At 36.2% G+C, this 144,179-nt stretch overlaps 4 protein-coding genes and 1 long non-coding RNA gene across 20 annotated transcripts in view; 4 read left to right on the top strand and 1 right to left on the bottom strand.

The window, feature by feature from the left end:
- The window catches only part of LOC126971130 (probable histone-lysine N-methyltransferase set-23), an 8,734-nt gene extending 3,435 nt beyond the window's left edge, over positions 1-5,299 (bottom strand). The window contains exon 1 of one of the 2 annotated variants that reach the window (XM_050817288.1): positions 2,057-5,299. In XM_050817288.1, the coding sequence (XP_050673245.1) occupies positions 4,039-4,839 (801 nt within the window). In that variant the 5' untranslated portion in view covers positions 4,840-5,299 and the 3' untranslated portion in view covers positions 2,057-4,038. The remainder of the gene's footprint in view (positions 1-2,056) is intronic. The other variant, XM_050817289.1, reaches the window with a different exon arrangement.
- A 56,542-nt stretch (positions 5,300-61,841) lies between these two features.
- On the top strand, positions 61,842-83,854 carry LOC126971300 (uncharacterized; the record flags this gene model as incomplete). The annotated part of the gene is made up of 5 exons (XM_050817523.1): positions 61,842-61,923; positions 66,664-66,805; positions 72,872-73,098; positions 78,201-78,333; positions 80,914-83,854. Coding segments are annotated over 5 exons (2,097 nt in total), but the record flags the coding sequence as incomplete, so codon positions are not given.
- Positions 83,855-85,686: 1,832 nt separating this feature from the next.
- Positions 85,687-86,372, top strand: LOC126971144 (uncharacterized). The gene is made up of 3 exons (XR_007730834.1): positions 85,687-85,742; positions 86,043-86,142; positions 86,243-86,372. It is a non-coding gene; the product is annotated as an uncharacterized LOC126971144 (long non-coding RNA).
- Positions 86,373-96,046: 9,674 nt separating this feature from the next.
- On the top strand, positions 96,047-134,986 carry LOC126971097 (inter-alpha-trypsin inhibitor heavy chain H4-like). Of its 15 annotated transcripts, XM_050817232.1 has the most exons (24): positions 96,048-96,233; positions 100,781-100,908; positions 102,026-102,231; positions 104,535-104,645; positions 106,777-107,030; positions 107,152-107,255; positions 107,365-107,511; positions 108,863-109,063; positions 110,107-110,263; positions 112,200-112,388; positions 112,633-112,767; positions 113,650-113,816; positions 116,670-116,816; positions 117,760-117,939; positions 119,372-119,459; positions 120,583-120,618; positions 122,739-122,786; positions 124,740-124,805; positions 126,311-126,361; positions 129,669-129,722; positions 130,634-130,678; positions 131,254-131,438; positions 133,371-133,516; positions 134,795-134,986. In XM_050817232.1, the coding sequence occupies exons 2-24, from the start codon at positions 100,789-100,791 to the stop codon at positions 134,844-134,846; spliced, it is 2,889 nt and encodes a 962-aa protein (XP_050673189.1). In that variant the 5' UTR covers positions 96,048-96,233; positions 100,781-100,788; the 3' UTR covers positions 134,847-134,986. The 15 variants fall into 15 exon arrangements, with proteins under 15 accessions (XP_050673190.1, XP_050673193.1, XP_050673189.1 ...); XM_050817233.1 differs by lacking the exon at positions 120,583-120,618 and having other exon boundaries at positions 96,047-96,233; XM_050817235.1 differs by lacking the exon at positions 124,740-124,805.
- A 1,960-nt stretch (positions 134,987-136,946) lies between these two features.
- Positions 136,947-141,733, top strand: LOC126971134 (transmembrane protein 256 homolog). The gene is made up of 3 exons (XM_050817292.1): positions 136,947-137,113; positions 137,251-137,526; positions 141,385-141,733. The coding sequence occupies exons 1-3, from the start codon at positions 137,042-137,044 to the stop codon at positions 141,526-141,528; spliced, it is 492 nt and encodes a 163-aa protein (XP_050673249.1). The 5' UTR covers positions 136,947-137,041; the 3' UTR covers positions 141,529-141,733.
- The last annotated feature ends 2,446 nt before the right edge of the window (positions 141,734-144,179 follow it).

The following is a 144,179-nucleotide window of genomic DNA, read 5'->3' as shown; positions in this document are numbered from 1 at the left end:
TCCGTTCTTCACACTTTCTTAACCAAGCTATCTCCTCACAACCTCCTATCACTGTTCCTTTCCTAATGATTTGCCTGTCCTCATGAGGATTAAACACGGGCAACATCGCAATTTGGGAGTTTCCCACAACAGTCCTGGCTGGGATCCATTTCGTGTCCGATGTCTCTCTTTCTATTAAAGCGCATTTACAAAGTCTTCCTCTGTCATCTCTTGGCAGGACTACCGGGACTAGGGTCTGCGATCTCGGATTTAAAGTAGTGTCTCGTAAGCACAACACTTTCCCAAAAGTTCCGCCTTTTATTGGAATTTCTTCACCTTCATGCTTCAATACACCATGTTTCATGTTAATCGTACACTGATGATTTCGAAAAAAATCCAACCCAATGATGCAGTCATCTGTGATATCCGCGATTACCACTTTTTGTCAGTACAACGTATTACCGATTTTCATGGCCACGATCTTCTCTCCCTGGACTGGTATGCGCTGGCCGGTAGCTGTTGTGAGTGTTAAGTTCGCATTTTCTCGCATATGTCGTCTTCCGATGCTCTCTAGTATTCTTTGGCTAACGACTGTACGTGAGGCTCCCGTATCCAAAGTGAAACGGCAAGATTTTCCATTTATCATTCCCTCTATAACTAAAGTGTTTCCGTCACATGTCTGCTTAACGAAGACCTTTGGGGCTTTGCTTCTACCAGCCAGCGCCCACCCCACTGCCCTGGCCTTTTCTAGTTTTCCTGCTGCTCCAGCGGTGATGTTGAGACCGCCGCATCCTTGCGTTATGCTCTCACGCCGGGGCAAGTGCTCCTAATGTGTCCTCGCTCCCCACACCCATAGCATACTGGGCTATATGCTTGCCTTCGGCTGGAATCTGCTGGTACAATTTTGCGGAGTCTCAACGCCCGAGAATCGTGGCGAACCGCTTCCACTTCCAACGCATGTGCCACCGCTTCCTTCAAGCTACTATGATGGCTCAGTCGTACGGCTGCTCTTACTTCGGCGTCCCGTATTCCATCGATGAACACTTGGAGCAACATTTCTTCTATTGCAGCTGGCGACGACTGATATGCTTTACGCACTAGCTTCTCAGCTTCGACGGACCACTGCAGCAGAGTTTCGTTGGCTCAAGGTGTTTATCGCCATAACGTGCCTCCAACGCGCCAAGAAGGTCCTTCTTCCTTCCCAGCGCCGAGTGCTTCCAATACGGAAAGTGCTTCATCACGGAGCGCTAGTGTGAGGGCAGAGTATGCTTCTTGGTCACTCCAACCACTTGCTCTTCTGACCGTCTCTAATTGTAGCTTGAAGGCAGCCCAGGAAGACTTGCCGTCGTAGGGGGTTACTTTCAAACTTCTGGTCGATGTGATTCCGCAGGTGACTCCTGGGTTGGCTGAACACGACCTTCCTATTGAGCTGATGATTAGTTGCTTCCATCTTCCTTTCCAAAGTGTCAATCCGGGTGATCTCCTTTTCTACTGTGTCAATCCGGGCGATCTCCTTTTCTACAGCGTCAATCCGGGCGGAGTTTTTCTGCACCACTGATAAAATTTCCTTGGAGAGGCCTTCATGAAGACCTCGCAGCTGCTCCTCCTGTCGACGTGCTTGCTCTTCCTACAAGGCCCGCAGCTGCTCCTCCTGTCGGCGCGCTTGTTCCTCTTGCAAGCCCCGCAGCTGCTCCTCCTGTCAGCGCGCTTGCTCTTGCATCATGGCGGCCATCTGCTGCATGAGCGCGCTGATATCTACGGCAGGAGCCTGCGGTGCTGACACGGTCGCACTGAGTCCAGAGCCGGATGCTTGTTGTGACTCGTCCTCTGCCGCTGCAGCTGCCCAATCCCACTTCTGACACCAATTGACACGGGAGTGGGTCAGGGATTGGAAATAATACTCCGCTTCGACTCGTTCCTATGAACGAGTCTTTATTTGCGTTCACTTATTCTGAACTTTCACTCCGCCGGTCTGCCGCTGTCCCTCTTGTGGGCGGCGGTACCTTCAACGCGTTACACCGCACCGAACACTAAGTATCTTTTATCTTCTTCCTCTTGGAACACTTCCACTTTTCACTACTTCTTCTTCTTCTTTACACTTTCGAGTCAGAACTAGAACTGCCGTAGGCCACGCTTAGTACGGCTTATATACCCCGGGATCCGTTCCGAACGACGCGCGGCCGTCGGGTTGCTTCTGAGCCGGCTCCCCTGGATTCCATAGCATTGATGCGTGCACCGAGCCTATATGCATTCACTATATCACGTTCCTCGAGAAACCCTATCTTTTGAGCGAGTGTAATGACAACATGTAACAGATTCTCCCCATTATTTTCCTGGAGACCTGAGATCTTGACATCGTTTAGCAACTTATCTTGTTAAGAGTCATTTAGCTGTTTTTTTAAGATGTCAATAGTCTCGTTGACCTCTGAACATTGCTTCAGCTGATCCTGGTCGGCACAAAATTTTGTCTCAAGTCGGTTTATTCGTTCCTCGATACTGTCCATTCTATTGGTAAGTATTTCCACAACTAACGTATATTTAGACACTTCGAGTCGAAAAATTTAAATCTCAGACCGCAAAAGCTTCATTTCCTCCGCGAGTGAAGGTGGATTGCTGAATTTAATAATTTCGAGCTTATATATAGTTATTTTCGGGGCCAATCTCCAGATGGCGCTAGTTTTCATAAACAGCTTATAATGCGTAGAGAGGGCCCTCTTTTCCCTATATCTTATTATACTCTTTGCGGTTGACAGTTTTGTTGAAGACAAGACAGTTGACATATGTTTTCTCTCTCAGAATTTTTTTTTTCCTAGGTTTTTTGATAATTCTTAAATTGTACCGGTTCGAATCGATCCGAATTGTATTCAAAATTTAAGCTTGGTCAAGTCCTTTCCAAAGGCTCCAACCGCGATGAAATCGGTTGAGCCATACAAAAAATAAAAGAGGTTTACAAACATATGCACACACACGTTCATACGTACGGACACCATCGCGGGAATAGTCAGAGAAGCTTCTGGGGCCGGTAATGTCGAGATCTGATAAAAACTCCATTTTCGAAGAACGAGATGCAACCAGTTTCCCGAATTTTCAATTTTCTTAGCGGGAAGTTAAAAAAGCGACCCTATCGGCAATGACTTTCGACATAAAAAATACAATTTTGCTAAACATTGTTCACTGGGCCTTTAAAAAAAGAGTGACTCTATAGTTTTCATTTCTGTGTGCTTGTCGCATCCTTTCATGTCTCATTCTGACAAGCGGGAGAGAAAGGGATGTGAATACTTGTACCATATTTAATGAAAAGATATCTGTTTTACTAAATTCTTTTTGTGAACCCATCTCATATAAATTAAGTAAATAATAAGTAATGTCTTAAGCTATTTTTTAAGGTTCACTTAGATTTGGTGATTGACTTGAATTGATTAAGGAGAAAACTGTGCTTGCATTGTCTTTAAGCACACTTTTGCTGTTCCACTTCAGACTGTGAATGGTATGTTCATATTTATAGAACATCATTGTTTATTAATTATAACAGGTTGAACAGGCACAACAAGAAGCACTTGTTCACGAGTTGATTTATTGACCAGCCAAAGTTCCCATCACACATATTTGAGGGAAGGAAACAACCCAGTACATGTTGCCACAGTAATCATTGCCATTTGAGCATGATGAACCAAACTGAAATGTTTGTCCAAGGTACATGTACTTGTCAACAACTTCAAGAATACAGTTCCCAACTGTTACTGGTGTAGGTGCGACATGGATATCAACATAAGAACATGGATGGAGGTGGAGAGCTCAATCACTTACCATAAGGTAACCAATACACTAGTTTGCCTCCTATCCCATTTATAGAGTAACACACATTTCAAAAACAGAAAGTATGATAATATAAATATCTGTAACATTTTGCAAATCAAACATTTTTTAACAATAATTTAATCACTGTTCCAGTTTATGACCACAGTTCCCATACAGGGAACTATGCATGCACAGATCTGGGTGCTCTTTATCAGAAATGATTATCACATCCAGCGGATTTTTATTATGGTAATTTGTATATTAAAAATCAGTACACGGAAGAAAACCTCTGCATTTTTGTGAGTTACAATAACAAATCTTCCTATTCTCCATCCCTTCTTTTGTTTCATTAAAATAATTCATTCCATAATCAAATGTTATTTCTGTATCAGGATATATAACAGAACTACTAAATATAGATAACTTAGGAATGGGAGAGTTTACTCTCACAGGGAGTATAAAAGAATTTGAGTCACAACTGTGATTTATATAACGTCCTATGTTGCCAAATAAACTTGGGTCAATATATGTTTGTATCTTCTTATGACCAACAATTTCATTCAAGCAAAATATATAGTTCATTTTGTTGTTTAATCTATTTAATAGGTCCCGCCTCCTCGCTTCACGATTTGTTATAATTTCACCAGCATATTCACAAATAAAACTACCCTTTAGAATTATTTGGGATGTAAATAGACCTAGTCCTTTTTCTTTGCAATTTAACACATAAAGTCCTTTACATGGCCCCATTTGAACAACACGATTAGCACAGCTATTTGAACAAGTGCAGAAATCATTACATTCAACAATCACATAATCCTTTACAGCTTTTTCATTTAATATTATCTTAGTTTTGAATTCATCATTGCTAACACTATAATTTAATCCACAAGATTGTAGGCAAGGGCAATCATCTGCACACAATAAACAATTACAGTGATTGGTTAATTGTGAGTTAAAATTTTGTATTTGGTCTTCATATTCCAAACTGCTTTCTTCAGTGCCAAGAATGTTCTCTGTTATGTAAAATATGGAAGGGTCTTTATGATAATAATTATCCATTTTGTGATGCACGGCACATTTTTTGTGCACCTGGATTGAGGTCACGCCAATAAATAATTCAAATTATTACCACCGCTCTAGGAGGTACATCATTGAAGTGAGTGTAAACCACAGAATTACACCAGGGGTGGGACAGTCGCCTTAAAGTGACGTTTTCAGAAAACTGCATGCGTAGAGAGGGCTCTCTTTTCCCTATATATTATTATACTCTTTGAATTACACTTTTAGTGTAAACTGTAAATCATTTAATCATAATAAATATTTCGAGGTCACTGCTTACTTGTCCAGTTTCCTCACCACAGAACACTTTTACTCTAACGAGTACCTACCCTAAAACGTAGTGATTATATTCTCTTTTGACCTACCCTTACTACCTTTGTTTATAATATAATATGTCGTAGGCTTATAATATTGAAGGAGACAAGACGTAACAATAGAATCTAGTATTTACAAAATTTAAGCGTCAAAAATGGTCAAAAATCGGTTCGATTATCGATAAAAGTAAAAGGTTTTTTTCAATTTTATGACCTGGTAAGTAACCTAACAGTCTTGTCATAGTATTATGTCCTATGGTAGGTATATTGTTATGGGGCAGTGCGGCCGATAAGACCATCTTTGTGCTGCAGAAGAGGGCTATTCGCGCGATTTATAACCTAGGTCCTAAAGAATCATTAAGAGATAAATTTAAAGAAATAAACTTAAAAAAACATTTTGATTGTTGCTTCTCAATACATTTTTGATAATGTTCTGCACGTTCATAAGCACATTGGGGATTTTTCTAGAAACTGTGACATTCATAATGTTAACACGAGGAACAAACATAAACTTGTTATGCCTACTACTCGGTTGGGTCGAGACAGTAAGTTTTTTGTTGGGCGATGTATATGCTTCTACAATATAATCCCAGAAAATGTACAAAACAAATGTTTTACGAAATTTAAAAGAATTGTTAAAAAACGTTTGTGTGGGAAAGGTTAATATAGCATAAACGATTTTCTTAATGACCCAGGGTGTTCACTTTATTCCCAGTCCGTGGTGGACTGGGAATAAAGTGAACACCCTCAGGTTCTTTAATAATAAATGTTTATTGTACGATATCACATTGTAATCCATATTTTATATTTAAAAAGAGTTTCATGCGCCCATTCTTCTCAGGTCTGAGGCAGTCTCTTTTGAATGGGTGGTAGTTTTTGACGTTCAATAAGTGATTTGAATCCTATTTTGAATAAAAATATTCGAATTTTAATTTGAATATTGTTTTTATGACATCTATTCTAAAAAGCTAAGTGGTTTCCTGATAACAGTGACTAAAATAGCCTCATTCCGAGGGACTAAAAGTGAAGTTCTTAAAGTTCAATCACTAGACAGTACAATCATGGATATTGAATGAACAAGTAACAAGCCCAATGATATATGTATAAACTAAGTTGGATTCAAATTAAAAAAGTACCTATGTGTGTGCTTATGTACGTGCAAGAAGATAATAATATACCTACTTCTTTAGCGTAACAAACCAAAAATTCATTCTCTTCTATTTGACAACCTTAAAATTGATATCCACTTTGTGAAAATCATAAATAAAATCATGTTGGTCCACTTTGATTTCAAAAATGATCCCATATTCGTTCTTTGCACCCCCAAGAACCTTAAAAACGATACCCAAATAATGTTCAAGTGTACCAAATGCAATTTTTTCCACTTGAAAAGGATATACGTATTATTGCAATTATAGTTTTGGCTGGTGACTATATTTTATTCCAAAGATGATCCCAAATTCTTTTTCTGCACCCATCTTTAAAATAACCCTAACTTCGTTCTACGTCATTCCAAGAGTATGGAAATGATTTTTTTCCCCGTTATTCCTTTCTTCTTCCACCGTCATTCATTAATCTGGACCATAAAGTCATATCCCGCTCTCTTCAGGAACTATTAAAAACGGCGTGGGTAAAGATATGTTCTACACGTCCGTTGAGTAAATGTGAATACACACACGTTGTGTAATTCTTTTATGATAATCCGTTAAAACGAAATTAAGCCATGAATGCGAAACAAACAAACAAACTTGCATTCGAATTATATATAATATCATGTACCTTTAACTCTTTATAAATACAACGAATGATTGATTGAAAAAATAATATAAATCTTTGTATAAAATTTACGTCTAGCTACTATCATCGGCAATATTAAATTATCAGTGAATTACTAGTTCTTGCCTTGTAGAGCGTTAGTCTGTAGATCCAACTAATGTTTTCATCTCCATCTATGCTCATTTTGACATTTAAACAATCTATGCTCTTTCTACAATAATTTATCTAAAGTTAGGTACGGGCAGGCGCTGCGCTTGTGACGTGAGGTGACGTAATTGTCCATTCATCTTTTTTAGTTTTAGTTCATCAATGGGAGGCGAGTGTCGAGTAATGTACTCAGATGAATAATAAAATTAAAAATATGTTGTGTATACTGTATAGTGTCTAATCGAGAAAAACTTACTGAAGAAAAGAATTGGTGTAAATCTAGGATACTGTTCTAATTTAATAGTTGAGTGTCCCGTGTTCTGTGACTTTTGGTACTAGTGCATTCATTGATGAAATAAATTGCATTTGTTAACGCTAGAGAATATTATGTTGTCTGGCACATGCGCACTGCAACATAATGAAATGAAGCGAATTGAAACGAGGTTGTACCGATAAATATTTCGGAGAGTTAAATCGAATGTTGTAATTTATAAAGAAACAAGGTGTTTTTAATGATATTTCAAGTGCGTATGCATACCTAAACTTTAGAAAAGCTATTACGACACTCCGGAAGTGGCGGGACAAGCCGGCCGAGGGGCTCGTTCCGAAAGAGATAACAGCGGATGAAAGAGATAAACAGTTATGGATTTAACATGGCGGACGAAACGCGTAAAGTGCGAGTGGAGGAACGATTGAAAATAAAGATCGGTGAGTATGACATTATATTAACATATTCTAGATATTAACTGTTATGGATCTGTATTTATTGTTTTGTAGACCACTATTTGTTACATCTTCTGTTATTTCTTATTACCATCTAGTGTTATTGACAGTTTTTAAAATGTGAACAGGTGGTCAGAACAGAGTTTCCTTCATGCTTATTGCCACTAGAAACACCAATAAGAACATAAAATTTTAATTGAGTTTATTAATGAATATTAATACGAGCTCGATGTGGACCGTCCATACGGTTTAGACTTTTGTTTTTGTCTTGCTATGTTTTGACAGTTTGTGTGCAGATTTATGAATGAATTGCCAAGAACACAATGAACTCTCGTTAGCTCATAATATAATATTAGATATTAACTTACTTACGTAGGTACAATACAATTTTGTATCATGTGATGGACTAAGCCTTTTTTTATACTGTGTTTAATATGAAATGATGAGTGCAAAAGACAGCCACAATAGTACTATTTACCTTTCCAAAGAGTAATCCTGCAATTTTGCTGTTTTTATTGTGAGGTTTATAATTTGTTTAGTTAATAACAAATGTAAAATTTATAAATAGTAATATTACAATAGCTTCCTATACATATTGAACTGAATCTGGTATCAGGCTCTTAATAAGGCTTCCGTTATGAATTTTTTAGAACAAGTATATTTCAATATGAATAATTTAAAAATTGAAGATTACATATATGCTTCTTTATTTCTTATAATCATAACAAACTAAATGTACAGCAGTAGTGTGTTACAATAACTTAATTATACTTTCTTATAAACCAATAGGTGCCATAATTATTATTTGTATTGTGTATCACTGACATAATTCTACAACTTCTTAAATTTGTCTTGTCTGTATATGTTTTCCTTCAATAAAATTCAAATTCAAATATCTTTATTCAAAATAGGATGTGACATCACTTATTGAAAGTCAAAAAACTACCACCCATTCCAAAATGAATTCCACAGACCTGAGAAGAATGGGTGCAACAAACTCAGCAGGCTTTTTTTTTTCATTGAATAAATATGTTTACAAAGTAATACTGTACAATTAAACTTATTATTTAATAGCCTCAGGGTGGTCACTCCATTCCCAATCTGTGGTATCATTAAGAAAGTTGTTTTAATAACCTTTACCACACAAACATTTTTTAACAATTCTTTTGAATGATGTTATATAGTTTGCATGATATTTATGAAGATTTGTATATATTAAGAACACTTCATTGCCCAGATCACAAGCTACATAATATGAAATGTGTAAATCCTATAGTGAAATAACTAAAACTATTAATTAAAAAAAAAGCCTAGTGTATTGTAGCTATAAAACAAGTAAATACCTTAGTAGCTAAGTGCTTAAATTTAGATTTCATTAATATTTTTGGCATATGCGATTATTCTTTAATTTGTTCCTCCAAAGAGTATGCTTTAGTTAATTGCTGTTTAACCTCTTGCAAGCTTTGTGCTAGGCTGTGCCATTCATTGTTTGTTAAAAGTTAAAAGTCAAAAGTTTAAGTAAGTTAATTTTAGATGACAGATGTATTCTATAATTTAAGTACCTTTCTACATTTACTTTATTCAAATTATATAAGTATTTTGAAAAAATCTCTAAATTAAAGTTTGAGAAAATTAAGTTTATCTAATAAAGATACCTGCTTGCTTGGACCCCATGAACTCAATAACTCAAAAAATAGCAGTTTCTTGTATTCCAAAACACTGTAAGGACATTATAATTAACCACATTTATCTATTTACTTATAATAAAATTAAAACAAAGTGAAAAGTGTATTTTAATATTAAAAAAAAAGATACAGTGTGTCTACTGAATCTTTTTTGTCTGTTTGTTTATGTGTTTGTCCAGGCAACTCAAAAATTACTATATAATATTAATAATAATAAAGCCTTTACTACAGTTAACAAATCATAATATTTACTTACCAACTAATACACAACATAATAATTCATATTAATTAATTAACTAAACTTACATAACTATATTAACTTAATAATTAATTACTAGATGACCCAGCAAACATAGTATTGCCATCATAGTATCATCATCAACTGTAGTTAATCTATCAACTATAGGTAGCTAAAATTAAGTTTGTTTTTTAACTCCAGAGAAAGACAGATACAAAGATTCTAATTAGTTATTCATTTTAAACTATTCTTTCAATTTGATTTCTGAATGACGCAGACGGGGGACACATCAAAGGAATAACAAAATTGTTGTTTTTTTTTAAATTCTGAACATTTTCATATTTATTCACCTTTTAAACCTTCTCTGGACTTCCACAAATAATTCAAGACTAAAATTAGTCAAATCGGTCTAGCCGTTTTCTTGTTTTAGCGAGACTAACGAACAGCAATTCATTTTTATATATATAGATATGCAGTAACTTTCAAACAGTCTGTGTCCTCTATCTGTTAACAGTTTGTCCTTCGACTAAGGCCTCCTCCAAGGTCTTCAATTCTTTCCGGTTCCTTGTTATTCAACTCCATAGTGGTCCTCCTAGCTGTTTTAGTTGATTCTCCAATTATGTGAAACTACTAAATAGATTTAATGTTGATTTAAAAAAAAATCATGAGGGTAGGACAGGATGATTAACAAGAGGGTAGGACTAGGATAATAATATTACACTTGGATTCGAGCACTACTATTCTACTTGTGTCCACATGATTGTTGTTGTAAGGCAAGCTTCAACCTGCTTCTTTTTGCAGGTCAGTTAAATTATGAGACACCCAGTATCATGATGTGGTGCCCACAGCTTTTTCCTTTTGCCCATTTGATGCAAATGGGTCAACATTGTAGGTAGTTATCATCAAACCACACAACTGATGCCTTGGTAGTTTGATGTGAACCAGCTGTTACCAGCTTATTCAATTAATCATTATTTAACTAGGTGGCTCACTTTAGCATCACACTGTTTATGTTTGGCCTATATGTGTTTTGGCCAGGTTGGTCTGTGAACTAGATGCATTCTCCAGTATTTAGCATTAGACTCTTGAGGAATGTTCTTGTTAAACAGTTGAACTGGAGGATAGGTCTGCCTACAAAGGTTAAAGGTACATTTGTATCCTTGTTTATGATGAATGTGTTAAGACCTCCCAGCTCCCTCTCAAACTCATAATTTTTGCTGAGTCATTAAAGCTATGTGTGGTGTAGTGTTACTGTGATGACCTTTATGTTGATCAATTCTGTCCGTTTTCTCTCAACTTCATGCTTCAATTTCAACAGTTGTTTTGGCAGTAGAGATTTGTTGTTATATTGATTGTTCTTCTAGGCAGTCAACGGTCATAACGAACACAGCTATCACCTCATTATGAGCTAACCCTGGTGATTCCAAAGCCTTAACCAACTGTTTTCAGTTATTCTAGTAGTACATGATCGACTTTACATAATCTGTATTGATAACTGATAATGTTTCGGTTTCATTATGTCTCAATAAATATACGCAAATGAGTACACATTTCATTAGGTTTCTTTCACTAAGCTTGTTGTGTGGCACTCAAATATCAATCTTTTTTGTGGACCTGGCTTTTAACAAATGGGTCAAAACTGTTATTTGTTTCCCAGTTGTGCAGCAACATTGTATCTACTGATATTGCGATCTTGCTCCACATAGTATTTGTACAGTGTAGATAAATATTCCAGTTTGAATGGTTATAATAGATGTTTATATACAAAACTTTTATTATTTTATTAATTCTGAAACAAATCGGGTCCGCAAAATCGAATACACACTCTTAATTGAATAATTGCCATGTTATTTGGGGTTTATAAGACAGGGGACCCAGCCAATGGCCTTGAGCAATAGAGCGGAGCTAGCTTACATCTCTCACAAGATCGCCATTGTTTTAATTCATAATTAGAAGAATTTTTATTTTATTACATACATAATACAAATTTCTTTACAAATTAACAAAACTATGTCTTGTTGAACATAATAAATTGGTTGATTGAAATATAGTATTGGTGAACAGTAAATAATTTTTTGTGCAATGTTTATCTAGATTGAATGATAAATATGGCTCCAACTGTAAAAGTTAGGGGTACTTTGGGTGACTTCTTTTGCTTAGTATAACAAAGATAGAAATGTAAATACAATGAATTTACTTCTCATACTTAGTAGACATAAAAATTATTTTTTATAAAAAAAAGCTTTAAGTGTATAAACCATTAAGAAATGGCTATTATGGCGATTTCTTGGGATAGCGGCCTTAAGCTATTCACATAAAAATGCAGCAACACATCTGAGGTTAGGGATGCCAACTTTTGGAAGTAATATAGAGAATTTTTGATTTCAGAGAGGATAAGTAAAAAGTATATAATATCTAAACAGAGTATTTCATTATACTCTATTAGTGTTATAGATTACGGAGAGGTGCTTCAAATAGAATACAATACTCCATTTTAGAGCAACCCAGTGGGAGGCTCCTTTGCACAGGATGCCCGCTGTGCAATTACTGCTCAAATGAGACTTAACATCTTGTCTCAAGGAGACAAGTGCAATCGGCACTGCATTCTAATGAGCAGGACATATCAATTACCATCAGCTGAATGTCCTGTTTATCTTGTCCTTTATTGTCATAAATAAAAAAAAAACCCAACCTGTAAATCCTCTCGTGTTGTAAGACAGCATGGTTGGCAGTGATCACTTACCCATGACCCATTTTTTGTCCTTCTGATCAAATAAATAAGGCTTGTTACACTACTCCAATACCTCTTGTATTGCATATGTGCATTAGCAGGGAGACTCATTAAAAATAAGTATTTTGTGCCAACTCTTAAAAAAATACTATAAATAAAATAATTAACATTGAACACTTATATAGTCCAGTGGTTAGTGACCACCCTACTTACTGAGTTAAAACAAAGGTGCAAACATATGATCAACATGGATGTTTGTTTCCGAGCTATGGACATATTATGTATGATTAGGTAAGTATATTATATTAAATATATTGATGTCTTGTATCCATAGTGCAGGCGACGCCTAGTTTGCGGCAAGATAATTAGAGAGTGTGTCAATATTATATTAACTAAGTGCATTCTGTGAATGGTACAGTTAATTCAGTCAATCATTAACTATAACATATGTTTTAAAATATGTATATACTTAATAATAAAAGATGTTAAATAGACATAACATTAATTATTATAGAATTGATTGATTTATGTTTGTGGTGAGCGGTATGAGCCTATAAATCCATGATATCACTAACAAGTGTGTCTACAGTGATAATGGGTGCAGTGTGCCTTCCGGAGCGTGACCTGTGACTCTTTAACATTATATACCAATCCAACTATAGACATCTTGGTTGTAGATTGTTTCAGCAAATATCATTACATAACAATTGTTAACTTTTAATACATTTCTTGCAGATTATATTGAATTTAACTTGCGCCAGGCAGACTAAAATCCAAATATATTTTATTTCTATTATCTTTTATTGTATTTTTAAGGTTCCGTAGACAAAAAGGAAAATACGAGTTGTTGATTGAATCAGTAAAATCTTATTATAAAAGATAATAAGATAAAAGTGGTAAAAATATAAAATAAAAAATTTTATAAGTGTTTGTTTATCAAGATGTTAAAACATCCTTCTTTCTTCCGCTTCAAAAACAACCGATGCCGTGTTGCAATTTTTAACCGACTTCAAAAAGGAGGAGGTTATCAATTCGATCGGTATTTTTTTATGTATGTACACCGATTACTCTTAGATTTATGATCCGATTTACGTAATTTTTCCCATTGGTCCCAATGGTCCCATAAAAATTTTATATAGTTTGGCCCAGTAGTTTTAATTTTATGAAAATTTTAATGGCATTGCTTGCGGCGGCGTCCTGTGTCGGGTCGGCTCCTTCCCTCACATATATGGGAAGGGAACGATACTTGGTCCATGCGTCAACTTGTGAACGGGTGCTAATTTGTTGGATGCAATTACTAATTGTGTATTAATAACAATAATAATAACGACCGTCATGTTCATGAAGCATCCTTATACATACAATTCATGCTCTAAAGGTTGATGCATCCAATATACAATAACTTATATTTATATTTTTAATTCTTTATTACTTTTATAAAATCGAATATATAAAATTCTCATGTCGCGGTGTTTGTTGTTAAACTCCTCCGAAACGGCTTGACCTATTCTCATGATATCTATTTTTCATCCCCCTAAATATTAAGGGTAGGCCACCCCAAAAATTTTATGTGATTTTTTTTGACAGTTTTTTTTAAAATTATAATTAAGCATTAAAAAATACACACAACTTCAAATTTTCACCCATCTACGATCAACACTTACCAAAAGTAAGTGCGATTTTAATATTATTCTAATCCATCCACAGACACGTAATGGAGTTGCAATATGGCAATCGAATATAATGATTATTGTAGTACGATAAATTTTATGTACGATATATTTGGTAGGTCTGAGAATCGGTGGTCATTTATTTTTATACCATAAAATTTAAATAATTGATTTTTTTTATTACTTTATATGGCAATACAACGTTTGCTGGGCCAGCTAGTAATTTATATTATTTATTTGTTATGTATATTACAGCCATTGTAAAATACTAGTACCTACATATATTTGATTGAAAAGAGTGGCTGTTGAGTTTCTTGTATGTTCTTCTCACGAGCTCTACTTTTTACGAACATGATATGGTAGATTCAGTAATTTGAAAGATATATTTGTAGTGACGATTCAAAATCGCTTAGTTTAAGCCTAATTGAAAAAAGTTAATTTGACTTTGAATTTGTGTATGTACACACACATACATACATTAGCACAGAGTTCAAATATGATAAACAACACATTTTATTTATGGTAACTTCCGTTGAGCCAACCTTATCTATAACGCACCTTTGTTCGCTAGTAGTCGTGCACTGACTCAGATCGTTCTTACGCTAACTCTATTATTAATAGGTATAATTCTAATACTTATATTAAATTCACGTGCCGCGGTGTTTGAACAAAACTCCTCCGAAACGGCTTGACCTATTCTCATGAGATTTTGTGTGCATATTGGTTAGGTCTGAGAATCGAACAACATCTATTTTTCATCCCCCTAAATGTTAAGGGTAGTCCACCCCAATTTTTTTTTAATTTTTTGACAATTTATTTTATTATGATTCAGCATTAAAAAATAATTTTCACAAATTTTCGCCCTTCTACGATCTACAAGTATTTATTTATCGCGATTCTGTTCCGATCCACAAAACCGATATAGGGTTGCAAGATGGCAATCGAATACAATAATTGTAGTACGATCATCTCTTTTTATACCCCAAAATTCTAATAATTGAATTTTTTTAAACATGTTATACGAGTATGGCAATACGACTTTTGCTGGGTCACCTAGTATGGGTTACCGACCTAGTATATATATAATATATTTATGAGTAAAATATTTACAATCATCTTCATCAACTCTTTTAATCAATTTCAGACGAATTCTCTTACGATTATGTCTTGAAAAGGTAGAACGTAGAAACGTTCTATACATATAGACAAATCATTTCGTATAAAAGCAAGGTCCATATATGGACTTTGCCACAAATTTCACTATAGCTTTGAAAGCTATGTATATACATTGCTGCATTTACTCTAGTTTAAAATATTCTTGGTCAGTAAGCAGCAATGTAAAACATTCATTCATTTCAGGTTACGTATGATAAATTTAGAATCAGATTCGAGTGACAGTTAGCACACGACTAAGGAGAAAAATGTGCTAACATTGTCTTTAAGCACTTTTGCCGATCCGCTATCAGACTGCGAATGATTTGTCTTTATAAGTGTATAGAATGTCATAACGTAGTAATATTAGCATTCAAATTCAAATATTTTTATTCAAGATAGGATTTATAATCACTTATTGTACGTCAAAAATCAGAGAAGACTGGACGCAAGAAACTCAGCGGTTTTTTTTTTTAAATATAAAATATGGATTACAATGTAATATCGTACAATAAACATTTATAATTAAAGAGCCTGAGGGTGTTCGCTTTAATCCCAGTCCGTGGTGTCATTAAGAAAATCGTTTATGCTATAATAACCTTTCCCACACAAACGTTTTTTAACAATTCTTTTAAATTTCGTAACACATTTGTTTTGTAAATTTTCTGGGATCATATTGTAGAAGCATATACATCGCCCAACAAAAGACTTACTAACTCGACCCAACCGAGTAGTAGGCATAACAAGTTTATGTTTCTTCCTCGTGTTAACATTATGAATGTCACAGTTTCTAGAAAATTCCTCAATGTGCTTATGAACATACAAAACATTGTCAAAAATGTATTGAGAAGCAACAGTCAAAATGTTTATTTCTTTAAATTTTTCTCTTAATGATTCTTTAGGACCTAGGTTATAAATCGCGCGAATAGCCCTCTTCTGCAGCACAAAGATAGTATTAATATCGGCCGCACTGCCCCATAACAATATACCATTATATCATTCATTTCTATCGGGTAGCTTTTGTTACGCTGTACATAAAATAGGCAGCTACTTCAATTTACGGCCGTTTTCAATAAAGTATCTCTAGTTACGAATACATTGCTGTCACCGTTTAATGACAAGATCTTATCTATCCATAGTTAAGTCCAGTATAGTTATAGTCCAATATCAATCCGACATTGCTTTATGTGGGCTGGCTATTGAAATATAAGTAAGCGTTAAAGGATAGATTTGTCTTACCTCTAGTAAGTAGTAAAGTAAGGATAGATAGGTAATTGAAAACCGCTTTTAAATAATAGTTTTGGGCTAGTGGCTTATCCTGCATGCGCTGACTAAATAAATGGTCGCTCATATTAATACTAATTTCTACGAAGATATTTGCTAAGGCGAATTTTTCACTTTTGGTCTTTTATTAATAATACGACAATAACAAATTCGTGAATCCGCGGATAGAGTTAATAATATGTATCCTACATGGATCTGTAGTAATTAAAAAAAAAGTAGTGATAGTTGTACATATGTAATCACCCAAGAAGTTGTTATTAGACTTTTCGTATGTAAGTCAGTGCGTCTCTGCACGCTAATGTGAGAACAGCTTAATGATTTCAATGCGGTTTACACTTTTTTATCTACAGTGGTAAGTTCGGTGTTATATTTTAGTTTTCGTTTTATTCTAATCGGTTCAAAAACAAAAACCAAGCGAAATGAAACGCTGAAATCGCGGGTGCCCATTCGCATTACCTTAAATGACATATTTTACAAAAAACTATCTTGCCCCAAACTAGGCATACTATATAGGTACAAGACACGGATATATTTAATACAATATACTTGGACATACATACTTATCATATAAATAAATGTTTGCTTTTGCCGGGATTCGAACCCGGGTCCTCTAGCTCAGTAGTCAGGGTCTCTAAGTACTGGGCTATACGGGTCGTCAAATCTATATATATAAAAATGAATTGCTGTTCGTTAATCTCGCTAAAACTCGAGAACGGCTTGACCGATTTGGCTAATTTTGGTCTTGAACTATTTGTGGAAGTCCAGAGAAGGTTTAAAAGGTGAATAAATAGGAAAATGCTGCTCGTCGTTCAGAAATCAAATAAAAATAATAGTTTAAAATGAATAACTATGGGAATTTTTATATCTTTCTAACTTTCTGAGGAGGTAAAAAGTAAACTTCCTTAAAACACGGGTAACACTTAAAAAAATGATCCCTTTTGTTTGTTTTAAGTTTATTTTATACAGTTAAGGTCTTTTATTTATCGATTGAGATAGTATGAAGTCTGCCGGGTCAGCTAGTCTATATATATATAAATGAATTGCTGTTCGTTAGTCTCGCTAAAACTCGAGAACGGCTGGACCGATTAGGCTAATTTTGGTCTTGAATTATTTGTGGAAGTCCAGAGAAGGTTTAAAAGGTGAATAAATAGGAAAATGCTGCTAAATTAAATAAAAACAACAAATTTGTTTTTCCTTTGATGTGTTCATACATAATTTCTATGAGAGAATTTATTGACGCACGGTTTGACAGTTCAGCTGTGAAACAATTTCATTGCGACAACAGGGTGCATATTTTACGAAGTAATATTCGATGTTATGATATATTATTGACAAATTCATATAAAAACATTATTTTATTTATTATATACAGAACAACGCCTGTCGGGTCAGCTAGTATAACAATAATAATGGCATACTTTTCAAATCAAAGCAATAGGTAGCAAATTAACAATGATAATGTGGCGCATAATCGCTGAATCGATTAAGTAGAGCAGTGACTAGTGAATGAGTGAACAGAACGAGCTAGCTAACTCCATTGAGCACTCCGCTCGCCGCCATTCATGGAAACTCGACGCTGCGTAACGAAACAGAAGCATATACTCGGAGCTCTTCCACTCTCGACTTTTATATAAGGTTGACTTTATTATGCGCCGAAACAAACTGTTTATTTAACTATTAATTTGGCTGTTATTTATTTGAAAATTACGGAGCAATTCAAATTCAAATATTTTTATTCAAAATAGGATGTGACATCACTTATTGAATGTCAAAAAACTACCACCCATTCCAAAATGAATGCCTCAGACCTGAGAAGAATGGGCGCAACAAACTCAGCGGGCTTTTTTTTTACATCGAATAAATATGTTTACAAAGTAATATTGTACAATTAAACTTATTATTTAATAGCCTGACGGCGGTCACTCCATTCCCAATCTGTGGTATCATTAAGAAGGTCATTTATGTTATAGTAACCTTTACCACACAAACGTTTTTTAACAATTCTTTTGAATAACGTTATAATTTTGTTTTGAACATCTTCTGGGATCTTGTTGTAAAAGCATATAAATCGCCCCACAAAAGACTTACTAACTCGACTTAGCCGAGTAGTAGGCATCATAAGTTTATGTCTGTTCCTTATTAAATATTATGCTGAAGAATTATCTCGAATAATTTGTATACCTAAACACTTAGATCATTTATACGTTAAGATAGACAGGTATGAAAACGTCGAAATAAATTGAGGTTGACTGTTTACCTCTATTTTGAGCAATGCCATGCACATCAACACAAAGTGACTTACAAATCGCGAGTGTAAGACATATCTTGTCACGCACACTAATGTAATAAACCTGGCCTGTTTTTCATCGGTTGTCTAAGAGCAAGAGCCTCAAATTTCAAATTACCTTGTTTTAAAATACATAAAAATTGTTTATTCATGGATTTGGCAGCTCGTCCCGTGATTCTTAAAACGATGAATAATCGTTTTGTTTTGTACTCGTTATTACCGTATAGTATACTTTATATGCTATATACATTATAGAATCATATAACTTTATTTTTATTTATATTATTTTATGTTTCGCGGATGTTTAAAGTTCAACCAGTTGTTACAAGTTACAGTCGCGTTCGTCATCTCATTGTCGCAAGCGTCACCCAAAAATGGATTTCCATTGACAATACAGTGTCAATGGAAATTGAATGAAAAACGTGATATCACGTTATCGCTGCACGATTACAGCGACAAGCTGCGTGCCGCTGAGATATAGTCCCATTCAACGCTTTTATCTTCCATCTAAGATAACGTTTGATACGCTGTTTCGCCCATCAAATGAGTCGCAATCATCTATTTAAAACTCTTTTTATTTTTATGAAAGTAAGGGATTGCAGAAAAGCCCAAAAATACTGAGCGGCACTACAATTGCGCTCGTCAACGAGAATGTAAATGAAAATCAGACTTCATTTGCCCAGTAATTTCACTAGCTACGGCGCCTTTCAGACCGACACACAGTAATGCTTACAGCAGAAATAGTGCAAAGAAGCCTCCCACTATTAAAATAATTACTAACTAACTTAACTACAGTCGGAATGACTTTCGACAGCGGAAAAGCATAATTACCAAATTATATTTGCATTGTGTTCTACTACTTACTATTTCGTACAATTAGCGTCGTGCGTTCGTGGGATTTCAAAATATTCAAGAAATCTTGTGCAAAATGGCCGTTTAAGATGCTATTGCGAAATAACTGTGGGGGCCGGTTGTTATTCGCAAAAATATCCAAAGGCTTTCGCAACCCACCTGTAATCCTTGTTCGTAACGTGGGTGGTGGAGTCTGCAGGCCTGGTTATGGGCCTAGTATTATAATCCTATCAAAGGTATACATTTTATAATAGTACTAGTGCTATAGTATAGTACAGGTTTCAGCTAGGATTTCCCGCGACTTCGTCCGTGTACACGCAGGACTAAGCACACGTAGTAGCGACATTTCAATTAAATTTTTAAAATGAAAGAACAAAAAGAGTGGCAATGAGTTTCTTGCTACTTCTTCTCATTAGCTCAACCCTTTACGAAGTAGCGGTAGATTCAATATGTTTTTATTTTGACATTCATAAGTGTCATTTCCATGACCTACGTGAATAAACTGATTTTGATTTGTCTTATAACATGACACTTTTTGTACATAATGAGGTGTTCTGAAAAATCGTAGTACATTATTTTATTCTATCATCAATACTTTTTGTAGCGCACCCGATGTAGAGTATATTTTAGGTATTTTTCTACACCTTGTGTTACATTATTGGAGTTTGAGTAAGGATCCTTAATTTATTGAAAATATAATATAGCCTATGTCACCCGGGGCTAGTGTAGCTTCCCAACAGTGAAATGGATTTCTAATCCGTTCAGTAGTTTCGAAGCCTATTCAATGCAAACAAACAAATCTTTCCTCTTTATAATCTTCTTCCTCTTAATATATATAAATTACGTGACACGTTGTTTGTCCGCGATGGAATGAACGGATTTTAATGGGGATTACTTCATGGAGTGCACCTTAGTCCAACTTGAGAGATAGGATAGTTTTTATTTCTGTTTGGGACCCATAATTTATTTTTATTTCCAATATTTGTTTTGTATGGACATATTTTCCATGAGATAATTTATTGACGCGCGGTTTGACAGTTCTGCTGAGAAACAATTTCATTATAACAGCAGGGAGCATACTTTACAAAATAATTCATGAAGTTATTAATATTATTGACAAATTCATAAAAAACAGTACTTATCTGTTATGTACAAAACAACGTCTGTCGAGTCAGCTAGTATTAGTAAGTATATAAATATAATATGTACGAGCCAAACTCGGTCACTGTTGATCATTTTTATAGTTTTTAATAATTAGGTACTGACCCGGCAAACGTTGTTTTGCCATATAAATTAAGAACCCCGCGCCTGCCCATTGTATGAATTGTCTTATGTAATGAAAGAAAGAAGAAAGAAAGAAAAAATTTTTATTGACGTCATTATACATTCTGATTATAATTCTTAAAAGTTATACTATTCTAATTATGATCTTAAGACGCCAATGGGCCCCCAACTCAGCATAGTTGTGGTTTTGAAAGAATCCACAACGCTGGTCTTCCGTGGAAATCCAGAGAGCGCTACTAACGCGAAATATCATTGACTGAATTATTTATATTGCGAATAGGTATTTCTGAGTAAAAAAATAGGTTTCGGATAAGTAATCACCAACAGATCATATAGTAAATAATAAATACCTATCTTATACGAAACACGCTGCATCTTGTACTATAAGTATTATTCCGATCGGATTAGTAGTTTAACCTTCTAAAGTTGAAGGAAAAAACCGGCTCTCCTTTTATTAGTAGATATAAGTACTATAAGTATATTCCACTCATTAAACCTTAACGCAAATGCAAGTTGTTGGCTAAGTTAGTGATAATAATCAGAAGAACGGTCATGCAAGTCGATTAAATACGAACAAATAATTATTAGTTTTATTATATTATGATTATATTAATAAGTTTGAGTATAGCCCTCCTGCAAAATGCATCCATTACGATGTGAATTGTGATTTGATTTTTTCAATATAAATTACCTTCCATATAAATAAAGTTGTCTTGTTATGTCTATAAAACCACAGCTTTTTACTAAATGTTTAACCTCGTAAGTTATTATACTAGAAAACTGTTACGGCTCATCTCTGAACCTGCCGGGCCTATTCTGATGGGGCTTTTTACTAGCAAATTCATGTTATGTGGAGTAACCTTAACTTTTAAAGTGAAATCCCTTATTTCTGGACTCCCTTTTCATTCATGGACGATGCAGGATTCGAACCCGCGCCTCTCAGGTTCCGTCCTAGATCTCTTACCAACTGAGCTAACTGTAAGAGTGACGCATCGACCGAAATTTCAGAAAAAACTCTCAGGTTGTGACTCCAACTACTTGAGATCCACTAAATATGGAGTAACCTTGCCTACTTTAATCTTAGAAACTAAGAAAACCTGCCAAAAATGTCTGTCAAATTAAATATGTCACAATGGTCAGATTGCCGCTTAAGGCGACACTAAATGCCAGCGACCTTGAGCGATATGAGTTCACGGCTGTCGGCCCGCCATCTATGTAACAAAGCCAATATTTTCAAAATTCTTGGGTGGAAAACAGTTTATATGCTTACAATTCTCGTTATTCATTACTAATCTGAATAAATGAACCTACACAAAAAAGTACAAGCTTTAAGAATAACTTTTCTGAGAGAAGTACCAAAAAATGCATCACGAGCCGACAGCCCTCGTATACATAATTTTATCTTCTATATTTAAAATAACGAAAATGGTGTTTGTTTGAGGCTCTTTCACGCTTAAACCACTGACCGTATCGACATGAAACTACCACCATTCGAAACGCGAAATTTATCCTAGATGGTTTATGGCTACTTATTTTTAGAATTCCAACGTTCCTTCATTATTTTATTAATAACTTTAATTCGCACAGCGAAGCTGGCGGAACGGCTAGTATGACAAAAATGTGGGATCAATCATCAAGCTTGCTATCAAAGTTGTGAGGCAACGATAGCGCTGTGAAATGTTCAGCATCTCCCAAACTATCCGTTTCGTAATGCTCGCTCATTGTACAGTTTGTAAATACGGTACGTGAGGAAATATCTCCACGAAGGTTGATACTTACCTGGCTCATTGTGACGGTACGCATTGTTCGCTCGCTGAGACAACGCACGCCATTATACGGATTCCCGTTTCACTCCCACGATCCATTTCGGAGACGCGTGTACCGACAACTCGAATTTTCTCCGACGCCTACGTGAGATTACTTGCGAGCTAGTGCGATATTACTGTTTGCGGCAATTGTTGCGAACTCTAATGTCATTTCAATTATCTCCATAAGCTTAGAACATTTATACGTCCTAGCTACTCCGTGACAGCCGTGAAAACGTCCAAAAAAAGTTAAGGTTGACTCTATTTACCTCTATTTTGCGCAGTGCACGCGCAATAACATAAAATGACATACAAATCGCGAGTGAGAGATGTAGCTTGTCACTAAGGGCGTGCATATTAGATAGGCACTTAGGCAATGCCTACCTCGTTATTAACCTAAATAAATATAGCACTAGCGTTAAAGTTAATTTTGTTTCATTTAGTTTCGTTATTTTATAACGAAACTTCTATTGAACACCCACTCATAAAATTTTTCCTTATTCTAGATACCAGATATCTACGGCAAGCAATCTTTGCATATTCCAAAGCTCAACTACGACTAGTTAGATCCACACTGCCTACCTTGCTAGAAAAACCAATGCACGCCTCTGCTTGTCACGCACACTGAAGTGATAAAACTGGAATGTTTTCATCGTTTGTCTAGCAGCAAGAGGCATTATCTAGACGTATAAATTATCTAAGTCCATGAGTATAAAAAAATGTTAATATTCATAGATAGTAAAGTCATCATATGTTAACACCTCGTCTTGTTTTTTCTAAGTCTGAATTAGGTTTATACTTATTAGCCATTTGAGAAAAATTTATCAAACATCTAAACGTGTTTTAGATATACAGCTATAGATATATTAATCAAATCACTAAACCGAAATCGTTTAGTAAAAATGTAATACATAGAGCGGTCATTAGCTTCGTATAATAACGATGGCGCTATATTGTACTGTCAAAATTGTCATCAACGACCTCTTACTTGAATGACACAAGATTAACGGTCGATGCGTCACTGGGACGGTTGGCTCAGTTGGTAAGAGCGCTCGGGCAGAACACGAGAGACGCAGGTTCGAGACCCGCATCGTCCATAATTTTTTCCAACGACTTTTCAAGTAGCTAGGTTGAACAATGAATAGAAACCTCCAAAAAAATATTTCGATGTGTAAGTTTTCGCCACAACCGAACGAATATAAAACATGGATTTTTGTTTGATCTATTATAGATATATTTTCACACATAGAACTCATCTATCCTAACAAATCTTTCCCAGCGGTAAAAAATGAAAAAATATGATTTTTTTTTAATAAATTTTAGCGTTTATGTAGAGGATGCGGTGTAAATTGGTAGCACGAGGCGAAGCCAAGGGCCTCAATACATCCCAGACAGATCTCTTGGCGTTGTCTAGAGACGTCGCTTTAATATCTTCTACGCACCATCTTTGCACGATACGCCACAAATTAGGATATAACTCCACCATTTCTTCCATAAAAAATAATATTTACAATAAATTTTTAAATACAGCAAAAATCTGCATGTGCCAGGCCACATACAAAAATACATAACTATAAACATATCATCAATAAGTAGGTCATGTTCATCGTCTGTGTAGATTGTGTACATTTGTGCTTAATGAACTAGGTATTGCACCTCCATTTATGTACTGCGTATGGACTATTGAGCGATTAGAATAAATTAACTGCCTTTAAAGATATTACACGCACTTACAAGAGCATACTTACACAGTCACATAAAGTACCTACGCTTATTATTGATCTTGGTTGCGATTTACAGTATTCGAAGTACAAAAGGAGGATGGCGAGTATGCTGTATTTTGGGACTCACTGAAAGAAGTGGCGTACATTATGGAAACTTATTAATAACTAGCTGACCCAGCAAACGTTGTATTGCCGATATTAAAATCGCGATACAAAGGTAACTGTTGATCGTAGATGGGTGAAAAGTTGAAGTTGTATGTATTTTTTAATGCTGACTCATAATCAAACAAATTTAAAAAAAAATTGGCGTGGACCACCTTTAACATTTAGGGGGATGAAAAATAGATGTTGTCCGATTCTCAGATCTACCCAATATGCACTCCAAATTTCATGAGAATCGGTCAAGCCGCTTCAAAGGAGTTTAACTACAAACACCGCAACATGAGAATTTTATATATTAGATGATTGTTGAACGTAACAAAATTAAGAAAAAAGCAAATCGTATCTAAGTCTAAGAAAGTGGGAGAAATAAGATATACCTAAAAGTAAAATATAACCTAAAATTATTAAACGATATGTATTGTTTAATCAATAATTTGTAATCTTAAGGCTAAGCCTAATAACTGTCTGCTTTAGGATAATATATATATGTGGAAGGTTGGCCAGCAGTGAGATAGTTAATGTTATTAGTAAGAAGTACTAATAATTGAGGATTCACAATTCATTCTTTTTCATTAAAGCATCGATCCTTTTTAAGAAGTTACCTATTCATTTTAGTATCAAAAAATGATAATAATCTTATTGAATTTTATTGTAAATGACTACTGATTTGAGTATATAGATACTAGATAGTTCGGTGGTGTCGGAACATCCATATAAATAATGACAAGGACTGTCATGTCAAAATTATGTAGATGTCAACTGCGCAAAACGTTTCGTTAGTACAAAATGGCTTATTTTTTAATAAATTCTTTCTATAATTTTCTTTAATAATTTCTTCTTTCTTCTTTAATAATTCTTATAATAATTTCTTTCTTTTGACTCCAATATCTTATCGCCTCAATAATTTTTAAATTAATATAAACTTGTACTTGTACGATGCTTCCTTATTTTTTAAATTATGTGGGTCCGTTCTCGCCATCCTCCTTTCCATAAGATGGCCGTTGCATAGACGGAAGTCTATCTATATCATGCCGGAGCGAACAACAGCGAATGAATGAAACGAAGGAGAAAGAGTATGTAGTCGAAGGTTCGCCTTATTAGGCGTCAGGGTTATAAGGTGAACCTTTTCGAACAATTTGCTTTATAAGTTCGTACCTTTGATAATTTATTCGTCTTGATAGGCCCTCTTGCTTTAAGGCAACCATTCCATGACAACAGGGCAGGCTTACTACTTCAGTGTGCATGACAGCTTCGTCTTACGCTTGGGATACGTCAGGCACTTTGTTTTGTTGTGCGTGCGTTGCAGAAAATAGAGGCAAAAAGTTGGCCGCTATTCTGTTCGACGTGTTCACAGCTGTCACAGTCTATCTAGACATATAATTTATACGAGGTTTGTACAATCAGAATTATGCGTTTCTGATTTCTAAGGCAAAGTAAAAACATTATTAAATCCCACCCTAGTTACACCCATTCAGAACAATTTTCAGGGAGTAGCATAATGTTAAACACTGCACCTATTTCTGCCGTGAAGCAGTAATGTGTAAACATTACTGTGTTTCGGTCTGAAGGCCGCCGTAGCTAGTGAAATTACCTGGCAAATGAGACTTAATATCTTATCCCACTGCATTGTAATGGGCAGGGCTTATCAATTACCATCAGCTGAACGTCCTGCACGTCTCGTCCCTTATTTTCCATTAAAAAAAAACCTTTTAACATGTTGACGGACTAAATAAACAATTGAGTCTGTGACCAAGTAAAGCAGCACGGGATTGTTATTTGTATTTACCAAATAGACAGCGTTCGTGTCGCCTTGTGCAACTATATAAGCGGCCACCTGCCGAGGTCGCCGCGCCCGCGGATTGCGCAATCGCTGGACCCTTCTTTAATCCACCTTATCACTTATACATTCAACTTAATTACCGCTTTGTACTAGCTGTGGTCGATAAGCGCGGACCTGAAGCGAGGGTAGACAGACCCCTCGAGATCATACGGTCAATGTGGCAGTATCTTATAAAGCTCATTGGAGTTTTATTATCTAAACAATCTGTATTGCTTGTGAGATACCTAAACCTTAAAAAAATACAATGTGTTTTCACGCGATGGCCAAGTCAATCTGTTTATTAAAATTATATAAGATGTTTAATATTGATATGGTCACTATAAGACGTTGTTAGGTTAGGTTATTACGTAATAAGTGAATACAGAAATACCAACTTGGTATTACATGGATATCACAACTATTTACGAACTATAGAACTGAGTTTGAACTTGGTTTTCTTACAAACGTATTTGTTTATCTTGCAGAAATTGCAATTGTAAATCTTGCAAGCAATTGCAATTGTAAGCTTGCTTGTAAAATAATGTCGAATGGCATCGTATCAAACCAGCAGCTTCTTGCTCATGCAAGATTTTAAAAAAGCACCCAGCAGCGTCGCTACTCACGTCATTTCAAAATCGTTGCGATCCTATCCACGTTTCGCTCTAGATTCTGTATTCTTCTATTGTTTCCCCAGAACGGCGGCAATGACATTTGAATGACTCCCCACACGAAGCTTATCAAAATAATTCGGCAAAAAAAATATTGAAGTAGGCATTACTTTGCGGAAATCCATAATTATCAAAATGATTTGAGTTTTCTTTAGTGTTAATTCCGCCAATATTTGTCTTTAAACAAAGACACGTGTTTCGCCTCCTACACGAGGCATCCTCAGGACGTATTGACTCGCCAAAATCTGGCACGAGACTGAATCAAATGAGCCGGAAACCGCTCTTTTATACCCTCGTCCCATGAATGGACGCGCTGTGATTGGTCAGGCTGTTGTGACGTATTACCCTCGGAAGTGATACGTAACAATGGTGAAGGGACCATATTTGTTTGTTCATTCAACAATGTAAACATGTTATTTTCGTGTTTTATGATTTCTAATTGCTCTAACACATTCAAGCGAAATCCTTTTTCACATGTATGCAAAATATTAAAATTATTATTGTTTCCGAGTGAGTGACCGGTGTCAAATAAATGTTTCGCGATGTGTGATTTTTCGGGATGATTATTGATGATGTTTTAAGACAAATATTGGCAGAATTAACATTAAAGAAAACTCAAATCATTTTGATAATTCGGCAAAATCTTAAACAAATACTACTATTAGGGGTATGCGCTATTTATTATTGTGTTAACTCAACCAAACGTCAAATTTCCCTAAATACGTATCTCCCAACAATTGACGTTCATTGCGATCTACCAGAATACACATCTCGTATGATCGGTTTAAAGAAATTTATTCTCATAAGATTTAACATAAAATCACTTACTTACACGAGAATTTTACATAAATATTCAATATAATATTACTTTAGGTTTCTATGACTAAGCATGCAAAACAATCAAAGTGAACAATTACAAAAAATGACGGTACATAAAAATTGCTCAGTAAAACAACATCAATATATTTTATATTTATCCGGAATAAGAAGGAATGGATGTGCCTAACGACTTATATAGATAACAGTTGAAGTAAACTAAAATAAAACCTACGGTTTGAACAATATTACAATTAAGTACGTATAAACATGTTATATGTGTGATTGTGCAATCGTATCAATATGACGCGTATGATTTCCCTAAATCGGAAATAACTTCATCACAATTGGAACTGAACCGTCAATGTGTGTTACAAAGAATACGAAATATAACTTTTTGACATAAGGTCGCTTCGGTCCTGTTCTCGTTTTGTTACGAGAATAAGGCTATAAACATATTCTGCGGTGTCTTAAATCAGGGAGAATATTTTCACAGTCCCAACACCCATTCATATTGTACAAGGTTGAAAGTTTGGCGACTGTTTGCACATGCGAGATAAATATTAATGGGATGATCGTAATTGAGTTACGTGTAGTTTTATTGAGACAACGATTGCAGTGACTACGTAAATGGACGGTGACGACACCCGAGCCAGACCAATGGTGCGTGTAATTGGAGACACCGCGCTAAGTGACGCCAGGTCGCAATCTACATAATATTATCGGATTGCACGCACGATTTATTAATTTTTTTCCGGTTGAATACATATACATATATTGCTGAATTACTGCTTTCTTGGGTTCTTATTCGCTTATAAGTTTCAAATAATGTAATAAATTAACGAAGGAGTCCACTACGATTGACCGCAGTATGTTTTGTTTCAAAAAGTGAACTTGCTGTAAAAAATAGTGTACGTATGTATTTGTCAAAAAACAACACACACCGACGTACACTCACGCCTTGTTTGCGTCGGGGTGGGTAGAGACAACAGAACCACTTGCTCCTAACGCACGTTATTTGTAAGGGTAGTAATGACTGTAGAACAGTCATTACTCTTTTCACACATGCTCGGCGGTTCCGGGTGCTTCGGACCATTTCTTTTTTCAATACGTCCCCAATTTGGTCGACGATTGTTCTACGAGGTTTTCCGCAAATTATACAAAATAAAATATTGATGTCAGGAAAAGGAGCTCACTCAGCATATTTGGAATTGAGATTAGGATAACTCCAATTCTAAGACTGATTTTATATATACCTACACCTACTACTACTATTGTTATGGGTCTTGGTGTATGTAATGTGATGTATTGTGATGGCAGCATTTATAAAATATTAATTTCTCCATAAAATATTTGAAATGCAGTGTTAAATCTGGAGTGAAAGAAATTTAATGCACCTATTTCAATATTTAAGGAGAAAACAAGTGTGAAAGTTTGCCTGTTGAATGTAGTTACTACAGGGGCACATTATCTCTGGACCTCGCTGGAACGTGAACCCCCTCCCCATTGATTTTTTATCATTATAATAATTAGCATCACAATACAACACCACCACCTTTACATCAATCTATAAGTTTTTATATTGTTTTGTAGGTTCTTTATAAAGTAATTTAGATAGTAAGTAAACAAGGAAATTGTCTTATTTTAATAATGTTATTAAATACTTGTAATTTAATTAATTCCTTGTCGAGTTAGTCTGTAAATGGGGCATACGGTGTTAGATAATATATGTTATTAATGTGAAAATGTACCTAAGGCAATACATTGTGTACAACATGGGCTTCCTATTAAATAAATAAATTAAAATAAATACAGATAAAATACATCGTTATTTATTTATTAATAACAATCTCCTACTGATGCTTGTTCTGCACACCACCGTAACAAAGGGTCTATAGATAATGTAACCGGGTGGTAGATCGGCAAGCGATTACCGCTGTTTGTAGTTCCACGTAGCGGTTGCTCGATCTTCCAAGAACCTTACAAAGAGCGCACAATCTGAAGTAATAAGACCTGTTTATTTATTTCAGGTGAAGCAAAGAATCTCCCAGCTCGCAACAATGGCGCCTCGTGTCCCCGCGACATATACTGTGTGCTGTCACTCGACCAAGAAGAGATTTTCCGCACCTCCACTATTGAGAGAACGCTCAAGTTAGTACCTTTATAATATTAGAAGATAGCTTTTGTCTGCGATTTCGTCCGCGTGGTACTTGATATCTAACATCGAAGAACTGACAGGTTGTGACTGTTTGATTCACTAACTGGCACATCACGTTTATTGCTTAAGGAGGTGTTTCGGATAGTAATTCTTTATAAACAACATTCTTAACCATTTTATAATAGAAAAAAATAAAATGGTTGTGCCCAATAATTTCTTTACCTTAATTTCTTACAAGAAAACACGTCCCACCAAAACATAACAAACACCTTTTCATCCCCAAAGGGGTTGAATTTTAAAAAATCCTTAATTAGCTCCTTACACTTTTTTTTATATAAGAGGGGGTAAACGGGCAAGAGGCTCACGGGATGGGGAGTGGTGAGGCAACCGGCCCATGGACATCCCCATCAGGTGTCAAGCGATGCCTTTAAGGTGTTTTAGGGAGCTTTGGTCTTTTCTTGAAGGTACCCAAGTGGTATCGGTTCTGGAAAACAGCAGCCGGTAATTGATACCACAAACTTTCTAGCGTCTAAAGTACTTAAGAAGCACAGTTACATAAGTTCCTACGTAACAAAAAATATTTGTGTATAGTTTTGTAGTTCTAGACCAAGCGATTTCAGCTGTGCGTTGATCGATCAGTCAGGTTCTGATTTTATATATATAAAGGTACTTTTAGCGTATTTATTGTATCTTCTATAATAGCTATAAATTACGATGAATGACGGAACAGTAGATTAACAAAAGTATATATCATTCGAAGCGTATAATCGATAAACATGTTAAACTACTGGATACGCAGTTGGTAAACATTTGTCCAGTCAGAACGGTCCCTTTGTCGAATTTCCGGACAGTCTTTCCGGCACTTCATCCTATGGGAAACATTTAGCGTTAAATTTAAGGGAGCAAACATGCTTATTAGGTCAAGGTTCCGTTCATCGTGAATGTTAGTAAAATTATTATTCGCTAGCGCGGCTTTAAATTAGGAATAATTAGAGTATAGTAGGCGCGTACTCGCCATTCAAACAAAGCGCAATACAATCTAAACATATACAACGAGTTTGTATAGAAACATGGAGGTACTGATGTGTAAATATGAATTGACTTTCTACTGGTGTACCTTTCTCGTTGATGGCTTTAGTGGTGATTTATATGCAGGTAATCTTTATGTGTACTATCACTTTCTTTATAATGCAGGCGAAAATTATACCTGTTGTTTTCTAACTGACTAATGTTTAATTGTATTTTTTGTATCTGCTACAGGATTCTCAAGTTCTCCTATAGAGGATATTTAATTGTTTCTTAGTTAGATTAAAAAATAATTCATTAGTACCCCGCGCCCGCTCATTGTCTGAATTGTCATAAAATAATAATAATAAGAAAGCCTCTGTTATTCCGTATTTCATTTTACACAAACGAATTGTTTGGTGTTAGTAAGATTAGTTGCATAAGCTTCTATTTCCTTGAGTTGTGGATTTCGTTAGAGTAAAGTCCTCCTCCAGTTTTTTTCATAGTATTGTGTTTTTGCTTTTATGCATCCAGTCTTTTCATGTCAATCTAATAGAGATCAGTCCACCGTCTGGTTGGTCTGCTGACTCTTCGTTTGCCTAATGTTGGTCAATTCCATCTTGTGGTTAGGATTGTCCATATATTATTATCAGTATATCGTGAAATTTGTCTTGCCTATTGCCACTTAAGCTTCAGGGTTTGTGTCACTGCATCTGAAACTTTTGTTTTTTGTATGGACACATTTTAATTTTATGTATTTTGTCTATTCTCAGAATGCTTCTTTCCTTTGCTCTCTGTGTAGAAAGTAACCTCTGTTTCATTTTATTTGTGTATGTCCATGTTTGCCACCCATATAGTAAACTCGGCAGGAGGCAGGTATCCATTACAATTCTCTTTATGTTCATCCTGAATTTTCCTTTTAGAATTTCTTTGAATGACCAAAACTTTTTCCATGTAATATTTATTCTTCTTTCTGCCTCTTCTTCGTTGTTTGTTTTTAAGATATACGATATTTGTTTTCCTAAATAGATATAATTAATTACATATTCTATTCAATTGATATTTATCTTGATTGGTATTTTGTGGCTGTTAGTCATTATTTTTCTTTTAGTTTTATTCAAATTCAAATATTTTTATTCAAAATAGGATTTATAATCACTTATTGAACGTCAAAATCTACCACCCATTCAAAAGAGACTGCCTCAGACCTGAGAAGAATGGGCGCAAGAAACTCAGCGGGCTTTTTTTTATATAAAATATGGATTACAATGTAATATCGTACAATAAACATTAATAATTAAAGAGCCTGAGGGTGTTCGCTTTAATCCCAGTCCGTGGTGTCATTAAGAAAATCGTTTATGCTATAATAACCTTTCCCACACAAACGTTTTTTAACAATTCTTTTAAATTTCGTAACACATTTGTTTTGTACATTTTCTGGGATCATATTGTAGAAGCATATACATCGCCCAACAAAAGACTTACTAACTCGACCCAACCGAGTAGTAGGCATAACAAGTTTATGTTTGTTCCTCGTGTTAACAATGTCACAGTTTCTAGAAAATTCCTCAATGTGCTTATGAACATACAAAACATTGTCAAAAATGTATTGAGAAGCAACAGTCAAAATGTTTATTTCTTTAAATTTTTCTCTTAATGATTCTTTAGGACCTAGGTTATAAATCGCGCGAATAGCCCTCTTCTGCAGCACAAAGATAGTATTAATATCGGCCGCACTGCCCCATAACAATATACCATAGGACATAATACTATGAAAATAACTAAAGTATACTAATCTCGCCGTATCTATGTCAGTTAACCGTCTGATTTTCTTAACCGCATATGCTGCAGAACTAAGCCTATTCGCCAATCCTTCAATATGGGGGCCCCACTGCAATTTGGAATCAAGAGTATTCATTTACTTATTAGATTTCTTGGTCTAATGTACTGGCCTGTACTTGTTTGGATGTTTCAGCAAATACAATTATGTCATGTGCGAACCTGAGGTGACTCAATCGACGTCCATCTATATTGATTCAAATATTTTCACATTGTAAGTCTTTGAAAATACTTTCCAACTATGAAAAGTTTTGGTGATAAAAGGTCAGCTTGTCTAACTACCCCTTCCTATTTTAATCAGTTCGCCTCTGCTTTCAAGTTTAACCCTGATCGTATTGTCTTAGTATATATTTTGTTGTTTTATAATATTGATTAGGTCTCTAGGCATAGTCGCAAAGTGCGGCAACTAATACTACGCCCAAGTGAGTGTACTCGAGCCAGTCTCGAACAATCTGTTGTTGAAGTTAGTTGAACATGTTCTTATAAATTTTGTAATAATTGGAACAAAAATGCCTGTTTACGTAGTAAAACTTTGTAAAAATAATACTATAAGAAATAAACAAGACATTGGGTTCACATATCATCAGTAAGTATTTTGTATTTTCTTAATTTCAATGTAAAATAATACGAAGCGTATACTAAGTTACAAAATATGAAAGTTATCAATTTAGTTAAATTACAAAGAATGAAAGATGCCATTGAGTGTCAAGATGCACACAAGCATCTTTACAAATAGCCAATACACACTACAATATAATGTAGCCGAATTAAAAAAAAGCTGTTGTTCTTAGGTATCTAGTTGGAGCGCAGCGGAGACCAATCCTTAATCTAAGATTGATGTATTCATTGGCTACATTTGAAGTTTTTAATGCGCTCCAGATAGAGCTGTGACTGATGCTGTCAAAAGCTTTGCTGAAATCAAAATAATATAATAGTAACATACAGCGGTTTATTGTATTCCATATATTTTACTATTATTTGACTCTGAGTTTGTATAATATGGTCGCTGGTGCTAAAACCTGAGCAGAATCCTGCCTGTTCTACTGGCTGTGGGACGGCAATTTTTTCAGCAATTCTTTTAAGAATTATAGATAGAAGATGGAAAGAGCTTGTATACACTTGCCAGTAAGCTGATTGGTCTGTAGTTCTCAATGCTTAAAGGATTCCCAAAGGAAAGAAAGGAGGAATTCTGAATTGTATTATGTAATGAAATTTTATTGACTGAATTATTTATATTGCGAATGTATTATAAGTATTTCTAAGTCAAAAAATATAGGTTCCGGATAAGTAATCAGTTATGACTAACATATACTCCCTTATTCATAATAGTCCGCTAACTTAAAACAGCAGCTAAGGAGTGTTTTTTCTCATTTTGATTAAGGTCAATAGAAGAAGACAGAGTGAGAATTAGGAATGCTTTAAGTTAGCAGACTATTATGAATAAGGGGGATCATCTTCGACATAACATTAAACCTTCTCCGAAACACGTTGCATCTAATGGTACACGTATTAATCCGATCGGTTCAATAGTTTTCTCAGTATAACCGAAGGAAAAAACCGGCTCTACATTTATGAGTATAGATATCTTCACGCTGAAGCTACCATGAAAGGTAACATTTAGGTATTATGGGTCTAATGAGCGCTGGTCTATTTGAGTATACACAATCAAAATCTTTTGGATTGTTTTTTAGAAGTCTTCTGGTTGCACCAACTGGCTTTAGCAATCACAAACATGTTAAAGTATCGGTTAAGAAAAAAATGAGTTGCACCTTTTGACAAACTGTAAGTGTTAACCGTAACCGTCCAATCTACGCCGGTTAAAGTTGTGCATGATAAATAGCTAAATAGCGACCTGTCAAGATTGTTGCATCATTTTACATTTTACTTATTATGTTGTAATTTGAAATGATTTATAAATCGATGTACTTAAATGTAAATCTTGGTATAAAAGAGTGGCAATGAGTTTCTTGCTACTTCTTCTCATTAGCTCAACTCAGTAGATTCAATAAGTAAAATATTTTTTTTGACATTCATAAGTGTCATTTCCGTGACCTACGTGAATAAACTGATTTTGATTTGATTTGAAGAGATTCAAATAAATAATCGATAGTGACTTGATATTTCACCTTTTAACTTTACCTATGCCAAGGAATTCGATGGTGCAACACCTTCCGTAGTCTATGTTATAGTCAGCGTTATTGTTAACTTTAAATATTACGTTATTGTTGACTTAAACCTTAACTGTAACAGGTAATATGATGTTCTAGGTCTGAACCAATTTCAGCATTAAGGCACAAATTGTAAGCGCTGTTCCAGGAATAGCCGCGCATGTGTAAGGGTGGGTTTAGTTGTCGCGGTGGCGTGACTGTGAGGGGTGTGGCCGCCCGCCGCCCGCCACGTCCCGGATGCACTTCCGGCGGGCGAGCGGCGCTGCGGAACGTCCCTTCCGCTACACCCCGCCACATCTACCGGAGACGCCAATCCTTTTATTAATTGACTGACTAAAATCACGGCCACTGCAGAATTTAGATTTAATAACAATACCTCGTTTATGAAGTGCCAGAGGAATCGGCAACAGACTGAGACAGAACATCATTGTTATTATAATTTAGCTGTCGAGGTCGATCTTTCTCCAACCACCACCTTTTGAATGCTTTCGCTAAGGATTATTTTCAAATATGAATTACTCTTATTATTTAAATTCAACTCCATTGATAGGAGCAGGGTTTCTTCATACAATACATTTATTTTAATCAACGAGCCTTCAGTGAATATATTGGGTGAGGTAGAATAACTAGGATGCCGTCGTACCGCTTCGCTGAGGCGTAGATATATTTAAGCGAAGCGAGGTAAACTAAGTCTGTGTGCAATAAGAAAACAAAATTAATCCAAACAAAAACAATAAAAATAATCTTTTGGAATTTGGCGCCATATTTAAACATTAGCGCCTTATTTGGTCGTCTGTTTATTTAAATTGAATCAAGTAGAAATTCAAAATTCTGTCTCGACAATAACCTATAAAATTTCGGAAGCTTTCTATGAGTTCAAAAATTAAAAAATCGGTCCAAAAATGGCCGAGAAACAATTTAACACAAAAATCAATTGGAGTCACCCGGTGGGAGCTCCGCTCAGTAGTAATTGAAACAACTCACACATATTGTGTAGCGGCTAGCCCGAAATTATGCATACTAAGCATTTCTATAAGGCTGACCTTGGGTGGCTTTTAATAAAAACATACATAAATACAAATAAACATCCATGACCGGGATTCGAACCCGGGTCTCCAAGGTCAGTAGTCAGGGTCACTAACCACTGGGCTCTACTAGTCGTCAATAGTAAAATACAGCATGTAGTATCACCGTTGATAAAGCTCTGCGGAGAACAAAATGAAACATATCTTGATCAACTTAAATACTATTTGTCAACTGTATCTAAATAGTACATATCGCAGTATGCATGGGCGGATAAGCGTTAAACTCTCAACACCTCCAGAGCCACCCACTATGTATGTAAGCTGTCAATCATTGCTTTATTCTATTTTGCCCAGTTATTAGTTACTGCCCACCCTCAGCTATGCCCACGCACCGCTTCTGGTTGGCAGAATATCTGACACCGATCTGACTGTCTAGTGACGACATGCGTAGATAAAAGCCTACAAAAGCTTCGCTTCGTCGCTTCATTGTGTGCCTTCTATCGTATTTATCACGGGAAGAAGAGTTGTTTCACCTGATTCATGCCGCCGAATTCCACCTTCGCACGACACGCTACAAATTAGGATATCATCCCCACCTGGATGTGCAACATAGTTGTGAAATGTGCTTCTATGTGGGGTATTTCCGGGATGATACGACATGTCGTTCCTTTGGTTTGGCAAGAGAATATGGGGTTATCACTTAACACCCGTAATACGGCCAGTGATTGCCGTTGACTTAGATAGGCACGTGGACTTTCGTGGGAAAGTACTCCATCACATAATTACTCATATTAGACACTGATATTATTGCTACAGTATTTTATTTAAAAATATGTACAATACTAGTTAATTTTGAAGTAGGGTACCTACTTGTTCAAAAATTATTATGAAAAATAATATGAAGTAGGTAATGTCTGCTCTTAACTTTGAGGAAGTGCGAAAGAGCGCGCGTTATCGGTAATACCGTTTGTTCCCTCGCGTGCCACGGACAGCTTGTTTTACGTTATATTCTTGCATAAATGTGTCATGCAGAAGTTAGCTCCGCGCATTTGTTTATCAGTGACAAGGAGACGTTATTTGTTTGAACGATTGAACGGAAACGAGATAATGATTTAGTGACCCCAGAGGTGACTGGCGGCTGGCGGCTGGTTTACAGGACGCGGTGGACGGATGTACAAGGAAACGTCACGCACTTAGCGACAGTTCTACTTAATGGGGTCTTTGTCTTGTGGCCCTTATCAGGCGCTTGTAACCGTGGCGCTTACTGTGCCGTGATCTACTAACAAATGTTCCTTTTATCATACAATATAAAATAGAGCTTCGTAACGTAAGGGGGTATCCAAAGATTAGTGAGGAGTTGTGGCGTGCCTTTGTTATTTCGTTGTTATATTAAAGCGTTGCCTATTAATTGAAAAACATAATATCACGATAATTGAGGGACGCGATGGCTAGATGATCCTGTCGTCGGAAACTCTGCTTCACGTTTGTTTAGGGTTATTTAATATTTTTTTTATAGTATACTTGTAATGACCGGTTTAACTCGCTTGGCATCTTGACACTCAATGGCATCTTTCAAATTTTGTAACATACCCTTCGTGTATCCCTGCGTGTATTTTACATTGAAATTAATAAAATACAAAATACTTACTGATGACATGTGATCCCAATGTCTTTTATTTTATAGTATTATTTTTACAAAGTTTTCATTAATCTAAGGTTCTATAATACTGTAGAACATTTTTTTGTTCTATCATCAATAGTTTCCGCAGCGCTCGCGATGAAAGATTTTTTATGACAATTTTTTTCACACCTTGGGTTATGTTATTATTGAATTTTTATTAGAGATCCCTATTTCTTTTATTGTAACACCTATAGCCTGTGCCACTCCCAGTAACCATCAGTTGTTCGAGGTTATGGCCATCTTTTCTAGCGATATGTCCAAAGAGCTCTAGGATTCTACGGAGGCAGATGGATGAGATTTTGTTTTTTACACCTAGAGTGTGAAGGATGGATTGGTTGGTGCGGAATGTTGTCCAAGGGATTTGAAGCATTTTCCTCAAGCACCACATATCAAATGCATTAATCCGATCTCTGTCGGCCTTCTTTAGTGTCCATGTCTCAGTCCCATAGCTAAAGATGGAAAAAATTAGAGTGCTGACTAGCATTCATATCATTTTAGTTTTTAGTGAGATGTTACGGTCACGATATATTTTCGGAGTTGAGACATTGCAGTTTAATAATAACACAACGGACTTGTTAATTGTGATAATGACATCATCGTTGACATCCAACTTGAGTTATCTTCGAGCGTCAGGCTGCGAAGTGTTGCCAGTTTAGCGGAAGCTTCCAAGTGATGAATGAACTCCGGAACCGCGCGGCGTGTAAAACGATCCCCGAGCGTGAAATCGGTCCGCGGCGGGCGCAGATGACTCGAGTGCAACGTACTTACACTCAATTATCACTCCCTTCTATATCGGCTATGTTTATTGAATGGATCCATTACTGTATTGATTTTTGCTCATTCAAGGCAGACGTTACGTTACATAACGTTGTTTATAAAATATATTTTTTAAAAGACTGACAGGTAAAGTTGCTGATTTATAGTTCGTAGTCCGGCTGATTATAAATAATAAATAACTGTTGCTAGAATTGATCATTTTCTCTACATATAAATTTCGCAAAATGGCGACAAACAAAAAAATACTCATGATAATATTGACTATTAAATTAAAAGAAAAAAACACCAAAATCTTTCAGTCGTTTTGCAAAGCTCCGAACACTAACTAGCACATCGTTTAAGGATAAAGTAAAAATTACTTGTAGTAAAGTAAATAAAGCACATAACTATAACATTTGTGAATTGATTGAGAGTACTGTTTGTTAGTAATTAATGCGGGTAGATTAAGTTTAAACATCGACAATGCACTTTCTTTAGTCCTCCTTGCCGTAGGTCATTTTCATGTCAGCTTTTCATCATCATAATGGTTAGTCGTTTAATTTCTCACTCCATCACCAAATCCCCTCTTAGCCCTCTCAATTTTATCACAAACAAATTTTAGCTTTCTTTGTTAAATATTTTTAGTACTATTTTTCAAACGGTATTATCTCCCCCGTGATTTATTGCCTTACTACGTACTCGTCGTTCATAATAAGCTTATATAATTTATACGTCTAGATAGAGCCTCTTGCTGCTAGACAACCGATGAAAATGGGCCAGGTTTATTAGTTTAGTGTGCGTGACAAGCTACGTCTTACACTCGCGATTGGTATGTCACTGTGTGTTAGTGTGGCGTGTGCGTGCATTATTTTTCGACGTACTAGACGTATAAATGATCTTGAATATTATGTTACCGTTGCAATAATTTGCGGTATAAAAACTGCTTTTTAGATGGTATGTGTGACTGTGTTTAACATGTAAGTTTTGAGAACGTTGAAACATAAGCACGGTGAAGTCAGTAGCCGGCACCGGGAACGCATGCATTAGTCGTTCGTGTTCTGCTTCTTATGTCCGGGATATAATAAAGTATTCGGGCTGATTCCCGCCCGCGCGCGCCCCCTGTTCCGTCTCCGGTGTATTAATACTGCCGCGCCGGATGTACTGCACTCACTGACTTCGCTTGCCGCGCTACTTTGACCCTTAAAATATCTCTAACTGGCGGGATCGCCAGCTCGATACAGAGTGCAGCATCTACGATGGTCTGCGGGTTCAATCCCCGCTGTACACATTGCATATCGATACCTCGCTTCCAAAAACTTACAATTTAGAAAAGGGTTCTCAAACAAAATTAAAAAAACTTATGAAGATTGGAAGTAAAAACTAAACTGCACTGGTAATGGTCGTCATCTTTTATGGAACAATTTTGAATGCTTATGTCAAACTTACTGAATTTCAGACTTGTTACACTTTGGAACTGAGGTATCATTCCAGAGAGAGATACTATTCCATGTTTAGGTGTATGGTTATTCGTAGTTATTACTTTATTTACAACAAATACCAACAATCATTACAGGTATTACCTAATGAGACAGTTACAAACAAACAAGAATAACATATATCCAAACAACAAACAAATCAATCTAAGACTAATCATACAATAGCAATAATTAATAAACCCAACATTATACAAGCAAAAATATATCACACCAGAAAATACAAAAATCTTGAACATATAACTATTTAACATAACATACTACATGTAACAATACCCTTGCGAGTTCTCTCCACGTACACTCAAAACTGTGTGAAATAAGCTGTTAATGTTGATTTGAAAGATGGGGCAATTTGTTTCTTGCTACTGTCTCGTGAAAACTCAACCTTTAACTAAGTGGTGGTAACTAATAACAATAAAAAACTTTTCACATACTTACCCAAAGATACACTCTCCTGCATAGTAAAGAAATATAGTTTTTTTTATATTCGAATAATAGTTAAATTTAAGTCGAGTACAGTGAATTAGTTTTTGTCAGCTCATTTCCATTTTCCGCCGTGTCGGCTTTTCATATAAGAACGGCAGGAGTCGCTGTAAATACTGAGTACCTTCATTTCCCTTGTAGGTACCCACAGTTGTAATATTATGAGAGTAGTGAACGTGAATCAACACTCAACTGATGACCGTTTCCGTCGGCTCCAACTAAATGAACCTAAACTAACACTAATCACATGAGTTCCACGAAGTCATATGTCATACGCGCGCCATGGCCAAAATAAACGTTTGATCATACTCATATTGTTACATTAAGTACACGTGCTTAGAGTATTTTACTAGGAGGATACACTATCCTAGCTAATTTAAATAAAACACTTTTTAAATAAAAAAAAAACCATGTAATTGTAATTGAGTTCTTACATGTGGTTTTGCGTAAAAATAAAAAATAAAATTATTATTTTACTCAACCCGACGTTTCGTGACCTTTTCAGAACACCTTTTCACAGGTTGCGGTTGACAGGAGTCGAGAATCGATATAGTATTTGTCGTAGTTGTCAGTACGAAGTTTAGCGCCATTTGTTGCCTCGGGGCTGGTATATGTTATACAATGGACAATCCCTTAGAAAGTAAATAGTATTAATGGATCTACGCGAATTTTTCAAATGCCAGAAATGCCATCAGTAGTCGGTTCTTTTGGTGTGTGTTAGACATTCAATAAGTGATATGAACATCACAACCAAACAAGTGAATACAAAATTCCACAATTATTCGCATGACAATGTTGGAGATTGTAAGAGTTTTTAAACTTTCACCTTGATTGAGAGTGGCCCACGCACATCCGACATCCGGGCTTGTGGAGATCCTTATCTTGTTGTGACCCATTCATGTTATGACAGCAGATGCGAATATCAATTTTTTGCCTTTCGTCTTTACATATTTTTTTTAATTAATACAAGTGTGTGAAACAGTGTCAGATATATACGTTTCATTCTCAAGTTTCTCTCATGCCCAAACTGCATTAGGAAATTTTATATAGTTATATCAATGTAAAATATATAATTCCAGATAACATACAATTTCTATGAATCATACTAATTGATTTATAGTTCCTGGTTTAGTTTATGGAATTATAACGAAACCTTGAAAGTAGAGGACTTTGTTGACTAAAAGGTATCTACAATTTATTGAAAGCGTTTATTTTCTGATTTGCCATGTATATATTAGATATATATAAAAATGAATTGCTGTTCGTTAGTCTCGCTAAAACTCGAGAACGGCCGATTTGGATAATTTTGATCTTGAATTATTTGTGGAAGTCCAGAGAATGTTTAAAAGGTAAATAAATATGAATATTCTCGGAAGTACATAAAAACAACAATTTTGTTCTTCCTTTGATGAGTCCCCCGTCATTAAGAAATCAAATTGAAAGAATAGTTTAAAATGAATAACTAATTAGAATTTTTATATCTTTCTCAGGAGATAAAAAATAAACTATATATTAGCTAACTATAGTTGTTAACTATCTATCAGATTACTTTTATATAGATTGATAAATCTTCTTAGACAATATAGTTGAATGCAGTGTTGTTGATACAGTTAGCGGTTCGTGGCCAGTTCAAACATGTAACTTGTTAGTTCTTAATTTAACTCATTACATAAGTTGACGGCTGATAAAGATGACCATTTTGACTCGCTTCACTAGCATTACGTACTACAGAGTCCAGGCTATCTCCGGCGATTGACACGTTAATTAAGCGTTATCAACTCAATATGTTCTCTTGTTATACTCGACAGTAAAGTATTTATAATTCTGTTGCAGCCCATTTTTTGGCGAGGAATTCCAGTTTGAGGTACCGAGGAGGTTCCGATATTTGTCCATATACGTGTTTGACCGTGACAAACATCTCAAACAGGACAAAGTGCTCGGCAAAGTTGCGATCAAACGAGAAGATTTGGATCGGTATAATAATACCGACCATTGGTTCGCGTTGCGACCGGTCGATGCTGATTCAGAGGTGCAAGGCAAGGCTTATATTGAATTATCTCTCGAGGACTCGAGAAAACGGCTGCGAATGGACCCCAAGCCGCCCGACCCGGATCCGGCGCCGGACAACTGTTCGGCGAAGACGAAAGCCAACAACCTCACTAGGCTATCTGAATATTGCAAAGAAAGCATGAGGTTCGGCTCATGTTCTAGCTCAACAAGTAAAAAGCTTTTAGTTAACGTTGCAACAGAACCATCCCTAAATTTATCCCGATCAGAAAGTCTGAAGGATCGCGCTCAGTGGGCCATTCGACCCAAACCACCGATGCACACAATGGCAGAGACAGACGCTTCTCCGTCGCCCACCGCAGCCGACTACTGGTCGGACCCCGAGAGGCACTGTGCTGCCCGCGTAGGTCCCGACACGATACGGCTGAGAGTTCTAGAATGTTCCGAATTGACTACAAAAAATGGCCAGTGCGACCCCTTCGCTCTTGTGACGCTCTTGTACTCGAACGGTCGAAGAGTTGAGAAACGCACAAAGCCCAGAAAGAAAACTGTTAATCCGCAATTCGATGAAATTTTCTGTTTTGATCTTGTCATGGAGGCTGATCCAAAGGATAAAGATGGATCGCTATCGGTGAGTAACTCTATATCCCTTATTTTTCTATCCCATAAAAATATTGCTGATCAAATTGCTAATTTCAAATAATTTATGTACCGATGGTTGTAGCTGAATATATTTATGAATAAGATTGGGTTTCGTCATAGGGATCGATGCTATGTAGGTAGTTCCATACTTAGCAGGGGCGTGCATACTATGTAGGCAATTAGACAGTGCCTACCTAGTTAAGAACCTAACTAAATAAACCACTAGTATTGAATTTGATTTAGTTTAATTTGGTATAAGTAATAGGTAAATCTGGTCTAATCTTCTATCTATATGTATATCTTCTATATATATATTATGAAAATGGTCATTGTTTGAGGCTGAATCGCGCCTATATCACTGATCGTATCGACATGAAACTACACCATTCGATGCGAAATTTATCCTAGATGGTTTATGGCTGATGTTTTTATTGTATAATTTATTTCCTTTTGAAATTCGCTCAGCGAAATGGGCGGGAACGGCTAGTATCATATATATAAACACAAAAGAAGATACTTTATTGGTGTTATCTGGTCGACAGGCTGGGGTGGCATGTGAGGCTAGGGTGTCGGTGTGGCACGACGCAGCGACGCCAGTGTTTCTCGGAGAAGTGAGGCTACAACTGAGGCAACCAGCACCTGACCCCCTGTGTGCTTGGTAAGATACTATATATTACCCATTATATGTATATCCGTAGATTTATTGTACCGCTTTAAACGAAAACAGGTTCTCGCGGGTGAGCGGAGTGAGGGTTGGAATGCGCTATTCGCACCCGTACGTCTTCTCGGCGCTCAATATACCAACGAGAATATTCACTTGCGCAATAACAAATATTAATGCACATGTTTTATGATCGATACCTCCGTTCCAAAGTGTAAGAAGTCGGAAATTCAGTAAGTTTGATATAAGTATGAGAAATTGTTCCATAAAGGATAATCCACTATTACCACAGATAAACAACTCGATAAGTGAATTCAGTTTAGTTGTTACTTGCAATATATCTTCATAAGTCTAGGATATTTTCGTTTCAAACATTAAATGGAGTTGTTTTGAATTTTTTTTTAGAACTCTTTTCTGAATTGTTACTGTTTGGAACTGAGGCATCGATATCATTGAATTAAGCAATAATGAGTAATAAATACAGATTATTATTATATATTATAGTATACAGATTGGGAATGGAGCGATCGCCCTTAATATAAAATTAATTTAAATAAAAAAATTATTGTAAGATATTATATTGTAACCATATTTTTATGTTCCATGCGCTCATTCCTCTCAGGTTTGAGGTATACTTTTTCGAATGTGTGTTAGTTTTTGACTTGCAATGAGTGATATCATATCCTATTTTGAATAGGAATATTTGAATGTGATACGTCACCGTCATCTGATTAGCTGATAGCGAAACCGGATATTCGATACGTAAACAAACTAGATATAATCAATACTACTACTACATTTGGATGTATAAGCTTTTCTACGATCATAGGTATTATCTGCCTTGAGTTGTATACATATTATATAATTACATAGTGTATACATATTATAATTATGCATAGTATAATTACATAATATATATAACCTGACCTGTATAGCCGAGTGGTTAGCGATCTTAGCTACTTAGCTAGAGGTCCCGGGTTCGAATCCCGGTAGGTGCAAGCATTTACGAGGGGCGGTCAAAAAGTTCGCGGAATGGCGGGGTTGGCGGGGGTGAGGTCGCTCCTCCAGGTAGCCGCTACTTGAGTAACTCATAATTACTATATATGCCAATTTCTAGCCTAATTGGGTCATTAGCTTTCGAGTTACAAACGAGTGAACAAGTAAATCGGGAACAAACTAGCCACTATGGAGAAAATTGAACATCGCGCCGTCGTAAAGTTCCTCACCAAACAAGGAAAAACGCCTCAAACTATTTTGCAAGAGATGTTAGCTGTTTACGGAGACTCTGCTCCTGGTAAAACCATGATTTACAAATGGCACGGCCTTTTCAAGCAAGGAAGGGAGTCAATTGAAGATGATCCTCGACCTGGACGGCCCATTGAGGCCACTACGCCGGAAATCATTGAAAAAGTTGAAAAACTTGTATTGGAAGACGGAAGGTTGAAGAAGAAACAACTTGCAGCATCAGTTGGAGTATCAGAAACCACAATTTTAAATATTCTTCATCAACATCTTGGCATGAGTAAAGTGTGTTCAAGGTGGGTCCCGAGAATGCTCACGCCGCTGCAAAAACGTGAGCGCGTCAACTGTTCCCGCGAGTATTTGGACCGCTGTGGAGAAGTTAGGGAAGAAATTATGGCCCGAATTGTAACCGGTGATGAAACTTGGGTTCACCACTATGAGCCTGAGTCAAAGCAGGAGTCGATGCAGTGGCACAAAAAAGGCACACCACCCCCAAAAAAATTTAAAGTGTCGCAATCGGCCGGAAAGATCATGGCGACTATTTTTTGGGATACTGAAGGTATTCTTTTGATCGATTATAAAGAACGTGGTGTTTCTATAACGGGAGAGTACTACGCTTCCCTATTGGACCGATTAAAAGAAGCTATTAAAGAAAAAAGAAGAGGAAAACTGACAAAAGGTGTACTCCTTTTGCACGACAACGCGCCCGTTCACACGAGTCATGTTGCGACGGCTGCCATTCATCGATGCGGTTTTGAACAACTACGCCATCCACCCTACAGTCCAGACCTGGCCCCTAGCGATTTTTATTTATTCCCAAAGATGAAGAAAGAGCTGCGTGGAAAAAAATTTAGAGACGATGATGAAGTCAAGTCGGCGATTTCGGCGTATTTTGACGCCCAAGACAAAACCTATTTTTTCGACGGTATTAATAAGTTATATGCCAGATCCCAAAAATGTATTCGTGTTAAGGGGGAATATATTGAAAAGGAAAAATAACATAATGTATCATTTCATCTTTTTTCCCAGTCATTCCGCGAACTTTTTGACCTCCCCTCGTATATCATGAATATGGATGTTTGTTTCCGAGTCATGGATGTTTAAATATATTTATGTATGTTTAAGTAAGTATATTGTATTTAATATATCATTGTCTTGTAACCCATAACACACGCTATATATTATGCTTAACTTGGGGCAAGATAATTTGTGTAAAAAGTGTGTCAATATTATTATTATTATATAAAGTGGCTTTGCGTTGTGTATAAAAATAAAACATATTTAAGTTCTTATAAGTAATAAGAAAAACTCAGTCCCAAAAAAAAAATTATCATGGCTTACGTAGGCTGAATGTTAAGATATACATAAAAATGATATACTTAGGCATAAAAGGAACTGCGCTCGATCTTCTGACTTCATATCTAAACAATAGAATTCAGAGGGTCGACGTGAATGGCAAGAGATCTCCTGGGACTCTTCTAAGTATGGGGGTACCACAAGGGTCTATTCTTGGACCGTTCCTCTTCCTTATCTATATAAATGATCTTCCTAATCTTATAGAGAAAAAACATAAGGTAGTATTGTTTGCGGACGACACTTCACTGATTTTCAAAGTGAAAAGAAACCAAGCTATGAATGACGAAGTGAACGATATTCTATCTGACATATCTGTACTGGTTTAGCGCTAATAACCTACTGTTAAATAGCAAGTAAACTAAATACATTAAATTTACCGTACCAAATGTCCAAAATGTAAATGCTAATGTTTTGTTAAACGGAGAGGTGATTGAACCGGTGGAATCTGCTATATTTCTTGGCATAACTCTAGATTCCAAATTACAATGGGGCCCCCATATTGAAGGATTGTCGAACAGACTTCGTTCTGCAGCATACGAGGTTAAAAAGATTAGACAATTAACTGACATAGATACGGCGCGACTAGTATACTTTAGTTATTTCCATAGTATTATGTCCTATGGTATATTGCTATGGGGCAACGCTGCCGATATTAATACAATATTTGTGCTGCAGAAGAGGGTTATTCGCGCTATTTATAACTAAGGTCCTAAAGAATCATTGAGGGCAAAATTTAAAGAATTTAACGTCTTGACTGATGCTTCTCAATATATTCTTGATAATGTAATGTATGTTCATAGGCACATAAGTGAATTTGCCAGAAACTGTCATAACCATAATGTTAACACCAGGAACAGACATAAACTTATGATGCCTACTACTCGGCTAAGTCGATTTAGTAAGTCTTTTGTGGGGCTATGTATATGCTTTTACAACAAGATCCCAGAAAATGTTCAAAACAAAAGTATAACGTTATTCAAAAGAATTGTTAAAAAACGTTTGTGTGGTAAAGGTTACTATAACATAAATGACTTTCTTAATGATACCACAGATTGGGAATGGAGTGACCGCCCTCAGGCTATTAAATAATAAGTTTAATTGTACAATATTACTTTGTAAACATATTTATTCGATGAAAACAAAAAGCCCGCAGAGTTTGTTGCGCCCATTCTTCTCAGGTCTGAGGCATTCATTTTGGAATGGGTGGTAGTTTTTGACTTTCAATAAGTGATTTCACATCCTATTTTGAATAAAAATATTTGAATTTGAATTTGAACTATAATTTTTTTTTCGTTCGTAATAACTATTGGCGCCTGTGCTGAGAGACTCCGCCTTTCCAAAGCAAACTATTAAAAAAGTTGGTAGGTATATACTACATAGATGTGTACAATTTAGTAGGATACTACATAATATACTAAAATAATTATAGTAGTTCTCGTAAATATTAATCCATATGAGCGGTGATTGCTCTTACGATGTACAGCTAGCTATAGCCCTTGCGTACGTGCGTCCCTTCAAACAAAAAACGGATACGTATTATGTTACGAAAAACAGGCCAGGCGGATGTGTATCCATGCGGAGTTGTTGAGTATGTGACAATATTCGTTTTTCAATGAAGTTTTCTGTGAACCAATTCAATTACACGTGTTGTATAAATGTGCTATTTTCAATTCAATTTAGTTATATCATCAAAAAAAATATATCTTTCTTAAACATGCCATCTTACAAAGTGAGAAAAGTCTAATACGAGGGCGGCACTGAAAATTTCGGGAATCAAGGAAGTGACACAACATTACTATTTGAAAATGTATTTATTGATTTTCAAAGTATTCTCCGCGAAATTTGAATCATTTTTCCATACGATGGAACCAATCATTGAAGCAACCATTCCATTCGGAAGTTGGGGTCTCCAAAATGGCCGTTTTGTAGGCGTCCACAGCTTCTTCAGGTGATGGAAATCTCTGACCACGCAATTTATTATTTATTTTAGGGAAAGTATAGAAATCATTAGGGCTTAGGTAGGGGCTGTACAGCGGATGGTCTAATAATTCTATGTTTTCTTGCTCTAAAAACTCTTTTGTTCTGTGCGCGGTGTGAGAACTCGCATTGTCGTGATGGAGCATGATGCGGCGGTTGCAGTTCTCTTTACGGAGTTCAGAAACGAACGATGCGTGGAATCTTTCGAGAGTTCTGACGCACCAAGTAACGCGAGCCGCTTTTTGCTCTTCACAAATGCGTTATTCATCGGGAAAACAATTTTTTTACACCTAATTGTTCATAAAAGATTATTTGTATTTGACTCATGCCAATGTCTGAAGTTGCCTGAATTTCGCGGTATGTCACATGTCGATCTTCCTCAATCAGCTTACGCACAGCATCAACGTTTTCTTTGGTGACTGCAGTTTTTGGATGACCTTGACGGGGATCATCACTGAGCTTGACACGTCCACGTTTAAATTCAGCAAACCAGCGATAAATTGTGGTTTTGGATGGGGTTTCATCTCCAAATGCAGAAAACACCGGTCAACACACTGTTTTTGTGTTAAACTACTTCGAAAGTCATAATAAATCATCGCTCTAGAATTTTCTCGAGTCAATTCCATTTTCTAAATAAGTTTGAAAAGACCTTGTGACAAGACCGAGAATCTTTTTTTAAATAAATAAATGGTATTCGATTTTAAAAACCAAGGAGTTTTCAATTAAAAAGATTTTAATATGACACGAACTGTGGAAATATTCTATTCCCGATACTTTTAGTGCAGCCCTCGTATATGAGATCTATAATCCCTAAATAGAAAAATGGTTAGCATACGTCCTACGCGCTATATTTGAAAGATCTAGATGTAGATAGTTTGTTCATAGATCCAATTTGCGTATATTATCTTGCATAGGTGCTGAGATAGCATTTTTCGAAGATAATTGATTGAAGCCAATTTTAAGTACAATGTCGTTCTATACACATATAAGGACATGTCATTCGATAGTGGAACGGCAAAAGTGTGCTTAAAAACAATGTAAGCACACTTTTCTCTTTAGTCGTGTGTCAACTGCCACTGTCCGAATCAAATCTGAACTGAATAATTGTTCATTTCTACTTACTGACCAACAATATTTTAAACAACTGGTGTAACTACGGCCATTTATAGATATGACAGTCGAAGCTTATTGTGGTATAAATTGTGACATGTCCCATATTTCGGCTTTGTTTTTATATGACGTGATTTGTCTATATGTATAGAAGGGTATTGTGTTATTATTAAAAGTTTATAGCATTCTCAGCATAGTGCTGAGATGGTTTGGCCATGTCGAGAGAATGAATGAAGAACGATTGACGAAAAAAGTGTATAAGGCCAGTGTGAATGAAAGTGTTGGAAGGGGTAGACCTAGGCGGACGTTTCGAGACCAAATCAGGGACGTCTTGAAAAATGGCCAGGTCAAGAGTACCCTAAACCGAAGAGCATGTAGGAAAGGAATAATGAATGTGGACGAAGCGAAACAAGTATGTAAGGATCGTAGCAAGTGGAAAGAAGTGGTCTCTGCCTACCCCTACGTCAAAGAGGAGTGATTATATGTATGTATTTATGTATGTATGTATAATTTTTTAGGTTTTTCTTAACATCACGCGCGGGCGGTGCACTGTCGCGCGGGGCGACCCCTCCCGGCACTCGGCTGTCGGCCGCGGGCTCGTCCACACTCGGCTCGCTTCGGCTGCTCCTCAAGTACACAGTCGACCATGTGTTCCCGATTTACCACTACCGACAACTGGAAGAGCTATTTCTGAGGAGCGTTCACCAAAAGGTGGGCAAATTATTAAGGTTTTTTTCTTAATTAGGTATAATAAGTACCAACAATAAATATTACCAATAACTTACATGCATATATTTAGTTGGTTATTCTATTATTTAATCGAACCCAATGTAAAATAAAAATACCTGCAAAGAAAAATTAAAGAAATAAAATGTTCACAATCGATGGTACTGAAATTACTGGCCAAATGAGACATAACATCTTATGTTTCCACGTGACGAGCGCAATTGTAATGCCACTGAGAATTTTTGGGTTTTTCAATAATCCTGAGCGGCACTGCATTGTAATAGGCAGGGCGAATCAAATACGATCAGCTGAACGACCTGCTCGTCTCGTCCCTTATTAAAAAAAAATATAATAGATACTTTGTTGTGAAGAATGGTTAATGATAGGACAAGTTAATTAATCTAGTATTTTTCAAAAGTATGGGCGCACCACGTGACCCATACATCGTTTGTACTCCTAATAAAATAAAAATAAAAAGAGTGCAATGAATGCTTCAGCCAATCACAACGTCTGCGGTGTACATCCTGGGGGAGATAGTGTCGAGTAAGACGGAGGCCGCGCAGCCCCTGGTGAGGCTGTTCACACACCACGACCTCATCGTGCCCATTGTCAAGGAGCTGGCTGACGCGGAGATATCTGTCCTCACGTGAGTACACCAACCGTATTTCTTAGATCATTTATACTAATGGAAGAGAAAGATTATCAGACAGTGAAATAAAACGAAAATAGTATCTTTTCGCCGCCCAGTGGCGACAGTTTTGCCTTGTTTTCTTACTGTTTTAATACCATCATTCTTTTTTTGTTAAACAGTGATAATATTTTCATTATATGATCGGTCTTAATATATTGTTAATACATTGCCAGCTAATGACTTACCGTACTTATGTTTCAACGTTCTCAAAATTACCATGTTTGTTTTTATACAATTTGTCTAATTGTATACGTCATTGTTTTAAACAATGTAAAAATGTAGAATTCAGATATGTAGCAAGTACATAATTTATGTACACACACGCCTAAGAGCGATCCGCTAGTATCGTTATAACCCAGATATGAAAATAATTGGGAAATTTTATATAAATGTGAAATTTCCCCATTGCAATTAAGCTCCGATTGCTCGCTTGATATAAACTTGTTTCCATAATTGCGATACGCAGTGATGACAAGTAGTGAAACAATGAAATATGGCAACATTCCGTGGGAAAGTTTGTGTAATGTGCTCTTTGTAATAACTCTCTTACTACAATTACTATGAGGTTACTTTACTGCCCTTTATATTTTTTCTCAAGCCATAAAGAGAGGCAATGGATTATTATAATATTTCTTAGTAAAATTGGCAGATTTGTATCTAGTTATTACTATCATTAGGATATGTGTGATGTTAGCGCAGACTAGTACAGTCAGCGTCTAATAATTGATTTGATTTCAAATAATTAATAAATGATTAATGAAATCTAAGATCATTTTCTTTTATTCAGGTCAAAAATTACCGCAAGTAGGTGATTATAATATAATAATTTAAATATGACATTAAAGATACATCCTACCATTTACTACGACTTCCAAAAAGGTTGAGATTTTATGTTTGACCCGCCACCGTCATTTGCCTTCGTGTTGTCACAAAAAAAAATAACAAAATTTGCGTGATATTCATTCAACTATTAAAAGATTAGGTTATGCGAAAACTGTGCGTTATATTGCATATTTTTAAATAAACCTTATCTCAATTTCCACTGCTATCTTATCAATAAGCAAACCATCAGAGACGTGTACTCAGGAAGTGAAGTTTTATGATAAAAATATAAACAATGGTTTATTGTACAAGGAAACGTGTACCATAGCAAATTTTACAATACTGATAATTATTAAAAGTCATAAGTTACCTTTATGCCGAAACCTTGCTGGACCGAGAACATATGATATATATACATACCTATTATATTCTACGTGTTTCGTGCTACAATTCATATCGAAAAGAAACTAACATATAACATTTGGAGACCAAAACGTATATGATTTTTAAGGTGCCGAACCCAGAGGGTTACAACGGAAACCCTTTTACTAAGACACCGCTATCTGTCCGTCCGTCTGTCAGCAGGCTGTATCTCATGTACTGTGACAGTTGAAATGTTCACAGGTGTTGTATTTCTGTTGCCGCTATAACAACAAATACTAAAAATCAGATTAAAATATTTAGCGGGGCTTCCTTTCAACAGACATGATTATTTTGCCGTTTTTTTTGACCGCACGACCGACCGACTCGCACTTGGCCGGTTTTTTTGAATAGCAATGGTTGAATTACATACCGATCCATGCATATGCAGCTTTAAGTGATTAAAATAGTAATTGACCTTTCAAATGTGTGTATAGTAAGTATTGAAGTAAAAATGATTTGAGTTTGATTACAGTGATGCGACGACGATATTCCGCGGCAACACGCTGGTGTCCAAGATGATGGACGAGGCCATGCGGCTGACGGGCGCAGCGTACCTGCGCTCGGTGCTGCGGCCCACTCTGGCCGCCGTGCTGCACGAGAAGCGGCCGTGCGAGATCGACCCCGCGCGGGTCAAGCCCTCCGCCGACATCGCGGCGAACCTCGCCAACCTGAAGGATTATGTCGAGAGGGTGCGTTCGTCACATCACATCTTTATACTGTAATAAGTAAAGTTATTACAAATTAGAAACTTTTTTGTCTTTATCTCACATTTGTCACTACAGAGTTACATGACAGGGAGATTTTAAGCTTGGAGTAACTTTACAATTTCATTTATTAATAAGACAGTTATAAGTCTACTCAAATATTTTGCGTAGGTGAGCTTTTACTTTTATAGGTTACTATCTAACCCGGCAAACGTTGTATTGCAATATAAATTAATAATAAAAAATTCCATTATTAATTTTCTTGGGGTATGAAAAATAGATTAAGACCGATTCTCAGACCTATCCGAAATACACATAAAATTTCATATAAATCGGTTTAGCCGTTTCAGAAGAATTTGGCAACAAACACCACGACACGAGATTGTATATATATACCCATATGTATATGGGTATCATTCATAAATCTTAGGCCTTGTACACATACATATACAACGGACGAACGAACAAAAGTACCAATGCCTTATAGGTAGACCCGGCATTATACTTGACATGAGACCAGTTTACAGTTTACTTAGCAGTGAGCTACTGGTAACTAACAGTGGCTATCACTGTACTAAAGCCACGTTACAAACCATAACCCTTAGATCATTTCATCTTAGGTCTAGGTAGACTGTGACAGCTGTGAAAATGTCGAAATAAATTGAGGTTGACAGTTAACCTCTATTTTGAGCAATGCACGTACACTAACGCATGGTTGTCTAGCAGCAAGAAGCTATATCTAGACGTATAATTTGTCTTGTATATATAATCATTGTTACTTTTAAACATAAATCTTTGGCCTTGTACACATACATAAAAAGAACAACGGCGACGAAAGTATCCGCTTCGCCACAAATATTATTTTGCATATTATAATAACATTGCTTTTTTTGCCGAATACTTTATACTTGGATCCGGCGTTATACTTGACAAAAGTAATATCATTATTTATTTATTTGTTTACAGCACTTACGTCTAGCCTTACAGGAATATTCCTTATGCGCTAGTGTAACATTCACCTTAAAAAATAATGTAACATTTAAAATGAGCATTAATTAAAAAATAAAAATATAGAGATACACTACATCTTACAATCATATAATACTTAAGAAACCTAATGTTATAATTATTATTTATTACTATTATAACATATAGCCCACGTTGCAATAATGAATAGATGGACCCAATCAAAGGTCCAATTCAAACCCACATCCACACACTCACTCACTCACTCACACACACACACACACACACACACACACACACACACACACACACACACACACACACACACACAATTAATTGTAAATTGTAAATTGTAAAATTTTGGTTTTTAATCATTTCTGTTTATTTCTATATTGTTTACTAAATAAAATGTATCTGCTAAGGAAGTTGCGAGATATTCCCAATACAAGTGTCCTAAGAGAACTTACTGGGAAGTCTCAACCACTAAAAAAAATTTATTAAATTTATTATTTATTAATGAATGTATGGCAGGTGTTCGCGGCCATCACGTCGTCGTACGGCACGTGTCCGGGCGTCATGTGCCGCCTGTTCGACGCTCTCCGCCAGAGCGCCGCTCGTCACTTCCCCGCCAACGCCGAGGTCCGCTACTCCGTCGTCTCCGGCTTCATATTCCTGCGCTTCTTCGCGCCCGCCATCCTCGGTCCGCGACTCTTTGATCTCACCACCGAACAAATTGTGAGTATTGACACATTCCTCTCTCAGCCCTTGTCCACATACAAACAACAACGGCGAACGATATCAATATTGTCTTACACACATTTAAATAAAATACTTTAGAAGTTATACTTCTTTAGGCAATTTATGAAAAATTTATGAGAGTAAAATTTTAAGATGCGCGCGCATCACTGTAATACGAAACAGGGTGAAGTTGGTTCCTAAAATTTTCTGACGTTTGCGACATTCGTTTTTTTTTTTGGTTGCTTCGTCCATTATTAGGATAGGCAAAGGGTTCAAGCCCGTCCAGCCGTTTTCGCTGTTTAATAATTAATTGTCAAAAACATCGTTGCAAGATTTTTACAATATTGTTCTTTCTACAAACGAATTTCTACATACGAGGAATAAATAATTTTGAGGATATTTGCTTTGTTAGGCCAAAGAAGTATAACTTCTTGCATGCATAATAAGTACACACACATTTCTTTAACAAAGTGTGTGTATTTGTAGCTTTGTTTTTACACTAGATTTTGAGTAAAAGTTACATTTTTATTATTAATTTAGCTAACCCGACGGTTCGTGACCTTTCCAGAACATGTTTTCAGGGGTATTGCCAATGAAATGAGTCAAGATAATATTTGTAATAGTTGCCATTATGAAGTTCAGCGCCATTGGTTGCCTCGGAGGTTGCATTTGCTGTAGACAGATGGTCTTTGACATAATTTACTGACATTGTCCTCTTCTTCAGTGCAAACTGAAAAATAAAATTCAGTAAAATTTAAACTGAACAATTGTTAAATAGCAAGAAAACTGTTAAATAGCAAGAAAACTAAATACATTAAATTTACCGTACCAAATGTCAAAAATCTAAATGCAAATGTTTTGTTAAACGGAGCGGTAATTGAACCGGTGGAATCTGCTATATTTCTTGACATAACTCTAGATTCCAAATTACAATGGGGCCCCCATATTGAAGGATTGGCGAACAGACTTAGTTCTGCAGCATACGAGGTTAAAAAGATTAGACAATTAACTGACAAAGATACGGCGCGACTAGTATACTTTAGTTATTTCCATAGTATTATGTCCTATGGTATATTGCTATGGGGCAACGCTGCCGATATTAATACAATATTTGTGCTGCAGAAGAGGGCTATTCGCGCTATTTATAACCTAGGTCCTAAAGAATCATTGAGAGCAAAATTCAAAGAAATTAACATCTTGACTGTTGCTTCTCAATATATTCTTGATAATGTAATGTATGTTCATAGGCACATAAGTGAATTTGGCAGAAACTGTCATAACCATAATGTTAACACCAGGAACAGACATAAACTGATGATGCCTACTACTCGGCTAATTCGAGTTAGTAAGTCTTTTGTGGGGCGATGTATATGCTTTTACAACAAGATCCCAGAAAACGGTCAAAACTAAAGTATTACGTTATTCAAAAGCGTTGTTAAAAAACGTTTGTGTGGTAAAGGTTACTATAACATAAATGACTTTCTTAATGATACCACAGATTGGGAATGGAGCGAACGCCCTCTGGCTATTAATTAATAAGTTTAATTGTACAATGTTACTTTGTTACTTTGTAAATGTTACTTTAATTGTAAAACATATTTTTGATGAAATAAGCCCGCTGAGTTTGTTGCGCCCATTCTTCTCAGGCCTGGGCATTCATTTTGGAATGGGTGGTAGTTTTTTTTTGACTTTCAATAAGTGATTTCACATCCTATTTTGAATAAAATATTTGAATTTGAATACGTTATTTCCTGTGCCTCATCCTATAAAACTCCAGCTTCCGTGCTTTACATTGTAAAGCCACAAAGTCATTGTTATTCGTTGACATACCATGAACAACTAGATTTCCACTCGCCTAGTAGTAAAAGATCATCAATAAATGTTCGAGTGGCGTTGATTTAATTTATACAGATAACATTAAAATGTTCATTCAAATTAAGACCTTATATCGTGGCAATGTAATGTTCAAAGTGTATGAACGAAACCTTTCCCTAATTGACACATAGGCAGAGGTTTTCTTTAGACACTTGAGCGTATTGTGGGTGTTGTTATTGTTTTATTCATCGGTGTTAGAAGGTTGTGGATAATAAGGAGAAATACAGAGGACTAAATGCTTCTGGAAACAGGATTGACTATCCAACGCGGGCACAAACTACGTCAATCCTGTAACAATAAAAATGTTAAATATAATTACTATAATGTGCAGGATTTGCAAACAACACGGACACTGACCCTGATCTCCAAAACTATCCAGTCGCTGGGCAACTTGGTCAGCAGTCGTTCTGCGCAGCAGGTCTGCAAGGAGGAGTACATGGCTGAGCTGTACCGGAGCTTCTGCACACCAAGACATGTATGTTTGTTTGTCACACCAACTATTTGTATGTATATGTATTAAATCAATAAACCGTTGATTAGCTCAGTGGAAGAGCGCTCGGACGGAACCCGAGAGGTCGCGGGTTTGAATCCCAGAAGTGAAAGATATCTCTTTTAAAATCACAAATTGTTTAGATTTGAAAGAGCTACTTATTGGGGTTGAGCAGGTTACCAATTACTGTAAAGTAAATCCTGTAGATGGAGCCACAACCTGAGAGTTGAACGAGCCATACCAAGATTTACAAACCATGCGTCGCTCTAACGGTTGGCTCAGTTGGTAAGAGCGCAGGGACGGAATCTAAAGGTCGCGGGTTCGAGTCCGGCTAAGTCCATAAATTTTGGATACTTCATTTGTATTATTTGTAAGTGTTTAAAATATCTGTATTAACGGAGGAAGTTATATATGTATATATATATATATATATATATATATATATATATATATATATTTTTTCGTGTACATACATTTAACTTGCTGTTAGGTACACACAAATGTATCGGAATGAATTTTAGCTCTCATTTCCTTTACTAGTGCAGCGTATAATAGTAAAATAAAGTGCACATGTGTTTAATATCTTGGATTATGAGCGTCAAAGCGTTGTAATAGGATACACGTTATGATGATGTCATTAAAATTATATACATTACATGTCAACAAGTGCCAGTCGTCACGTCCCTTCAGCTATAACCATAATCAGGCTTACTAAATTATTCCTATTTATTGTTACTATTAGGTGCAAGCAATAAAGCAGTTTCTTGAAATTATCTCCACCAGTACGGACACGCAGAACAACAGCGTGCAAGAAACACCAGTTCTACTTAAAGAAGGGTAAGTTCTACTGAAATCGTAACAGTGTATTAGAAGTCATACTATGTTTTTGCTATGCTACAATAATTAATGTAGAGTTTTAAATTATTGCTACCGGATCACATGGGAGAGATCGTGGTAAGTAACAACCCTTATATATTTTTGACCTTAGATCATTTATACGTGCAGACTATGACAGCTGTGAAAACGTCGGGGAAAAATTTGAGGTTGACAGTTAGCCTCTATTTTGAGCAATGCACACACACTTACACAAAGTGACAAACATATCGCTAGTGGAAGACGTAGCTTGTCACGCACACTAAAGCAATAAACCTGGCCTGTTTTCATCGGTGGTCTGGCAGCAAGAGGCTCTGTCTTGACATATAAATTATCTTAGAATAAAACAAATACTAATGTAATAAATAAAAAATCCCACCTGTCATTGTTTCAAAGGTTCTTGAAATAAAGATTATTCAGATTGCATAAAGTGAATTTTTAATAGATTGTGATTTAACTTACTAATAACATTGTGATATCATAAATTCAAATATTGTTTAAACAAATAAAATTCAGTACTGAACTATTAAAGAGGTTATTTTACTAATACATATATCCTGGCGCTATAATAGCGACATTAAATGAATACAGAGTAGAGCTAACTAAACTCATTCGTAAAAAAAAATATTCTAAAAATTTAAAGTTAAAAATTTTCAAACAAACTAATTATATGGAACATCATTCCTTATTTTATTTGAAGAAGGGCGTTGTTAGCTGCGCTGCAGTTTATACTTTTGCAGCTATTATCGTTTTTACTTGTTTGTATTATTAGCTTTTTTAAATTGTTCCAAATAAAAGTTTTATTTATTTTATTTATCTACACCCAGGCTTTAAATCCTCTATTAAAGATTATGAAACAGCTTATTGCCAACATTAAAACACCCAATGTTCTAATAACCATTACATCATCAAAACGAGTGATGTAATGTTGTACTGAATTTCATAACAACACTCTTATTCTTTTTTAGATCCTTTTATGCGCAAAGAGTTTCAACAGACAGCCATATTCTTATTGCTCGATGCTTGGTATCTGTATGAATTTCAAATAAAAACATTTTCGTTTACGCGCGTTTCACAATACCAGAACGTCGCGCGCCGTAAAAAAAAGTAGGTTCGAATTCGAATCGCCGTCATTTTTCTTCGATCTTTTTATTGTTTTGATTACAAAAAAATGAGCGATTCATTTTAAACGCTGAATATTTGAGTGAATTTTTATTATTGCACTATACAAAATGTAAATTACTACTAAAATAAATAATTGATACATTAATACTTAGTTTATTTGTATATAAGTAGTAATGAATGATATTAGGCTACTACTAGGACTGGTGTTTTAATTCTAGCAGTAAGCTAACTGTTGTGTAATAAGGGGTATTAAAACACTCATGTGATACTATTATCCACATTCGTGTTTTAATACCACTTATTTCACAACAGTTGCATAAATAATTATTATTATATACTTATGAAACAAAACCTTAATCATCCTTACGTGGTCACATAAGACGGCACGAAGTATGTGTCAGTGCCTACGCTAGCGCGCGGCTAATAGATTTCTTACAGGGTGTTTCGAATTGATATTATGGAAAATTTATGTATTTAAGTGAATTGTGTATTTTATTTCGATTTCTTTATGACTATAGTAATAATAATATTGACACACTTTTTACACAAATTACTATGGTTAAGGAATACTACCCGTGTGTTTATTTATTGTCGTCATTGCAGCGCCACGTTGTATATAGACTATAATGAATAAGAAAAGCTCACCAATATTATTTTATTTAGTATTTAAAAATAATAATAATAGTGGAACTTATATGTGTAGGTCGACTGATCTTTACTTATCATAAAACTGTGACAAAACATGAGGAAATTATATCACTTTCACTTTTTTTTATTAAAAAAAAAATAATAGATATATGGAAATTGTAAGAACACTGATCCGATACATGTAGGTACTATTATAACACGATGTGTTGTTTACAGGACGATGATCAAACGGTCCGAGGGTGTTCGAATGGGTCCGGGATCTCCCCGGCGGAGGTGGGTTCGTCCCGCGTATCCCCTCTCCAAACGAAGGCATTTCAGACTTACGAGGTGGGTTTTGTAATATTAAAAGCGGCTCCATGGTATAAGAAATACCCCTAATTTTAACTGTACAAAAAATTATCATGTATTTTAACTTGTATTTTTTTAATGTAAGAAGAGGAAAAATGAGCGGACGGGTCGCCTGATGTTAAATGGACACCGTCGCCCACATTTTCTCGCAACACCGGACGAATCGCAGGCCGGCCGTCGAGGAAGCCGGACGCGCTCTGTTCGAAGGTACCTATGTCGGATCGTCCCGGAAACACCGCACGAGGATGCCGATCACCACAGCTTTGTTGGACGCGGAAGAGAGTTCCTCGAAAACCGCATTGTGGTTTTCACGGAACACATCCAGATGGTGGGGATGATATCCTAATTCGGGGCTTGTCGGGCTAAGGTGGAATTCGGTGGCAGGAATCAGGTGAAACAGCTCTTCGAAACACCCCTCTGACAAATGCGGTAGAAGATAGTCTTGTAGGAGTCTGCTCCTCACGTACAACGGTCTGTTCCAGCTCGGAGCTGTGGTGGTCGCGGTGCGGCGCGCGCGGGGCGGCCACCCGCCTGCCGCTGGCCGGCGTGCTGGCCGTGTGCTGCGTGGACTGTCCGCCCGCCGGCGCGCCGCTCGACGCCGGCAACATCTTCCAGATAGGTGGGTCACACTGACAATGTATAACACTGGCCGGCGTGCTGGCCGTGTGCTGCGTGGACTGTCCGCCCGCCGGCGCGCCGCTCGACGCCGGCAACATCTTCCAGATAGGTGGGTCACACTGACAATGTATAACACTGGCCGGCGTGCTGGCCGTGTGCTGCGTGGACTGTCCGCCCGCCGGCGCGCCGCTCGACGCCGGCAACATCTTCCAGATAGGTGGGTCACACTGACAATGTATAACACTGGCCGGCGTGCTGGCCGTGTGCTGCGTGGACTGTCCGCCCGCCGGCGCGCCGCTCGACGCCGGCAACATCTTCCAGATAGGTGGGTCACACTGACAATGTATAACACTGGCCGGCGTGCTGGCCGTGTGCTGCGTGGACTGTCCGCCCGCCGGCGCGCCGCTCGACGCCGGCAACATCTTCCAGATAGGTGGGTCACACTGACAATGTATAACACTGGCCGGCGTGCTGGCCGTGTGCTGCGTGGACTGTCCGCCCGCCGGCGCGCCGCTCGACGCCGGCAACATCTTCCAGATAGGTGGGTCACACTGACAATGTATAACACTGGCCGGCGTGCTGGCCGTGTGCTGCGTGGACTGTCCGCCCGCCGGCGCGCCGCTCGACGCCGGCAACATCTTCCAGATAGGTGGGTCACACTGACAATGTATAACACTGGCCGGCGTGCTGGCCGTGTGCTGCGTGGACTGTCCGCCCGCCGGCGCGCCGCTCGACGCCGGCAACATCTTCCAGATAGGTGGGTCACACTGACAATGTATAACACTGGCCGGCGTGCTGGCCGTGTGCTGCGTGGACTGTCCGCCCGCCGGCGCGCCGCTCGACGCCGGCAACATCTTCCAGATAGGTGGGTCACACTGACAATGTATAACACTGGCCGGCGTGCTGGCCGTGTGCTGCGTGGACTGTCCGCCCGCCGGCGCGCCGCTCGACGCCGGCAACATCTTCCAGATAGGTGGGTCACACTGACAATGTATAACACTGGCCGGCGTGCTGGCCGTGTGCTGCGTGGACTGTCCGCCCGCCGGCGCGCCGCTCGACGCCGGCAACATCTTCCAGATAGGTGGGTCACACTGACAATGTATAACACTGGCCGGCGTGCTGGCCGTGTGCTGCGTGGACTGTCCGCCCGCCGGCGCGCCGCTCGACGCCGGCAACATCTTCCAGATAGGTGGGTCACACTGACAATGTATAACACTGGCCGGCGTGCTGGCCGTGTGCTGCGTGGACTGTCCGCCCGCCGGCGCGCCGCTCGACGCCGGCAACATCTTCCAGATAGGTGGGTCACACTGACAATGTATAACACTGGCCGGCGTGCTGGCCGTGTGCTGCGTGGACTGTCCGCCCGCCGGCGCGCCGCTCGACGCCGGCAACATCTTCCAGATAGGTGGGCGCTACTACAACACTACTACACACTGGCCGCTTGCCGCTTGCCGCTTACTAACATTGCTCATTCATACTTTCTTACAATTTCAATTTTACAACTCTTTGGTACCCTTATGTAGTATATTGCATTCAATTGTCATTTGTTTTTGTCAATTGGCGGCAAATCTAAAATTCTTATCACACATGAAAATTAATCTAACGCGAGAAAATTTTTCATCAATGCAGTGATAGGCCGCAATTAGCATTTCTTAATGAAGCCCCATCTCTTGCCACTATTCACGTTTGGTTTAACGAGTTTAAGCGTGGACGTAGCAATCTGAATGATGATCCGCGTGAAGGATGTCCTTTAACAGCGACTAATAGATAACATCAGTGCTGTGCGATGCATGATAGAGGAATATATAAGATTTACCAATCAGCAGATACCAATGAGTTCAAAAAATTATTACACGAACATTTAGACGTCAGGAAATTTGTACCTGATGGATTCCCCATACTTTAAAAGACGACTAGATACACCTTCACACTCAGCGTTCGGCTGTCGTTCCGATCGCTCGTTTAAACTGCTCACTGTTGACTGTTCCTAAGCCGGTCAAGTACAACTAGAGCTGGGCTAAGGTGTTATCGATAAGTTATCGATAGTTCACCTTAATCCAACATGGGAAAAAACTTAAAATCGGCAACAACAACTACGTCAAACTCCAGTTCGTCAAGCAAAAAACCTCTGGAAGACCCTGTGTCTCCTGGACGATGGAACAAGCCTAAAAAATTTATCCCAAATCCCAAAGAAACTGTAAAAGATGCAAGCCTACCAGTGAACAACAGCTTTAAAAGCTTGCCAATAGATGTTGGCGAACAATCTGCAGCTCACTACTAAAATGCAGTCAAGGGCCTACCAAAATTTGCGCACGACAACATACCTGATGAGCTTGATGCGTTAGGTTTCAATGGAGCCAAAGTGGCAGCTTCAAAAACACATTTTCCTACTGAATGTATTCTAATCTTAGTACAGTTACCAATTGGGACAAACATGTCTAAATTTAAACAAATAAAATATCTGTCAAATTGTGGGATTGAGGTTCAAGCCCAATAAAAAAGTGGGAACACAGTGTTTTAGATGCCAGGGTTTTGGTCACACCTCCAGCCATTGCAACAAATCACCACGATAAATGCGCGCTACACCATCCAACTTGGGAATGCTCGAAGAAAGATCGCGATAAACCAGCTGGATGTTGCAACTGCAAAGAAGAGCATCCGGCAAATTACGCACAATGTATAGAACGTCTAAAATACCTAGAGCAAATCGAAACGAAGCGGGAGAGCCTACGTAAAGTTACTACCTCGAAGGCACATGGCGAAGATAAATTGACCAATCAAAATACCTGGGCTCAAATCACAAGAGCAAATAAAACAAACGCAAACATGAAATATCCCCCAAATAATTCATCTGCGATCCCAATGGTTAATACGCAATTCGCGAAACAAACTGAAGCCACAGCAATCGAAACCCGAATTGAAGCTCACCCCTCTACATCCTCTGGGGAAAATCATTTGAAGTGTTCATCGGATAATGGCACTACACAACATAATAATATACAAGATGTTGAAACTGTTGAGAATGGAAATTCTATCCACTATTTAAACAGTAAAAAAATAATTTAGAAAATGCCACAGCTTCATGGATAAGGTCATCCTATTTTTGACGCACCTTGGACAACTAGTGGATCTTGCGGTAAGTAAATCGAATGCTGATATCATTGCACTCTGTGAAACAAAACTTAGTAAACGTCTTACCCTTGATATTCCTGGGTATATTTGCTACCGAGCAGATAAACGTACCGACAATACCGGCCAGGGTGTCGCTATTCTAATACGAGCCGACTTGCCCCATAACTTGGTTTGCCCGCCCCAAACCCGTCATCTTGAAGTCGTGGGAATTACTCTTATTTTTTAAACCATCTACTCCCGACCGCCGCAAGACTTGCCAAAAACTTTTACCCGTTAGAGAACATAACAACAGTGGCGGCACTATCCTCAAACCATTTTCCAGTGCTTGCTAAATTCACTACGAAACTTCAACGCATCCAAATAAGAAAACTACATTTTGCAAAAGCTGATTGGACCAAATACAGAAATCACCTTAATTCAAATACATATTTATCATCACAGACTTTTAAATCTTCTCTTGAAATAGATGAAGCTATTAGCAAGTTTCAGAAGTCCCTGTTACAAGCAAGAGATTTATCTGTCCCCTTTTCATCATTGACACCTTGGAGCTCTCTTTCTCTGCCTAGTCGCATTAAACGGAAGACGGTTTTTATGTTTTATGAGATAAAACATAAAAACCGTCTTCGTAGGTACTCGCTACTTGAAACAAACTTACTGGTTAAAATAATAAGCAATAACCATATACAATGACTACGAATGGGATTTAAAACTAAAGAGGGTGGACAATCCCAGCTCTGATATTTAGCGACTAGTCAAAGGTTTGCGTTCTAACTCGACAAACCCTATACCTGCGTTACACTTGGAGAACGGCCTAGTAACTAAAACGATCCAAAAACAATGCAACCTATTGGGTAGGGCATTCTTTAATAATAAGCTGCTGACAAGTCAATGGCCCAGCAACCATGACGAGCGTATCGATTGCTCACTGACTAGCTTAGAAAAGGAAACTCAAATTGAATCCATTTTCCTTGTCCGACCAAATGAAGTCGTTAAAGGTATTGCTAGCTTAAAACTGCGAAAGGCCTCTGGTGCTGATGAGGTCTCCAACATTCTGATCAAGAACCTTCCCCGTAAGGCGATTGTATTTTTAACAAAAAAAAATAATTCATGTTTGACACTCAGCCATTTTCCATCTCCTTGGAAATCTACAAAAGTGATAGCCTTATGGATAAGGCAGGTAAAGATCGGACAAACCCAGGATCATATCGACTGATCAGCCTGTTGCCCTGCCTTGGTAAATTATTTGAAAAGATTCTGTACTCTCGCCTGCTACGATCAACTGACAAATACCTGATTGATGAGCAATTTGGGTTTCGCCAAGGTCACTCCACAGTCCAGCAGCTTGCTAGAGTTGGTGTCAAATAATCTCAACCTATAACGATCCACCGAAATGTTTCTCTTAGATATTGAGAAGGCATTTGACACAGTCTGGCATAAAGGTCTTCTCCACAAACTCCTTTCTTTCGGACTACCAATTTCACTAACTAAAATGATTCAATCATACCTATCTGATCGTATTTTAAAGTACAAATAAAAAATTATTCATCCCGACCATTTCCTGTTACTGCGGGCGTCCCACAAGGTTCTATTTTAGGCCCCTACTGCTTTATCATGTTCCTCAATGATATACCCGTTCAGAGGCTGACAAGTATAGCATGTTATGCCGATGACACTGCATGTTTTACGTCATCTGAGGATATGGATTTGATCATAAGCAGATTACAACTTGCCATAGATCAACTCTTAGATTACTTTAGAACCTGGAAGCTGAAGATAAATGGATCTAAAACTGAAGCCATCGGTTTCACTCGTAAACTTTGTAAAGACGTAAACTGAAAATTGGTGACTTTCAGGTACCGTGGAGTCCCTCTGTAAAATACTTGGGTACCTTTCTGGCTAACAAAATCAATTGGAACGTAAATCTTACAAATCCCCATATAAAAGGTATAAAATCACTCAATGCCTTATCTCCTGTACTTAATAGACGCAGTCAACTAAGCAGCCGTATGAAACTTAGAATTTATCAGACACTGGTTCGACCATGCATTACATATGCGTGTCCTGTATGGAGTAATACTTCCCCTCGCAACATTAATAAACTCTGTAGCTAATAAGTCTGTAATTGAATCTGTTGAAATTGAAAAAAAATTGAGAAACACCTTCGCTAGATAAGTTCAACGGCGGTAACTCAAATGCTGTGTTTGAAATCGTCACAGGTGATGAAATCTGGATATATTGCTACGAACCCGAAATCAAAAAACAATCAGCTCAGTGGGTGTTTCCTTTCGAACATCGGCCAACTAAGGTAAAGAAAGGAAGGAATCAAGGAAAAGAGATGATTGCCTGATAATTCTTTAGTCGGTAAAGTAATTTCGCGACTGTTGTGTAGAAAATGGAGGAACAGTTACTGCAGACTGGTATGTCAATCGCTGTTTGCCTGTTGTCTTAAAACAATTCGACAGCAGCGCCCTCGAAGCAGGATCCTCCTTCACAACGACAATGCTACAGTACACACCGCAAAACGGACTGTTTAGTATTTTACTATGGCACGTGTCGAGATAAAGAGTCATCCACCATACAGTTCTGACCTGGCGCCCTGCGACTTTTATTTAAGCTCAAGAATTAAAAATAAAATTCGAGGTATTCACTTTACGAGCCCTGAAGATGCGGTGAAAGCGTACAAAAATGCCACAGGAGAGTCCCCTGAGGATGAATGGGCCAGTGGTTCCATCGAATGCGACGATGTGTACAGAGGAATGGAGATTCCTTTGAAAAACAATAAAAGTATTGGCAAGTTTGTACATTAAGCCGTTTTTAATTTAGTAAACATTTTCAGTGTGACGTGTGGGTATTGCGCGGGGTGATAGCGTGTAGTGTACGATAGTGACCGCTCGTTCCGTTGCAGTGCACCGCGAGCGCGTGCTGTTCGTGCAGGCCGCCAACTGCGTGGAGCGCGCCGAGTGGGTGCGCCTGCTGAGCGCGCTGTGTCGCCGCGCGCCCGTGGCCGCGCCGCACCGCGCCTACTACTGCGGCACGCGCTGGACCTGGTGCGTACATCTACAGTGCCTACTGCTCCCAGGCCCGAGCGTGTCGTAAGATGCGTTTAAGGGCATTTGCAACTGGGAGGCTTCTTTCTTTGCACGGGATTCCGGCTAGTTTATGAGTACCACAACGGTGCCTTTTTCTGCCGTGAAGCAGCAAATTATTTATTTCTAGAAATGAAACAGTTTTTTACAAATTTTAATAAAATTTAGATTATTCACAAACAAACTTAAAGTTACATAAAAAACATAAACTTAAAATTACCAAGAAAAAGACGGTCGCTAAATATATTTTCATAAAGATTTACTTACGTACGAACAGTTACATTGTTACACCTACATCAAGCATCTAATAAAAAGAAAATAAAACATCTTAAACAAATATCACTTCACTTTCTTTTCATTTAAATAAACTAATACTTAATGAGAAAATGTCAACATTTATTAAATTTTTATGATAAACGTCACATGAGCGTCTAAAAAAAGTAATTTTTATATAATTTGTATATTAGTTAAAATATAATAAGTCAATATTAAGTTCATAATTATTTTGAACATGATTTAGGATCACGAGGAAATTTGAACTTTAAACTCTCTACGAGAAGGCTAAATAAAAATAAGGCTAATAATAAATAATATGTACGCATTATTGTTTTTCAATCTGAAGGGTGCCGTAGCTAGTGAAATTACTGGATAAATAAGAATTCATCTTATCTTAAAGGTGAATCCTGAGCGGCACTGCTTTGTAAGGAGCTGGGCGTATTAAATACTATTAGTTGAACGTCCTGCTAGTTCTGTCCCTTATTGTCATAAAAGTAACTATCGTCTTGAGTGTCAATTTTAGTGGCTTATAATTTTTTTGTGACGCAGGCATTATTGTGTACTTCATAAATGAGTTTGAATTCATTCGCATCCAGAAATCCTTGACAGTCTTGGATTTTAAAATAAATAAAAATAAATGATTTAGAATTTGATCTTAGCTAGCTGTGGTATATATTAGTAACTATATATTTTTAGTAACAATCACGTTTACCCTCCCCAACATAAATGTTTCACATCAAAAGTTTCTAGCTACTTTTTGAAATAAATGGTAAGATATTTTGATATTCATAAATGTTCAGTTGGTAGTGGCAACGTAAACATTGCGTCCTCACAGAAAAATAAATAATAAATAGCTATCCCTAAAATAACACTGTTTAAAGTACTTATCGGGCTGCATTAGTAGAAGTTCTATGCCGGGAATTTATTATTCTCCACGTTGAGTGAAGATTAAAGTGAAAATTTAACATCAAAATCGTGTTTTGTTGTTGCCGACTTAGATATACTTTTCTCCTAAATTAATCCAAAAGTGTGTTAGTGTGAAAGTTGATACTGGAAGTGCAATTCGTTTAAGGAAACACACTTAGTCTATATTTTCATTACCAAAACGTGAATTTGTGTTCGAACAGTGCCGTGTAGAGAGTGTGTACGTGACTTGCATTACATCATTCTTTGCTTTAAATACCTACCTAACTTTATTATCTAAACTGAAAGAACTATATTTAATATTCGCCATTTACATGAAAGTCGCTGTGGTGCAATCGGTCTCCTCGTGGTCTATAGATACATGTGTAGCGTAGTCGCTTTTTATTTTTCTTTTATTTTTGTTTTTATTTATTTATTTGAATAAATAAAATACATGATTAAGATTGTGGCAAATGTTCTAAAAATATTTCGGATAATGAAGTTATCAAATGTATATATCTTGTCTCACGGTGCTGCATTTCTTCTGCGCTGATTTGTCAGAACCTGATTTTAAAAGATGGCTTCCTATGAATAAAAAAAAGTGGAAGTGCTCGGCATGTACGATTAAAAAGAATGCTGCGCCTTTTCTATCCATGTCGCCTAAATCAGGCTTTGCATCCTCATTAAATGTCTATACAGAGATCCTGACCAACTACATGGATACAAAACTCGCAGACATGAGGCAACAGTGGCGAGACGACCTAAACGCGGCCATTTCGGAAGGGACGCGAAAGCTTAGCGACGATATAATCGCTCTCGAATCGCGTATGAGTCTCTTTGTAGACAGACTTTCGCAAGCGGAAGATCGGATGGCCAGTATTGAATCCTCGCCTACCAATTTGTCAGAGGAGAATGCCACACTGCGCACTCAGCTGGAAACATTGACCTCAAAATTTGTCGATCTGGATCAAGCCTCTAGGAGTTGCAATGATGAGATACAAAATATACCAGAAAAGAAAGGTAAAAATCTCGCTCAAATTTCGATTGGCTTGAAATTGTTGTGTCGATCTGAAAGATAGCGACAAGGAGTGTTCACCGTATTGCTCCCGGATTGGCTACGGACAAATATCATCTTGCAGCTGACAACTCGGCGAAAGCGAGATGAGTTGATTGCTGCAGCGCGTGCGTGGCGATCGCTGACGTCTGAACAATTATTTTGTGTATCTGTGACTCCTGGCAGTGGGTCCCGTTTTTTTATCGTTGAACACCTGACTTTGAAAAATAAAATTATATTCAGCAAAGCTCGACAGATCGCAAAAGTGTGTGGGCTACAAATTTGTGTGGGTACAAAACAATTATATCTTTGTCATGAAAACGGGCGATTCAAAAGTACAAGTATACAACTGCGATCCGGAAACGATTTGGGTAAAATAGTATGACTAGTTAAAACTATTACTTTTCTCCAGTCTTTGTTATTATCACGTTTTTTTTTGTTTTATTTCTTTCTTTTATTTGATCATTGCTGTTGGGGGCACGAAGATTTTTATTATTGAGATTTATCTTCTATTTTTGTATTTGATTATGGATAATGTGAGCCACACAACGATGTATCCATTTTCTACCAAAACTGTGGTGCCATGAAAAGTAAACTCGACGAATTAAGATATAATATTGCATTGACCAGGTACGATATTATTGTATTGGTGGAGACCTGGTTGTTAGAGTCTTATTTTGATGGAAAGATCTGCACGGGCAATTATTCAATATTTAGGCGTGATACAAATCTTTCAATATCCGGTAAAAAGGGGGTGGTGGGATCTTAGTACTAGTTAAGAACTCTATTAAGGCCATATGGTTACCTGAATTTGAAGCACTAGATTTAGAGGAAATATATATTCATTTACCTTCTTTGTCAGATCTTTTGTTAAATGCATACTATTTTCCGCCTTCTACTCCCTCCACAGCATATAGCTCGTATTTTCATAGACTTCACGATATTTGATTTTAACTTACCTCTGCTTAACTGGACATCCGGTCCTGACGCTCTGTTATCTGAATCTGCTATTACAGAAGGATTTTGGTCTTAGTCCTGACCACCCTTCAAAATTCTACCGAATCCTCTATTGACCCCTTGCTGAAGGTTGTTCCCCATCAACCTGCCTTGAAAATATTTTGCGATACATAGAAATTAAATCCAATGCCCCATATCCATACTCGCAAAAGAAATTTCTTTAAGGCAGTCTATCAAACTTTAAATACTGTAGTAGAACAGGTTGAATGGAAGTCACTCTTGTCACCACTTCCATGCGACGAGGCTGTGTGTTTTACAGGGAAATAAACAATATCGTTGATACTTATGTTCCCTTGATAAATTCTAAATCACATAAATACCCCATTTGGTTCAGTAGAGCGTTAATACGCACTTTCAAACGAAAACAAAAACTGTGGGGTCGTTGGAAAACCTATAAAAATCCTCGTAATTATTGAGAGTTTTCTCTGTTAAGAGCGCGAGTTAAAATGCTTCTTAAGATATGTCATAATCGGTATATTGATTGTATTGAACACAGGGAATCTTGGAAAAGCAACATTAAACACTTTTGGAAATATACTTCATCGCTAAAGCAATCTAACTCAGGATATCCACATATCATGAAGTACGGAAATACTTTGTCTAGCGACCCAAACGCCATTGTTGAAATGTTTTCTCAGTACTTTCAATCAGCTTTTGAGCCTTCAGCAAACGAGGTTCTCTCTGATTCCTGTGCAGTTGGTGAATCAATGACGATGATTCACCAACTGCACTGGAACACTGCATGATGAACGAATGAGCATCAATGACTCGCATGTTCTAAATTAGTCATGTATGCATTTCACAGACGGAAATAAGTAGAGAACTGCGTACACTCGACCGCAATAAAGGCCCTGGTCCAGATAATATTACTTCAATATTTCTTAAACACACACACGAGTCAATTTGTGTGACACTAGAAATTATTTTTAACAAGTGCCTGTCAACAGGCTGTTTCCCTAGATTCTGGAAATCGGCCTACATTACACCCATCTTTAAATCTGGAGCAAGAAATGACATAAAAAACTATCGTCACATTTCTATCCTCTCTACAATTCCCAAAGTACTGGAAAGACTATTGCACCGTCATGACCTCTCCAGCTTAAAAAATGTTATTATTGATCAACAACACGGTTTTGTTGCCGGCAAATAAACTCTCACCAATATTCTTGTATTTATTTACCAACTACATTTTCACCGGCTTAGATTGTAACACACAAATAGACACTATACACACAGACTTCCAGAAGGCTTTCGACAAGGTTGATCATGTATTACTCTTACAGAAGTTATCTTTCAACGGCATTAAAGGTATCCTGATCCTGATAATCCTGAGGTGGTTCGCGGCCCATCTGCGGGACCACATTCAGTCGGTAATTGTCAATAGATATGGTTCCTCTCCAGTTCTTGTGACATCCGGTGTACCGCAGGGCTCTATTCTTGGACCCTTGCTTTTCACTATTTTTATCAATGATATATCTCAGTGCTTTACACATTGTCATTATTTACTTTACGCCGACGATTTAAAGCTGTACAAAAAGTAAAGTTACTTGTCCATCTGACGCTGTCCTTATTCAGGAGGACCTTAACAGACTTGACGCATACTGCAAATTATACCAGGCATATAGAAAGTATTAACATATAGTGTTCACCAGAAATAAATATATTATCACGACTCATTTTAAGCTGGGCAATCAACAGCTGACGCCAGTTTCTACTATCAAAGATCTGGGTGTTCATTTAGACCGCACGCTAACCCTCGGCACCCATATTGACCATATTTTAAATAATTCTCTTCGCATGCTAGGCTTCATATCACGTGTATCCAAGCAATTAAGGACAAGTGTACCTACACATATCTATATAAGTCCCTCGTGCGGCCCCAACTAGTATATGCAAGTCCAATATGGAATCCTTTTTACTTAATCCACGAAAAAAGAGTCGCGACTGTTCAAAAAAGTTCTGGCACACATTAAATTATCGTGTAAAAGGAAACCGTGCCCACTATAATGATTTGTTGCTTGAATATAACTTTCTTCAGCTATGTCAGCGTCGCACTATGACAGACAAATTCTCAACTATCGTCCCCAAGAACAAACATTGGGTTTCGCGCCCCATTACACAGGATGTGTAAATCTTATAACAATTGCTTTCTTGACATCGACATATTTTCGTGCTCCTCTGCTGTTTTCAGACACAGTTTAAAATTTAAATTAAAATCATTGTTATCGTTGTCCCAACTTTAAATAAATTGTTTGTATCAATGTGCATTTTCAAATTAATTGTTTTCTATGAATGTTTGCGTTTGTGACTGTATGTACTTTGTTATTATTGTATATGTGAAACATGTGTTAGGACGCATCTATATTTATATTTTGTAGCTCTTCCTATATTGTTCAATTCTCGTGATGTGTTTGTTATGTTTCCTTGTAAAAATAAATAAATAAATATATACATTTGGTTCGAACTATAATTTTGCGCGGGGGCCATTTTGAATTTATAAAATTTGCATGTTGTGACACCTGAATTTGTTGTACATTCAAATCATTATTTGTTAACATTTGATATATTTTAAGCGTATTAGAATGTAACAACTACTGGTTGTCCTATAAATAAATAAATAAAATGATAATTCAGTTTTAGTTACATCTAATACCTTAGAAATGATATCTATATTATTCCAAAGACTTGGTTAACTAAATTGTGCGTCTAGTTTCTGACGTACATTATATTCTCCCATTGAAGCAATTTATTACTCTTGTCATGTGATGTGGTGACAGTTGCGGTCGCAGCGAGCCGGCGGCGGAGGGCTGCGGCGGCGGCGCGCTGCCGGGCGAGCGCGAGGCGGGCGTGGCGGCGGGCTGCGGCGAGGGCGTGCAGCGCTACCTGGTGCGCGGCGCGGCGGCGCTGGCGCTGCGCCTGGACCCCGCGCGCGACCTGCAGCGGCTGCACGCGCTGCTCGTGGCGCACGCCGCGCTGGTGGACGCCAGGCTGCACCGCACGCAGGGTCGGTGATCATATGTTAATAATACTCTGCGGCTGGACCCCGCGCGCGACCTGCAGCGGCTGCACGCGCTGCTCGTGGCGCACGCCGCGCTGGTGGACGCCAGGCTGCACCGCACGCAGGGTCGGTGATCATATGTTAATAATACTCTGCGGCTGGACCCCGCGCGCGACCTGCAGCGGCTGCACGCGCCTCTCGTGGCGCACGCCGCGCTGGTGGACGCCAGGCTGCACCGCACGCAGGGTCGGTGATCATATGTTAATAATACTCTGCGGCTGGACCCCGCGCGCGACCTGCAGCGGCTGCACGCGCTGCTCGTGGCGCACGCCGCGCTGGTGGACGCCAGGCTGCACCGCACGCAGGGTCGGTGATCATATGTTAATAATACTCTGCGGCTGGACCCCGCGCGCGACCTGCAGCGGCTGCACGCGCTGCTCGTGGCGCACGCCGCGCTGGTGGACGCCAGGCTGCACCGCACGCAGGGTCGGTGATCATATGTTAATAATACTCTGCGGCTGGACCCCGCGCGCGACCTGCAGCGGCTGCACGCGCTGCTCGTGGCGCACGCCGCGCTGGTGGACGCCAGGCTGCACCGCACGCAGGGTCGGTGATCATATGTTAATAATACTCTGCGGCTGGACCCCGCGCGCGACCTGCAGCGGCTGCACGCGCTGCTCGTGGCGCACGCCGCGCTGGTGGACGCCAGGCTGCACCGCACGCAGGGTCGGTGATCATATGTTAATAATACTCTGCGGCTGGACCCCGCGCGCGACCTGCAGCGGCTGCACGCGCTGCTCGTGGCGCACGCCGCGCTGGTGGACGCCAGGCTGCACCGCACGCAGGGTCGGTGATCATATGTTAATAATACTCTGCGGCTGGACCCCGCGCGCGACCTGCAGCGGCTGCACGCGCTGCTCGTGGCGCACGCCGCGCTGGTGGACGCCAGGCTGCACCGCACGCAGGGTCGGTGATCATATGTTAATAATACTCTGCGCCTGGACCCCGCGCGCGACCTGCAGCGGCTGCACGCGCTGCTCGTGGCGCACGCCGCGCTGGTGGACGCCAGGCTGCACCGCACGCCCACGGGTCGGTCGCCTTAACCAATTATAATATACTCTTCCCGCGATAGCTGGCTCACGTGGTTGGCCTAAGAATACGACATCAAAATTCAAGTTAAAAAAAATCTTTATTCACTGTAAAACTTTTTAAGTTATTTAGTGCAAGTCAGAATGAAGTACAAAAGTTACAATAATGTTCAAATGAGTATACTTAACAATATTCATTAACAAAATTTGGAAACATTTATCTCAACTATCTTTATCATTCAAATAATGTTTCACATTATAGGCGTTAGATGTTAATTTATTTTTTACGATACATTTAAATTTTTTAATAGGTAATATTTCAATATCATTTGAGAGTTTATTATAAAATATAACACAATCCACTTTAAAAGATTTAGCAATTTTACGGAGCCTAGTAGATGGAATTGCGAGTTTATGTTTGTTTCGAGTATTGATATAACGTACATCACTTTTAAATTTTCTAATATGTTTAGAGCGTATAGAAGGTTCTCGATGTAATGGCAGTGTGCTGTCATAATATTAATTTCACTAAACTTTTCTCTCAATGAATCCCTTGAACAAATTTTTATAGACTACTCGAATTGCCCTTTTCTGCAGTACAAATATGTTGTCAATATCTGCGGTCCTACTCCACAGTATAATTCCGTAGGATATGACACTACGAATGTAGCTAAAATATACAAGTCTAACCATTTCATCATCTATCAGCTGCCTATTTTTTTTTATCGCAAATACTGCAGAGCTTAGTCGATTACATAAGTTTTTTATATGAGGAAGAAGTCTGAGTCCTAGGAATGTTGTCGTTTATACTACATCATGTTTGTCATTATTAATTTTTATAGGTGTTGGTTGGTGCTTTATATTTGGAAGTGTAAACCTAACACATTTTGTGTTCCTTTCGTTTTAAACTAAGTTATCATTCAGATTCGAACACATATGTTACGAGGAGTGTTAGTTAATTATGTCGAGGAGTTTAGACCGGCTCCCAGATGGCCGGCTTACTGCGTAGGACCGGATGACCATTATTAACATTAAACTAATTTACTACTTCAGTAATGTCGTCGTCAACCCGGCAGTTTTTTTTTGCTGGCGTTTTATTATAAATAACAAAGATACATCGTCAGCAAACAGTATAATATAATATCATCAAAATATGGTAAATCATTGACTTAAACCAGGAACAAAAAAGGACCCAAGATTGAGCCCTGTGGTACACCCATTAATATGATAGAGCCAATTGATCTTTTTCCATTAATGTCTACTATTACATTAATCCTACTACACAAATACGATTTTATTAAATCTAGAGAAACATCTCTAACCCCACAGTGGTATTTTTTTTAAGTAAAGTTCATGATCGACGTAGTCAAATGTCTTGGATAAATCACAAAACACTCCTAAAGTATCACTTGAATCCTCCCAAGCATCCAAAATATTTCTTATCGACTCAATACTTGCATCTGTGGTTGAAAGACCATGAGTAAAACCATATTGTTTAATATGCATGAGGTTATTATTGTAAAAATGATTAATTAGTTACATTAAAATATTTTTTTCGAAATTATTGCTAAAGGTTGCTAGTATATGGGTCTAAAATTAGTGGGGTCAGCTTCATCTCCTGACTATTTAAGTCTCTGTTTCACTAGGTTTAGAAATATGCGTAATAATGATTGCGATGAGTTGCGATGCTGTTCTTGAAACTATTTTCGAGAGAAACAACGCTATAGATGTGAGCGACACGACAATAGCGATGAAATGGCGAACTGTCTGTATGACACTTGTCAATACGATGTCTTGCCACTTTGTGTGATTGATTTACCCAAGCAAAATGTGTTTTTTTTATTTTTAACCGACTTCAAAAAAGGAGGAGGTTCCCAATTCGTCGGTATTTTTTTTATGTTTGTTACCTCAACTTTCGACTGGGTGAACAGATTTTGATAATTCTTTTTTTATTTGAAAGCTGGTGCTTCCCGAGTGGTCCCATTTTAATTTGGTCCAGATCTGACAGTGGAATCCATGAGAAACCATAAAAGTCTAAAATTTTGCTATACATGTACGTATAGCAAAGTGGATGATAAATTTACGAATAATTCAATATCGCGCCAACCAATTTCGATGATTCTTTTTTTTTTTTTGGAAAACTGAGTTTGGTTAGGTTCTGATTACGGACTCCATGACAAAGTAACGGAACACTGTCTGTAATCAAATTGCAAAGTACTTACGTTCATTGCTGCATTGAAAAATTTAGTATATTTACACATATTTAGACAAATTGTTAGTGGGTGTACTTCGAATTCACTAAAAATCATAAAATATTTTTTTTTAACAAAAAAACAACCGCCTCCAAAAACACTATTCCAAAACAATGTGCACTATAAAGTATAAAAATAATTACGTATTTTACGGTTACGATTAATGTAAATTTTGGAGTCGGTGTCATAGAAGATAGGTTTGTTACTATATACATAGTTATAGGTGACATGTGCTTGAGTCGTGAGGAGGCGAGAGACGAGAGCGGGTTGCAGTGGAAGGACACCGATTCCAAAAATTATAATAATCGTAACTAGAATAAGATTAATTAATTAGATTGTATAAAAATATCCAATTATTTTTATACTTTTTTGTGCACAATATATCTATTGTTTTGGAACAGTGTTTTTGAAGGCGGTTGTTTTTTTGTTAAAATTTTTTTTACTAGTAATGAATATACTTACTGATATCATTAATGATAATAATTTATAATAATTCATTAGTTCGTTAATTGAGTTTAAATACTTATCTGTAACAGTCGGTAGCTTAGAGAATGTGAAACAACGTAAAAATTTATTGTAAGACCATAAATGCGGTTATACCGTAAACGTGGATATAATAAAATATAAAAGGTATGGGATAAACCACTATTTATTACAGGTTCCACACGCTTGTAATGCGTGCTAGTAATATAGTATGTCGAGCAAACATTTTCGCTACCGATTTGATTCCTTTGAACTGTCGATTCAAACGTAATCAGATGATAAGAGAAGATATTAAAAATTCGTGTTGCACCGTTCCATAAAACGTTTTATTCCCATTCAAACCAACAGTTGGAGGTTGAGTATAATTTAGCGCAACATGCTAGACAACTTTTTCAGTTTAATCATTAAATTACAATATTATACTAGCAGATAGCCGAACAAAGCATTCGAGAGATAGGAAATCTGTAACAGATACAATTATGCAAGAGAGAGAATTAAAGCGAATGTGTTGTTAGCGATCTTGGTTGACAAGTTGTAACAGTCAGTCACGATTAGCATTAGCCCCTTAGTATTTTATATGGAGCGTAGAGGCAATCATTTCTTATGGGAGAAAAGTTGAAAAAGTGCAATTTATGCTGAAAACAACAGTTCAAAAACCTTCCACAATGGCGCTGATGTATGGTGAATGTAGCAATGGTAAACGAATTGAAGTATGCCGAGTTAAAAAATTGAACATTATTGTCGACTAAAGTAGTTACTTATTGAAAATTTCAACAACTTATGTTGTACAAAATAATGTTATAAATATAACCTTAAAGAATTATTATACGGAAAAATGCTGCTAGAGTGTGTTATTTTATATTTGGCGCTTCTTTCAAGATTTACCCTAATGCTACTGTGGCGCCACCCTAATTTAATGCATTTTGACGGACACTTTTTCATATACATAGATGATTCTCCTTGCCTCTACCCTCCATAGTATTTTAATACTAAACCACTAAGCTATAGCACACATTGAAAACTCAAATTTGGTCACTCCTAATCGAATATTATATTCTAATTCTATGGTTTAAATCATTTAGAGATGACATAATGCTTCCTTCTCTTTCACTCACATACATTACTATGAGTATGTTGACTTTCAAAACTAGCTTTTATCTGACGTTAATTTAAGTTTAATGGGAAGTCACATATACTACACCTTAAATAAATGATAATTTTAAACCAGTTTCAGGCCTTGCACAGCATGAAGCACGACAAAAAATAAATAAGTAACAACTTCCAGATGACACGAGTCCCGAGGAACGCGAGGCTGAAGCGGTAACGCTGCGCGAGATGCAGAAGGTCATGTTTGACTTGGAGCACCGGCATTGCATCCACAGGAGATCGCTGGCCCGGGAAACTAAATACGGGAGCAAGTAAGTTATATCAATATACTATCTCTATAACGGCGATAAAAAAAAAACTTAAATATTTTTTTATATCAAACCTGGTATTCTGACTTTCTTTTAATACTTTGGTCGACCGGAGCATGAAGGCAATGTCATCAACGGTGCATGGTACGACTTAAAACCCGCAAGCGCTAGTGCCACATATTGTATCGGCATACTTGCCGTCGATATAACGAGCGACGTTAAAAGGCATAAAAGGCATTTATTTTCTCAAAATTGATTCCTTTAGAATTCTTTTTGATGTCATTTCTTATGCTACTAGATACTACTACCGCTTCGGAAACAAATGGCGCTCTGAGAGAGAAGAAGCGGCGCAAGAAACTCTCCCAGCATTCTTTTTTTTTTGCGCTCTTTTCAATAAAAATATACAATATTGTACAGTCATTTCTATCGCTATAAAATAATCACAATCTAGTCCCAGGCTGTCCGATGATTTAGATATTCAGCAGTGGAGTAATAGGATTTACGACAGAGCCATTTTTTTTATAAAACATTTAAATTTATTTATAGATAATGCCTGAACAGTGGCTGGGACTTTATTGTAGAAGTGTATACATTTACCCTTAAAGCTATTATGTATCTTATGAAGCATACTAGAATTAGTTACAAGCAATCCCTTATTTCTAGTGTTATAATAATGAAAATCACTATTAAGATGCTGTGAAAATAACTAAAGTACACTAATCTAGCGGTCGCAACATTTGTGTACTCTCTAATCTTTCTAACTGCATATGCCGCAGAGCTAAGTCTATCTGCTAGATGGGTAATATGTGGACCCCACTGAAGCTTTTTATCTAACGTGATACCCAAGAAGACCGTAGTGTCCACAAGTTCCAATCTCTGGTCATTTAAAAGTACGTTGGTTTGTACCTCCGCTGTGTTTGGTGTAATGAACCGTAAACACTTTGTTTTTTTACTGTTTAAGTGCAGATTATTCGTCTCAAACCAACGCACTATCTTTGAGAGTGCATTGTTTACCTCGTCATCAATATCTACACGTCGCTTCACTTTAAAAATAAGTGAAGTATCATCAGCAAACAATACAATCTCATGGCTATCATCTACCACAAACGGTAGATCGTTAATATATATAAGAAACAAGAAAGGACCGAGAAAAGAACCCTGTGGAACACCTATTCCCACAGGTTTACCCGAAGACCGTTTGCCATTTACATCGACTATCTGAACTCTTTCGCTTCAATATGATTTTAACAGATTTAGGGCTCTATTTTTCACTCCATAATGTTTTAGTTTTAGGAGTAAAGTTTCATGGTGGACGCAGTCAAATGCTTTTGACAAATCACAAAAAATGCCCAATGCATCCTGTGACTCTTCCCAGGCGTCAAAGATGTGCTCAATGAGTCTAGTACCCGCATTAATTGTTGATAAGCCCCTAGTGAAACCAAACTGATTTATGTTCATTAATTTACAAAAATGCATTTGTAGCTGTTGAAGCAAAAGTTTTTCAAAAATTTTACTAAAAACAGGCAGCACTGAAATAGGTCTGAAATAAGCAGGGTCAAAAGAACTGTCCGATTTAAACAAAGGTATAACTTTGCTGTATTTCATGAGGTCAGGGAACACACCCTCATCTATGCATTCATTAAATATTATTGCTAATTCGGGTGCTATAATGTCAAGTATGTATTTTACAAAATTAGTCGAATGGCCCCATAGGTCTTTTGTATTTTTTAGGTTAATTAATTTAAAGATTTTTACTATATCGCTACCTGTAACATACTTAAATTTCAAATCAGTGGAAGATACTGGTACGTGTAATTTAAGTACGTTCAATTCCGTGGTCACTTGGACAAGGCCACACTGGCCTCGAAAAAGCTTGGTGTACTCAGTAAGGCGAGACTTGGAGAGCTAAAATGTATTTAAATAATGTATCTATAATGTATTACCCTAGTCAACAAATAAAGATCTTACTTACTTACTTACTGTACTTCACTATAAGCCAAAGCCTGCAACTATATGCCGTAGGCGCAAATTCGGCCTCACATGGAGTACTGTTGTCACCTCTGGGCTCCCCAGTACTAGCGTCGTCCATTTGACCACATACAACGAAGAGCGGCTCGAATCATTGTGGAATCACTTAATCGGCTGCTGTTTTCCAGAACCGATACGACTTAGGTACCTTACGGCTGGCAATACAACTCTTGACACCTGTTGTTGCGGATGTCCATTGGCGGTTGCCTCACCACTCCTCATTCCGTGAGCCTCATGCCCATTTGCCCCTTCTTATATAATAAAATCTTTGTACGTATAAGACACTAATGTAGTGCCCAATAGTATATTATTATTATGATATTCATGCTCTCTTGATATCAAATAGCTAAGTCTTTACGTATCCTTTTATCCTTTATCGTTACTTTAAATTTGTGCAAATTTAGAGCAAATTTATCTTCTTTGAATATCAATCCTGTAACTTGGTAATAACTTTGGATAGGTTCTGAAAAAAAGTATCATTTCTTTATGTTATATGGGAATTTGGTAATCAATGAATTTGGCAAGCCTTTAATGAATAATTTGTTGTATTTGCAGACAAGCGCCCATCGGTGACGACAATTATTTGCACTTAGCTGGTGCCGCCACGAACGTAGACAGCGGATCTTTTCTATGGCGCTCGTGGCGCGGCAACGTCTCGCCTACCATCGATCTGGACGGCAAAGCGTTGCCTCTCCAACCTTCCATAGACATATGTTCTAGCTCAGAGTCTCTCAAACTAGCCCGGCAAGGTGACGAGAGATCCTCCGGAAAATCTAACAAGTCTACAGGCAGCGGGTACCTCACCATGTCGTGTATAAAACACGAACCTTCTGAAGACAGCGACGCTTCCAACGAGAAGCCCGCCAGGCCTCCAAAACCCGCGCGACTCTCGCCTTCCAGACCCACCCTCACGTCGCCCGCGACCCCGCTCTGTGAATACATCGACGTCGACAGGAAACCCCCCGTGCGGCGACCGAAACCGGACCTCGCTCCCAGACGACCCGATTACGAAGCTCGATGCAAAGAGTACGAACTAATGGCCAATTTCATGAGCCATGCGCAGCCGGAAGATGACGTGCCGCCCGCTGTCCCGCCCCGGGGCAACACCGCTCGTGTCAGACTACAGCCCAAACCAGCTGAAACTGAAGTTAGAAAATCTGAAGATCCGGCGATTCAATGTAACTTATCCAACTCTTTGAATAGTCTGCCCGAAGCGACTCATTCCGAACTAAGCTTTGAATCGTCCCGGAGGCAGGAGCGACCTCTTAGCAAAACTGATACGGTCTCAAACGATGACAGCTTACTAGATGAATTACAAAGGGATACGTATTGCGTCCTCAAGGTGTGTGAGGACGATATTCCGGACGAACCCATCGAAGTAAAATGTGGGAAGGATAGGAAAGATAAAGAGGAGTATGGTGTGTTTTCTAGAATAAGTTTACAGAGAAAATCCAATCCTATCAAAACTCAACCGAAGTCCATTAAGCCTCTTAAAACTTCCAATTCAACGTCAAACGTACATGACGTAGCGTCAGGATCATCGAGGCCGCTCTCGGAGAGGTTAACGCTTTTTCTTAAAAAGAAGCCGAAGCCAGATCCGAAAACGGCCCAATCGAAATCTGAAGATGGCCAGAGCGGCAAGAGTGGGCGAAAGGAAGAGAAAGACAATCTTATCGGTCGTTTGACGCCTCGCTTCGGCCAGTCGCGTCTGTACAACCGTGGACAGTCGCTGGATCTCACGACGGACTCCCACACGAGACGCATCGAGCGCTCGGCCACCACGGTCAGCATACCGCGGCCCATCAACTCCTCTATAGTGGCCATGAAATTTCTCACGCTGCATCGGTACGGCGCTCAGGACGAGGTGCAATGCCGCGCCTTTGTGCAGAACTCCGGCGAGGACCGGGACGTGGAGGATGGCGCGGCGGCGCGGCCAGAGGACAGCCCGCGGGACTGTGGCGGCCCGCTGCAGTACTCGAGCAGCGAGGCTGAGGGTCTGGAGGGCGGCGCGTGGCGGCGGAACCACGGGCCGCTGCTCACGGCGGCCACCAATGATATTAGACTGTAAATAGTTAAGTAAATAGTATTGTATGTGGATAAGTGTAAGCCCGCCTTGGTCTCCGCCATATTGTTTTGTCGGGACCGAGTGGTAGCAATGGTGCGCGTGTAAAGATATAGGCTAGTTTTGTATTTATTATTTCTATATTTTTCGAACTCGTTTTCGTCTACCTGAGCATGTGCCTCCTCTAGTTTGTAGTCTTGAATATTTCCGCGCACGCGGGCGTGCCTGCGTTCGTGCGAGGTCGCGCGCGCACGCACGCACGTCTGCGGGTATGTGTTTATTAATAATTATCGTAATAGCGTAAATGAATACTCAAAAAGTGCCAAGTGTTGTGCGACAGCGCGTCGGCTGATCGATTCTCATTCCGGTCGCACAGTGTAGCGACTATTGTACTGATCGTTTATAATAGCTGTATGATATTCTGTGATTGGTGTCGTTTAATTGAATCTATCAATATAATATAGAGAAATGTATTTATATAGTTATTATATACTACGTAAACCTAGATTATGCTGTCAATATGGTTGACGTAAAATTAAAGCTTCAACTGTAGTGTTGTAATATAGAAATTATTAAACTATTTATAATATAATACTTGTTAACATTGTAATATTAAAGTTTCCGTTAAATATGCCGATGGGTTAAGAAGATATGTTTTTAAAGTTGGTGTTTTAACTATAAAAAGTTCCTTTAAAATTTTAATAGTATATATCTCTATTTTTATGGTTATTTTTTTAGAACTATTTACATGATCTAGAAAAACGGTAACTTATTACAATAATTTTATAGCTTAGAGAGTTGTATTTTCAGACACAGGTCAACACAAAACTGCCATTGTCATCTTAACCCAGAGCATATTTAGTGTTGTAAACAGTTAACGGATTGTGTATCAATTAATATTATTCTAAATAGACAAATTTAATCCAAATATTGAAACTTTATTCTGCAATTATTAGGAAATTTACTCGCAATTCTATAAATTACTGAAATTCACTCTAAATAGAATGTGTTTTGTGCACCATTATGATAATTGTACTTAAAGTGATATTATAATATTTTATTGTTAAAAATATTCTAAATAACGCCTTAGCTACATCGCGCCTACCTGGAGGGCCTTCGGTAACAACGTTACTCATACTGTGATTCACTTTACAAGACATTTGTTGGTTCTAATATTTGTGTTGCGAGCGCTCGGAGCACTTTCGCGCCGACTGACTCTGTAAATGTTTCTTGTTAAAATGTATTATATTTATTTTGAAAACTTTAAAGCTTAACTCTTTGAGGTGCATTGTTGTTCTATGTTTTTCGAATTAATTTTTGATCTATCTATTAAAAGTATAAAATAATGTACAAATTAATATTTCTTTAAATATATGATGTTATTTATTTCACTGATTACATTTTGTTAATAAAATTACACTAAGTATAAATTTATAGTGCTTGTTTTATTTTTTTATTGATGTTAAACTCAATGGCTTACAACCAATTAGTTCATCGTCATGTTCGCTTAATTATGATTATTAGAAGTCAAACAAAATCTCAATTATTTAACTCTAGCATTAACTAAAGATTGAAATTTCTATTAAGCAGAATTGATAGGTAGGTAGACCAAAAATAAACTAAGATGCCGCAATCGCTCGTCGTACCGCTTCGCTGCGGCGTATATTTGAGCGAAGCGAGGTAAACTATCATGTCATTTTAGTATGGAAACCGATGTCGCCAAACTCATACATTTATCTATTAAATATGTAATACACACACTTATTTCCTGTTCTATGATAGGCCTAAATTCACAATCACGAAAAGACTTACCCACAAATTTATTTACATCAATTTCAAACTTAATACAGTTACGCTAATCTCATATTAACTCTCAGAACTTTTTCCTAAATTGCAAAAATAACATATAAAAACTTGAAGTAATAGGAACTCTGTAACCATAGATTTGACTTCTGTCAAAATACCTAGTGTTGTACTAAAATGAATAAACATATCGATGAGTTAATGAAAACTTGAAATGATGTAATCAGGGTTGATAAGGTATATTACCGATAAATTACGTCGTAAGCTAAAATAATAATAAGCTATTATTTTTTCTAAGGTATAGTTTTATTTCAAAGGATGGACAATATTTAGCTCAATTCAAATTAAATCAAGACAGCGTACATGAATAGTCTTGGAAAGTGATAATATTTTTTATTTATTTATTTATTCAGGAACAAAACAGTCCTTGCAATAGTAAGGTCACAAATATACATAAATTAGAAGACAAAACAGTTCCATAAATGAAATACTAATTATGTTTACAATGGACAATAATGGAAAACAAAAAAACAACATAGTTATTTTAAGGCGCTATAGTCCTAAAAAGTAACATTTTTAAAAATCTACTTAAAATACTTCTACAAATACTACGGTTCTAATTTTTTGACATGTTTATCTTCATTTTTTTATCTAAATTATCGCTGTTTCGAAAACACGATTACGAAAAAAAATCTCGATAGATTTATTTTTTGAAAAATAGTCTTTTTTATTTGAATTGTTTATATTATCGTAAAACTATAAACACAAAACTTATTTTATTCGATAGTTTATTAGTATTTATAGGTTTTCACTGTGGGATTTATCAATACGCTTTGTGAATTATTTTATATTAATTTTTTTCGTAATAAACCAAACGCGACGCCTTGGTTGCATGCTCGCTCAAGCCAGCAGTACGCCCGTGACCCCTGTCAAGGAAGGTACTGTGTTCGTGTCTCTCGGGCTCACATTACGTAAGATTTTAGCAAACACGTACAAAGCGGGAATCATAGTAAAAAAATAATGATGATGCGACAGCGTATTTGTTGAAATATATAGGTAAATGTAAGTCGGAAAGTACTAAAATAAAATTTACGTAATATTATTTTGAATATCATGCCACGCGGGATTTTTGTATGTATGTACTTTAGGGAAGTTAGATAAATCCAAGATGACCGCCGCACAAAATTAAGATTTCAGCAATATGGATATCGTGTCCGAGGTTCTCGAGGGTGCATATAACGATTTTGTGATCATTTTTGAAATCCAAGATGGCCGCCGCACAAAATTATGATTTCAGCAATATGGATATCGTGTCCGAGGTTCTCGAGGGTGCAGAGAACGATTTTGGGATCATTTTTGAAATCCAAGATGGCCGCCGCACAAAATTATGATTTCAGCATTATGGATATCGTGTCCGAGGTTCTCGAGGGTGCAGATAACGATTTTGTGATCATTTTTTAAGTCAAAGATGGCCGCCGCTCATAATTATGATTTCAGCAATATGGATATCGTGTCCGAGGTTCTCGAGGGTGCAGAGAACGATTCTGTGATCATTTTTTAATTCAAAGATGGCCGCCGCTCATAATTATGATTTCAACAATATGGATATCGTGTCCGAGGTTCTCGAGGGTGCAGAGAACGATTGTTTGATCATATTTGAAATCCAAGATGGCCGCCGCACAAAATTATGATTTCAGCAATATGGATATCGTGTCCGAGGTTCTCGAGGGTGCAGAGAACGATTCTGTGATCATTTTTGAATTCAAAGATGGCCGCCGCTCATAACTATGATTTCAGCAATGTGGATATCGTGTCCGAGGTTCTCGAGGGTGCAGAGAACGATTGTGTGATCATATTTGAAATCCAAGATGGCCGCCGCACAAAATTATGATTTCAGCAATATGGATATCGTGTCCGAGGTTCTCGAGGGTGCAGAGAACGATTCTGTGATCATTTTTGAATTTAAAGATGGCCGCCGCTCATAATTATGATTTCAGCAATATGGATATCGTGTCCGAGGTTCTCGAGGGTGCAGAGAACGATTGTGTGATCATATTTGAAATCCAAGATGGCCGCCGCTCATAATTATGATTTCAGCAATATGGATATCGTGTCCGAGGTTCTCGAGGGTGCAGAGAACGATTCTGTGATCATTTTTTAATTCAAAGATGGCCGCCGCTCATAATGATGATTTCAGCAATATGGATATCGTGTCCGAGGTTCTCGAAAGTGCAGAGAACGATTTTGTGATCATTTTTGAAATCCAAGATGGCCGCCGCACAAAATTATGATTTCAGCAATATGGATATCGTGTCCGAGGTTCTCGAGGGTGCAGAGAACGATTCTGTGATCATTTTTTAATACAAAGATGGCCGCCGCTCATAATTATGATTTCAACAATATGGATATCGTGTCCGAGGTTCTCGAGGGTACAGATAACGATTTTGTGATTATTTTTGAAATTCAAGATGGCCGACGCACAAAATTATGATGTCAGCAATATCGATACCGTATCCGAGGTTCTCGAGGGTGTCGAGGACGAATTTTGAGCGGTGGCCATCTTGGATTCCAAAAATGATCCCAAAATCGTTCTCTGCACCCTCGAGAACCTCGGACACGATATCCAAATTGCTGAAATTATAATTATGAGTGGCGGCCATCTTTGAATTCAAAAATGATCACAGAATCGTTCTCTGCACCCTCGACAATCTCGGACACGATATCCATATTGCTGAAATCATAATTAAGTGCGGCAGCCATCTTGGATTACAAAAATGATCACACAATCGTTCTCTGCACCCTCGAGAATCTCGGATACGATATCCATAATGTTGAAATCATAATTTTGCGCGTAATATAACATTTCTCTCATACGTCGATAAAAAATATTTACTTCAAAAATGCATAAAAAATATTATCACAGTAATTCCGTACTCTAGCACAACTGTAAGTTTTAAAAAATATTACGCGGTCCTTCTGGGTCGGCGGTCGTTGACCCGCATCGCTCGGTTCGTTCTCAGCCATGCCCGACGCCCGTGTCCATGCATACCTATCGAATCTAACGTTCGCGCAATTTTTACCTAAAGTGTTGGGAAAACCTCGCCTTAAACCAAAAGTAAAAACTACAAAATTACAATATACAAAACGAAAATTTAAACAGAAGAGTAAAGTTAAGAACAGGACACAACAACAATGATTTTATGATTTAGAGTTACAAATTTTTTACATTGAGTATAATATCACCTACTATTTTCTTAAATTATTGTATATTTAATGAAAATTTATTAATTTCATTACGATGTATATTGTAGCAACTACAAGAGCGCCTCACAAATCTATTTCCTGCATAATTGCTACATATAAAGTAATCTTAGAACGAGAGGAGATGCGCGGTGTTATAAATTTAATTAGATTTAACAAGGATGCTGAGTCAAGCTTACTGTTAATAAATTTAAATAGAAAAATTTGTTCGACATAGTTTCTTCTCTTAATTAGTGGAGATATTCTGTGTCTTTGGAACGTAGTGGCATAATCGATAAAAATATGCCCAGTCCGGTATTCCAATTATCTTAAGAACTTATTTTGTATACCTTCAATACGAGCGATATGAACTCGTAATGAGAGATCCAAATAACGCATGCAAACTCGAGGATACTGCGGATGAAAGCGTAGTAAAGAATTTTGAGTGTATTTGGTTGCCTAAATGGTTTTGACAAACGTAATACCATTCCTAATTGCTTATAAGCCTTAGAGGAAATGTTGTCGATATGAAGATTAAAGTTTAATTGAGAATCAAGGGTGTAGCCCTAGGTCCTTAATAGTTGTAGTTTCTTACTAGAAAGAAAGTAATCAAAAACAATTAAATTATGTTATTGAATAACATTTAGGATTTATGAACAGTTGCTTATTTTCACAAAATAATTCAAATCTTTGTAAAGGCTGATTTACACGTATCAAGTTGACTAAAAATTTACTAAATTTTAACTTAATTTTAAGTGACTTAACGCGTGTAAACAGTGAATTTAGTAAGAAGTTGCAAGTAAACAAGGTAGAATAGAATTTTGTCTATTTTTCGGTTAAGTTGGTGGGCGTGGCTAATCACTTGACACGTTTGGACAGGCAAAATTTAGTTAAATTTAAGTGAAAAGCATAAGCTGGCGGAGTGATTGCAACTTAGTTCCTACTTAATTTATAAATAAAAAATCTTTCAAAAATGTCGAAGTGGACGGAAGACACGACAATAAAGTTCATTGAAGAATACATAAAGGACGATTGTTTATGGAATATTAAAAGCTTAAATTACAGAAATAAGCAAGCAAAACAACATCGTCTTGCCGCTATAGCGTCAGCCATGGCGATTTCAAATTTTGGTGTTAAAGAAGTTGAAACAAAAATAATATTCATTTCTCCTGCTTATCCATTTTCTTACCCACAGTCTTTTAGGTATTCTTGCTTCTCTGATTATTTCATCTTTTACTTCATCCAATACCTCATTTAATACAATGTTGGTCGTCCGCTAGGGGTGTATTTGTTCTGTGGTCGTCCATCTTGAGCGAATAAATGAGTTTAACTAGTTATTTAGTATTTTTACGTGTAAACGGTTACTTAAAATTAAGTAGCTTGAAATTTAGTTAAGACTTGCCAACTTAATACGTGTAAATCAGCCTTAAGTCTGATTGTAACTGAACGCAATCTTCTCGAGATTTGAGTATTTTATATATCTTTGTATCATCTGTATGGAGCAAATGATGAGAGTTCCTAAAACACTTTTCTGTATCATTAACGTACAGTATAAACATAAAAGGCCCTAAATGTGAGCCCTGTGGTATACCCGAAGATATTTCAAGGTACCCAGGTACAGGGTTATACATTCAGATGTATAACCCTTTAGTGCAACAGCTTGGCTACGATTCGAAATATAAGAAATCAACCAACGAAGTAAGTCCTCGTGTATACCGAATTTCGACAATTTATTAATTAGCGTGGTATGGTTTAATTTATCGAAAGCTTCGGAGATGCGGTGTATACACTGCATCAACTTGATACCCTGAATCCATAGCATTAAGGATATAATCTGTATATAATACAAGATTGGTATCGACACTTCTTCCCCGGTAGAAGCCATGTTGCTATTGTGACATTTGTTGGGAGATCAACGCCGACAACTCGTTCGTTACAATCTTTTCCAATATTTTACCTAAAATACATAATTTGGAGATGGGCCTATATTGTCGTATATCGTGCTTATCACCTCCTTTATTGATGAGAGTAATAAGAGCCTTTTTCCAAATTGAAGGAAAACATCCTTCTGATAATTATTTAAAAAAAATTATAAATATAGGTGTAGATAATTCTTTCGAAAGTTTAGATATATGAGAGGATGTGTTCCATCAGCACCGAGGCTTTTTGTTACATCAACATGTTTTAGTTGTTTTTGAATGGAATCTAACGTAATATAGAATGGTAATGGTAATGGTATAGGGCTCCTGTTTCCGCAATTAAACCACTAGCATGGGTCCATTTTGCGTGCAGTAATGGCCGGTTACTCCAACCAGCCCAGCTCCTTCCAGAAGTTCAGAACATTCCTGGGGTGTTCACAGACTTCTTGGAGCGACCTTGTATTGGTTAAGGTTTTTGCCCGTTGGTTGGCCACCCCCGCACATTCCAGGATTACGTGAGCGACCGTTTCGTCTTCGGTCAGACAACCTCTGCACTTAGGGCTGTCCGTTAACGTAATATAGATATCAGACACGTTTACGGGAGAGTCTACCTGATAACCAACATTGGATGGGATAGTTGCACTAAAGGAGTTATTCACTGGTAAGAAAACGGAGTGAAAATATTCATTAAAATAATTGGCAAATGGTTTCACCGTCACTGGATACATTACCATCGTATAACATGTAGTTCTAGTTTCGAAGAAAATTTTGATTTTATGAAGCTCCAAAAGTATTTTGGGACTACTTTTATATTATCTTCAGAATATATTATATATTTATTGTAACATTCAGTTTGTAATCTACTGACGCGCTTACGCAATAGTTTAAACTCCTGGAAATCGCGGGGGTTATATTTTTTCCATCTTGAATGGGCCCTTAATTTTTCTCTAATAACTTTCATCAAAATTCGAGAGTACCAGGGTGGAAACTTATAAACCTTTTTTTTGAGGTATGTAGTCTTTAACTAGAGCAAGATATTGTGAATATAACCAACTGCTTCATCCGTATTCATTCCGTGCGTTATATTCCAGTCTACCTCCCATAATTCTTTACTTATGGTGTCGAAATTCGCTGCATGAAAAATGAACTTGGATTGAATATTTGCCTTTAAATATTTTGTGCGACGAAGAGGGAATATTATTTCGATTGCCTTGTGGTGTGGACCTTCCGGTGTAAGGGGAGACGCACAGCATGATATTTCACATTCATTGTTACTCAAGGCTAGATCTAGTATTCGGCCATTAGTGTTTAAACATCCATTATATTGTTCCGTATTTGATAAGCTCAAGAAATAAAAAAAGCAGCATTTGAATGATTATTTGTATTTAATGATAAATACAAGTTTGACTTTTTTTTATCAATAATGCATGAGATATGTTGAAATCACCTAATATTAAGGAAGTGTCACTAGAATAATTTTGCAACCGATCCGATACTGATGTAAACCACATGTATGCCACAGCTCCTCAGCGTGAGGAGACGAGTACCAATCATCGCGGCGGCGCGCATTCAGCCCCGACCTCACAGCTATCAGAATTACGCTACCGCGGGAGGCACCCCCCGCGCACCCCGCACCTGGTCTATCACGTCTATAAACGTTGTAACCACTACAAAAGTACTCGGCATCCTTGAAATCAGGTGTGGGCCAGGTCTCCGTTAGGAATATGATGTCATAATTAGTCTGCAAAACGTTACACATAATATAATCAGATTTAGTGCGTAATCCCCATACGTTCTGGTAATAAATATTAAGTGAATCTATGCAAGTCATTTGTGATACAAAAAATATATAAAACTATTAAAGTAAATTAAGACGTTACAAGCAATGCTGGATGTATATTTTAACAATTCAAAACGTAAGTGGCACTGCTATACAGAAATAATTTATAATAATAATATTTGTATTATACCCATAAAAATAAGGAAGACAAAAATGTTGGAAGTTCGTAAATATTATGATTTCATAATATAAGACATTTTTTATTGTTTACACACATAACACATGAAATATGTTTCTAGATAATGTTTGTTGTTGATACCATATACAAAAATAAATAAAGAGGGTAGACGCAAAATTTGTAACATCGTTGTTATCATTAATGCATCGCTTAAACTTTATAAGGAATAGATATTTTAGTCATTATAACTTAAGCAGATCGGATTTGTTAGCAATTCTAACTACCTTAGACTTATCATTTTTGTATTAAATACGTGTATGGAGAAATTTTTATTTCAAAAAGATCCAAATTTGAAAGAAATCTGAACAATTGTATAACAGATATTTAAACAATATGTTATGTTTTTAAAGTGATTACCCTCGCTTCTAGGATTAATACACAAATAAAATTTGAAAGACAAAATTTTATCCCGCATCGTTCATAAAATTTTGTCTTTCAAATTTTATTTGTGGAACAGATATTTCTTACTTCACTAATATCTTTGGATTGTTCAACAAAGTTAATTTGCAGTTGCAGGGTGACGATCTTAACTTGATTAAAACAAAATCAATAATATCGGCCTAAGTGGGTAAACTAATCCTGTATAAACTAAATTTAGGCAGAAAAGAATATTCGCAGTTTCCGCATTTATCAAAATTACCAGAAATGCTTCAAGATGATGACATTTTATTATATGTCACTCACTTGGACGCATCACACAAGGATTTGAGGATCTTTTAAATTTACAAATTCGTCAATGGTTAATAAAACTGTACAATACCTTATTCAGAAGTTCAACCAAGGCTATCAAAAGTTCTGGCTGCAACGCAATATTGAAACACAGTATCCTACATTACGGAACATTGCTGAAAAATACCTTATCGCTTTTCCATCATACCTAGTTGAAAAAAGCTTCTTTATGGGTACAAACATTTTGGCCAAACAATGAAACCGTTTGAAAATCAACGAACGTGGAGATTTAAGGCTGCAATTCACCAATATTGAACCGGATGTAGCTAGATTGGTAGATAGTCACTAGGTTCATGTATCACACTGAATTTTTTATTTTCTCTTTGTGAATTAATACTTTTTTAAATATTATTTCCTACCTACTTACGACAAAAAATTTAATTTAAAACACCTCTTATGCAAACCTTTACCTTTAATATTAATAAAATACTATTATTTATGTGCTACCTATTGATAGGTCAGTCAGTGCCAAGCCCAATATGATAAACAGCTTACTTACTGTAATTATTTAGTTTGTCTGGCCACGCGTGTCTATCCGCTTGGTTCTAGACGAAGCTCTCCCGCTTAAAGTCACGCGTGGCGAGTGTAGGTACCTTTATTACATTTGGCTTGGCACCGACTTCAAAGACTATCTATGTAGTACATACAAATGATAGTATTTTATTAATATTAAAGGTAAAGTTTTGCATAAGTGGTGTTTTAGATTAGATTTTTAGTTATTTGATACTTTTCAGTTTTTGAAGTCGTTTTTTTTTATTTTTTACGTTTTAGTGTCAGTTAATAATAATATATAATCAACCTGAATGAAAACTCAAAAAAAAGCCGTACACAGAAAACAATTATTTCATCCAAGTAGACAAAATATTTTATGGGACAAATAGCATCTATTTCACATTAAACAAAAGAAGAATTACTTAAATCGGATCATAAATCTCAGAGTAATCGGTGTACATACATAAGAAGAAATACCGATCGAATTGATAAGCTCCTCCTTTTTGAAGTCGGTTAAAAATGAAGCCAACTTTACTCACTTGACCAAGTGCAAAGTTTTCCAATTGGTACCTTAGTACCTAGGCATTTTGTATCAATGGGAAAAAACTAAAGATAGACGCCTTTATTCATAATAGTCTGCTAACTTAAAGCATTGCTAATTCTCACTCTGTCTTCTTCTATTGACCTAAGTCAGAATGAAAAATAACACTCTGTAGCAGCTGTCTTTAGTTAGCGGACCATTATGAATATGGGAGTTGATCTTAAAAGTAGGTAATTTGGCCATGGGGTTCTGAGGTAACAGTTCATTTTGGAAAAGGGGTCAGTGGTCCAAAATAATTTTGTGATCCCTGCTCTAGGCAATAAAATTTGTGTACTTTCAAGCCAGTCGCGTCAAAATTAGTTTTTTTATTAATAAATTCCGTGGTGAGCGCGCCTGGTTTTTTCTTAATTTCAAACCAAGTAAAGCCGCGTACCGGCACGCTGACGCCATTTTGGCGTAATAGAGCGCTGGGTTACTGGCAAGTAAGTAAGGCAAAACAAGTTGTTCCCTTGACAACATCTAATAACATCCTAAGATGATAACATTCCAGATTATTGGGATGTATTGTATAAATTCTACCGAGAGTATTCAGGAGTACGGCGTCATTGCTTAGTTATGAGTATAAATAACGTTTAGCAAGGCAACATGGCAGTCATTATTTAGTAAGTGTAAATATGTTCATGTTTATTTATATGAGTTCAATTATTATGCCATCAAAAACATTTATTTGTAAAAAAAACCAAGTCTTGCAACTTAGTTCTTCTACCGTAAAAAGTTGTGAGATCCATGTGATACCAAGCCTGTCAATTTATACTAAGTTATATCGTAATGAGCCTACCTAACAACAGTGACCATAATATAGTATTAAAACTATTCTATGTTTTAAATATATAGATAACCTTGGCGGCTGTGAACACATTGAAAAGAATTGCGGCGAGCTGTTAGCCTCTATTTTCAGCAAACGCATGCAAGCTAAAACAAAGAGACTGACGTATCGCGAGTGTAAGCCGTAGCTGTCGTGCACACAAAAACAAACCTGGCCTGTTGTCATACATTTCCTAGCTGGCTCTCTCTATAGTCTATACTCTAGACGTACTTACCTATAAAATATCTAAGTGTGAATGTTATTGCTATATAAAAACAGAACGCAAAATAGTTCTAAGTTTTAAGTTTTCGTCGCTGTCTAAGTTTTAAACACACCTTGTTAAACATGTTTATGATAACCTGCATTTTAAGAAGTAAGTAAAACTATTTTTTTATTCTATCAAGTGGATTGATGCTCCTTTTCCTCGGCAAACTTCGTTGCGTGCAGAAAATAAACCAATTATTATCTTTGTCGATTCTTGGAAGCCGCGGTATTTCTTATCAAGCTATACACAGCGTCTTCGGAAATTCCCGCAATTTAAATATGTGTTGTCGTTCATAAATATGCCTCACGACCCGAATAACATTTGTTAATAATTGAAATTTTAATTAAAACTAGCTTTTACCGCGTATCCCACTCCTTGGGGGTCTTAATAAACAAATAAAATTTGAAAAACAAAATTTTATGAACGATGCGGGATTCGAACCCACGACTGCCGGCGTTCCGTGCCGGTGCTCTATTTAATCCTAGAAGTGAGGGTTATCACTTTAAAAACATAACATATTGTTTAGATTTACAAGAGCGACATCTCAAGTCAATTTCCTAATATGGAAATATTGGGGTTGTGCAGGTTATCAACTGTAAAGTAGATCCTGTAGATGAAGCCACAACCTGAGAGTTGAACAAAGCAAACAGAATTTTATAACGAGGCGGTATTCGAACGGTTAGCTCAGTTGGTTAGAGCACCGGCAAGGAACGCCGGAGGTCGTGAACGAATTTTGTTTTTCTAATTTTATTTGTGTATTAATCCTAGAAGTGATGGTTATCACTTTAAAAACATAACATATCGTCTTAATAAAGTCACCTTAAATTGATAATTAAATTTTAGTTTGATATAAACGATTAAAAAATAAGAAGTAAGAAGTAAAAATAACAATGGGTCGCTGGTATGATTGCCTTAAACTAGATGTACCTTGACAGGCGGACAGACGGGCATGATTGTTCTGGATCTCACTCGGACGTAGAGAACTCTAAAACATAATATAAATAAACCGATGACCCGGTGTTGAGGCTTTACCCGACATGCTCACGACATATGCTTTTTTGCTCTAAATAAGTAGTGATTTTCACTTTTATAACACTAACTAATTCTAGTAGGCTTCATGAGATACCTAATAGCTTTAAGGCTGCTTTAATACACTTCACTACACTGCTTACTAAAGGCTCGTAAATCCTACTACTCCACGCCTGAATATCTAAGTGATCGGACAGCCTGGGACTAGATTATGATTATTTTATAGCAATAACAATGACAGTACAATATTGTATATTTCGTTAAAAAGAATGCTGGGAGGGTTTTCTTAGGCCGCTTCTTCTCTCTCAGAGCGCCATTTGTTTCCGAAGCGGTGTTAGTGTTAGAAATTACATCAATCAGAATTCTAGAGGATTCCATTTTGAGAAAATGAGTGCCTTTTATTCCTTTACATAACACATGTCGAATTGGTGAAAGACAAAACTAGCGGAAATAACACTCAAGAAAAACTCATAGCTCTTTATTTGGATAGTTATTATTGAAATGAACAATGTTTCATTCAATAAAAATTCAACCAGTATGAAGTACTAAGAACGCCACATTCAATTAGGCGCCTAATTGCCTGCCTGCCTGCATTGTATTGTTCGCAGGCTGCGAGGCAACTTTACACAGCAAAAAGTATCAAGATCATTTTACCTATGTAGACGGTAGAAACCCGTCTACAAACGTAAACAGTCAGTATACATATAGGCAAAACGTGATTGTTTTCGTAACGAGTTCCTCAGCCGCTGACAATCGAAACACACGTCGATTGATTCCGCTCGGACTGGCCAGTGCCCAGTGTCGACTATCGTGTTGACTCGAGTGGTTAGTACATGAGCTCACGAAGCATCACTACAGGAATCAAAGCATTTCTCAATTGAAGCAATCATCTCGTTGAGCGTAAACAAATCGGTGAGTAGGTATTGCCGCTTATATAACAATAACATTTTTATTTTTTTGTTTAAATGCTGCATTTGTTTCTGTGGCATTACAATGAGTTATCCGGTTCTAATGAGCGCGAATGACCGATTATACCGCCATAGAGGCTAGATTACGGCGAGTTTTGCGACCGGCTTTACCACTTTCATAATAACTTTTTAAGGCAGCTTAAAATTAAATTTCCTCAGTAGGTACCTAAGGTAATTTAAGAAGTTCTAAGACCGTTATAGTCGGTAAGGCGTCAAAAAAGTTTTATTAATAAGTCTTATATTTTCCTGTCTATCTTGAAATACCAAGGTCAAGATGGGTCACGATATCGCTTATTCATATCGAATGCGCATGCAATAATAAACAATATATCTACCTACTAAAACCGTTTAACATGTCTTTTAGTTTTTTTCTTGACGAAGGAGAATGAGGTAATTGATGTCTGTTCTAGTCATTGTACTTCATACATAAATAAATTACTTAACCGAAACGCAATGTGCATCTATACTAATATTATAAAGAGGAAAGATTTGATTGTTTGTTTGCATTGATTAGGCTCCGAAACTACGGAACCGATTTGAAAAATTCTTTCAATGTTGTGAAGCTACATTATCCCCGGCCTACATAGGCTATATTATATTTAAAAAAAAAACTAGAGATCCTTACTAAAACTCCCATAATGTAACCCAAGTTGTAAAAAAAATACTTAAATATTCATTATGTATATCGCGTGCGCTGCAATAAGTACTGATTATTATTATTGATGATAGAATGAAATAATGTACTACGACTTTGTAGAACCGAGCACATCATTATTTACAAAAAAACAACCGCTTTCAAAAACACTATTCCAAAACAATATATATTATGTGCATAAAAAGTATAAGAATAATTGCGTATTTTTATACAATCTAATTAATTAATCTAATTCTAATTTTTTTTATTTTATGATTTTTAGTGAATTTGAAGTACACTAACTAACAATTTGTCTAAATATGTGTAAATATACTAAATTTTTCAATGCAGCAATGAACATAAGTACTTTGCAATTTGATTACAGACAGTGTTTCGTTACTTTGTCATGGAGTCCGTAATCAGAACCTAACCAAACTCTCACCAAACTATCTTTGAAGTATATGCATTCCAATAAAAAAAGAATCATCGAAATCGGTTGGCGCGATATTGAGTTAAATGTAAATTTATCATCCACTTTGCCATACGTATGTATAGCAAAATTTAAGACTTTTATGGTTTTCTCATGGATACCACTTTCAGATCTGGACCAAATTAAAATAGAACCACTCGGGAAGCACCAGCTTTCAAAGAAAAAAAGAATTATAAAAATCGGTTCATACAGTCGAAAGTTTTGGAGGTAACAAACATTAAAAAAAAAATAGCGACGAATTGAGAACCTCCTCCTTTTTTGAAGTCGGTTAAAAACTGTCGCAACAGCTTATGTTATACGTATTCTTTTATATAAAAAAAATAATGGTAATATCTCGACTCGTGCTCAGTCCTGTGTGTACGTGGGTGAAGTCGCGGGGAATCAACTAGTTTTTAAAATATAATATGCATCGTAGAAGCGAAACAACAGTTTTAATTCACTTTCTTATCAAAGTTACCCGGATAGCGTTCAACATAATATACCTATCATATTATGAAAAATAAATAATTCCACTTATCATTTTTTCTACATAAGAGCTGGTGCGACTGACCACTAGAACCCATTAAGATTAAGTATAATGTAAACATCTTAGGTGATACTGTAAGTTTCTGGATTCGCATAAATAATGCTACATAGTTATGTTTAAATGATAGGATATATTTATTATTAGCACACTTTTGCATTCTTTGGTGGCGAATAAAGCAGTTTTATCAGTCTTCCTGAAGGACGTCTTGAATGGCCTCTTGGAATGCACTCACCGACTCCTCAGGGTTTGTAAATTCTAATTCAAGTATTTTTTATTTATTTAAATCACATTGAATTGAAAGTCAAAAACTACCACCCATTCGAAAAAGTATACCTCAGACCTGAGAAGAACGGGCGCAAGAAACTCAGAGGGCTTCTTTTTTTTTTCATAAAAATATCGTACAATAAAACGTATTATTTAAAGGGGTGCGGTCCCTCCATTCCCAACCATTTAGAAAGTTATTTATGTTTTAGTAACCTTCACCACAAAAACGTTTTTTAATAATTATTTTGAATTTCGTAACACATTTGTTTTACACATTTTCTGGAATCTTGTTGTATTAGCATATACATCGCCCCAAATCGTATACATCCCCGCTTATCTTTAATTTTCTGAAATAAAATAATCACAAGGTGCAACGTTAAGACTGTATGGCAGATGCATCATCATCTCTATATCTGTGTAAGTACTTCAAAAGCTAATTCGTTTAAATTCGTATTTATGTGATAAACCACGCCTTTCACAAACTGTCAAAATCTCTGGCTAAGCAAGTATTTACTCACCAATCTGCAGTACCTACTGATCTTCGGTTTCCAAGCGATACTATCCAATTTTTTCTCAGGAGGTTTTGTATAGTTTGGTTGTGAAAGAAAGTTTCTTGAAAACCGTACTATACAGGAATGGCAGACATCCAGATGGGGGATGATTTAGATGATAACTTTTAACATTGAACACGATTCATATATTGGATGCAGCACCTTACAAAATAATTTGTTATGTATATTACAGCCATTGTAAAATACTCTATGGATTATTAAGAGTGGCCGTTGAGTTTCTTGCATGTTCTAACGAGCACTACTTTTTCCAAAGATAATATGGCAGCTTCAGTAATTTAAAAGAAATAATACAGGAATAAGGTCAAACAGCTCTTCGGAACAGCTTAGATATTCGGATCTATTATCTACCTAACCTTGTGGAAAAAACCACAAGGTAGTATTTGTATGCGGATGAAACTTCACTCAAATACAAAATGGAAAGAAACCGAGTGGCTTATGACGAAGTTAACAATGTTCTATCGGACATCGTGTACCGGTTTAGCCACAATAGCCTATTGTTAAATAATAATAACCTTAAGTCTTATATATAAAATTCTCGTGTCCCGGTGTTTGTTACCAAACTCCTCCGAAACGGCTGAAGCGGTTTGTATGAAACTTTGTGTACATATCGGGTCATAGATAAAGGTCACCCACCCGTAAACACATTTTTTTTATATTTTTTTGACATTTTTTTTGTTATTTTATTATGATTCATCATTAAAAATACATACAATTTCAAATTTTCAACCGTCTACGATCAACACCTATTTTAGTATCGCTCCACAGATACGCAATAGAGTTGCAAGATAGCAATCGAATATAATGAATAATCATAATTTATCGTACTTCAATAATGAAGATCTGAGAATCGGTCGTTATCTATTTTTATACCCCAAAAATTTTATTATTGATTTTTTTTTATTACTTTATATGGCAATACAACGTTTGCTGGGTCAGCTAGTAATATATAAAATTTTCCAACCTATATGTCAAAAATGTAGATGCCAATGTTTTGTTAAGCGAAGAGGTGGTAGAACCGGTGGAATCTGCTATGTTTTTTGAATTTACTTCTGCCGAATTCCACCTCCACGCGACACGCTACAAATTAGGATATTATCATTCCCACCATCTGGTATGTGTGGCGTTCCTCCACGAAGTTTTTTTTCAATGAATTTGCTTCCACGTACAACCAAGCTGTGGCAAGCAAAAACAGCGCGTAAACCTTTCTAAAAGGCCGGAAACGCTCCTGTAATTCCTCTGGTGTTGCATCACGTACTATCGTACGATCACTAGGATCGTTTGTCCTGCTCATCCATAAAATATTTCCTGACATTACTCTCCATTCCAAAGTACAATGGGGACTTTATATTGAAGGATTGGCTAATAGACTCAGTTCTGCAGTATACGCGGTTAAAAAGAAGTTAATTGTCTATTAACTGACATAGAGACGGGGCGATTTTTCTTCAGTTATTTTCATAGTAATATGTCCTATGGCATTTTGCAATAGGGGAGTGCATTATTGTGCTGCAGAAGAGGGCTATTCGCGCTATTTATAACCGAGGTCCTAAAGAATTATTAAGAGAAAAATTTTTTTTTGCCTCTCGTCATACTCTCGATGATGTAATTGTACATAACATTACATAGGAATATTAGCGAATTTTCTAGAAACTATGATAAGCATAATGTTAACACGAGGAACAATCATAAACCTTTTATTCCCACTGTACCTATTTTTTATTTTGTAATGGGACAGTGATGCCACACAAAGTATAAACATAATTTAAAAAAGGAGATTATAAGTTAATATAGATTTTTTTTGTAACATCTATAAAAAAGCCAAAGTGTCGACGAATAGCACATAGATGTCATAAATACTTGGGATTAAGTTAAAATCATCGAAATATATTAAAAGAAAAATATTGACGTTTCCGAATAAATGTAATATTTACCTCCGGAATAATTTTCGTATCCTGCATATTTTGATTTGGTTAAAATTAAATTCTTTGATTTAATATGTTTTTTATAGTTCCTACGATGCGACGATTGAAGCGTTTGGAAAAAGGGGTGGTGCTGTTGATATTCTTTATATCAACAGTGAAGTCTGCAGCAGTACCCACAGAAGATTCTTTAGTGCTTACAACATCGGGAGATGAGGTATGAAATTAAATTTTATTACACGTTCACGATATTGGAACGTTACGCTAATATTAAGCTCCACTTTTTTAAATGAAATTGATTCAGAACAGCAAAATCACTAGAGACTCTGCGAACCATTATTAATTTCCTTCAACTAACTTTATATTAGATGCTTAATAGCGGAATGCAATTATCGTTTTGTACTAAATTTTTTTTTTTTTGTACAGTAGAATATTATAATACAAATGGTATTATTATAGAATTATTATCATTTCATCTTAAGGGAAGGTCATTTATATATGTCTTTGTATAATTCTCGGGACCTGTATCAACAAGTCTCTGAAGGCGTTTTGCATTCCTACTTAAAAGTATTTTTTGAAGCTTGTAGAAGTTTGTCCAAATCGTGGAAGAAATGGTTGTAGATTGGGTCCAGGTCTGGCGAGTACGTATTTTTTTTATAAAAGAGGGGGCAAACGGGCAAGAGGCTAATGGGATGGGGAGATGTGAGGCAACCGCCCATGGACATCCGCAACAACAGGTGTGTCAAGAAATGCGATGCTGGCCTTTAAGGTGGGAGTAGGTATACTTTTTCTTGAAGGTCCCTAAGTTGTATCTGTACGGGAAGACCGCAGCCGGTAATTGATTCCACAAAGTGGGTTTAAGTTTCTTAGGGATCGGGTGCACTAAAGCCGTCTTGAATAATTTCGGGACTACGCCTGATGAGTAGGAGAGCCGGAAAAGACGGATAAGAACCGGCGCCAGTTCCGGAGCACATGCCCGCAGCACTATCGGGGGAATGCCATTGGAACGTAGGATGGTGAATGGATTTCAAATGGGTGTTCTATAGAGTTCAAACGGGCTCTCGAGCCGCGTGAGGTCTCGCATTATAATGGAGCAATAATGGTGAAGATCGGTTGACGGATCGGGGCTGTCTCACTATGTTTACCCATCATTGTCCGTAATTCTGACAATACAGATTATTGCTTGACCGTACCTGAGGACACTGTAGTGAGTTACACCATAATGTAACCACGAAATAGTTATCATCACTTCTCTTCGTTTCACATCAAACCATGCTCCTAAACCTTGTACTTTTTTATTACCAGCAATTCACTATATCCAGATATAATTTAAGGTCCCTGTAAGCACGGAAGCAGCGCCGACCACAGAGGGGCCCCTCCTTCCAATAAAACTGTCAGAAATGCGGGTACACTCTGAAATAGCATTACGCTACGCACGCACTGCTGTCACAGCCACTGTCCGAAACCCCGCCAAAAAATCGCAAGAAGCTTTCTTCAGAGTCCTTCTGCCGGAGACTGCTTTTATTAGCGGGTTCATAATGTAAGACCATTTTTTTTCCAGCAATTTTTGGAATTTTAAAGCTTTCGTATTTTAAATTGTTCTTATTTTTATGTACATAATAAATTAGCTTATTAACTTATTATTCTTCCTCTATTTCTTAGTACAATATTTTATTAAATAATAAATATTTTTAACCTTTACTACTCTGTATTACCAATTACCAGTTGGTCTTTAGTCTTCTTAAAATAATAATGGTGCACCTATTGATAAACGGAATCATGACGTATAACCCCCGCGCATTGGAACAGGCAGAGATTCTTGTCTAGTAAACGTCCGTATGATGTCAGCAAGGACTCGTCTGTATGGAGACGATATTTTTGATTGTTGAATTTTATAACCTAACCTAAGCTCACTTACGGCCGTTCCCAATATACTATCCACAGATAGACATAAATGACTACCTTCTACTGTCAATAATTAGCTGTCAATAATCTGAAGCTGTCCCAATATACCCGATAAGTCATTCTTATCGCTAGTTCACTGTTGCAATTTCCATACAAACTTCTACCCCTAGTTAGCTATACGTCGTCCCATTGTCAGACAGCGTGTACGGATAAGATGAGTTACCGTCGATAAGTTTATTGGGACAGAAAAGTTAACTATAGTTACGATTTTTTATCCACAACCGAAGATAGACTGAATATTGGGAACGGCCGTAAGATATCGGCGGTCTGTCCTTATTTCTATACACAGGGATAATACCCATAAGAGTGAACAATGATTTGAATAGTATCGCATCGCTAGGGCTGCCAACTTTCATTGCAAGCAATGAGTATGTCGGATTGCAAAGAGGATGAATTAAGAGTACAGTTTAATATATGTAATATGCATGAATCTAGAATTTTTTAAACATTTTTTTCCTCCAACAACTTGTCACATTGAGATTAACTATATGTTGACCTGACTGATTGTGGTTCCCTGCAGAAACGTAGGTACCTTAGTTTTGTGTCTGACTACCACCAAAAGTTTGGTTCATTAAATACAGCATCTTTTTGTATCGTGTCCCTCTATTAGTATGGCAGGTATGTGCCAAAAAGTCAGTATATTATGTACAAATGTGATAGTGGCTCTAGATTACAGAATGCACATACTCTATTTTTGAGTACGGTTGTCATCCCTACACATCGCACAACGACCTAAAGCGTTGCGTTCGTGAATACTTATACCGGCACTCACTTTCTTCAAACTGTTTGTTTGACGGTAGATAAATCGGTACCCATTTCTAAGTTCTAAGTATATTAAGAATAATTAATATAATTTATTACATGCCCACACATAAAATAACAATCTAAATACCTTAATATGCTGTGTGACAAAAGATAATGCTGATGCTCAACCATTACTGGCTGCAGCGCTGATTTTCAGCACCAAAATTCGAGAAAGAAAAAAAAAACATTTAAATAATTACATGCCCTGCCATCTTTGATATAAACATAATGTTGTAAACATATTATACAATTAAAATACTATAAATATAATAAAAGTCCGGTCAATTTAGACATTCGAAGTTACATAAAGTCCCAACAAGCTGAAAATCAGTGAAATTGTTAAAAACATAATTATAAACCATGTTTAAAAGTTCCCTATCATTCACGTGTATGGAATTTTTTTTTATTCAAGGTCAAAGGTCAAAAAAAAATAGTTTTTCGCGTTTTTCAGCAAAACGGTAAGTTTTATCATAAAAGTACCTCAGACAAAATTGTAGATCATAAAATTATCTATAAAAATGTATTAATACATTTTTTCTTACGAGCCACCGTTTCTGAGATATAACGATTCAAAAAGTTATAAAAGTTGTTATCGTCATAATATGCACAAGTTTCCACGCCACCTAGGAGGTAGTGTACTTAGCGCGTTTTTTATAACCTTCAAAAATTTTTCCATATACGGGAATGATGGGGAACTTTTAAACATTGTTTATAATTATGTTTTGAACAATTTCACTGATTTTCAGCTTGTTGGGACTTTATGTAACTTCTCTCATTTTTTGGTCTAAATTGACCGGACTAAATAATATCCATTAAAGTAGTGTACAGTATCCGCGACTAAGTTTGGCTCTTGTACTCGGTATATACGAGTACATGTTTTTTATAAGAATGTTTAACTACAAATATTACGAGTTCCACCCATTACACAAGTAAACGACGATGGATGGATTGATATCTTAAATTGGACCATGAATTGTTAGATTTAAACGCAATTAATATTATTTCTATAACTATCTGCCAGTTATAAAGATATTTTTTTCAGAAATACAATTTTAATTAGTTTTATAATTTTAGGACTCTCGATGGAAAATCTTACAAAGCCTACGTGAAAGAAAAAGATGAAGCAAAAAAGATTTATAATCAAGCTGTGTCGCAAGGAATAGGAGCAGCCCACATTTCCGCCAAGTAAGTAATTTACTTAAAGAAGTAACGTAACGTAACGTAACGAAAAACCTGGTGTCACTGAGAGGTTACAAATTAGAAAATTGTTGATACTTTATTTATCTTTTTGTACGTTCTATCAAATTCAAAATTCAAATTCAAAAACACTTTATTCATGTAGGTCACAGAAATGACACTTATGAATGTCAAAAAATAAAAATATTTTTTCTGATTGAATTTACCGCAACTTCGTAAAGGGTTGAGCTAATGAGAAGAAGAGCAAGAAACTCATTGCCACCCTTTTAAGTCAAGATTTACATTTTAATTGTTTTACAAATCATTTCAATTACAATATATGCAAAGTGACGCAAAAAATACTCAAATGTCAAAAACTGAAAGTAAACACGAACTTAACTTACACGAGTAAGTCAAAAAAAAAAAAGTAAATTAATACAATATTAACACAAGAGTTAGTGAGTATAGTAGATGCATCAATCCACACATACCGTAAATAAATAGAGGCATTATGTGAGCATTTCCTAAAATTAAATATATAATAACTATAACTTTAAGGGAAGTAATAATAAAGAAAACACATCAAGCAGACCTCCCGGTAACAAAATCATCCAGCCACCACGAGTAGCACCCGTTCACGAGCATGACGCATGGACCAACCATCGCGATCGCCTCCCTCGACCATATTTTAGGGAAGGGAACGACCCGCCCCACGTCGCCGTTACAAGCAGAGCCATTTAAGCGAGCATGACGACGCCTGTCACGAGAAATCTTCCGAATAACAAAACAATGTTCATCTACATATTATGCAATACTTACTAAATGCCTCTACTTACAATTTTGTTTCAAATTACATAACTCATGATAATGATTATTAAAATTGATTAAAAATCAGAAACAATATTAATATTTAAATTATATAACTATAATGACATTTATCAAACTAAGACAGACATGTAACAGCCCAGCAGCTCAGTCCCAAGAGTTCTTTAGATCCAGATATTCAGATATTTTATAGTACCCTTTTGTATACAACTTTTTCTTAAGCACTGATTTATATTCATTTAAAGGTAAGTTCTGAATGCCAATAGCGACCTTATTATAAAAACGTATGCACAGACCTCTGAACGAATTTGTGACTTTTTGAAGTCGACTTACATGAACAGCAAGCCTATCCCTATTTTTAGTATTGACAGTGACACTTAATTGTTTTAAACGAATTCATGTTTTTTTTTACATAAACAAGGTTTTCATATATGTATATCGAGTTTATATTTATGTATCAAATTTATAATAAAGATATATTTTTCCTTGAACATTAAACCATTTCTTGGATTATTTTATTAAAAAACTTAAACATGCCGATTACAGTATATAAAGAGAGAAATTCGTATGAAAGTAATAAAACGTTATAGTCACGAAAATTGTATTAGTATAAAAATATCAAATTAAATTCGGTAGAGAAAAGGCGTATGCAATTTCGTTCGTGACGAAGGCCATTACAGACCGCACTTCTTTTCTATATTTTTCATAATGGACATTTTTATATATTATTTAAGAATAGTTAATGTAGCACGACGTTTACTGTTATACTGCAGTCTAAAAAAAGTTTTGAAAAAAAAAAGTTTTAAAAAGTATGAATTACTATAAAAAAACTATACTGAGAAGTTACAATCGCCTTTATAAAGGATCGCAAACAAAGTCCGAGTGGCGTTGTGTATATATTGTATTAACTTTTAAAATTAACAGATATACCTACATATAATATTAAAACATTCATTCAAATTAACACCTTATTTCCTGGCAGTTATGTTCTAAGTCTATTCTATACGCTCATCTCTTTCGCATATTTTGTTGCCGATGTATTTTGTTTTAGCAATTGAATTGTATATATTTAGCAAAATGATTTAAAACACGACACTCTATCCTTTTTAAGTTTTTGTAAGCTGTGATTGACTGAGTGAACACGTTGTATTCAAAGCGCGGTCAAAACACAACTGAACGAAAACTCTGCCTAATAGAAGCGTACGCAGAGTTTTTGAGCTTGATTGTGAGTCTAGTTATTTATTGTACTTCAATGTGCATACTTACAGTATTACTTACTTTGCTGCTCATTTCACAAATAACTAATTATTTTTAGAGCTCGTGACTCAAACCATTTCACAGTATCAGTGAATGTTGAACCGAATACAACAGCAGTATTCAATCTCACCTACGAAGAACTTCTGGTAAGACGAAATGGCGTCTACAACCACGCAATCAATCTTCACCCTGGTGCATTGGTACCAAAGATGAAGGTCACTGTTCACATCAAAGAATCTGCAAAAATTACAACGCTTAGGGTTCCTGAAGTGAGGACTGGCAACGAAGTTGATGCAACGGCAGAAGACGCACGTTAGTATCAGCTTTCATTAATAATTATGTCAATATTGAACTATTGTATTTATGTCGAATAGCATTTCCAAAGCCTATCTCTTTTTTAGACGTTGATAATTTTGCATATAAATTATTGCAGAGAATCCAAATGCAGCTATAGATAGAGGTCAAAAAGAAGACGAAGCTACAATCACATTTAAACCAGATATAGAAGAACAAAAAAGGCTAATGCAATTGTATGCTGTATGTATAGAAACTATAATACCTTGTAGAATACCTATAGCTGTAACTATTGCAAAGTGCAAAAATTACAGCTTTTTGGTGCATTTTAACAGATTATTTGATGTTCTAGGCGAAAACCAAGGAATCTGCTTCTCATAGACCTTATTATTATGGACATGAGGAAGATGACGAGGAAAAAGCGAAAAATGCAGAGGGGACTATTGGTCAGTTTGTAGTTCAATACGACGTGGACAGATCCAAGAATGAACAAGTTTTGGTAGGTGATTTCAAAGTCGTTTTTGATTTAATTACTCTTCTACATTTTTTCACAAACCTTGAACTAACCAGAGTATTATAACATATGTATTTTTTGTTTCCGAAGTAACTAATAACTTAACCTCGATTTCATCAATGACAATTCAATCTGAGATTATTAAAACTCAGCTTTACTTAAACTAATTCAAATGCAAGTATTGATCTCTCTAAAAGGCAAAGGAATTGAATCTGTAAGCTCGTTTACATGTGCATTCTTTCAGTCCTTAGACTCCGCTGAACGTTCAGTCTGTATTTCGACAGGAAGTAGCGCAAAACTGCAATAGTGAAATAGCTGAACCGATAACAAGATGGTGAATTCCATAATTCCTGTTTGAATGTTATGGCCATCATGTAAATTAAAAAATGTTTTTCTTAAAAATTTAGAGTGCTATATCTTATGTTATGTAGATAGGGAGTCCTTTGTGTGAGTGTGCGACTGCATTCTAGTCATCTTTTACTTAAGACCACGTCGAGGCAACGACGTGTTATTGTGAAACAAATATTGCCTTTGGGTCCCTTCTTGCATAGTTATTATTAAAGCTTTGATTATGTAATTTACAAGAAAAATTTTAAGGAGTTTGTTTCGAATCATCAGATTTAAAACAAATACCAATCTACATATTTATGATAATGTATACTTTCATTCTCAAAATATGTCATGTACAATTTAAATAATAAGATGGAAAATACTTACCTGAACTTGCGCGCGTTACGACCAACCTATGATTATCTGTCGTTCAACCTAACTAGCGTCGCCACGTCCCCCTCCCCGATATCGTCTGATTTCGCTAGGAACTCCGTGCCCACCTAAGGAGAAGCATTTGTAGCCATTTTTCCATGCAAAAGTTCTCTACTGTTTTCTCCTTGGATAAGTTTAATATCATCATTATCTGCGTCTCTCTATTTGCTTTTTTTATATTTTTCTTTTTGTATATGTTAAAATAGTTCAAAAAGTGCTCAAAATGGCTTAATTATGTAGGCTGCCAACAGAGGCCAAGTATCCAAGTCAAGCACAGAATATTTCCCATCCATTCAGTTTCCAAAAAATTTTTAATTTTTGGAGGAGAAAATTGCCAAAATCGAAATTCTGGTTCTTGAGCTTCTTACTGAGTATTTTTTGCCGGTGCTGCAGTTGTCCTTATCGCACTGATGATTGTCTCACTCGAGTAAGCGCGACATCAGATTTAAGAATTCTTAAATCTGAAATTAGCGCTCAGGTATTAGTTCCTCTTAATTGGTTTTTCTTCCTGTTGAACGTTGTAACTTCTATATCATTTTCATAACTTGTTAATTATATTTTATCGTATTTTAAGGTAAACGATGGGTATTTCGTCCACTTCTTAGCTCCCACATCGCTACCGCCGCTCAGGAAACATGTAGTTTTCGTCCTGGACACGTCTGGTTCCATGATGGGCAGAAAAGTTGAACAATTGAGGGAAGCTATGCAGAGCATTCTAGCCAAGCTCAATATTGGAGACTACTTCAGTATCGTTGAGTTCAACTCTAATGTAAAGGTAAGTTAACGTTTAAAAGGTATTAATAAAGTTAATTTAGTAAAATTAGGATATCATCCTCACCATCTGGATGTGTGGCGTTCCTCCACAGTGCGGTTTTCAAGGAGCTTTCTTCCACATACTACAAAGCTGTGGAATGAACTTCCTTGCCTTCCTACTGTGTAATCCATAGCCGAAAGCTTTGACGAACGTTTTTTATAATCATTAAAATTCAGTGCCGCTCAGGATTATTAATTGACAATTTTCAATATTCAATTAATCGAAATCGTTAAAATCTTAATAAGTACTGTAAAAAGAAAGTGATGCTTTTAGTGAACTACTTAAATGAGGTTGTTATTTATGAAAATTTCTGACAACTGAATCAATAAGATTATTCAAAGTTTCTCAATAAACTTTAAAACCGGCATTGCAAACGACGAATTAATTTCCATAATAAATACAAACAGCGGTATATTTATAGCTAACGGTTATCGACCCCATGAAGTTGCCGTTTAAAAACTGTAACGTACGGGACTTAGTAGAATTATAATTATTTCATATCGATTTTTTTTTGTAAATATGAATTTTTTTTCATATGAATCTTTCATGGAAACTAACGGCTAAATTAGGATATCTTATGAATAATTTTTTTCTGTCTAGAAATATGATGATGTATACACTATACATACTAAATTTTATTATATTATATACTACTGCTGTACGCGACATCGTCTGCGAAACTGTTATTCCTAGTCTGATCAATTCTGTCACAACTCATCATTAAAATATATTGTAAATAAATACCGGATTCAATAAAACAAGTGGCATTAAGCAACATCTTGAATTTAATTAAAAAAGCCCTTACACCTTCCTTAAAGGCTACGCTCCTGTGATTCCTCTTGTGTTGGAATAGAATGTGGGTGGTGGAGCGAACAGGCATATTCGTCACTTAACACCAAGTGACCCATATGCTTGTTTGTTCTCTTTTTCCCTAAATAAAAAAGGTTATAAATAAAACTTTTATAATTAAGATGGGCGTTTCAAAGATTTTATTTGCTTTTTAGGTGCATGATCTTCAGGATGCTGATAAGCCGGATATCCAGAAGCCAAGTTACCTCAGCTATCGAGCCCAGGATGCAGTCTTGATACCTCCTTCACCCGCAATCCCTGAAAACGTACAAAAAGCGAAGGTCATCATATCTCGTCTACAAGCTTATGGAGGCAAGTGTGTTGATCACAGAACGACGAGTTATATACTCCAACGATCGGAAGTTTATTGAACTGGCAGTAATAACTAGTTACACAGCTAGACTGGGTTTCCAGCAGCCCTATAGCGACGCGGACGCGTCAATACCACTTTGTATCGTCGATTCAAAGGCAAAGTGGCTCGACTCTCAGATACCAAAATATTGGTACTTACAGATAGTTGAATGCAGTCGAGCCCTGAGGTAAAGAGCGGGAGTATCTCTCCCCGCTGTCCGCACGCCTCGCCTCACGCGCCTTCAAATAGTTATGTGCAGTCGTTGACAGTTATCGAACGCATGTCATATATGACATCAAAAAGAATTCTAAAGGAATCAATTTTGAGAAAATAAGTGCCTTTTTACCATTTTATCGTGTTAATACTAAAGTTGCGATCCAGTGTTATTTTCTTGATTCATTAATTAATGACTGATCCGAGCCCATTAGATTCCTTTCCAAAAAAACGATTTTATTAAGTTTTTCATCATTTAAACATATAGTATAAAATGGTAAACTTGTCGAATTATTTAAATTTATCGACACGCTAATGTTATGTTCATCAATTATAATTAGGTGATATATCTTTAGATGCCGCAGAACCAGCACCAAGTACATGATATGAAAGTCATACTCCACACCAATTCAATTACATTCTCAAGTCCTTCCAGGGTAATGAAATACTATGGATGTAAATGTATATATGTAGGTCACACTAAAAGTTTAGCGTAACTTAAAAAAACATGTTATAACCAAAATATTATGTTTATTACTTTTCAAAATACTCTCCTTTACATTTTAAACATTTTTTTCCAGCGATCGGACCATTTTTTATAACAGGAGGACCACAGATCTGAAGGCATGTTTTCACTGCCTCTTCGGAATTGGTAAAAGTGACACCTCTCACCAAATCTTTGATTTTGGCGAAAATAATTGATCTTTAAGTGGAATTGTGCAGATGGGACCCGTAGCTGAGAAAAAAAATGCGATCATTTTTTTCCAACGTTTCTCGCCTACCTCACTTTTGTTGGGCTGTCCTCATTTTGAAACACCCATTCACAAGATTGCTGTTTTGTTTTTTTCTGGCTCAAAACAATAAATCCACGTTTCGTGTCCTGTGACAATGTCATTATGCATGAGCATGAGAATGTCCGTGGTCATACTTCATTAGTATCTGTGAGCACCATTCCACGCGAGCCCGCTTCTGCTCCGCTGTCAGTTCATGAGGGATACAACGACAACAAAGTTTCCGAACTTTCTTCCATTCTTCGTGTTCAATTTTATGAATTTGGCTCATACCAATCCCCAATAGTCCTCGAATTGCCTCATAGGTAATCCGCGGATTTTCTTCAATTAGCCGCTTAACAGTAGCCACATTATTTTCATTGACGGCAGTTGAAGGCCGCTCGTCACGAAATTCGTCATGTAAAGAAACCAGACCCGACCTCTCTCAAATTCAGCAAACCATCGCCTCATGGTGCTCAAGTAAGGTGCTTCTCTCCCAAATTATAATAAAGTTAATTACATTTTCGTTGCGTACATGATAAAAAATAATTGACAAATGATGTCCCACCAATTGTTTTATTTTTAATACTAAGAAGGATGCGTTTCAAAAAATTTAACATTCGAAATCCAAATTGTTCCGATTAGCTAGAAGTGCAAAACTTTTAGTTTGCCCTATGTATAAGGCTGTTAAACAGCTAATGATTTGAGTATTAAAATATAACGTGTTCTGCAAAGGTCACGTCACAGGGTTAAATTAAATAATAATAAAAAAGTATTGGGTTTTTAATAGCTCCTTACCAAAATGGGAGTCTCTAAAATTAATAATGAAAATATTTCGCATGGATTCAAGTATTCTTAAGATAATCAGAAGACTATGTCTAAAATTATCTTTAATATTTTAATAACTCTCTAGGTACAAACATCAACAGCGCTCTTAGTGTTGCCATAGAACTGATTCACAAAGGAGTGAACTGGTCTGCCAAAGTCCCGACTAAAACAACCACCGACAAGACAACAACCGAAGACGCAGAAATCACAGCAACCACGCAAGACGTCGCAGAAGACAACTCGGTATCGGATAAAAAGGATAATAGAAAAGATGGTACGTTGAGTTCTTCCGATGCCCATTTCTCGAAAATACTTTTACCTTTGATTAAAAATACCTTCCTTCAGATTCTTTTGTTTGATACATTTTTTCGCATATTCTACCTACTTGTTTGTGCGCAGTTTCTTTTCTGCTTTAGCCGTAAAATATAGACCGTGGTAGTACATCGTCCCTCTAACTATTCGATTTATAATTAACTTAATTTTTAGCAATTTTATTCTCGAGGTATGATTTTTTCCAGACTTGGAATCGATTATTATTTTCCTTACGGATGGCGATCCAACCGAAGGTGAAACTAATACCGTACGTATTCTCTCGCATATATCAGAGAAGAACTACGGGGAAAGGAAAGCTTCGATATTTTCACTCGCTTTCGGTAAGTACTTATCTAAAATGCATAATCTTATAATTATATCAGGAAAATAGTTACCTAGGCAGATGCTGAAAATTAGCGTTGTAGCCAGTACTGGCTGACAGGCTTACAGCACAAGCTGATCATCGGCCTTTTCTTTTCCCACGCATATTTAGTTAAGTTAGGAATTGGATGAGATTGTTATTTATTATATGGAATAAATTTTTCTGATTGTTATTCAGTATATTATTAAAACATTTCTTACTACTAATAACTCATTAAACACTAATAATATACTCACAGTTGAGAATGCTCTAAAGGAACACTCAGTCACTGAATAAACAAATAAATCAAGTGCTCCTCCATACAATTCGCTTAAGGATTATTCTTAAATGATATTGAACAATTTAGTAAACAACTGTCAGACACTGGCCACTGTTCAGGCATTATGTATAAATAAATTTAAATATTTTATGTTTCCGAAGCGGTAGTAGTATCTAGTATATTAGAAATGACATCAAAAAGAATTCTAAAGGAATAAATTTTGAGAAAATAAATGCTTTTTATCCTTTTTAATAAAGAAAATACAAGTAAACAGGTTGTTAATGTAACAGCAAGTTATGTCATACTCGACCTTAGTCTGTAAGGCATTAGGCCTTAGAATCGAGAATACCTTAAACTATTATGTACTGGATGTATCAAAGTTATGTACCTGTGCGAAAATTCGAAGTGATCTTTGTAAGAATAATAAAACAATACTTATGTTTATTATTCGTACAGTTTTAATTTATATCTGGACCCAATCTTGAAATCTAAATGAATCCACAAGCAGAAATTATAAATATTCTATGAGCCACATTGACTAGTACTAAAGGTACATTTTGTACGACTTATTTTTGTCGACAGGTGAGGACGCTGACCGTACTTTCCTCCGCAAGCTATCTCTGAAGAATGAGGGTTTCATGCGTCACATATACGAGGCTGCAGACGCTGCACTTCAGCTCCGAGATTTCTACCAGCAGGTGTCATCGCCACTGCTCGCTAATGTTGAATTTACATATCCACGGGAACAAGTAAGACAGATTCATTCGATATGGTTATCTTTTGAAGTTATTTTGTTTTGAGAAGAAAAAGTGCTTGTGTCAGCTCCTACGCGCGACTGGAGTTAGACAGATACTAAATAAAGTCAAATCCAATGGAGTCGGTTACAAACAGACATAGAGCAGAAGCTAATAAAAGCGTATTAATTAAAAAAGAGCGACATCATAATATGTAAGGGTAAATAAACACATTAATGAAAATTCTTAAAGAATATATATATTTTTATTTTATTTAAATTTTTTAAGACTATTCGGCGAAATATTTTATATCAAATATTTTACATTTAAGTAGATCTTACATGACACTCATTATAATTATATTATCTAAACACTAATTATCATAACTGAAACCACAAAAATAGTTAATAGAAAATAAATCATAATAACTTTAATATCTATATAATCTATTTGGCGTGAAATGCGCTATAAATACTCTCCATATTAAATTAAACATTTTATGATGTGCATAGCTCATATAAATTTGTAGAAACTATATTGATAATTCAATATTTAATAAATACAAAGCACACATGTATATATATAGAATACATGTCATATTAATGTATGAATTGTAACTTACTTAGTACCCACGTGCTTATCAGATTTCGGGCACTATTATTTACACCACTTTCTTCCATAATTTATAGAATTTTCACTTAACTTTATGAAAGTATTATAATAAATCAATTTCAATAATATAATAAAGCTTCAAAATACAAGAGAGTGAAAGGTGCGCGAGAAATGATGCGCACCAAAAACGTTACTATGCCATTTGATGAGTAGGTTTTACTCTCCATATTTATTGTCATACCGGGCGGCTTATATGAAAATCGAACCTTAAGGAGTAAACTCCAATAAACTCTAAAAACTAATGGTAGTATTTTTACTATGCGCCTGCAAAGTATCATGATTTTCCGACACCGTGAAATAGATTTGAAGTATTATCTATATTATTCAAGCATCGGGATTTAGCCAGTGAAATTGTTAATACAAATCGACAGGTAACTACGGTAACCAAGATGTCAGGATACAAAAGAATTTTGTGCTTATGCAGAATATTTTCAACTTTTCTGCTGACACAATCTCTCTATAAGTCTGAACCTTTAACGAGTCTGGACCACGGACGAGTAAAAAAAAAGCCTCCGTGTCACCTTACATAACAGTGAGGCACCAAAACAAGCCGGTAAACGTGTAAATACATAGCCCCACGCATACACTTACACTAATACAAGCCGATCGGCCGCCATTTTGAGATTTGCCATCGTCTGTGACAGATCAGTTTGCGTCGCATTATTTTTTTTTAAAAATGCCGTCGTGGGGTTTTGATAAAGTGTAAAAACAATAATATAAAAGTATTTTTGGATATATGATTATTTAAGGGAGAAAAAATTGTGTAACTGGTATACCCCGTAACCGCACACATACTAGCATAAAGGTGCTTCATTTGCTAATATCACGGCGCGGAGTCCTTCTTTTTTTACTAGTCCGTGGTCTGGACAATCAATTTATCATATCATTAATATGTAAATGTTTTGGGGTTATTTTTCTGGAAGCATCATTGTTCGTTCTGACACTAGAAATTGTTCCCAGATCGAAAATTTTAAAAGAATTCCTTAAAATTTGCTACGAAAGTTTGCAGAGATTTATCGTTGTTGGAAATACTGAAGTCAAGAGATCACTTGGCTGATCCGCAACACGAGCTTAAAGGCGTGGAACCTTCCCAAATGTTTTATTTTATATATAGAGGAACGTGATACAAAGGAATCGAAGGCGGGCGTGCATTCGTGCCCAGATTATAACCACCAACGACAATCATCAGTCAAGATGGATACGACCAAGAACAAGAAGAATTAATGATTTTCCCTGTACAGCGGTTATAATCCTTGAAATGCACCTATACGTCTTGGCATACTTTCCTGACTTCAATCGCATTAACTCTATCAGGCATGAGCCTTATTCTTACAACACAATTTGTTATTCATGGATGGCGTTGGTCTTGGTGTACCTAACCTTAAGTCCCGACAAGTTCCCTCGGGAAAACTCATGTGGTGTCACACGAAAACATGGAAAACGTGGATTTAAAAAATAAACTCACAAGCTCAGTTTGTCTTCCTATTCGATTCTGTATTTAGGGAATGGTTCCATCATTTGGGTTTTGCAAAGCCCTTTCATTGTGTATTGAATACCGCTGAATTTCACCATCGCACCAAACCCCACCAATCAAAATATCTTGCTCACTATTTGGATGTATTGTATAGGTTAGCTAGGGTAAAGTATATATAGGTATACTTGAACTCTCTGAGCGCAAATTTAAGAAATATATTAAAACTTTTTTTCAAAACGAAGGCTTACTATAGTTTAGTAGATTCTAAGAAGCGTAGTTCTTGTCTGGCTCTGCGCAGGCAACCTAAAGTTGTTTATTAGATATTATATACTCATGCTTAGTTTTTAAATGATTTAAAATATGGGCTGGGAGTTCCTTATCAGTTTTTCTGACCCATGTCAAAACCCTTTACAAACTGATGTAGCTTCAAGACGTTTACTTAGTGTTCTGTTAAGTTGTTCTGTGCGTACATCTTGCGAGGTCCACCCAGGTGAATATGAAGTGGGTACCTTAAAAATGCGGGTACAACTATCTCAAAGGCCCTTATCGCTCCTGTGATTATTCTGGTCTAGTGCTGCCGGAGAGTATGGCTGGCGAGTATGGACATTTGTGATGATCGATGAGAGCCACCAGATGACCTGCACTTTCATTTTATCCTCCGATTAAGTAAATATTGAGTTTAACATAATATCAAATTATTCGAATTAAATGTTTTTGTCCAGATGAAGGAAGGGTCTTTAACGCGCAGAAAATTCCGTGCAATATATGAGGGTTCTGAAGTAGTGGTGGCCGGAAGAGTGGCGGATGGAGTCGAACTGTTTGAGCCCCATGTGTATGGCTTCTGTGGAGTTGAAGATGGAGCTGGTAGGGTAAGTTCGTATATCTTATTAAAAGTATCGCCCTTAATGTTCACATTATGACCTGAATGTTACTGAATAAGTCGAGTGTGCGTCTGTTTATACATGTAAGTATTATTGTTGAATGTTCTCCAATAGTGTGTTGGTAGTACAAGAATGAGTATACGAGTATACAACTTTGTCTACAAAACAGCTAGATATGGTAAGGTCAATATTCCTCTGCGCCGCTGTAAGCCTCGCGAAATATCGACATTCGACATGACCTTTGTATCATAATAATATTATAAAAAATATTTTGGATTATTATAATATATACCAACTTAGTTGACTTATAGACTATTGACAGTTAGCCTCTATTTTGATAAATGCACGCACACAAACACAAAGTGACATATAAATCGCGAGTGTAAGACGTAGCTTGTCACGCACACTAAAGTAATATACCTGGCCTGTTTTCATCGGTTGCCTAGCAGCAAGAGGCTCTGTCCAGACGCCTAAATTATCTGAGTCATTATATTACGCGACTTGCGTTGATATTCTGGCTCTTTCTCATGTCCAAGTCACTTCAGTTGGTGTTGGGGCTGCTACTTCGACTGCCGAAGACAGCAAACATCGCAAACATGTCGGTCCCATTGAGTCTTACATCTTTGTGCCGTTTGGTGTCACACTTGGTCTGTGGGGCTCTCAGCCGCTGACTATGTACAAAGTACTATCTTCTCGACTCAATAGCGCTACTGGAAACCCAAGCACTGGCAGCTATTTTGGTACACGGATGAGCCTAGCTATTTATATCGATATGCCGGTATTCTTGGTACGCTTCCCCATAACGATAATTTTAATATAATGACATGACATATTAAGTATTGTAAATATAGTGAATATTATTTGTTTTCTTTGGAATAAATATGTATATTTTGGATAGTCAGCAGTTTTTGTCAGATATTTCTTTTTACAGAAAAAATATGAGATCTCACCTAAAATAGCAGTTTCACGCGGGAAGAATGAGTACCTGCCTCTGGAACGACTGTGGGCTTATCTTACCATCAAACAGCTGCTGGATGAAAAGGATGCTTCTGACTCAGACGTTAAGGGCGAGGATAGTCCTGCTAAAAAAGCACTGGATATAGCATTAAAGGTAAAAATGGCTCCGTCGTAAATTTTACTGCTGAAAATCTAAACGAACGGACAGCCTGGTACTAGATAATGATTATTTTTTAGCAATAACAATGACAGTACAATATTATATATTATTAAAAAGAGCGCAAAAAGTATGCTGGGAGAGTTTCTTACGCCGTTTCTTCTCTTTCAGAGCCATTTTTTTTCCGAAGTGTTTGAACTGACATCAAAAAGAATTCTAATGGAATCAATTTAAAAAAAATAAATTCCTTTTAGGCCTTTTAAGGTAATTTTAAGATCTAAGTAATAATGACGTTTTAAGTAATGTTAGTATAGGAACATCCATTTGTGGTGTCAAAAAAAATGTAATAAATAATTTTGTGGCATCATTCACAAGATTTTTGTTGTTTGTCACATCTTAAATTCTTCACGTCAAAGCTCAACTTTTCCTACATGGTCCTTTGATGTTATTTAAAGTTAAAGTGTATTTTTTTATCTAAGCGATTAAACGTTTTTTGAATTTTATATTATAAGATAAGTTAACTTGTTTACATCTCAAAAAAGTGACATTAAAATTAATCTATTAAATTAGTCCACCAACACTGTCCATATACACTGATATGATAGAATGTGAAATGTCTTAGAAGTAGATATGTAATTGCTGAGTGTTATAGGTTTAACCCTATCACGCGCATTTCCATCCTCGTGCGAAGCTGGTCCTACGTATACTCCAAACACGTGTGTACTACGAACACTCCTTTCCACGCGCGAGACAATTTCCAACCTGCAACCAAATCGCGTTGAAAAAGTTTGACATTTCAATAAAAGTCCGGACTCTTTATTGTCCTACAACTTCGTGCGTGATCGTCCCACGGGTGACAGACGGTGGCAGGGACGGGGTACTACACATGTCAGCAGGTAGCGGGTGGTGTTGCGGGGAAGGGCAGCGCGTGAGACTGCCGTAAGCCGTTACCCTCTGACTTGTCACCCCGTGGGACGGTCGTGCATGAAGTTGTCGGACTATAGTTGATCTCGTTTAGATTTCGTTCCTAGTAAAGATTACTGACTTATCTGATATTACTTAATGTGTAGTTTTATACCTATATTCCATCTAATTACAAATAATGAAATCCAGACAAGTTTGACTGGACAAAATCCGAACTAGAGTCTAGAAGTCCGGACATGTCGCGGAGAATTTTCTTAACTTAAAAAAATTTAAATTAACATTTTAAATTAACTAAAATTATAATATATAAAGAAGATGAACAGTAGAGTCTACCTATGCTTAGTTCACAAAATTATTCATTGCGTCTTTTTCTTGTAACTTGACTAAGTCTGTGGCTGAGTTCAGTCCAGCTCATGATCGCCTGGTAGAATCAAAAAAGAGCTCTTCATCGTTATAGTCATATTAATTTAAAAAAATATTATTTATCACTTAAAAATGTTTTCAGTATGAATTCGTGACGCCCTTAACCTCCTTGGTCGTGGTAAAACCAAATGCAACTGACGCTATCAATGCTGAATCTGTTGATAAACCAGGTAAGTCGAGTATCTATTAGTTACATACCCATATCAATTTTTTAAGTAGTTTTATCATAAGAAGCCTTTATCACAGACGCTCACCTACCAGATGGAGCGATCAAGTGAAAGGCCCCACCTCCACAAAGTTCTGCTCGGTTGTCAGTTTTATTTTGTATCTACGTTCAATATTAAAACAGACAAAGGGTTCGAGCTCATTCAGCCATTTGGTTGTCAGAGATGCAATGAGCAGAATTAGATCATTTATACATCTAGATAGACTGTGACAGCTGTGAAAACGTCGAAATTGACAAACAAATGGCGAATGTAAGATAGCTTGTTACTCACACTAAAGTAATAAACGTGGCCTGTTTTCATCGGTTGCCTAGCAGCAAGAGGCTTTGTCCAGACGTAGAAATCATCTGAGTTATTATATTACGCGACTTGCGTCGATACTCTAGCTCTTTTTCATGTCCAAGTCACTTCAATTGGTGCTGGGGCTGCTGCTTCGACTGCCGAAGACAGCAAACGTCGCAAATATGTCGGTCCCATTGAGTCTAACATCTAATAATATACCTATTCACGAGAGAAAATTAGCAACTATTTATTTGGTAACGATAAGTCAATATACATGATACAACAACACAACAAAATTAATTACAGCATTAATGTCACCCGAGTTAATCTTTCATATTTAAATTTTAAAACCATCCATTTAAACTTTACAATGCTTGAATTCGATTAAATTTTATGATTTTATAGGTTCTTTGATGCAGCTAGTTTATATTAAGTATTCTTTATAATTATATATTATTTTATTTTTGGGAATAAATGACAGAATGACCAGATGACTCACATGATATTAGACAGTAATATTTATTATCTACATATCGTCGTTACCAATTACAAAACGAAGTAAATGATGCGATACGAGCTAATAATATCGCTTTTTTTGGAAAAGGTGGACAAACGAGCTTACGGGTCACCTGGTGTTAAGTGATCACCGCAGCACACATTCTCTTGCAATACCAGAGGAATCAAAGGAGCGTTCCCGGCTCTTAAGGAAGGTGTACACGCTCTTTTTGAAGGTACCCATCTCGTATAGGTACCCATCAATAATATGTAAATATTTTTTCTTATACAGATCATGCTGACAACTATTTGGGGCTGAATCTAACCCGTAAGTATAAAATGATGATATATTTTGTATTTACAATTACTTCTTTAAGATAACCATTTATCTTAGATCATTTATACGTCTAGGTAGAGCCTCTTGCTGTTACATAACCGATGAGAACAGGCCAAGTTTATTACTTTAGTTATGTATAAGTATGGTAATGTATAAGCTTTCGGAAGGACCTATCCTCTGCAACTCCTGAGTTGCAGAGGATATATATTGCTGTAGAATACCCTGGTATTCTACAGCAGAGGATAGGGCACAAAACATTCTGTATCATATATTATTAGACTTGAATAAATTATTATTATTATTAGTGTGCGTGACAAGCTACGTCTTATATTCGCAATTTGTATGTCACTTCGTGTTAGTGTGCGTGCTCTAAATAGCATTGCTCAAAATAGAGGTTTACTGTCAATCTCAGTTTTGTTCGACGTTCGACGTTCACAGTCCATCAAGATGTTTAAATGATCTAAGCTATTTATGATTTTACAGCTGTTGTAGGTTATGTTTTCGTGACAAAATGTGTATTTTATAGGTGGTACCTACTTGAGATAGTGTCGACTTCAAACCTATCAATAGGTAGCACATAAAAATTATAGTATTTTATTTATATTAAAGGTATAAGATTTGCATATTACATTAAATCTCTATTAAGTTACTTTATACTTTTGAGTTTTTGAAATCGGTTTTTTAAAACGATGTTTTTTTTTATTTATTACTTTTTTGTGGCATTAATCAGGTAAACTATAAGATTTCGTTGCTTTTTATTGTCATATATTGAATAGTATTTTTTTAAGTAGCTATACGTAGGCCTACGAAAGGTTCCGCGTGCCTTAAACAATATAAGATCCCATATTTCACGTTCTTGTTATACACTGAAATATCGTGAAAAACGTTTGTTAGCTTTGAATGACAGGTAGTCTAAGACCCACTTTTCAGCAAACGGGTTAATAATAATAATATAAAAACAAACTAAACGAAAACTACAAAAAAGCAGTACACAAACTAGTATAACATAATCCACGTATACAAAAATATTCATAATAAATGTTCATAAAATGAAAACGTAATGGGCCAAACTATATCAAATGTTTATTGGACCAAATGGTAAACATTCTTCACCAAACTAAAGAAAAACACGGAAATCGGATCATAAATCGTAATTGATGTACAGACATTAAAAAAAAATTAATCGAATTGAGAACCTTCACCTTTTCGAAATCGGTTAAAATAGCATCCCATATGATTCTTTCTCAGCCACATCCCATGATCCCATTGGTTCAGGTTTCACAAATTCAGGCGTAAGCTAGTGTTACTTTTTGTCCTTCTGTTCAAGCATAAATCACGATTTAAATAATTGTCGAAATGCTTAATCTCATCAGAAGCAAAGAATATGTATAAAATACAAGTACCAGAAGTCATAACGCGAATACCTTTTTGAGGCAGAACAACTATGAACGGATGTACTCTTTTTTATTTAATCTGTGCGTACTTACTATTTATCTATCATTTGTGGCTACTTATTTATCCTCTGTGATTTAACTATTAAGTTACTAAATGTTATAATTAAGATTGCGCTAATCCCACAGACAAACCATCAAGATGGTTTTGTGGGACCCTTATTTTATTTATTCATTGTAATATCAAAGCTGTAATAAATAAAAATAATAATTTGAAAAATACTCTACATCTTTCAGATAATGCTAGCTATAATTATTTCAATAAAATTCCGCCATTTTGGAATATTTTCTCTATTGACTAGACTTTACATAGGTACTACACGGCCACATTACCTCTGGCCTTGCTGGAACCCACATCAAGCCCCCTCCCGTTTCCCTGTCACCCCCTTGCGTTCGTCCTGTTGCGTCAGTACGGATTGCAGTTTCATTATATTTGATACTGCTTCTTTGTGCGTGATATAGCTGATTGTCTTTAAAAGTTTTCATTGTAACGTTTGGACTTTTGTTGTTAATAGTTCTGTCAGAAAAATAAATACTTTTTGTACTTAACCCAGATTCTTTCATCATAACCGGGTAGTATTTACTAATGCAAGTACTTTAACTAGGTTTTAGGAAATCAATTTATCTACAAATAATATAATACCTATTTAATTGTTGCAGCTCTCTCCGGCGCTCCGGTACCATCTAGTCTTGGATTCGCATCTTTCGGTAAGTGTTAAGACATTTATTTTTCTATGGTTGAGCAGACAAATGAAGTAGTTAGTAGATAATGTGATTATATGAAGATACTCTAGGAAGAGGATTCGCTGGTAGTAGTCACGATCAGGACCATCATGTTCACAAAGCATCGTTACACAAACAATGAGTTCAAGCACTAAAGGTTGATGCATCCAATATACTATAGTTTATATTTATTAAATTTATTCTTTTTTACTTTTTTATTAGATATTTGATATTTAAAACGTTTTTAATTTTGACCACGATTCATATATTAGATGCAGCACCTTACAAACTCATTTGTTTTGTATATTACAGCCAATGTAAAATACTCTATTGATTGAAAAGAGTGACCGTTGAGTTTCTTGTATGTTCTTCTCACAAGCTCTACTTTTTCCGAACCATACCTATATGGTAGATTAGTTAAAGGAATATTTATAGTGACGATTCAAAAGCGCTTATTAAAGCCTAATTGCGTAAAGTTAATTATGTAACTGAAACATATCTATAATTATCTCATACTCTCTCAACTGTGGTTCAATATTATAATTGTAATGAAATTTTTACCATTTATTTATGTAACTAATACATATCTAGAATTATTATACCATATTCTCGCAACAATGTGGCTCAATATTCAGTTAAAATACCAACAATTTTATATCACATACCGATAATAATTGTCCCATACAATCTCAGCTATGGCTAAATATTTAGTTGAAAATAATTCTAATTAAATTAATACGATTAATTTATGTACTTATACATACTAACAGTTATCCCATACACTCTCAGTTAGGGCTGAATACCCAGCTTAAATTCTAATTAAATTATTAAAATTAATTTAAGTATCTAATATATATCATACAATATAAATACCTACTTAGTTAGATAAGATAAATGTAAGTAAGATGAAAGTAATTTGAGAGAAATGAATGTATTACAGTAAGTAAGGTATGTACGTAATATTTTGTCAGGAGTTGGTCTAGATGGTGGTTAAAGATGGTGAAAAACGAAACGCAAAATTAAGGCGGTATTTGTATCGAAATTTTTCTTTCATTGAGTCCGAGGTTTGCATAAAATGTGAATAGTTGGTTTGAGACTCAGACTGACTTCTATATGATGATCATATACAAGACTATACTTAGACTTTGCCTGAAGTCTGAATTTTACTCACGTAAAACTGAGCTGAGTGTGATAAAACGCAAACTTGACGTTTGTACTGAGCTGTATTAGCTTACGAAATGTAAAGTTGAAAGCTTTGATCAGCAAAGTCAAGAAACTGTGAAATTAGAAAACTTTTGGGCTGAAAGTAGATGCATCGACAGCTGTTATTCAGAAGTATGTTTGGTCATGTGGAAAGGGTGGATGAAAGGACATTAACATCATAAATAAAGTGATTATGAATGAAAGTTTTAGCAAAGATCGACCTAGGCCTACAACGAGCATTCCACAATCAGTAGAGAAACTCCGTTAAATTACTGATACTGCACTGCTACCCTTGTAGTGCAGTGCAGTAAATAACTAAATACAACGTACGCTAACCTGCAAAATTACTGCAACAAGCCTGCTTCGTACAATGCCGATATGTCAGATCTATTTGACAGACATCGCGCAGTTTTTTAGTAGAAACCTTTCGGGGGGATATTAAAAGGGGACAAGTTGAGAGTACGAAGAACATGAGAGCATGTTTGGAATTGTTTTGATATGAAGATATGATGCGTGCAAGAAGCCAGGCAAGTTGGTCAGGTCCGACCGTAAATTATGTTTGTAAATTATGGCTACACTCTTTGGAAGACACGCGTAATTGTATATTACAGTAAAGCACTTCAGGCCGCCGTCCCAGTGACATTGTGTGGTACCTACTTAGTCTGAAACTACTTCTACGAAATTATTATTCATTGCAATTTACATTATATTACCTAATTAGAATAACTGTTGCAGACTCAGGACATATTAGTGCGAATAGACTTTCCTATCCGTCTGCATCTTACCATTGGAATTCAATGGGTAAATATTATTTTATTTGAGTTTTCTGTTAGATGCATGATTTGAATGACATCATCAAATAATAAGGTATTTATTTATTATATATTTATTAACTTAGATATTACATATTGGGTAGTTAAATATACTAAGTTATCACATAATTAATAAATTCAATACTTACCTAATTTTACTTTTTCTAGTACCCATCAATCGATAAAAAATATAAATACATACATATTAAAACATTTCTTCTTCGATTCTAACAAATTCCTTACTATTTTGTGAGGATATTTTATTTATTTAGGTAATAATATTTGAAACATTATACATATTAGGTTTTATATTGGAGCAACACACACGTCTTGAATCCTGATTTTCGAGCAATTTGATATTTGTAACCCTTTCATCACGGACGAGTAAAAAAATAAGGACTCCGTGTCACCTACATAACAGCGAAGCATTAAAACAAGCCAGTTAAGGTGTAAATACATAGCCCCACGCACACACTTACACTAATATAAGCCGATCAGCCGCCATTATGACATCTACCATCGTCTGTAAATAACGGACAGTGATATCCAGTGTGGCCGGTAAATAATTGGGACTTTACCCGAAAAATTGGGTAATCCATATAATGTTGTTTTAAGTAGATAAATCATTATCTGTTTCAAAATGCAGTGATTTACGATAATAGGTATGTCTTAACCAATAATTTTTTGAAGTAGTGTGGAACACTACTTCAATACGAATATCGTTCTCATCTTTGATCTGGTGCATCCCAGTATCAGTTCTAAGCATTAAATCCTAAGCATTAAATCGCGTGCAACGCAGAGCTACTCGAAATGTCGGGGATCCAGTACTCCGTCAAAATTTCCATCACTTGTGTATTTAAAATCGGAGTTAAAAGTAATGTGGCTATATAATACTATTAACGGGACATAATCTGTGTTAGCTGGTATCACCCGTAACTGCACACACACTAGCTTAAAGGTGCTTCACTTGTTAATATCACGGCGCGGAGTCCTCCTTTTTTTACTCCTCCGTGCCTTTCATGCAGACTGTAGTCGTCAAATATTGCAGCGTGATTGTCCTACGTTAAGGTCATTCAGGACAACCAGAATTTTGGATTTTCAAGAATCCTGAGCGGCATAAAATTGTAGTATTAATTGTTGCAATAAAGATTATTATTATTTAATAGTGGACTATGGCAACCCGTTATTGCGTTACTTTATCCACGACGAGCCAATCTCACGGGAGGACTTTCATAAGTTTATTGCATGTTTGATAAACTTGTTCTGGCCTCTGGGCCAAAACTAGCTTATCAATGGGCTCCAGAGCCCAAGCATAGGATCAGCCTATAATTTCATTTCATCATGACTGAGTAATGTATTGTTATTGTTAGAATAAGGATGCATGACTTGAGTTGCCTGTTTTTATAAGTCACGAATGCCTTGTTCTAGCATGTTTTCAAAGTCTTGTGCAACCTCTTTAAGCCCTTTACTTATTTTAATTTATAATTTCATTAGCAAGTCAGCATAGTGCGCCGATGTTTGAAGATTATGAAGAAGCTTTATTCGGTAAGTAAAAATATGAGATGAATTTGGATCAAATTTTCCTACTTATGGTGTTAAAATATTTCCAAAGCTTATTTTTGTTTTCGTAATTTGAATTTGATGTTTAGTCTTGTGTTCATCATACTATGTGTAAGTATATAAGTAATATTCGGATTTCCAACACGAATGGATTAATTTAAAGTTTATCTGCATAGGTATCTACAGTATTGGAAGGGGGCTTCCGAAATCTGCTATTACATTTAATACATTGGCGATAACATGAGCGTTACATATATGAGTTGTTGCTAATCTACAGCTAAGTTATGCGCATGGATTTCATGAAATAGCTTGATAATCACAATGACAATATGAGTTTCATTTATAATTGCCGTGAAGTGTGAGATGAGGGCGTAAGATATCAAAGTAAAAAAAAGTTCGTGGACACACGTCACTCACCTAAACGTCAAAGTCAGTGATCTGTCACATCATTTTCAGAAATATAATGAATTGATTGTGAAATATAGTGTATACTCTGTGACAGCCATACCTCGGTTAAAGATGCATGTTCTATGACCATTTGACTTGCTGGTTACAAGAGATGGACTGGAAGTAGAGAAAGAAAAAACGCGCTAGTGCTGACGTGACTGATTTTGGATCTAATGACCTATAAGCATGCACTAACCACATTAACAGAACTGGGTACTCTGAAAAACTATATTAATTACAAATATAAGCTTAATTACTAAGATAGGAAAGTCTATTTTACATTAAGTTTACTTAGTGACTAATACCGAATAATACCGATAAATATAGCTACAACAGAGCCGACGTCGTCTTTTTAACTTGCCAGTCTCAAAAATGTGGTTGATTAAATGTTGTGATGGATAACCCTATATAATATACTTGAATTTTAATGGTTTTATATTAAGTTTAAGATAACAGAAAATCCTTGGTTTTATAAATCAACTAATTTAATAATAAAAACTGTTTTTATTTACCCAGTAGCTTTTTTTATGAGAATTGTTCAGCATTGGTATCATGTATAATAAATAAATATAATATATACAATATATGTCGAAAAATCTCTTTATCAACCAAGCCTTATGGAAATATACAGGGAGGGATTGAACTCATACCAAGCAACGTACAACATACTTATACAACGTGAACCAGAAAGGGTATAATGATACATCCCTTCAATGGTACGTTATTTGGGTCATATGCAATAGTATGGTGATGTTTAAGTTTTAATAAATAAATAAAAAAAAAACTTCCCTACGAAATAAAAATATTATTTTTCAATTTCTTTTCTTAGACAACCCTAAATTTAAAAAGACTGTCAGTTTTAGGCGGGGCCTTTGTTTATAAACAGAATGTGGTCACCTACCTATGGACTTAAACATAAACAATAATCTATGATTAAGGAGTATGCACACTACATGAAATGTGGCTTGTGTCTATGTTATTATTCATTCATTTTTTACTTCCTGTTATTGAAACAAATTAACAAAATAAGAAATTACATAACATTACACAGTTTCACGTCTGTATTCCTGAAGGGTTAGAGGTGTATTTTTTCCACCCACGTTTCACTATGTTTAATTCCCACGTAAAAGGGGGCGAGCATCTACATTTCTGAACTATGGGCTGCTAGTGAGAAATTTCCTACGAAAAACTCAACAACTGCCCCATTCCATACCCAGGCTGGGTACAAAACCCGGTCCGGGAATGGAGTACATATTATTAATACGAGGATGGTCAAAGATATCCATATTTGACAAAAAGAATCCGTGAAGAACAATTTCTTAATAGGAGTCTATTAGAATTATCTTTATTGGATAAAACATTTTTGAATTAAAATGTCAAGACTCATTTGCCCAGTAATAAGAACAGCTACAGTGCCATTCAGACCAAACCATAATAATGCTTACACATTTTTGATTCACGGCAGAAAAAGGTACCCATAATCTACAACTACAAATTTGGAATTATTTTCAATGTAAGTTGAAGAAAACTTCAAATAATTCTACATTGAAGTATGTGTATATGCCTTTAGAATAGACATTTACACACACAGAGCAGTAAATATCGTGTTTCAAAGCACAATTCAAAGAGTATTAACGCAGACAGGCCGATCTTTTCAACCTAACATATTTAAAAAAACACAAAATGTAAAAACACAGTTCATAATAAGATTAGAATTAATAAAATCTTTATTGGGTAATACATAACTACAGTAAATACAAATTTAGACGTATTTTCAATGTCAGCTAAAGCAAATGCACATACAAAATAACTTTGTCTTCATGGCAAAATGAGAACACAAATTGCTTCACAGCTGCAATGAATTGTAGGCATTTTACTATTATCTGATATTATGTCACATCTACGTTTTTCATCTGTTTAAGGTCAAAGAGAGTTCAAAAAAACAGCTGATTAGGGTTGAGGGAATCATAGTTTTTGCGAAAACTTAGCACTTTAAATATTGTATTAAATTATAATCCTAATTCATTTCTGACTTCACATAGTCATTAGAGATGACCTAAGGAATGTCTGGTTCAAAGCATAGTATACCCATTTAGTTTCACCTTCGCATTCAACAACACACAAACGCACCCACACACAGACATACACACAATGAAATAGAAACACACGAGTCAGCAGTTGTTCTGTAATACACCTTGTTGTAAAACAGTATGAGTAATCTATTATGGCCTTATGAATTATATTTTATATTATTGTTTCTATATCTACTGTAACGCTGTTGATTATAAAATAATAAATACAGAAATTGTCAGTTGTTGAAACTGCTGATAGAAGTGAAAATTTAGAACTTTTAGTACTAAAATTTAAAAATTTCATAATGCTTGAAAACAATTAAATTATTAATTTCAGTTTAGTTTTCAAACTTATTTTCAATAATATATTAATTAACCAAAAACATTATTTCAATATAAATACAATTTTTTTCTGAACTCTTCACAAAATCCATTCAATTTCACTTATAAGATATACACAGCACTAATGTTGCACAATACGTCAGCTGTATAGCTACAAATATACTGCTATAAGCATTTCGGTGACGTGAACTCACGAGATTTCATACATCCAAAATATGTCTAACTATAAACATGTATACATATATTTTTAATTATTTATTTATCGCGTGTGCCAGTTGAGCATGTCGGTGACGCGAACCTATAAGATTTTTCCCTAACAAAAAACGCCCAACGTACGAAGTTTTCACTTCAATAAATTAATACTTGATAATAGTTTAAGCTATAGTAAAATCAGATTGAAAACTGTATTAATGTTACACTTGGTTTTGCAGGCCCACACACGCATTCGTATAGTATGGGTTTTTATCCCCACGCATCCTCAATTGGTAACTATTATTTTAATTTTGAGTTCATTCAGTTCAGTTAGAGTTCAACATTTATATTTTTAGTTATTAATTAGTTTTTTCCGCCGGTTCATCTCAGGTACATTTCCGAATGGTGCTTTTTGACTTTCATTAAGTGATTATATATGATCATTTGAATTCGATCATTTTCAGATATTTGGTAGATTTTAAAGATGAAAATATTATTTATTGTAATTATAATGATAGTGCATCAATTATTTGAGTACAATAGTTCTCATGCATATGAAAGCTTAAGTTATGTCCTTGATGTACGTTATTTATTTCAACATTATATGGGTTATTATTTATACCGAGATGCGTGTATATTTTTTGTCTCTTGTTTGTTACATACTGACCTAGCACACAAATTTTTATTATCATTTTATTTTTATTTATTGTTAATTGTTGAGCATTCCAAAATTAATATTAAAGGATTATATATTACTAGTTGACCCGACAGACGCTGTTGTGTATATAATAAATAATTTTTTTTTTTTTTATGAATTTGTCAATAATATATCATAACATCAAGAATTCTTTCGTAAAATATGCTCCCTGTTGTTGTAATGAAATTGTTTTACAGCAGAACTGTCAAACCGTGCGTCAATAAATTCTCTCTTAGAAAATATGTCCATACAAAACAAATATCGGACGACGGAAAACATCAAAGGAAAAACAAAATTGTTGTTTCTATTTAATTCCGAACACTTTCATATTTATTCACCTTTTAAACCTTCTCTGGACTTCCACAAATTCCAAAATTAGCCAAATCGGTCCAGCCGTTCTCGAGTTTTAGCGAGACTAACGAACAGCATTTCATTTTTATATATGTAGATATTTAATCGTGCTCCAAATGTGACATGTTAACCTAAATACTATAATATTTATTTTAGTTGGTTATCGCAAACCTTCGAGACCGTTGTACTTGCATACGAAACGTAAGTGCTTTTTTTTCTCTATTAATAGAAATATAATAATTTAAATGGTATCGCCAATGTTTATTGTGATTTTAAAATATTCATACATTTATAATAGTGTAGGAATATTTTGAAAGTAAATGTAATAGCAGGCCAGGAATCTACCTTATATTTTCTGTTGTTTGAAAATATCTTGAAGCTTTTAATTTATCGTAGTTATATTATTATTATCATAATAATTATAGTCTGTTTGCTGAGAGTTAATAAATATTATGAAACGTCTCGGGGTAACGTAACCGTAATATTGATTATCACCGCGTACTTACTTCAATGGAACGGCTGTACAGCTGTTGCTAAGCGCATTCCGCCGATGACCGTCGATGAGGGAAAAAATGTTTGAAATGGCTGCATTTTGCAAAACGCTTTAGAAACTTTGATCGAAATTTATCAACCCTCGGCAAAAAGTTAACATATTAACAATTAATTTATTTATACATTTATCTTAATAACCCTATACCAAGCCAATCCATTCATAATTGACGTTTAGATTGTTATTAATCGTAACAGATGAATTTGTATTACCTATTTTTACACAGAGGTATCGAGCATTGTATTACCACAATCTACAACAGTGCTGGCAACAACCACAATATCATATTTAGAGGAGTATCATTTGGAGGACTACCCGTGGACTAAAAATATTCTTAACCATAGTAATGACACTCTGGATGTTTCTGTGAATGGACAATTATTGCATCTGAAACTCACTAAGGAATCCACAGTAAGTTGAACACAATTCAGTCTAAAACATTTTGATTTTAGGTACCTGTGGTTTGAATCTTTGAGAATTTTTTATTGTCCTGACTGAATGAAAAGGTGTTAAGTACCTACCGTATATCCCCAAGAGCGTACATTTATTAATGAATAAAATTACCCCTGACACCTTTTCAAAATTCCTAAGATTTTAGAAAACAAAAGGAGTCAGACGGACAAAGATTACTTGTTGTGATTTTATTTGTAGTTGATCTCATGAAGGTGACACAATACTGATCTTTTAGTATAAGATCGTTTACTGTATACACTAAAATTACAAGTAAATATCAAGTTTTAAAATGCCAACAATCTAATTTTAGCTCTCGCAAAACTTCTAGATGTCTCTGAAGTTGCATATGCACCGGATCCCATTCGCCCCTCCGAAACTCATTGTTTGCGCAACTATTCACATCAATGTCGAAATGAACTTGAACTTTAGCGAGTGGTATACCAATCTTTTTCGATATATCTCCTCTTAGCTTAAAACACCTTGTATATCGTTTTTCTAATCTTAAAACTCCTTTCCTAAAAACTCTTCACCTAGCACAACTAAAAATTACTGTACCTACTGCAGCGACTACAGCTATCATCTTCGTCAAATCTCCCTCCTTTCAAATAATAAAATGGAAATTGGAAATAGATATAAATCACTGATCACCAGCGTGGACGTGTGAATATACAGGACAATTAAGTATTTCGAAGCCACAACGGCGACCCTTTAAGCCGGGGCATTATATTAATTGAACAATTTTTACTAGTTTGTCCGCGGCTTATGACCAATTCTGTCACCCAGTCAGCAACAGTAGCTCCATGATCGCGATATTCACTCATGAGGGTGGCACTTTAAAAATTTTTTAGGGGTTGGAGATGATGGTCTCTTCCAACTGTTAGACTGTTATTTTGTTTCTGAATGACAATGGTGAAGCTACGTTAAATCTATGGTTATAGCCATATTAACATTTCCAAGCTCAATTTATAAATTCAAATGCTAAGGATCTTATTGTAATAGTCCCAAACATTTTTGGGACTATTACTATCTTCATAGCGATATGTTCAGTCTTTTTACTGGTTTTGTGGATCGCTAAGCATTCGGGGAACCCTGGTAACTTTCTTCATCATAGCGTTCGTGTAAGATGCTATATGTATGCACCACCAGTCGAAATATTGATAAAACCTTAGATAATTAATACGTCTAGATAGTCGTTTGCTGTTAGATAACCGATAAAAAGGCCAGGAATAATACTTTAGTGTGTGGGACAAGATACGTCTTACACTCGCGATTTGTATGACACTTTGTGTTAGTGTGCGTGAATCGCTCAAAATAGAGGTTAATTCTAAACTCAATTTTTTTCGCCGTTTTCACAGCCGTCATATCTAGACGTATAAATGATCAAGTATAAAACGTACTGTGACATGACGATAAGCAAACCAATTTTTTTAAAACAAAGAAAATTGTTTTTGTTCTTTGTACGGTACTGACCATGGTTGGGGGACCCAAGCGACTGTCAGCTTTAACGGATATTCTTCTTATTCTTCGGGATATTCTTCTATCTTTAAATTCGGCGAATCAACATCCAATTTAAATCCAGAATACGATGCCCGGAAAGCCGTCCAGCAGTTTTTGTACATATTACTTGAACATATAGTAGACCAGTAGGCTTACGAAGGATATTTTTTTTCAGGATCCTGTAGGACCTTTTTTTATATTAGAGTGGGCAAACGGCCAAGTATGTTTCTGATCTAACAGTCCGTCAGTACTCATAGCCGCCCATGAACATCCGATGATCTGGTCAAGAGCATGCGTTGATGACTCGCCAGTATTTAGTTAAGGAAATAACTTTACTAAAAAAAGTAAAAGTGCGTTAGTGAATATTCTATTCATTTAAACGTATAATTGCAGGCACCAATTTCGAAGGAAGGTGATGCAGCCTGCGAGAAGTCAACAGAAGGTTCTGCTGGAGTGTGTGTCTACCTGACCCGGTGCCATTCCGCCAGGAACATTGACGATAACAGTTATCCAGAGTACCAGTGCAGCGTTGGGGACGGGTATTATATCTTTGATAAGATTTTTTAATAGATTAAAGTCGGATTTCGGAGTAGACTAAGTTTTATTCCTAGGATAAAGCTGTTTCATTTCACCAACTACTTATCCTGAGAATAAAAAAGTTATACAAGAGTTACTCTGATGCCACCAATTTTTAAGGAATAACTGGCTTATTCCTCGTATAACATCAAAATGGTGTCAAATTTTAATGTCAGCTGAGTTTACAGAGTAGGTACATTAAAACTGAGCAACCATTGGTTCATAATTGTGCACATTGAATTGCAATTCCGAGAAAATATTATTTAGACTGCGTTTGAGAAAACAGCAAAAATAAAACACAAGGCAAACTGAACGTTATTCAAACACCACACAGACAGATAATTTGTTTGAAGAAATAGCACTTGACACGTCTGCACAAGTTCAAAGTGACGAGTGACGACTACATTAAAATGGCTCATATGCTGTACTGAGACAATGACCAGCCTATTTAATATTTCGTCTGCATACTTTACATCCATTTCCAATAAACACTTATCAAAGAACTTTTTAAAGTGATCTTTATAAAGTGGTGAAACATACTATGAGCTATTCTGAGAGTAAATGCAGCGAATAGTTTTATACCTGGAATAGTTATTCTCGTATAATGACGTCATTAATGAAATTGATCGTAAGAAAGAGACCGAGTAGATGATAACCTCATATCAGATCGGCATCATCTGCATACTAGTGAAAATAATTTAATATTATATTAACGCATTACAAATTGACCTTAATGACGTCACTTACATCTGGGGCGGTGGCCTTCGTTAAATAAAAATTGTTATTAATGTGCATTAGGTAGCAGAGGTATCTACAAAAAATATAGTATGACTTAGTTTAGTGAGTTATTATTGAATGAGAAATGAAAAAGGTTTAACATAGTTACCTTTTCTATAGCTAGTTTTTCCAACGTGTTGAACACCCATTGGGCCGTGCTTTAAAACTGGAAGAGAAACTATAATGTTATCGGACGATTAATTTAAAGTTATTACTTATCTGTTCAGCGGAAGATTAATTAGCAACGTTTTTAAATTAGAATTCTAATTTAGGTACTTACTTGTCTTAAATAATAATATGCTATTAATATGCTTACACGAACTATTCGTCCTTTTAGTGGCAAGTAGCAAGAGGTAAAAATAAACACTAATGGCATAATTAGCTTGATAATTGGCATTAACGTATAGTAGTTTTGTTATACTACCTACTAACCTATTTTTAATAATTCTATTTATTTTATACAGGTTTGCTGGTGTTTGCTGTCCCAAACTTGAAGTTGATAAAGTTGAGAATTAAGAGATTATTAATTGATATATTTAAACGTATAATGTTGCGCTGACTTAATAATTTATAAGAAGTGCCATAAATAAGGTATATAAATTGATAGATTTAAATTGATAAATTTTGTAACAAATAAAATAAATGGTCTTTGGTCCCATGTTTGTTTTATTTAAATTTTAAAGCATTTTTCTAAATATTTCCATTACAAGCCTGTAACCTTATGCAAAGACGACAAAGAACAACAAAATCAACCAAAAATACACGTCGAAGACTTCGTCAGCCAATATTATAATACCTACTGTGCGCGGGTACAGGGCTAGGTACCTGCCTAATGTCTACTGTCCAGCACACGCAACATCTTCAAAACGAACGACTTCACCAGTAGGAGGTTCCTTTGCGCAGGATGCCGCCTAGATTATGGGTACAGCGCCTTTTTCTGCCCTGAAGCAGAAATGTCTAAGCATTATTGTGTTGCGGTCTGAAGGGCGCCGTAGCTAGTGAAATTACTGGGCAAATGAGACTTAACATAGTCTCAAGGTGACGAGCGCAATTTTAGTGCGCTCAGAATTTTTGGGGGTTTTCAAGAATCCTGAGCGCCGAGCGGCACTGCATTGTAATGGGCAGGGCCACCAGAGCAAATACAAATTCGAACGCGAATACAAGCTCGAGCTTCGCGTTATTATTACATAAACGTTCAAAATTTAAATTCTCTTTGGTCATTACGAGTCGCATTGTTTACACATGTCACTAAACGTACGGCACGCCATAGATAATATACTATATACCAGAGACGGCCATCATAGCGTGCTGCTAGGTTAGTAATAGTAGTAGGTAAATAGTTTTATGATGGTTAAATATGCCGTCTTGTATCTTCAAACATTGTGACAGTTGTTTCTAAAAATAAAATAATAAGAATGGAAATGAATCATTCGAGTTCCTATTGTTTGTTTATTAAATATTTTATTATTTTTTATAATTATGCACGGGATGCAAGTCCATAGGCCTAACATCGGCACATGTTGGTTGGTGCTGCCACCCTAGCGCAACTAGGTATCTGTTAGACTTGAAAATGTATAAAACGCGTACTTCAAAAAATGGCAGCAAACGCTGTCTAGCTCTAACACATTATATTGGACACTTTTGTTAGTTTTGGTTTGTGTGTCATGTGACATGTCATTCATTCAAATTAAAAGTGACTGTTACCACTGTTAGTACGTATTGTCGTTTTCTCTTATTTTATGCGTGTATTATTCAGGAGAATTTGCGTAATCATTTGTAGAGTGAATGCGTAAGACATTTCTAATCTATACGATGTATTATCAGTCTTGTAAAAATTATGTGGTATAAATCTGGCCGGTCAGATGCGAATATGAGAATTTTCATGGCTTCATCCCTTACGATGAAGAAATGTAGGGACGAATGAACAAAGAATAAGCTATTAAAGAATGCTTAAAGTGTATAATGTAGTATTTAATTCATCTAGAGTAAAATTGATAAAATAACCAATCGTAGTGCCTGACACTTTTTTATCGATGGTCGATATTTACTTATACATTTCATGTTTGCCAGGTGTAAACAACAGGCAAAGAAGACCTGGTGTACGTGCTAATTAAAAACTACACTAATTAAAGCAAGTATGTGGCAGATATTTATTAACTAAGGATTTTAAGAAATATATGACCCAGTTGATAAAAATGCTGTCTCTTCAGTAGGTTTCACTCGGGAACCATTAGCAGATGAACTCTTAATCGAATTTAATTGTACGCACATATGATATGTATATAAATATTGTAATAATATAAGATTTAGTGTATTCAAAAATTATATACTTTATGCATTTTTATACGATTGACACCTTATTATTAAAAACAAATAAAGCATATCGTTTATTTGTTAGATAAACTATCGACTTGTCTAATGGTAGGTGGTCATCGGTGCGATTTCTTAATATAATATCATTTATCTCCTCATTTTGATAATGTTTATCATAAAAAATATTAATAAAATAAAAAATATAAGTGAAACAGGTATTGGATTTTAATCGCTTTACTTCAGCCCTGGCTAGGCTGTTTAGTGTACTTGCCTTTGCCCTCTTTGTCTTGAAAGTTCAAATTTGAAAGTGAATTTGTTTTTTACGTAAATGTTTATTGTATTGATTTGAGGTTTTATATAAAATTTAGGATAATTTGGAACTATTTATTTAAAAAGGTATGGTCAATTTCGTGGATAATCTTATGATAAATACGGTGACGGAGGGAGCTATGAATGTGTTACGCAGTATTGTAAGTTTATTCATTATCAGCATGATACGTAGATTTTGATTATTTGATAGCGGTAGATTTAGAATATAGATTTCTATGATTCCAGGCCTTATATTTGCGAATAATTATTATTAATTCTAAGTTTTAATGCTTCGCAGGGCGTATTTAAAAGAAAATCTTTTGAACCACCGCCGACGACAATAGTTATCAAAATGCCACTATGGGAATTAGCGCAACAAGCGGGCCCGTTCGTAAGACTAGCGGGTCTAAGTGGTGCTGCAGCCGTTGTTCTGGGTGCTATGGGCGCTCATCGTAAATTTCCAGAAACTGACACTAAAGAAGATCTTAAGAAAATATTTGAAACAGCCAATAGATTTCATTTTCTGCACACTCTTGCTTTAATGACAGTGCCATTATGCAGAAGACCATACATTGTAAGTAAATATTTTTTGTGTCTTTTACTATAATTTATTATTTCTTAAAAAAATTCAAATATAACATTTATAGTTCTAATCCCTAAAATTGGTAATATTGTGTTATATGAGGCTGAAATATTCTTGGAAACACTGTATGTAAATATGGTTTTAACATTAGCTTAGAACTAAAAAACTCAAAATGTAAATACTCATATATTCATGATTTTTTTAATTTAATGAAATATCAGACAAGGCACTTGCTTAATAACAATTTTTTGTCACAAAATATCTGTTGTTGACACATAATAGGCATATGGTATCCAGTTTTGTCTTTGACTATGGTTCAATATCTTTGTGGAACATTAAAATTACATTCAATAGACATTTAAAGTTATTAAGCAAGGGGTGAAAGGGTTTATAAGGGGTAAAAGTATGAAATTGATTATCATGGAGAAATACTGGTGAAAATTGATTCATGAGTTGGGGCTGTTTCACTGCTAGTTTTATTATCATTGTTTGGAGTTAGGCACAGTAGACATCTGCTGTTATTGCTTGTCTATAGTGAATAACACCATGCTGAGACCACCAAACACTTACCATTACCTTTTTTGTGGTAAGCTTTGCTTTAGGACACTGTTTTGGCGTTTGACCTGGGGTCACTCATTGCATTTTATGCTTACAGTTATCATAAAGAATCCACATATCATCCTACATCCTATAATTTGATTAATTATTGTGACATATCATGTCACAATTAATCAAATATTCCTTCATTTCTTTGTTCATCCAGGCAACACAAGTTTCAACACACATTTCTGCAGATCATGAGGCACCCATTTTTTATTTTATTGATTTGACACAAAGAAGTCAATATTGTTGGTAAGGTAATATTAAGTGAAGCCACTATATCTAACTAACCAGCAGTTGGGCTTAAATCGGTTTCCACCATCTCTTTCAATTTGTTGTTAATTCACCTGTTTGGGTGGTCTTCCACATGGTTTGTTCTTCAAATCAAAGTTTCCAACACGAAAGTGTTAAACCGAAATGCCATGGTTCATTAGCATCCCCTTCTCCAAACACAAATTTTTAAAAGATGAACTACATAGGTACCATGTGAAGAAATATTACCCCAAAAATCCAAAACCATGAAGGTTTTAGGTCAATTTGAAGTACCTATTACAATAAAATGGCAATTCATACTTTAACCCTTATTATTAAGATTATAAACACATACAATAGTCTCAAATCAAAATAAATTTATTCATTTAGGGAAGGTCTTATTATAAAAGTATTGTAAAAAGTTGAAACATCATTTTTAAAATGTCCCGGCCTAATCAACTTTACATGTGTGATCAGAAAAACTGAAATATGATATGTGATGCCTTCATTACAGGTAACAAGATTAGATTAAACTTATTTTAAATTATGATTTTTTTTAATGTTAAGTCTTAATCAATAATAAGTATGATCATGAGTATACTTTTTGTGTGTTATTTGTTATGGATAGAATAAGGAGGACAAATGAGAGGATCAAGCTGATACTGGGGTGCACCAGACCAGGGATGACAGAATCCACTTAACATTGCTCATTATTCACCTATAAGATTCAAAACTATTTAATATCAACTTTGATTTTTTTTATACATATTTATGTATAATAACAATTTATTTTTTAATTTTATGTAAATAGTATGTAATTGTTATACAATTTACTAAACATTCATAAAAAGTGTTAAAACTACTTTTGTAATACTAAATTATAATATAATCTGTAGTATGGGTGCAAGACAACAATATACTTACTTAAGCATACATAAATACACTAACTGCCATGATTTTAAAACAAATATTCATCATGTAGTTTGCACCTACAGGGATTTAAACCCGGGACCTCTTACTCAGCAGGCAGGGTCACTAACCACTTGGCTATATCATTATATTGGTCGTCAAAATTGTCTCACACTATGTATTCTACTCTAGTTTTACCAGTGGGAGGCTTCATTGCACAGGATGCCGGCTAGATTATGGGTACATAAAATACGCAGTACCACTCAGAATATTTGGGTGTTTCAATGATCCTGAGTTGAAATGGGCAGTGTGTATCAATTAGGCCTATCTCAGACGACACACTTTTTATGCTATCGAGACACACAAAAAGTCTGAATTGCGCGCAAAATGTCTTGTGTAGATATTTCACAGACTCAACACATACAACATACTTTTTTGGCCATTATTCGGCATTGCGGCATATTATTTCGTACTTGACAAACAAAAAAAAAAACAAGAAATAGAGAATTTTGGGTTCATCCCATTCTTTCAGAAATATTATTAAAGGGACTGTTTCATATTAAACAATTAATTCTAAAACTATAAATTTTATAAAATGTCTGTTACATTTAACGATCTGCTTATTATTATGAAACCAGCTTTAAAAAGTTTAGATATAAATACTTAACTTATTTCATACCTGATCTGACTTTGATTTGATAACAAAAATAATTTTCATTATCAAATTTTAGTTAAAAATCTGATTTTACTGATAAGAGGTCATTTATTATGGTACGGTTCATGATTTTCGTATACTGGATTTTATATTTACACTAGCGGACCAGACAGACATTGTCCTGTACTCAACTCTTAAATTTGAAAAACAGCCCAGCCGTTAGGAGTAGTTCACTAACATACACATAGGCAGAAGAATTATGGACTGAATTGAGATTCTAAACCATTTTCAAATTCATTGAAACACAAAAAATCGTCAAAATCGGTGCAGCCGTTTAAGAGGTTGTTTAATTGTGAATCTAAACCATTCTCGAATGCACCTGCAAAAAGTCGGACACAGAAAATTTCATTAAAATCGGTCCAGCTGTTTAGGAGTTCACTGTCAAAACACGTACAGAAGAATTAATTATATATTATTATAATATACTAGCGGACCCTCCTCTTCTTGAACAAAAACGTCTTTATTATTTATGCAAACGATATATGCATACAATTATAAATGCAAATTTGGGAAAGAACGATCGATTTCTAAAGAATCTATATCTATCTATCTATCCCGAAGACCCTAGATAATTTAAAAGTTGATCTTCTTCGGAAAGAATTGCCATCCCTAATAAACCAAGGTTAGCGCGTGTCATCGCAGATCTTCAATGATATTTTGTGTGTCCGACTTTTTGCACGTCGTATGCGTTACTGCTTATAATTCCATAGGCAAAGAGGATGTAAATACTACGAAAATTGAAATTTAGTATTTACAATAAGGCCACGAAGTATAATCCGGCTAAGTTTAAAAGCGAACAGTTGCAACGTTGTGGATTTCTCTGTTTTTTACAAGATTGTATCCGTCACGTGTCAATCTTTCAATGACTCCACGTTTCATACAACCGAGCGTATCGCTTTTTTCTTAGAGAGGTTAACACAAGTTAGGATTATTATGACCACCATCTGGATGTGTGGCGGTCCTCCACCTTCTGGTACCTTCAAAAAAAGCGCGTACACCTCTGGTGTTGCAAGAGAATGTGAGCTGCGGTGATCGCTTAACACCAGGTGACCCGACCCGTACGCTCACTTGTACCTCCTTTTCAATAAAATAAAAGTTTCACTAGGCTATAGATTTTACTATCACAGACTAAAAAGTGCGTCACATATAGTCTGCCTGTGATAGGCCTTACCATCAGCTAAATGTCTTGCTCATCCTGTACCTCACTGTCATAAAAAACTCCACCAATAAATACAAAATCATAACCAATGGGATGAAAACCATCTCTAGTGTCTTGTGCCACACCATACTAGTTTTACTTCCCGAGGTTAGCAGTGAATGTGTACATCTGTTTATACAACTGTGTGTAAGAACAATTACAATTTTTTTTTCAGGCAGGGGCATTTTTCATCACTGGTATGGGATTATTTTGTGGAACCTGTTACTATCATGCATTCACAGGAGAAAGAGTTCTTCGAAGACTTACACCAGTTGGAGGATCTTGCTTAATTCTGGGTTGGCTGGCTATGGTATTGTAAAATCAATCTTGCACTGTATTTTGTGAAGTGGTTTAAGTAGATTTATATTATTAGTTACTCTTTAAGTGGAATATATTGTTATATTTAGATATTAATAGAAGTACAGTTTGTACAATAAGTTTTGGTATAATAGTTCTGGATTCTTATTAATTTTGTCGGGTATCTGAATGGTGTAAATATTTTATTAAATCTAACTAAAATTTAATTCTCAATTATTTATTTACCCCTTCTCATTTCCACAGGTTGATTGTGAATATTGGTATGATGTGATTTTATTGTCAATAACAGTACTACCATTATGAGGGATAAAAAATGATAACTCAAATTAAGATGAATATGTAGTTTACAATTTTTTATTGAAATTGTTACATAATAAATTTTGCACTTTTTTTATTCTTTTATGATACTTATACATTACTCAGAACATACACCATTTGGTAGTAAATGCTATATTTAACATAAAGGTTCACAAATGAACTATCAATGGTCCTTCAAAAATAGCTTATGAGATAAACACTATGGTGGCATCTATGACGATTTAATTCAGCTTTCAAGTTCTGATGGGTATACAAAAGTTGAAAATATATTTTTGAAGCCCCAGTCCACATCAAACTTATAGTAATAAATGGATAACCAATAGTGTATCTAAATATTGAAAAAAAAATATACAAGATTATCACATTAAATTAACACAAAATATAATATTAACATATCATCTTTGTAATCTAAATATGTCTAAAAGAAAACAAGATTAAGAACACACAGCACTTTTAGTGTCTGTTGCACGGCTTGAATAAATCACTCTCAATTGCACATAGACAGCAGTCCAGGGGCTGCACAATGGTATCATTACAGAAATTATATATATCACTAATCACAAACATTTATACAAGATCAATGAGATACGGGCACACATTCAAAAGAGAAGTGTCTAGGAGAGGTGGAAAGAATGCTGCCCCTCGGAGGCGGCCAGACGCAACTTGGCTCGCATGACGTCAGCGCTGCTGTAGTCAGGCAGCTTGAGGTAGTTGACACATGTCATCACGGATGGCAGGTACTCATCGGGGTCCAAAGACGACTCCAGAGATTTTCGCACTACAGTCAGTGGTGGATTAAGTGACTTGAAGCCTGCAAAAATATCAGTATAGGTTTAATTCTTAACGGTCTATATACAAATGTAATATATTAAACCATAAATTTAAAATACACATGATTATATTTTGAATAAAAAAGGGATCTTATAGGGATCAAAGATGGAAAATGGTATTTTCTGTATGAAACAAAAATTAATACTAAACAATTACACAATCTTTTGGTCAAAAAAAAAAGTGAAGTTAAGTGAGTGAGTGAGTGAGACACCATACAGCTCCAGCCATAGTAACCAGTAACATACTGTGCACGCGTCCGAGCTGGTGAGTAACTCTTAATGTTGTTGTAGTATACTATACACTTGGTATAGACAGAGCAGGTACCTCCAGTGGGCAGACGCGGACTGCCCGTCACAAACTGCAGGAACAGGCGCTGCTCGTCCCGGTTGTAGGACGCCAGGATGTCGATGAGCATGCGGATGGCTCGCGAGTCCGCCGTGAAGCCGTGGTCGGGCCGGATGCACTCCGCCAGCATGCGGGGCTCCCATCGCGTCTCGCGCCCTGCCACATTCAAAATTCAATTCTCCACACAAAACTGATGTTTATAATTATAAGATAATTTATGTCTAGATAGAGCCTCTTGCTGCTAGAAAACCGATGAAAACAGGAACACAGAAACACTCGCGATTTGTATGCCAGTTTGTGTAAGTGTATGTGCATTGCTCAAAATAGAGGTCATCAATCTACCTCAATTTTTTTCGACGTTTTCACAAATGTCACAGTCTATTCAGATATATAAATGATCTAAGATTGCTCTATACATAAATGTTGCCACTGGCTTCAAGACTTTTTTACACTAATGTTGGCATGACTTTTCCAACGGTGTTATTAAAAATAAAAAAATTTGAACATGGCTTAGACTCGTGTTTTGTTAGAGAATCACCATTAGGTTATAGTTATATAACAACGTTTTCTATTACGAAACAGTGTTTAGCTTGTGTTTAACTAAAACGTCGTTAAGCACAACATAAACTGAAGTTTAAAGGAATGTAACGTGTTTTAAAATTTTTGACAGCTATCATTTCATTTTCGTCATATATTCTAAATCTTCCATATAAATATGATCTATCTAAGGCTCCAATTTATTTGGATTGAACGTAATTTACACTCAAGAAGGCTATCAACAATTGGATAATTATGGATTTCAGAAAAAAAAGCAAATTCAATACATTAGTGGCTCCTATTGTCATAAACAGATTTAAGAATTTATTTAGATTACTTGTCGAAGACTTACTTACTTGCTGGTGATGTTTACACAAAGAGAAAACTTAAACACTACAGATTGCCTCACACCAGTTACAATCATTGCAACCTAGGTTGGCTTATGCTATTTAAAGATACAAGTTATAGAGCTGATAAATTCATAAAAATATACATATGAGCTTATTCTAAGATTAAATAATATTAGGTATACCTGATGGACTGCCACAGAACACTTGCTCCAATTCCTCGGGGTAAAATATTTTGAGATTGGCCAACGGGAATACTGATTCAAATCCTTCT

This window comes from Leptidea sinapis, chromosome 23 (assembly GCF_905404315.1).
Source record: "Leptidea sinapis chromosome 23, ilLepSina1.1, whole genome shotgun sequence".
NCBI classification, from domain to species: domain Eukaryota; kingdom Metazoa; phylum Arthropoda; class Insecta; order Lepidoptera; family Pieridae; genus Leptidea; species Leptidea sinapis.
This window is presented reverse-complemented; position numbering and strand designations above follow the sequence as displayed.

Bases quoted from the DNA above. Each gene is read 5' to 3' on its own strand.
- LOC126971097 (XM_050817232.1), top strand. From the start codon at position 100,789: ATGCGACGATTGAAGCGTTTGGAAAAAGGGGTGGTGCTGTTGATATTC. The intron at 102,232-104,534 runs GTAAGACCATTT...TTATAATTTTAG, and splicing joins TTTATTAGCGGGTTCATAAT to GACTCTCGATGGAAAATCTT. The intron at 107,512-108,862 runs GTAGGTGATTTC...TCGTATTTTAAG, and splicing joins CCAAGAATGAACAAGTTTTG to GTAAACGATGGGTATTTCGT.
- LOC126971134 (XM_050817292.1), top strand. From the start codon at position 137,042: ATGGTCAATTTCGTGGATAATCTTATGATAAATACGGTGACGGAGGGA. The intron at 137,114-137,250 runs GTAAGTTTATTC...AATGCTTCGCAG, and splicing joins TGAATGTGTTACGCAGTATT to GGCGTATTTAAAAGAAAATC. The intron at 137,527-141,384 runs GTAAGTAAATAT...TTTTTTTTTCAG, and splicing joins TATGCAGAAGACCATACATT to GCAGGGGCATTTTTCATCAC.